Genomic DNA, 121,576 nt, shown 5'->3' on the forward strand with positions numbered 1-121,576 from the left:
CCAAGTTTAAGATTGCTGGAAAACTGGGATGGGTCTCAAATTCATTTTAACCTCTCTTTTTGGAGGCACTGCTATATCAACAAGTAAGCGACATTGCGACAAGAACACGAATAGTCGGGTACCCTATAGTTGGTCTTATAACCCATGCTTCGTACCCAGTAATTCACCGCGTACACATGTATTCAAAATGATCTCCAACCATGCAGTTGACTCTGGCTGTCTCCGTGGACGATATTTAGAGCCTTTTTGATGTAGTTTTAATCTTCAGGGAACTGTTCAGGCAAGACTAATGTGTACTCGTTTATTCTGATTCAATATAAAGTCGTTCAAACCCATGGTAAAAGCAATGTTTGTGATTTGTTTGTTTCTATTAGCTATAGGTCTACACTACGTTAGCTGGTATGCTGGTCTACTGTGCACAACACAATGGGTATGGTGTGTTATTGCTCAATATAATTCTCTGTTATAGTTAGTAGGCCTGTAGGTTGCTGTTTCCCGTTGATTATTCGGAGCTTAAAACAAAACGGCCAGAAATTAGTGGTGAGGTCGTAAAATTGTTCCAATCTAATTATTCACTGCATACAATTGTTACAGCCTATCTATGGCAATGCTTTGATGTTGTACCCTGGATTTAAAACTTTGCATGGTGGAAATACGATATGGACAGGTTTGCGGTAACACCATGCAATGACTATCATCTCTAAATATGGGGTGGTTCTGAAAATAACCGTTGGTTTCAATTGACGTTTCGGTCAGTATAATCTGATCGCCTTATGGAGAAAAACAAAATTATTTTATGATGCACAAACACTTGACGTTTAAATTTTAATTTTAATGATTTTAATTATTTAAATAAATAAAAATAAATAAAAAATTGCTGCTTAAAATAAATTTGAAAGTGTATGTCATTTATTGTCTGAATTCTTTTTATATTGATTTAAAGAGCAGTCATAATGTGAAATGTAGAAACTCAAACATTAAACAAATATTGAATTAAAACATAAAGAATACTCCGTCCCGTGTCTTATTTAGAGTTCAATTTCCTTAGATTATCAAATATTTATTACATATAATAATAAATGGTTTTGTTGGTCTCATTGTTACGCCCCCTGTTTGAATATGCCCCCCCCCCCCCCCATTCGCCCGATTTGCCCGGCTTCTAGAGACTTTTTCAATCGCTGATATTTTCTCAGTTAGATAGACCCGTTTTAGTCCCGTGCATTTTATTTATCTCAAACACCGTCGGATTTGTGCATGCATCAACTCTGTTGTACCCAGTCCCAATCTTTACATTACCTGGGGTACTATGGCATCGGGAAATCCTTGTAAAACACGCGAGTGGAAGGCACTCGCTATATACGTTTTGATTTAAAGTTGTCCACTCTAAGGTTTATAATTAAACTCGAACCCATTGTTCATGAGAAGAGCGGTGGCCCAGTGGTAGAGCTCCGGATTCTGAGCGCAAAGGTACTGAGTTCGAGCCACGGCGTGTGTCTTTTTCTACGCGTAAGAACATTGGTTTAAGCGGAACCCTATGGCATAGGGAAATCCTTGCTTTATACCTAATAAATAACATGCGAGTGGAAGGCACCCGCTATTACGTTTTGATTTAAAGTTGAATTCATTCTAAGGTTTATATTTAAACTCGAACCTTTTGTTATGAAGAAGGACAGTGGCACAGTGGTAGGGCTCTGGACTCTGAAGCCAAAGGTGCTGGGTTCGAACCCCGGTGTGTGTTCTTTTTCTGCGTTGAAGAACATTGGTTTACGCGGTACCCTACGGCATAGGGAAATCCTTGCTTAACCCCTAATCAATAATTAATGCGAGTGGAAGGCATAAGTTACAATATGTTTTGATATAAAGTTGTTCACTCTAGGGTATACAATTAAACTCGAACGCAAATGAAGTAAGAGTAGTAGTGGCCCAATGGAAGGGCTCCGGGCTCTACACCCAATGGTGCAGGGTTCGAACCCCGGTCTGTGTTCTTTTTCTACGCTTGAGAACATTGGTTTGCGCGGTTCCCTATGGTAGAGGGAAGTCCTTGCTTTACACTTGGTAAATCATTTGCGAGTGGGAGGCAAATAATACGTTTTGATTTAAAATTGTTCATTCTAGGGTATAACATTAAACTCGAACGCAAATGAAGTAAGAGTAGTAGTGGCCTAATGGAAGGGCTCCGGGCTCTACACCCAATGGTACAGGGTTCGAACCCCGGTCTGTGTTCTTTTTCTACGCTTGAGAACATTGGTTTGCGCGGTTCCCTATGGTATAGGGAAATCCTTGCTTTACACTTGGTAAATAATTTGCGAATGGGAGGCAAATAGTACGTTTTGATTTAAAATTGTTCATTCTAGGGTATAACATTAAACTCGAACGCAAATGAAGTAAGAGTAGTAGTGGCCTAATGGAAGGGCTCCGGGCTCTACACCCAATGGTACGGGGTTCGATTCCCGATCTGTGTTCTTTTAGTATGCTTGAGAACATTGGTTTGCGCGCTACCCTATGGTATAGGGAAATCCTTGCTTTACACTTGGTAAATAATTTGCGAGTGGGAGGCAAATAGTACGTTTTGATTTAAAATTGTTCATTCTAGGGTATAACATTAAACTCGAACGCAAATGAAGTAAGAGTAGTAGTGGCCTAATGGAAGGGCTCCGGGCTCTACACCCAATGGTACGGGGTTCGATTCCCGATCTGTGTTCTTTTAGTATGCTTGAGAACATTGGTTTGCGCGGTACCCTATGGCATAGGGAAATCCTTGCTTTACACTTAATAAATAATTTGCGAGTGGAAGGCATAAGCTATAATACGTTTTGATTTAAAGTTGTTCATTCTAAGGTATAACATTAAACTCGAACGCAAATGAAGTAAGAGTAGTAGTGGCCCAATGGAAGGGCTCCCGACTCTACACCCAATGGTACGGAGTTCGATTCCCGGGTGTTCTTTTACTACGTTTTGATTTATAGTTGTTCATACCAAGGTTTAAAATTAAACTCGAACGCCATAAAAGTAAGAGGAGACGTGGCTCAATGGAAGGGCTCCGGACTCTACACCCAATGGTGCGGAGTTCGATTCCCGGGTGTTCTTTTACTACGTTTTAATTAAAAGTTTGTCATACGAAGGTTTAAAATTAAACTCGAACGCAAATGAAGTAAGAGGAGACGTGGCTCAATGGAAGGGCTCCGGACTCTACACCCAATGGTGCGGAGTTCGATTCCCGAGTGTTCTTTTACTAAGTTTTAATTAAAAGTTTGTCATACGAAGGTTTAAAATAAAACTCGAACGCATATTAGTAAGAAGGAGCAGTGGCCCAGCGGAAGGGCTCTGGTCTCTGGACCGGAGGGTCCCGGGATCGAATCCAGCTTCAGAAAAGTTGGAGACGTTTTAAAAATGTTTTTATTTTTTTATTTTTTAAACTTATATAAAAAAGAGCATAGGTTCGTTTTAAGTTTTAAGTTTAAAGTTTCCTTCCTCAGCGAGTGCTAGCGGTGAGTGCCACTGCGCGGTGTGTGCCACTGTCTGGTGAGTCGAGACTTCTCGGACGGCAACCGCGCTGCCACCACCGGGGTTCGAACCGGGGACCCTTTGCTTGGGAGGCCGACACCTACCCACGACACCCACTTGGGTCCCCCCCAGGATAATTCGCATTTTAGACCTGATAAACCTTCGGTTCATACTTTACACAGAAAGCTATGGCATGGGATTTCAGTGCTTTATACTTAGTATATAATTGAATACTCATCATAGGATACTATGGTATGGGAATATCAATGCTTTATACTTAGTATATTATTATACTTTATACTTGGTATATAATTTGCGAGGGGAACACTTGCCACATGATGCTATGGCATAGTAAAATCAGTGCTTTATACTTAGTAATTTCGAGTGAAATGCACAAGTTGGGGGCTGGTTACATAGGCATGGGAAACTCTTTGGTTCGGACTTAAAACATATTTGAGTTAAAATCTACACACTGTATAGTTTAAAATGGGAAAAGGGGTACGCATGGTACTATGGCATAGGGAAATCCTTGCTTTGGACTTGGTAAATAATTTGAGAGTGGAAGGCATACGCTTTACTGACGGGTAGACAGGGGACTCTTTGGTTGTGATTTAAGTGGAGTGAGTGGATGAGTTAATTGGTGAGTGGATGGAAGGCACACGCTGTAAGTATGGCGCATTGGTTTACAAGGAAACAAAGGCATAATAGGGGACTTACAAAATAATTATTATTTGAGTCGAAGGCACACGATGTAGGTATAGAAAATTAGTTCGCAGGGGAAGTTGGTCTGGCATTTCGATGGGAATTGGGGATTGTCGGTCGCTGTGGAAAGGGTAGCGGGGTACACTGGGGTTGGGTGGCCGAGTCTTTAGTAGGCTAGCTGGGATCAACATGACGGCGGGAATATAACTTCTTTGAATTTCCACCAGTGTTCTTGGTGGGTACTCGCCGTGATGGTACAATTGGTTTTATTGAGTTTGATACAATAATTATTTGAGACATTGTTATATCGAAAATCAGACAATAAAAACAATTACATCAAAAAGTTACTAAGGTAGACGACTAAACCCAAGTTTTCAGGCGATTTTGAAAAACACAATTTTTTCGGCAGATTTTTGAGAAAACGGCATGGGGTATAACTTGACGTTTTTTTCACCCTCAAACAAAATTTCTCTCAGATTTGCCTCAAAATTTAACCAAAGAAAGTTCTTTATGTGCAAAAGACGCTCTACGGATTACAGATTGCTGGAACAATTGGAAGGGCCTCAAATTAATATTAATTTTAATCTTGATTTGGGGGCATCGAAAACTAGACAATATCTCAAAAAGTTGCCTACGACTCAGACCAAGGTTTTTCTGTGCACCTCGTCCTTCATTACACATCTGGATGAAATTTCAGACGATAAAAAATAAAAAACCCGCCAGTTTTATTCAGACCATGTTCAGACTTTAAAAATTTACATTATCATTTGGCAGTATAGGTGGCAAACCAGTTTTAGATTTACAACTTGATATGAGAAAGGCAATCTGCAAAGGCTTAAACATGATGTATCAATTCTTTTGGATGGTAGGCCTACGACTCCAAATGTCAGAGCACCGGTCATTTTGGTTGGTAAACAGTTTACGACAGCTCAGTGTTACATAACATGTAAACAAAAACTGACATAGAAACACGTAGGAGTGGCCGACACGAATTGAAGTAGATAATCTATAAGAACTACACAGAAAAGTCGATTGTTTCATCTGATCATGGAGGAATTCTTCATCCAGTATCTGATTGACGGCAAATTGGCAATGAAAATGCAATGACCTATGCTTTAACGTTACAGCTACTTCCGGATTGCCGTTGTTTATGTTGAGCATGAAGGTGGAATAAAATTGCGACAAGAATTGCCCGTTTTATGACAAACTAGGTGGTTACACGCCTTCCACGAGGCCTTCATCCTATTCTACATTATTATTTTAAATAAGCTGCATGATAAAGCTTACCCAAAGAGACATTAAATCACATCAAATCATCCTAAGTATATCCATGGTGTTGACAACTTCACAAGCATGGCTGGTGGCCATTTTGAATATCGCGTCACGGCATCAAGCCGTCGAGTACCCAGACCTCTACTACTCTGTTGATGTTTATTTCGCGTAGCGTGGAAATCGGGTACCTGTCGGTTGCTTTAGCTGGTTCCAATCACCGGTGCCTGTCCAAGATCAAAGGGGCAAACTGGCTCCCGCAAGATCTCGCGGAATGATTCGAAATGCGAGAATCGAAGGCTTGAATCATATTAAACGTGACGAATAAACGCTTACACTGTAACTAATTGTGGTAATTAAACCAAGTAGCCTTACGTTTGTTTAACTTGAAATGACTTAGCGCAAAGTTGAAAGAACTAAAGGTAATATATGGGGTATATTTTTTGTTCGTTTCTCAGCTTATTATTAATGTAGGAATAAATAACTTGTAGGTAGATTATTAAAAAGTGACCTTATTTCGTTGTTGAAAATATCTCACTCAAATTTGCGCCACCAAATAATCTAACTTTTAAAGCCTTCGGTACACTTCAACCACCCCCCCCCCCCCAAAAAAAAAAAATAATAATAATAATCATAATAATAATAATAACAAAATATGGCCATCTTATGCATGTTGTTGTGTTAGAAAATTGCAAGGATTTTACTAAAACGCAAGGCTTACCATTTGAATTTTTGTAACAAAAAATGCAAGGCTTTGAACATCCATTTTTTGTAGGGTAAACCGTTTTTGTTTACTGAAAAAGTTTAAAGAGATGAGCCTTGTGCCTCAAAATAAATACATCAATAAAAAAAAATATAAAAAAATACAAACAAAACAAGGGGGTAGATGTCCTACAGTTTATCAAATTTTGGGCCATAAATTTAAGAAAACACAAAGAGTTGTTTTTATTCTCTAAAATAATGCGATAGGTACCTCTGACTCTGATGTGTTTTTAACTTGAGGAATAACTTTTATAAATAATATTTTCAACTTGAGGAATGGTTTTAGATATAGATTGGTCAACATCAAATCTCAATCTTAGAAAAAAATGAAAGGTACATGATGCCATCACTGAAGAAACCTGCTTCATTTTAATGCATACAAATCGAACTTCAAAATTGGGCCCCCATTCGCAACGCTACAATAAACATTCCCTGTCCACTTCCCCCCTGACAATAAACATTTTCTCTCCCGTCCCCGTCATTTGTACTCAACTTATGAAGAAACACCATGTGGACAACAATTTACACTGGCTGGACAAATTAAAACTGTAGATAGAATTTAAAGTGTTTATTTCAAAACGACAAATGCAACATGATAGTAGTACATTGGGCTCAGCATTGGTTTGTAATACGTTAGTTGTATCACTGTTAACATCATTAGAATTTGCATATTACTGAATACATTAACATCACTACTCCTATTGGTTGTTAGGCATTTCATTTGCATAAAAAACATCTATCATTATAATATTATAATGAGCTATACATGCAGGTTTTGTAATGCCTACCATTACAATAAGCACTTCTTATGTACACTAAAACTCAAGTGTTTACTCAAAACTTTGGTCAGTGAAACTCCTTAATACATCCCAATGTGACTCAAATAAAAGGTTTATTTCACAGTAAAAATTTAATTAAATCTCAGTTGATTTATCACCTTCCAAAGTTAAAGAATTCTCCAAAGTCTTGACTTCAAACTTCAGTTTTAAGAGTGTACGAAGGCCTTGTCTGAAATACTTTGGCAGTGGCTACATCCAAGAAAAAGTGAATACCTTTAACCAGGTTAAACTACTTCATTAGTTTCGGACTGAATTTATACTTCTGCCCAAATAAAGTTAGCCTCAGTTCTACACTAAAGCAGTCATTGTATCAATCCCTAAAGAGGTTTTAGTTACAAGAATTGAACTATCTTCACTTGAAGTTGGACACTGATTTGTACGATCAGTTTAATGAAACTGTGTGTGAACAAAACCCATTATGTTGAACTGAGAGTTTGCAACTACAAACACCACTCATAGTAAAGAGGAAAACAACAAGAAAATGTTCATACATGTGGCTGTTGATTAGAACTAAACAAACAATGATATACAAAATCATTTCTAGAAATTGCAGAATCGGGCAATGCTCAGTATTTACAATAAAATACAAAATAATGTCTGTACAGAGCTCATTAATATAACTTCACCTAATCGTTACTCTAAAAAGTCCTTCTACAAAACATTTTATGATAGAGTTCAGTATAACAAAATCTACTTGAAAACATACTGATTCAAATTAGCTCAAATTGCTTGAATAAAATATGAATAAAAAGAATGCAAGACCCATTCTTTGCAAGAAAACCATGGTGATTTATGTTAAGAAAAAATAAATAAAATAACTTAAAATTGATATGTGTCCTGTGACATCACATTGGTTTTAAGAGTCACCAATCCTGGACATCTTGCATGTATAATATGTAAACAGCTCAATGTTGTCCTTACAATTCTTGATTTTACAAAGAAATTATGCATGATTTAACTTTGCTGCAATTGAAGTTCACTCAATTTGTTAATAGTGTATTTGTTTAGGTTTGTTTTGTTCAGAAATTTCACCAAAACAGTACTTTGGACCAAAACATAAATTGTGATCCATTTCTACCTCCATGATCAAAGTATAAAATGATTAAAAATAATTTGTAAAATATTCTCCTCCGAAAGACATAATTATTTTTGTTTTAATCTACTAATGTTTATGTTGAAAGATTGTTTGGTTTGATTGCCATTTGAGCATACTTTAAAGCATAGGAGGCCAATAACAACAGCTGCAACCATATAGCCTGAAAACCAAAACAATCTTTTAGGTTGTAAATGTAATTTGTCTAAATGAGACAGCTCAGTTCGTCAGGGCATAAAGTAGATAAATAATCTTTTACAAAGGAACTCCATTACATCCATAATACAACAAAATTAGTAACTGTTCAAAACGTCAAATGAACACAGTAGTGCTAAATTGCAATAAATATTAATCTCTATTATTTTAACTCTCCAAATCTTTTATACACATGCTGAGGTTCTAGCAAGTTAAAACTATTATACATGTACAGTTTATGCTCATCACAAGGGAGTTTCGGGAAAGGATGGGGTAAAATAGGGTCTAATGATAATAGTTTTTTAGTTTTCATTGGCATTTTTTTAATTTTTAATATTTGTTTATATTCATGCTTGACAGAGAACACAAAACTAGATTTGCTTGACTTACATGAAAAACATTGGGTAACAAATAATCAGGAAGCGCTTTAAGAGAAATGGTTTAAAAAACTTGGGGCTGAACTGCATCCCTTTGGTTGAACTACAACAACAAATCATGCCTTAAAATATTGCATTTATCAGTAAACATAATAAAACATGTATTATCCTTCCAGATCCTTCAAATAACGGTCAAGTCAAACAAACAATATTGGCACTACAATAAAATATAATTTTGTTAAAAAGTTTAAGAGAAAAATGTCCTCTTCCAAATTATTTTGTCGTTCCACATAAGTATATATTTGTTTATTGGTTTTTTTTAATACATTTAAAAAGTGAGTAGTATTTTTCAAAACAAACTATCTGTAAATTGAGATTTAGTAGAATTGAATACAAGTTTCTGAACACATTGAGTTTGGTGTTAAATATAAATTCTGTGAGTTTTAACTCTAAAAACATTTGTCATTGAACTCTAGATTCATCCGAAGATTACAAATGATAAGTACGTTAGTCAGATACTTGAATTATTTACATATTTGGCAATTATTAACTTTCAACAAACTCATCAAAGAAAAAAGGTTATTTTTTCATTCCTAATATGCTACCCGTTTCATTACAATGGACCGATCCATACTTGAGATTTAAAATGATTCTTTAAATTGTAAACTTGCGTTAATCTATTAGCATGCTCCATTACTGGTTGCTAATAAGAGAAAGCATAACCACTGACAACTCCAACAAGTTGAAGATTCAGTCCAAATCACCACTTGAATAAATTCATTTGACTTTTCCTCTTTACAAGGCATTCTGTTCTTTGAAAAGTGCCATACAAAAGGTCAGCTCTCTGTCAAGGTTTCCAGTGTTTAAAAATTGAACACTTTTTTCAGAACGTAGCAAACTTTTTGGGCCTTGATATTTGCCATTAGTAGCTGTCAAACTAAAGTGCTCCTACACAATGCAGCATGGCATATTAAGGAGACTATAGCTCTTCTCAAACAGCAGCGAGGACATCAAGGCGTCTTGGCCTGATTCTGGAAGGAACCCAGAAGTACTTTGGTGACAAAGCTGACGATGGCCGAAGCAGGCTGCTCAATTTCATACTCTGCAAAGACATGACACTGGTTGTCTGTCTTAGAGCCTGGTTTACGCGCAACAAAACCAAATATTCTACAGAGTAAAAAACAGGACATAAACGATTAAAATTAGAGCAAAATTTCACAACAATTGGTTAGTACAGAGAAAATGCTATGCATAAAATTCGATGTCACTGGTCTCGGCTGGTTCCCTGCAACTTTGTAATTAGCAATATCTGTTCAGCAAAATTTTCTGCTTGACAGCTTTGCTTAAGCTAAAACGTTTGGGTTGAAAGGTTGTGCACCTCCAATAATGGAGAACGTCAGCAGAAGATGCAGAAAGTATATATCACAAATATTAGTCAGACACACAGGGGTTCAATCTGAAAGAATTCAACCGGATTAGACCTACTTCAGAACTGTGTTTAAATAAGCTCATCAATATCGCCTCTAACCTAGACTCTGTCAGCCATTTTAAACTCAATTTCTTTATAAAATTGGGAAGAGGGGTGCACAATGGGTAAATGGAACAGAGTCTGAACTGTAAATGGATTTATATTTCTACTTACTTTGCTTCATTTTGATCTGATCCGTCTTTCCTCTTCCACCTGTAACAATGCAAGATAAAAGCAAGCATGAATGATCAGGAAAACTACAATGGTTCATGGTATGAAGCTGGCCAGAAGCCAATTAAGACTCAACTTGCATTAACAGATTGCTTGGCAAATTGCTTGTCTATGACTGCTTTGCCAATAATCTACAGCAAACATTTTGACAAATTTATTTCTCCTAAAGGCTCCACTGAGTGAGAAAGTTAAGGAGCAACGGTTGCGCCTTGCTGGTCACTGCCTACGACACCCACAGCTACCAGCCATTAAAGTCCTCGTGTGAGAGCCCACCCACGGCAGACGTGGGAGTAAACAACAAGAAGGAGCTAATCAGCTGTATGCAGGATAGAGTTGTGTGGCGTGTCAGACATCAAGCCTGACTCAAACATGCTGCAAAGCGACAACTTGGGTGGACTGAGTGAGTGAGTGAGTGCTCTTTATGAGGTTTGGCCACCATGATATGGTTGTGAAAGCATTTAAGCTTTGTGTGTATAACTTACTTCCTTGATCCAGAGTCCATTCCACAGTATAATACTGACTCCACTGGGTAATGCCTACGGAAAAATAACCTGTAAACAACATCAAACAATCAGTTTATTACAAATATGGCTTGGTATCAAAAGAATACAACCAGCTACTTTGAATAGAGGATACAAAGCTACTTTAAAAAAAGAGGAAAAATACTTCAACAAAGTTTCCACACATTTCAAATTAATTAGAAATAACCTCCTAGGGTTTGCAACACTTAATGGGATCATAAGTAAAGAAACATTGGGTATGCGGTTATAGTGGGCTTCAGATCTCTCTCAAACTAAAATATTCCATGGAACTTCAAACCTTCTCATATCATAACTGCACTGATGTCAAATGACAGCGAGTATTCAAACGCTTCTGAATTACCAAGGACATCAAGGTTAGAGTTGAAGCTCATTGATCTAGAAGTTAAGACATCCATGAAGGAAACACAGTTGCACACCATAACAAGTCCAAAATAAAAACTATAAATCACTGCAAGAATTCTATTCTATCTTCCATGTTGACTTACTTCCTCTGATTATCTAGAAGTTAAGACATCCATGAAGGAAACACAGTTGCACACCATAACAAGTCCAAAATAAAAACTATAAATCACTGCAAGAATTCTATTCTATCTTCCATGTTGACTTACTTCCTCTGATTATCTGTGATTGTGACGCCCTTGAGTGACACCTTGAAGTGTACAACCACCCTCTTAGGTTTCTCATTAGAATTCACGATCCTTGTAGTAGCTTCACCTACTGCACTAGGGCCCGTTAACGATTCCATCTCCACTGTTCCCAGAAACTGAACGTTGCAAGCTACAGACAAAAACATCATCAAATATGCGGTATTATGAGATTGCCTTGTTAAAAAAAATGCCCATTGTGGCTGCAGCTTGAACCAATATGCCAATTGTGAAATATTTATTATTTGAAAAACGCCTTCCATGTCACAGACATTAACAAAGCGCTGTACAATTAAAACCAATAAAAATACAGATATGCCCATATTTTTCAATGGTGACATACTTTCTGAATTAAAAAAAACAAAAAACATTTCAGTTTAAATTGGACTAAAATGTCCAATGTGCCAAAAAAAGGAAAAACCCAATTATTAGCCATCTCTGGAAATAAATGATCTTTGTTTCTAAGATTACAATCAATCTTACCTGCGCCTTGGGACAGTAGATTATGAGCCGACTTGGAATCCAAATCACTATCTGTAGCATCAGTACCTGAAGGATCTAGAAAAAACAACGATCCCACAAATAATAGGACAAATTAATAAGTTGATGGTTGGCAAACTATGGCCAGATGGTTGGCAAACTATGGTTTGCAAACTATGGACAGCAATGTATAATAGCCATCAAAGGACGAACTTGTCTTTCCAATTTTTTAGCGAACAAAGAAAGACTTTCTAGATTGACATTTGAAAATGTGCTCTCAATTGTCTAGGCCATCACACCTGTGTCACAATACAACTACAGAAGCAGCAGTAGCGGGACAACCATAAGGGGATGTTACTTTTTAATATGCAGTTTCTGGTTGAACAAACAAAAATAAACCTCTACTCATTTTGATACCAAAACTGAGTGTTTTGGATTACCCATTTTGTTCCAAAATTACTGACAGTTTGAACACTGTATTGAAAGTCCTGGAAAATAACGCAGACACATTTAATTTTCTCTGGATGGATGATGCAGAGTAAATTATTTTCCATTTCTTTTGTTTACCTGTTTCTGGGAGCTGGAGTTTACAAGGTAGAGCGAGCTGTGTGAGTGTGTGTTGATATATCAGAGCAGACAGACTGCCAAATATCGGCTCATTGGCGCATCACTTCAGTCGGACACCATGTGGATTGGGCTCGATCAAGAAATGACGAACAAGCTCACTGGCAGGATCTGTAGCTGCAACAAATAAAGCATTAGAACTACTATCAGTTTGATGTGGACCAATGTAATGAGAATTGACATAAGGGTCGTGGGTTCAAATCCCACCCAAGTAATATGCCTGTGAAATGTTTTCACAGAACTCGGGAAAGTACTGAGTATACAGTGCTAACACACATCGGTGTAGAGACCCCTTGCAATACGCGCTGGGTGTCATTTTGGGTGTCAAAATTGTATACAAACATGCACAAACAAAAGTTGACACCCAAAATATGTGCATTGTTTGGAGGTGCGTTCTGTATTTGTGTAAGAAATCAATAGCTCCCCCTTGCTTAACGCGAAACGCTACAGGTACGCTGAGGTTACGCACACGTTTTTACGCACAGAGAACAGCTATTGTCCAATGATCTGCCTACTTTTTGAGAGTGTGACGTCATATGCAATCGGTCTATATGGGAAAAAAATCAGAATTGATACAGTGAGACTAGTTTACCTTTCTTGCTTGGTGGGGCATTCAGAGGGAGCTGTGCCACCTTGACAGCGAGACCAAAGGCTCCTGGGAAAGAATTACTGTCTCTGACAACAAATGTCCCTGGTGATTTGTCCTTCAGCATTGTAATGGCTGTGAATCCAAGCAAAGAGATAAGGTTGGATATTGGAATGCATTATTTGTTTTATGTTGTCAACCTGTTTCTTATTAACAGCTCTATACATTAGAGTTATATATCTTTATTGACAGCATTGCTCATTCAAGCAAGCAGTCAACATTGGTGTGAACTGCAATCTGCAAAACCTTCCAGTTTGGTAACAAAATGTGTGTGTAGTCTTCGCTGCTAGTCTTCTTACCCGCTGTTACACACATAATAATAATAACAATAATAATACAAGGGGCTCTACAGAGAACACAGCATCTCACAATCAACAACAGAATTAAATACAAAGAAATATAGAAAATGTATTAAAACAAACATATAATAAAATGTGCTGTTGAGAGGAGGCTACTGAGGTGGAATAAAGTTTCATTATGAAAAGATTTCCTTTGATTGAATAAACTGTACCTTCATCTCTGGAGATATGTGGCTTGTACCACCAAGCTGAAAGATCCTTGACAAACCTCACCTTGTCCAAGCTGGTATCTACAAAACAAAATCAGGAATCAAGAATGTACTGAGAATTTGAAACTTTGCATGGTGGATATACGATACAGCAAGGTTTGCGGTAGCATCATGTAATGATAATCTCTAAATGAGTTGTGGTTGTGAATAGAACCATTGGTTTTTACTCGACATTTCAATCAGTATGCTCTGATCGTCTTCTGGAGAATGCAACAGAATGTTCTTCTTCCATCTCAAGATTTCATGAATTATTTTTCCAAAATGTTCCCTTAGTGAGAAAGTTTATAAACCACTGCAGTCTCAAGTTAAACACAAAAATAAATCACTGGAGTTTTGAGTATGAATTGAACGCATGACCGCCTTTTATTTAATTTGCAACATTACAATTTAACTTGCAAAATTAAATAAAGCTATTGAAGTTTTGCTCAAAAGAATTAGCCCTCAACAAACCACAATCATCACAAGGGCCCAGGACAAAGTTGATTTTTTGTTTTCAGCAAAATGAAAAAATCATTTGCTTTTGTCTGTTAACTGAAGATAATAATAATACTAATCATTTGAGAGGCTAATCATCCTTACTCGCAGCTAAGAGCTGAATTGCGAAGGACGCAGCTACAAAGTGTTCGAGAAGCAGGCATGCAACTGGGGAGCCTTTGGCTGCCAGCCACATCAACCCATTCTGACCATGGAGCAAAGCCAAAGATCAAAAGTGTTTGATTTTTACCGAGGGAGGAAAACCAGATGGTCTGGAAAACCCTCGTGGCACAGCAGAGAACCAACGCACAACTCAACTCACATATGGCCCTGGCCGAGGAAATGACCTGGGGTCACCTTGGTGAGAGGTGAGCGCTTTACGCACAAGCCAACCATGCCACATGATAGTCTGTTGATATGGAAAACATTGGAATTACTCTAGAAGTGATCTTACCAGCTAATGAGAGAGAGCTTGAATAAGGTGATGGATGCTGCATAAGATAGAAGTTGGATGGCGTTGTACGACCACTTATTGGGGTACCTGCTCCTCCATCAGATGCTTTCCTCTGATTGGGCGACCGAACTGGCCACATCCCATCACTAAAAACATTGGAGAAATAAACATTTATAAATTCACTCTTACACTTTGTAATTCAAAAAGTAATTTTCTGTTTGTTGTACTACAGATTAATAACTTAAGAACTTAAGGTAACAAGAATTAGATTTGTTTAACAAGTAAGATTATATCCACTATGGTTTGTCTAGTTCTCATGGCAGTGTTTTGGTACAACAAAAATAACATGTCGAAGTAAATAAATATAAACAGCTGCATTAGGCTTTTTGATATACAGTGGACACTATAGCCGTGAACTGTTTTTTTTGGTATGCACAAAAGGATTCACACAAACCAAATTATGAGCTAGTTTACTTTACTTTGTCTCAGTTGTTCTTTTCAGACTCACAGATAATAGTGACAAAGGACAGATTTTCAATTGCAAAACAATGATTCAGAACAGGGCCCATATTAATAGAGCTGCTAAGCACAAACATTTGCTAAGCATGAAATTTCTTTCTTGATAAAAACAGTATTACCAACCAAATGCCCACATGGTTTTCAGGATAAGCAAATAACAGCTGAATACCAGTAACAAGCAATATGCAACAAATACAACTTTGGTTGGTAATCCTGCTTTTATCAAGGAAGAAATTTCATGCTAAGCAAATTTTTGTGCTTAGCAGCTCTATGAAGTTGGGCCCTGAACACATAGTTGTTGTAGTGACTGTGACCCTACCTTCCAGTAGAAGCTCTTTTAACTCTTCCAGAGCCACGGTCGTCATTCATGGTATGATATCCATTAGCTACCTGAGGAGACACTTCTTCTGTTCTACCGGTAGCCGCTTTACGATGACGATCACTGAAGGTGGGATACATAGGTGGTGGAGGTTTGTTCTTCATTCGATCACTATAAGTAGGATACTGCGGAGGAGGAGACTGAGCAGAAAGATTTGCGCTGCTGAAGGGTAACTCATTGGGCTCCTTTTGTATTACTGCCCCCTGCTGCAGTTCAGGCTCTACAATCATAATAGGTTGTATCTTATCCTCAAGTGGTTGAAGTTGAGTAGCAGGAGAGACTGGTTCCTGGATATACGTTGTCTGCTTGTAATACTGTATACTGGAGGATATGGGTTGTGGGCTGCTCTGAGATATAGGTGCAGTATCTTTGACTTCCACATCGCTGATTGCAGGACCCATTCCTTCATTCTTGATGTGCACTTCAAGTTCAATGGGCCACGTTGGGGCCACTTCTTTAGGCACTATCTTGGTTGGAACAATTTCCTGTTCCTGGACAAAACTAGGGGAGTCTTTGCTACCTGCAAGAGCCTGTGGGCCGGTAGGCTTTTCAGACACACCCCCTCTGGCATCTTGGAAGGTAACCTCCTTTCTGGGTGACAGGGGGAACCCACCAACGGGATGATGGGGTTTTCCAGGAGTCTTACTGTCAATGACTGGTTCTTGTATGCTGTAGTTTGTAACTGGTATCCGATCTACCTTCACCTCTACAGGGTAATGCTGTCCATTCTGTGGAACCCTCTTCTCTGTTTGGACCGTTGGGACTGTTTGGACCGTTGGGGCAGGTAGCCTCTCTACAGTAGCCATGATGGGTAGCTGAGGGCGAGGTGGGGGTACCTCTACAGGCTCACACTGGGTGTACGTCACCTCATTCTGAACAATCCGTTTACGGGTGATAGTGATGATTTCAGGAGTTCCTGGGGTAGTGTTGTGGGCTGATGTTGACATCGGGGAGTCTACACTCATTGGAGATGCAGTGTGGGTTGTCAGCTGACGGCTTGGACTGAGTTGAAGTCCAGAAGTGTCTAACACGTCTCTATCGTCTCGTTTGATTGGTGACAGAGGGTAGGGAGCATCCGGGCCTAACATCAAATAATAAAATATATTAAACAAAATATATTTTTTTTTAAATTTATGCATCAATGACAAAAATAGTGCAAGGGGCTTTATCACACCACTAGTCACATCGAGTTGACTTTTTGTTGTTGAAACAAAACCACAACCAAATACAACCACTTTTCATTATGATGAACTGCAGGCTAGCAAACCGAATTCAAATTCTAGTGAAATAATCATCGGACACATGCATACATGTAATTGCTTCGTTCACCCAGGAATGAAAAGTAGGTATTAATAATGACTCTACCTTCCTAGAAATGAAAAAGGTAAACAAACATTAGTATGATTGCTATTGTGAGCAAGGTTGGTCTGCTCTAGCTACCTCCTTCTCAGGAGTTAATGGCCGAATGAATGAATCGTTTACATTTCACTTAAACTACTTTTATTTAAAATCACTCACCGTGTGGTGGACGTCCAACTATTGCAATTGGAGTACACAACATGTTTTTGTAGGCCTTTGGTCCCACAGGGAATCTAGGAGTGACACCCCCATTCTGTAAGCTTTCACTTGATGAGTTGTAATCTTGTTGTTCTGGTTTACGAGCCCACTGCTCCTTGGGGTTGGGTGATTTCAGACCCTCCATCCGGTTCCAGTATTCACTTTCCTAAATATGAAAATGTCAAAATTGTATCAAGAATTTATTATGAGTACTTACAGCCCGGTTTATACTTCTTGGGATTGCTTCGTGCTAAGCGCATTTCCTTTCGTTACAAAGAGAAAGGGAGCGCGTACTGATTATTGCATCACCAAATTTCGCTCCGCGTTTGCAGAAAGTATGAACCGGGTTAAAATAGACTAAAATACAACTGAATACATTTTAAATGTAAATTGATCACTATCGTTCTGTTAGTTTGCAGAATCACAAACGACACATTTGAACAAAAAATTAAATAACCTGAGACAGTAAATAATAATAATAAGAATGATATCAAAGTCTTATATAGCACACATATCTACCAGCAAGTTACTCAAGGCGTTTAGTATATACTTTTTTACAGTAAGATAGTTCTTTGAAGTTATGAATTCTGAGACCCAATTATGTAGCGCCTTATAATGGTTTACAAGGTGCTACAGCGCATTAAGCAGCAACAGAACCTGCTTTTGAGGTAATAATAAGGAAGGAGATTCTTCTCATACATACATGAACTGGCACACCTCCTGGATTTTGTAGCCACGTCTCAGGCGAGGGAGCCCTTCTAGGATGATTAGATATCGGTGTCTCATAATGCTGCTGTACAGCGGAGTCTGAATCATAACCAGACTGATGAGGAGTACGTCTTGGCATCTGTTTACCCTTACTGGGTTTGGCAACAGGACCTGTTGGGGGATGGCTCTTCGTGGGATGCTCACGGTTGTTCACATCTACACAAAAGTTTTTGTTTAAGTTAAATATCCAAGAAACAAATAGCATTGGTGGTTAAGAAAGACTAAGGAAAGAATCACTACTTTAGACTGGTAGTTCTGAAAAGAGTAAAGTACACATAGGTAATACTCATTTCTGCAACTTCGTTACAGTAAATGTATGCATTTCCCATGAGTATGAAGAAAGTCTCATCTTTTGGTACTTTATTATTAAAGTACCCACCTTAAACAGGTATTTATGTCAAAAAATACACCAAGTAAAACAGCCTCGGCCCAAATGACATAAAACTGTATGAAAATACTGATTGAAAATATATTCTTTTCTTTGCAAAAATTGAGTGGGGTACCAGTCTCAATAACAGAAACTTGTGACATTTCAGCTGGTAACCTATTTCTACTGAATAAACTTGTTTCTAATGTTGGGATGAACAAAGATATAATGACTAGAGGGAGATTCAGACCTATTACAAAATGTATTACATTGAGCCCTGGGTTGGATTTCATAGGACCATCTTTGTGAAAACGACCCCAGGGTTCAATTTCAAAGCACATTTCAAAGCACTAACAACCATCTTAAGATGAGTTGTCAATATCACCAAAGTGATTTGTATTGTGACATCTCACTTTGCCTAGCAATTAAGACTGATTTGCACTTAAGATCAGTCTTAACTCTTTATGAAATCGACCCCAGGTGAACCTTTATGTCAAGAGGAAAAGTTGACACTCACTACTCAATTCCAGTTTAAGACTCACCATTAATCCCGTCCATTCCTCTTCCTTGAGGTTGGAGTGGCTCTTTAATTTGAGATTCATCAATGTGCAGATCCATTTTCTGAAACGTCTCCTCCTTAGCTGGTCCCACACTCCCTGGTTGCCTATGTTGTTGAGTATGTGACTGGTAGTTAGCTTTATGACCAATCCACCCATTGGATAGGTTAGGCTCCCTGGTTGGGGCAGTTACATTGTCTCTATGCATCACTTCACTCACATGCGTGTTATGTTTAGTGTAAGGTGGGCTATTGGAAGGCCCAGGGTTTGTCAATTCTTGATTTTGTAAATGGGTCCATTCAGACAGCATGCGTATGGCATCTTCCAATCCAGCCATGAGGTTAATGTTATTAACATTGTGGTTAGTCTGATCCCCATGTGACATCCCTGAAGTTACAACACTGGCAGGATTAGCATTGTTGCTATGGTTAGTGTGTCTAGATTGAATAGTCCCGTAGTTATTGCTGCCGATTGAATGTCCAGCAGTCCCTCCCTCCATTCTGGTTGAGTTGTCATGGTAATCCGTAGCGTACAATCTTGACCTATCAGCAGATACAGCCTGTTGTTCAGTTTGACTGTTATCTCTCTCGTCCCTTCTCTGCCACACATCATGATTCTGGCTTTGGCTTCTTTTCTCTGACCTATGCTTTGATCTATCAAGAGGACGACCACGAACTGTTTCAGTTATTCCCTGTTCATGATCTAAGTGCCCATGGGTTTCCTTATAATACTGGGTTTGATAGGGTAGCTCAGTGCTTTTGGAATGTGAACCTACATGGGTTTCCCTTTGGTACTGGGTTTGATTGGGTACCCTTTGGGTGATTTTGGATTGTACACCTCCCTGGACATCTCTATTATGGTGTGTTCGGTCAGACAGTCTGTCAGTGCTTTTGGATCTTGTACCACCCTGGGTTTCCCTGTAAAACTGGGTTTCATTGGGTACCCTCTCAGTGCTTTTGGATCTTGTACCACCCTGGGTTTCCCTGTAAAACTGGGTTCTATCAGGTACCCGTTCAGTGCTTTTAGAACGAGAATCCCCCTGGATGTCTCTGGTGTGCTGTGTTAGGTCAGACAGTCTGTCAGTGCTTTTGGATCTTGTACCACCCTGGGTTTCCCTGTAAAACTGGGTTTCATTGGGTACCCTCTCGGTGCTTTTGGATCTTGTACCACCCTGGGTTTCCCTGTAAAACTGAGTTCTATCAGGTACCCGTTCAGTGCTTTTAGAACGAGAATCCCCCTGGATGTCTCTGGTGTGCTGTGTTCGGTCAGACAGTCTGTCAGTGCTTTTGGATCTTGTACCACCCTGGGTTTCCCTGTAAAACTGGGTTTCATTGGGTACCCTCTCGGTGCTTGTGGATCTTGTACCACCCTGGGTTTCCCTGTAAAACTGGGTTCTATCAGGTACCCGTTCAGTGCTTTTAGAACGAGAATCCCCCTGGATGTCTCTGGTGTGGTGTGTTTGGTCAGACAGTCTGTCAGTGCTTTTGGATCTTGTACCACCCTGGGTTTCCCTGTAAAACTGGGTTCTATCAGGTACCCGTTCAGTGCTTTTAGAATGAGAATCCCCCTGGATGTCTCTGGTGTGCTGTGTTCGGTCAGACAGTCTGTCAGTACTTTTGGATCTTGTACCATCCTGGGTTTCCCTGTAAAACTGGGTTCTATCAGGTACTCGTTCAGTGCTTTTAGAACGAGAATCCCCTTGGATGTCTCTGGTGTGGTGTGTTCGTTAAGACAGTCTGTCAGTGCTTTTGGATCTTGTACCACCCTGGGTTTCCCTGTAAAACTAGGTTTCATTGGGTACCCTCTCGGTGCTTTTGGATCTTGTACCACCCTGGGTTTCCCTGTAAAACTGGGTTCTATCAGGTACCCGTTCAGTGCTTTTAGAACGAGAATCCCCCTGGATGTCTCTGGTGTGCTGTGTTCGGTCAGACAGTCTGTCAGTGCTTTTGGATCGTGAACCACCCTGGGTTTCCCTGTAAAACTGGGTTTCATTGGGTACCCTCTCGGTGCTTTTGGATCTTGTACCACCCTGGGTTTCCCTGTAAAACTGGGTTCTATCAGGTACTCGTTCAGTGCTTTTAGAACGAGAATCCCCTTGGATGTCTCTGGTGTGGTGTGTTCGTTAAGACAGTCTGTCAGTGCTTTTGGATCTTGTACCACCCTGGGTTTCCCTGTAAAACTGGGTTTCATTGGGTACCCTCTCGGTGCTTTTGGATCTTGTACCACCCTGGGTTTCCCTGTAAAACTGGCTTTCATTGGGTACCCTCTCGGTGCTTTTGGATCTTGTACCACCCTGGGTTTCCCTGTAAAACTGGTTTCTATCAGGTACCCGTTCAGTGCTTTTAGAACGAGAATCCCCCTGGATGTCTCTGGTGTAGTGTGTTCGGTCAGACAGTCTGTCAGTGCTTTTGGATCTTGTACCACCCTGGGTTTCCCTATAGTGTCTCCCATCTGACTTGGATTGTGAACTGTGATTTTCTCTACCCTCCCTTTGATCATGCATGTTAACTTGTGACTTACTTCGTAGTTCCCCTATGCGCTGCATAACCCATTGATACGAGGGAACAGGTTGAAAGAGTTGGGTATCATCCATAAAGGGTGCAGGGTCAGTCATGGGCTTCCCCCTTTGCCCTGAGATTGTTTGATTACCGTCCAGGATGTGAGAGTGTTTTGGTTGTGAGGTAGAACCAAGTGAGTGGGAAAAGTTTGAGGTTGAGGTTAGACCAGCACCAGGAGTTTTGTTATGGTTAGGATGTTGGGATCGTGGAAGAGAGTAAAACATTGAGTTATGAGTTGAATGTTCAAACCCAGATGGAGTTTGTTTAATGTGTATTTGTGAACCATCTTGAACAGGTGAATCCTTTATGTCTTCATGACCCTTTGATAGGTCTGAGGATCTACCCTTAGGAAGGGAATGATAATATCCAGCATCAACAGTTGCTCTCTTAGAACTCACCTCTTGGTTGGATGATTGATTGTGATTAGGGGTGAAACCTTGTTCATGAGGAGACCCTAAGGCCTCAGTCCGATCCATCTTGGAAGGGCCCTCCTCATTATCATGCTTCTTATAAGACACACTGTTGGGAAGGGACTGGGACCAGACTTTTCTTGAAGATGATTTGGATGTTTTGTGGTCAACGGAATCTACTGGGTGTGTCTGATGGTGAGGGTCATGATATGGTTTATCCTTATTGGAAGGCTGATTTGTATGACTGAGGGAAGGTTTCAGTATTGTGGTTTTGGGAAGGGATCTCTCAAGAGGATTTGGTGAGGTTGTCATGGAGGAGAGATGGTGATTATTGTGTCTCCTAGATGAGGAGATTATTGGAGAGGAAGGAACAGAAATGAACTGAGATGAGAAGTCTCTAGTGTTAGTACTCTGAGAATCAGGGAAGTTCCCAGAGGAATTGTGAGGTGAAAGTCCACTTGAATCTCTCTCACTAGTCTCAACTGTTTTTAGTAGATCCCCCCTCAACTTTGTATCTGGTGTATGGGCTTGCTGCTTATGCGACATTGAATGAACTGTGGACGATTCCTTCTTACGATTAGAGAACTGCCTTTGATCAGATTGTACTTTACGCTTTTGTTTTGGACTTCCCCCAACCCCCTTCTCCTTCATGAGTTCCATTAAACGGCTCTGCAGCCCCCCACTCTCATCTTTCTTGATTTCTTCCATAAGCAACGAGGGAAGTTTCTTCATATCAAAACCCTCTTTCCCAGGAAACACATAGATTGTCTTCTTTTTGCATTCCGTTGTCGTGGTTGTAGTGACCTCACTACCATCGGCCTCGACACTACGAGTGACATTGATGTTTTGTGTGGGTTCATTTCCAGTTAAAGTGGAGCAAAGAGACGAGGCATAGCCAGAATCACGAGACAGGTCAGTGGGTATCGTTGTGGGGACCGTTGTTTGGATGGTTGTTGGGACCGTTGTGGGTTGGGATTGGATTGTGGTGGTGTTAGGAGGTAGGTGTGAAGCACGTATGCCAAGACTCTCTTGGTGTCTCTCTCTCGAGACGAAGACGAGGAGAGGTTGGTTATGTGGTCATGGGAAGATCTGTTGTTGGGATGGTTGTTGATTCATGACATGCAAATGTCATTCCACCAAGATGAAGAATGGAAACAAAGAAAGAAACAAATGGACACACAGATGATAATTAAGCATGCACTAATCACCATGGCAACCAATGTTACAATGTGGAGTTAACGGTGAAACAGAGAGGGTTTACATACTTAAACTAAAAAGTAATGTTACAATTTCATATCCCACATAAAAACTACATCATATCAAGGTTACCAACTAACAAACTAGATGAACCTAATTCAGAATGTTTTGGGGTTTTGGGGTGTGTTTTTTTTACATCTGTTTTCTGCTGCCACCAGGTGGTTTTAAACAAACTCTCATTAACATCACTGAATTAGTTTGACCAACAAATATTTCTATACACAAACCATGCTGTCATACACAAATTAAGGAATTGAAAAACGGACAAACTTTTGTGTAACATATATTTGCACACCAACATCTAGAATATATCTGCATTAAAGTTTACATTGCATGCAGCCACCTTGCAATTAAAATACAAGGTTTTACAGACAACATCATGACAGCTTCAAACATTTCAGGCAACATTTGTTTTGGGTACATTTTTTTTTAATTTGTTTTCTTAACCACCTTAAATTAAAGCAAAACAAAATAATTTAATTCAATTTTGAGATTCACCAGCACGTAAGGGTTGTAAATATGATACTTGTTCAATTAAAAAAAGAGGTACAATGTAGAATGAATAAATTGTTTTTTAATATTATGGGAGATTTGATTTGTTAATGAGTAGTTAACTTTTCCAATTAAAGAATAAGTTTTCTTCGAAGCACCAAATTAGGAAAATGAATTATTATTCTTACCCAGATGGAGGAAGGGAAGCCACGTACGCCGGGGTCTGAGTTGCCTGGTGGAGATTCTTCTGCTGACTCACACTGATGGGTTTTTCCCGGTCAAAGGTCGAGTCTGAGGCCTGGCGGTTCAGAGGTCGCTGGTGACTCTGCCACATTTCCGTCTGTACTGAGTTGCTTTCATGCTCGTAGGTGTGAGGAGGCGTCATGGGGCCATGAGTTGTAGGAGCATCAGGTGACTTGATGTTTGAGAGTTGACTGATGGACTTCTCTAGGTCAGTGAGTTGTGGGCGAGTTAAGGACCCATTTGCTGTACTATTCAAACCTACAGAGATTACACACAAAGAGGTTTTATTACAAATACTATCACCAATGACAGTAAAACACTGTATACTTGGTTCTTTCCCGAGTCTTGTGAAATACTCCACAGGCGTATTACTCCTCAGGGAGGATTTGAACCAACGACCTCTGCAGTTACCCTTACATCAATGTGAGTCAAACACTGTATAAAATCTCTTTTCACTAACATACCCACCGATGAAGCTTGCCAAATAACCAAAGCAGTACTAGAACAAGATGAAACTCTAACCGATCGAACCAGCCTAATGCCAGACCAGATTCATGATCTATTAATGACATGCGTGAAGTCCACATACTTCCAATGGAGAGATGGATATTACAGACAGGCTTTAGGAACTCCCATGGGCTCTCCTATTTCCCCAGTCTTAGCGAACATTTTCATGGAAGATTTTGAACAGAAAGCCATGGGTACCGCTCGACTCAAACCCAAACTTTGGCTCCGATATGTGGATGACACGTTCATCATTTGGTCACATGGATGGAAAACCTTGATGACTTCTTAGTCACATTAACCGCCAACACCCTAACATTCAGTTCACCATGGAAACTGAGACATCCGATTCATTACCTTTCCTTGATGTACTCATTTCCAAGAAGACTGATGGTTCTCTAGCACACTCCGTGTACAGAAAACCCACCCATACACACCGCTACCTCTACGCTCGGTCATTCCATCCTGCTTCTGTGAAAGCCTCAGTGAACCGGACCCTACTTCAAAGGGCACACATTATTTGTAATAAGGAACATTTATCTAATGAACTGGAGCACCTTAACACAGTGCTAAAAGAGAATGGGTATAAACCAAACAAAAGAGAGTCCCTTTCAAAACACAACTCTCAGTCTGCACAATCCAAAGATATGCCCATTGCGGTCCTTCCGTACATTGGTCATACCTCACACAAAATTCAACGGATCCTCCGTGAGGCCAAAATCAAGGTCTACTACCGAACTCGCAACAAGTTGGATACTAAGCTACACACTCACAAAGACAAGCATGACTCTAGCAGTCAGGCAGGGGTCTATCAAATTCCTTGTACTTGTGGTAAAGTGTACATTGGCAAGACCGGTAGAGACCTAACTACCAGGCTAAAAGAACATAAAGCACACGGCCGCAGAGGGGAATATGACAAATCTGCCATTGTCAAACACTCCTACGATTTAGACCATGTCATAGATTGGGATCAGGCTCGTATCATAGCACCTGAGAGACATTGGTATACAAGGCGCATAAGGGAAGCTATCGAAATATACAGACACCACACTGTGCCTCAAGATATCGGCTATTTCATCAGCAGCATTTGGCATACTATCCTACCACCCTCCTCCTCTAACAACCCCCAACCTACTGACACGCCTCACTACACCCGAGAGGTTTCTCACACAATGGCCAACCCTAACAATAGCCCTGAGCCCGCCAACCACACAACCAATCAGAGCATTGATTGACCTGCAGTGGATCCACTGAACCCCTATAAATAAGCCCACTCTTCTTTACCTCTTCAGTCTCCTGACGATGACTAGAGCAATCTAGTCGAAACGTTGAAACCAATTTCAGAACTGACTCCGCGGCAGTACAGTTAATTACGATCCTATAAGCTAAAGTAGTAGTCCAGTCTAATTTCTATACCATCCGCCCTGGTAATAGTTAAAAAGCAGGAGAGTTCTTTTCAGAACTGAGAAGTCTCCCGAACCTCCGATTATCTACTCCACGGCAGTAGAATAAAGCAAGACAATTCCCTAAGAACAACTCTACCTGGCAAGTAGATACACACATGGTGTTACCGCAAACCAAATATACATTGATACCTCACCATGCAATGCCTCAAATCCTATATACTTCACTTTCTGTCAAAAAGAGAAGATAAACGCAAAATGTTAAAGGGGGGTACAGAACTGGGATCAACTAAGTGCGGAAAACTGCACTTACAGCCAATGCAACTATTGATAAAACATTGTCTTTGTGTTTAAGAAAGAGGTAATTTCTCAGTCAAATAAAAAGGCTTCATATGCATCTGAAAGCACACACTGAATGTAAATTTTTCAAAAAGGGGGTTCTTTCTTTCATTATTATCATGAAACTTCGATGACCAATTGAGCCAAAGTTTTTGCAGGTTTACTTTATGCATTTGTTGGGATACACCAAGTGAGAACACTGGTTTTCGACAAACACCTCCAGTGCCTTTAAACTTACCTGCTCAGTAGATATTTCTGGGAAGCTAAGCGTATCTTCAAGTAACGTGGCCGCAGCAGGCAGATTGGTCAGAAGTAGAACTTGGGCCTCGGAAATCCTCTCATCTGTGATAGATGACAGACATTTTACATGGTTGGTAGTAAAGCATCTTGCTCAAGGACACAAATGTCTTGAACAGGATTCGAACCCACACTCCGATGACTTAAGGCCGAGTCACACTGCAGCGATAACGAAAACGATAACTATCACGGCGCAAAGAGAACGCATTGTATTGGTTGAATTGCTCCACGCAGAATATGCACACTCTCATTCAACCAATGGAATGCGTTCTCTTTGTGTCGTTATCGTTATCGTTCTCGTTATCGCTGCAGTGGGACCGGGCCTTTAACTACCAAGTTCTATAGCACATTTTACACTGACCAAATCAATGCGATTTACATTATTGCCCTTGTCATCGAGTCAATAACATTCCTATAAACTTTCTCAGCTCCCTGGGGATTTCAACCCCGAGCTGCCATGGCGCTCTAAAGGCATTTTCACTCACAATATCAACCCTACCCTCGCAGGTACCCATTTATACCCCTGGGTGAAGAGAACGAATTATAGTAAAGCATATACTCCAGCACATACCCCCCTCAAGCTGAGCGTCAACGCTCGAGTGGGAATCCGTCCCGGCCCAGCCTGGAAGAGACCCAGAGGGCGACCACGCAACACCTGGTTGCGCCAGCTAGAAGTGGACCATGGCTCACCGGCACAGCAGCTGTGGCAGTCTAAAACAAATCGATACGTCCCTCTTGATGGACCACAGAGAATGATGATGATGATGATGACGATGACACAAATGTCATGACTAGGGTTTGAACCCACACTCAGATGACTTAACCACCAGAACTAGAATTTGATGCTCTTAAAACTACTCGACCATGACACCATAAAGCGAAAGAGGCAGAATTTGAAAGCACACAGAAAAAGAAAGGATTTTGACCAGGGGCCTTTCTCAAACCTAGGCTTTTAGGCTCCGGCTCTGCGCACTGGTACGCAGTGGAAACGCAGAGCTCAGCCTTTAAACTGCCGTTTTGGACCAGCGCGTATTTCACGTGGTGGTTCGAACATCAGGGCCCAATTTCATGGCTCTGCTTACCGCAAGCACAGAATCGGCGCTCACGGAAGCAGGGAATTCTGTGCTTACGGCAAGCGTATTTCACGGGTTACGGCGAATTTTGGCTTCTGCGCGTGCGTATTCCACGTTACATAGGCATTCTACGCTTACAAGCCTAGCGCAGAAATTCGGCGCTTGCACGTAAGCGGGGAATGCGGGTAAGCGCAGAATTCGGCGGTAAGCAGAGCCATGAAATTGGGCCCAGTAGATAGAGCTTGGAGCCTATAAGCCAGAGCCCAAGCCGAGGTTTGAAAAAGGGCCCAAAAGAAGTCGGAAACACAACTTCAGGCATAACTATTTATTGCAATAAGTAAACTTGACAAATATCTCTTACCGATGGTCAATGGTCTGTATGTCTCTGCCTTGTACTCTGCTAGCAGCTTTTCATGCTGGGCGCCGGCGTCCAGCAGTATCTCCTGAATCTCTCGTCTATTGTCATTTGATAGACTTAACTTATCAATGTATTTGTACGACGTCTTGGTATCCGACAAGCCTTGAACACCTGGGTGTATCGTAGTATGTCGAGCATGAATATGGACCAATGAGAACAAGGAGAGAACCAGGACAGCTGGTATCCTGGTCACTGGTAACATAGAATGATGATTATCTGTGTGGATCTGGATATGAAGAGAAATGAAAAATATTTCAGAACTGAACCTAATTTTATAAAGCCTGTAAGCAAAACAACTGTGGCTATTTTATCAAACATGTGATTTCACTATGTTACTCGAAGTTGCCTCGAAAACGCTGACCACATTGCGACCACACAAAACACAACGCACAAACCTCACATTACACAACGCACGTGCAAATTACACAACGCAAGCGAGTCAGTCGTCGTCATCGACCGTCATCAGCAGGCAGCATGAACTCCATGCACGCGTGGTATGATAGAGGCGAATTCACACGTGTTTCGTTCAGATTATTTTAGGTACCAATCTCATCTCCACGATCCTACAAACCATCGCGCTCTGGATTTGTGTACTATGACGTCAGTATCGTTAACTGAGTGACACGCGGCGCAGTGCACCTTTTACTGCATACATTCTTCAGTTGCTTTGTAGATTGTTTCCGCAGTTTTTCCCAACTCGACGGCGGCAAACATGACGATCTTTTTTCCTTCTAGAAATTCAAGGGCACATCGTTTGTTCGTTGTAGAGTTTGTTTGAAACATCAAGACTTTTTTTGGATTTAATTGTTTGCATCTCTGGTGTTAATGCAGTTGACAAAACGATGTTTATTTTCCGCTCGAAAGGTTCAAAAACTGGTTCATGTTTCTTTACAAATCTCAAGTGGGTTTTGCTGTAGACCTCCCAAATTTATTTTTCAATGCATGGTACGTTTTTTTGCCCAGTGGAACTATTTAAATGGCACTGTCTTTCGTAACTGTTTGTTCTTTATTCTCCGCAGACTGTTTACAAATTGCCTTTGACCCAGTTTCAACAATTAAACAACCTATAAGACTTAAACGTTATGAAACCTAAACAAATACTAAGGAAAATATTAATTACCATGATCGGTCAGTTTGAATTAAGCAAACATTTATGGTACATGTAAATCACTCTTGGCATTTTGATTGGTTGCAAATACTTGTGTGAATCATTATTTTACATTAATTAATTGATTTGTTTAAAATAAATACAACAACTATTATCAGCTTCTTGACTTTAGGCCTGAAGTTCTAAAATCGAATGGACAAGAATGGATAGAAACTTAATATTAGTAAATGATAACTCTTAATTTCTTCAATACCTCTTTTTTTTTTTTTTTTAGCCTTTAAGCAAAAATTTGTATCAAGAGTAACACATGCCCACAAATATTTTGTTGACAGCAAACTTGTACTGCATTATTTGTATCGCTTTTGAATCATTTCAGGCTAAATGGGTCTAAGCTCCATGGTCCAAGTAACTGCTTTGAACTGGCCTAATATTGACCCAGAAACATTTTATAGAGTTTAATAATGTATAGTGGACATCGATCACCTTTACAATATCTGTGCTTTAAGCCTCTCATTTTCGAGTTGAAAAACAAAACAAAAATTAAATCAAAATGGTTTACTTGTAACAGAAATAGGTACCAGAAATACATCAGAAACCACCAGAGAGCACCTACAGTAGCCAGAGCTTCAAGGGCCCCTTAATAGGGGGGGGGAACAGATTCGGCGATGCGCGCTCGTGTTGTGTGCTACGCACTCAATGTTTCTATTTTTTTGTAGTGATTTTAGGTTGCACTCCCACTTTTTCAGTTTGCACTCCCACTTTCCAAATTCCTGGCTAAGACACTGGGTTAGGGTTAGGGTTGATCATGGTGTTTCGATTAGATTTGGAAATCAGGTTAAGTTTAGGAATTGGAATTTTAAAATGATCACTACAAAACATTTGTATCCACTGAAAAAATGATTTGATGACCTACCAGGGAAAAAGTTTACCCCTGGTCAAATTTATGTACAATGATCCTAGATAAATATTGGGAAAAGTTAAATCTTGGTGATTGGTTGCAGCTGTAAAGGTGTCTGCCTCAAGTAAAGATACAGCTGTCTTAATACAGGGTCAAGTGACTAAAGGAAGACTGTCTTCCACAAACTCACAGTCAAGCGTTGATGATCAGGTTTAGTGTACTGGCATATCATGTTTACTTACCATGTTTAAGATGTAATGAAGATGTTCCCTCTGTAGCATGACCTTTGATTGACCTTGACCAGGAACAACAGCACACTGTGAAAATAAAACACAGTGTACTCAAAAAAGGTAATCAACAGTAATCAAGTGAAAGACATTTTTTTTAAAGTTTGTTTTTAAAGATGGTTTTGGGAAAAAACTCTGAGTTTAACCAACAAAAAAGGTTAAGAACATTTTGGTTTAAAAAAAGTTATTATAATAAACCTCACTGAAAAAAATTATGTTTATCAAAAAAAAAATTATAAGATGTTATGTTTCTAAAAACACCTTAATATTAGTTTATTAAAACACCTTAAAGTAATGAAATTTCCCAAAACACCTTTAAACAAATATTTTTTCTCAAAACACCTTTAATTTCTTTTTTATGCACCTTTTTACAATATTTACCAAAATTGACCAAAGTACTTCAACTACAAAAAAAAGGACTGGTAAAACAGGAAATGTTTTTCTTCATTTCACAATAATATCTGTAATTTGGGATAATAAAAAAAAAAAACATCCATTGGTTAAAAATAATTCTATTGCATTTCACTGGGAAACAAAATGTTGCTCAAAACTACTTTACAAGTTTCTCAAAACACATTAAAAAATACGTATGTTTCTCTAAATATCTTTACAACAAATAATGTTCCTAAAAACACCTTTAAAAACTTGTTCTTCCTTTCAAAATAATTTCTGTAATTTGAGAAGGAAAAAAAAGAAGGAAAAAAACCTATTACACTTTACTGAACAAAATTTTTTACAGTGAGAACTCCTCGAGTTAAATAAGTGATAGATAAAGTTAACATGGTTACCATTGGTTGTATCGTGGAAGAAGATCATCCAAAGACATCAAAAGTGAGGACATGATCACGATGAACACGTCCTGTTAACAGCATTCTAAATCACAGCATGGATGGAGTCACAGCATGCAGTACAGTCAGTGTTTGCACGACGAAGGAAAACAGAATGTCTAGTCTTTCAGTTTTCACTACCTACCACACAAGTCACCACGGAATGTATGCATGATTCTCAGCTTGCAGTAATACTCCAGACTTTGACGAACATCCACATTTAATAAGAATCCTTCGATCATCCTCAAAACAGACATTTTATTGAATTACTTATCTGTCAAACTCGTCGGATGTAAAACATGCCCTCCATGAGCACGACGCATTACATCATAGTTACCTACAAATGAACTACAGAGGGCGCACTCCATAAAAACAACAAGAACAGAAAGTTATTTATTTTTGAGGTGTAAAATAATGGAACATGTTCTTTTCACAACATCAGTAATATTATTGGTTGTTTCTTTAACAAATGTTTTTTCTGACAAAATATTTAATAATTTTAGTTTAAAGCCCATTCATCAGTAAAGAAAACAAACAGAATAAAAAAGAAATGGACAAAAAGGAACCATTATATACAAAAGATAAGGAGTTTGACAAGTAGGCCCCTGTTAACTTTTTTCTTCGGCAAAAATTTAATTTTGTAAAACTTTTTAGTAGGCTACGTTGTAAACGGTTTATAGTCCAAACAAAAGCTGGGTCCTGAAGTAGCTGTAGTTAGGTTTTACAGTAGGCTGGGAAATCACCTCATTCGCAGTCAAATCCGGATTCTGCCATCCACTCTTTGTGGTGGAGAGCAGTAAGTGGTGCTCAAACTATTTTGCCGCACGCCCCCAAAAAGTGCAACAATTAAGAAAAACTTATAATTTTTTATAACATGAAAAGCCCTCAAGCTATACGCCCTGCTTCGGTACATGCCTACTTCTGGTATCGATGGGACGCGTAGAAGGGAGCATACAATTTCCTCAAGCTATACGCCCTGCTTCGGTACATGCCTACTTCTGGTATCGATGGGACGCGTAGAAGGGAGCATACAATTTCCTCAAGCTATACGCCCTGCTTCGGTACAGGCCTACTTCTGGTATCGATGGGACGCGTAGAAGGGAGCATACAATTTCCTCAAGCTATACGCCCTGCTTCGGTACAGGCCTACTTCTGGTATCGATGGGACGCGTAGAAGGGAGCATACAATTTCCTCTGCTTTGGCATTACTTCATTAGGGTAGCCTAATTTTGAGACGTTTAAGAGTTCCGATTGGCTAAGAAGGAATCGGACCAATAGTTCTTTTGTATTTAAGATTGGGAATGCGGGCTATAGTCGAGATACATTAAATTTCTAGGTGTGTCCTAATTGTCCTTATCCCAAAAGATTGTTTTTATAATAGCCACTTTTCACTAAAACTTTGATTTACTGGTACAAGAAAGTCCTTGAGAGAAAGTTTGTATATGTATTGATTTGAATTGCGGTAAAGATTGAAAGTGCATTGTCAAACCACTGTGCAGAAATATAGCTAATAAGTAGTGTAATTTTACTTTAAATTGTGTAAAATGTAGATTTGCTAATTCTAGGATTTTCCAGCAAGGGTTTAAAACACTCTTAGAAGTTGATGTGCTTGGTCGAGGGCTGACTTGGGACCAGGCAGAGTACGACCCAAAGGGTAACTGAACTCAATAAACTCTACAGACTCTAAAGACAAGGAGTGGGAGTGACGTAGAGATAGATAGAGAGAGAGACACACATCTACAGAGATTGTACCACCGGAAACCACTGTTTAAAATTATTTCATTAAGACATCGTTAATTTTACCATTTTTGTGAATTCATTGTAAATAAATGTGTACATTTTCGTGTAAATATAATTGTTTTTCCTTTGTCATTCAATTTTGTCAGTGTAACAACAACTATTGATGGTCCAACCGAGGTCAGTGAAAGACTCGGGGCATGACAATTGCAAGGCTTAACTTTTATGGTTTTAATCAAAACCTGCCAGGCTTTGAACCCAAGATCGTGAGGTTGTTGTTTTTTTACTCAAAGTTTAATAAGATGAGCCTTGCAACTTTACCTCAAAATAAATTAACAAAATATAGAAACACAACACAAAATGCTCCTTTACTCCTCATTCTCTACTGAATGTCATAAGTTTTCAAAAATTGGATGATTCAAGAATTGTTCCAGGTGACAAGTCTGTCCTAGAAACATGTTCTGTAATGGTCACAATTTCCCCCTTGCTTTTCAAGGGGCTGCAATTTGGACTTCCAAAATGTAGTCAACTAACAGAATGACTAAAAGATAACCTGCGCCCTTTGATTCAAAACAAATTTAACTAAAAAAACTTTAAAAAACATTGAAGAATGCCAGATGTATCACCAGAAAACATCAAATAATGTGGAACTGACATTTTTGCACTTGATTGCCAATAAATACCAAAATGAATACCAAAGATGTCATACAATTTAGATTAGATCTAACAGTCTGAAAATCTGCAACTAAATTGGACCATAAGACCCGACACTTCAACTTGAGTAAGAATAATTAATACAGAGAAAGAAATTAGTTTCATCCTAAAGGTAATTTGAGACCAAATTCATACAGGTTTTTGAAGGAAACAAAAAATTAAGATTCTTAAATGTGTTGAGTGACAAGACTTCTCTTAAATTAACCCTCAAAAGCAAATGGTTAAAATTTGTATCGAAGATTGACTGAAAGAAGGTCTTGTATCAAACTTGTTTGGTTTCAAAACCCTAAAAATATCACACCCCTGTTTGGGGTTTTAAGAGTAGGTACAAGAAATGTACAATTGGTTCCTGTCTACTTCAAGGTTTAAGGAATGCACTTTCTTTGTTTCCTGCCAAATTCAATGTATAATAATAATATAGAACACTTATAGTATAGCACTGGTATCCGTCTAGAGAAGGTGCTTGAGGAGAGAAAGACAAGTTAGGACTGAGGATTGTGTGAGTATGCTTGTTTGAACAGGTGAGATTTTAAGTTTGTCTTGAATGTTGTGATGGATGTAGATGATTTGACAGTCAGTGGGAGTTGGTTCCACACCGGGCTGATGCTACAGAAAAGGATCTGTTGCCCCAAAGAGTGGAAGTTCTGGGCTGATGAAGTATCATGAGCTCACTAGAACGCAGTCCGGTGTGTGCTGAGGTGTATGGGTGGATGAGGTTGATGAGGTATTTTGGAGCATTGTTGTGAAGGATTTGGAAAATGAATAGAGCAAGTTTGTACTGAATCCTGTGTGATATTGGCAGCCAGTGGAGATCCTGTAATACAGGAGTGATGCAGGAATATTTACTGGCAGCGATGTTTTGTAGACGTTTCAGTTGGTTTCTCTTGATGTCATAAAGCAGTGAATTGCTCAATAAGCAATGTAAGTATTTGGCTCCTGCCAACTACAAAGTACAAGGAATTTACTTTTTTGTTTCCTACCCACATCATCATTATGATATTTGTAACGATTGTAAATTATGTCGCAATTCAGCGTTATGCTGCGATGAAATTTTTAAATAAATAAACAATTTATAAATAAACAATTTTTAAACAAGGTAGATCGAATGTATGTATTTGACTCCTAGCCATCTTTGTCCACACACTTTACTTATATAGTCCAACAAGCTGACATCATATTACAGAAGTCATCATCGTTGCTTGTAGCTAGGCTAACACCTTCATAGTAATCTTCAAACTCTCCGTAGCTTATTTCCTTTCTGCGACCGTCAAATAACTCAAGGAAGTCGTCCATTATTTCTACAGCAGTCACAAGACCTGTTGGGATAAAAGGCAAGGTAGCAGTGAAAGGTCAGCGTGTAGGGGAAGTAACATATCAAGGATAAGTTACCAGCGAAATGTTTCTGGTTTTCGGATCGGACAGAACATTGTATCCAGGTCGATCCGAAAAATAGTTTGGCAACAAGAATATTATCTCCGAACCTTGACTGAACGATGAGCTTTTACAGAACAATTATTTTGAGATCTCACTACCACAGTATGAAAACAATACATTTTGTCATCATGGGGCCGGAAAACTACCTTGTATTATCCGTGCTCTTGTTACAATCGTGCTCGTATCTTCCACTTTTTAAGACATAGAAACATGCATGGGACAGTTTGGGACCGATGGAATACCTCATGTTAACCGGCGTCTCGTATCTTCCGAGCTTGTATTACGTGAATCGACTGTATATAGTATGTTACAGATAAAGTTCCCACACAAGGTAACACTAATCATCATCATCAATCGTCATAGGCTGCTGTTGTTTGACGCAACAACCGCCCACTTCTTCTTGGTTGTGTGGCTTGTGCAGGAGCGATTTTGCTTCGCTGTAGGGTAGCCGCAGTTAGTTCGGCCACACTACATACATTGATATCTCAAAACAATTTAAGAAGCTCTTTAAGTTGTCATCTATCTACTGAGATATTTCTCAAAAGGAGTAGGTAAAAGAGCGAAGGCTAAACGTTGCTAACCTTGGAGAACATGCGGATGTTTCTGCACATTGAAAAACTTCTTCAACTCATCCTTACTCACTGTTCCAGACTTATTGGCATCGATTTTCTGAAACGCCTGTAAAAAAACCAAAAAAACGTCAATACAATAGTAAAAATAATAGTTATAGTGGCTTCTTACATAGCTCTCAAATCTGTCACTGTGGGATGTTCATGGCGCTCCAACATTCTCATCACTGTCCTCTTATTTAAGCTCCCTTGGGAGAACACAAACTGTACTGTCTCAAGTATGTATTGCTCCTCAAACAATCAAAGAAGTGGAGATGGGCAGGGCACCTAGCAAGGAAGCATGACAACAGGTGGGCATGCACAACAAAACTGGACTCCTAGAAACTGGTCAAGAAAAAGAGGGCGACAAAACAGCAGACGGAGAGATGACCTAAGTACATTCAGGTAACAGACAGCGGGGATAGAGTGAAATGGAGAATTGGTGAAGAGGCTATCCTCCTGCAGTGGAGTGAAACGGGCTAGACGATGAGAAACAACTATAGTTACGAGTCTTGCTCAACTGGACACAAGTACCATGACTGGATTTGAACCCACACCCTGATGACTCAGCAACCAGTATTTGAGTCCGATCCATTAAACACCTCAGTAATTACTAAATGTCTCACCTTTCTAACATATGTTTTTCTCCTTTCGTTCATTTCTCCCAGGAAAGCTCGATGGAATTCACCATAGTCTATGGATTGGTCTTCATTCTGATCCAACACGAGCCACAGCGTCTCAAACAACTGAGAGAAACCCAGAATAAACAAAATGATATACATGTACAATAAGGCACTTTTGATGACGAGTCAACAGGTGTATGAACCCTTTAATGGCCCGTTCAATTCACTATTTTGTATCGTTTTTTTATACCTCTGTTCCTATGATTATTTCTGGTGGTAAGAGTAAGATAGGTAGTGACATTTTCGCACTTGATTGCCAATAGACACCAAAGAATTAAATTGGTATAAGACTTGCTATTTGTTGATGTTTTTTTTTTACCTCTGTTCCTATTCCTGGCAGTAGATTTTAACTCAGGAAAATGTATAAGTTTAATTTGTGAAACAGAAAGAAAACTTTTTATTTTAAATAAAAGTGAGAATTCTAAAGAAAGCAGTGCAACTTAAGGTAAGAGTTACTGAGCCAGAGATGATGTGATCCCTCCCTTGGTATTTATTCTAGGAACTGTGACAACACTCTGTCTGGGATTTGAACCAGCAACCTTGTATATTGCTAGCTAGTCAGTCTATGTGTGTTTAACTTACATTAGGGTCCACTTTAATGTGGTACGTATCCAGCGCGTGTCGTAGTTCTTCTTTGCTTAACACACCATCACCAGAGATATCCATCTGTCTGAAGTGACGCCCAAGTCCAGTTAATGTCTTACATGCTCTCTTGCGTAGTTGGGCTCTGACTGACTCTGAAGGAATCAAACAAACAAGAGTTTCGTTCAAGTGTATGTTTCACAGAAACACCATGAGAAATCGTTGACAAAGGTTATATGAAGAAGACCTTGTGTGCATGTATGATGTCACTAGAGTAGAGCGCCCTCACACAGAGGTCAAGAGAAAGTATTTCAATTACACACTGTGCACTGTGCGAGTTATAACTATGCATTTCCATTGTTTGATCAGATTCGACAGTATCGATACAGATTCGATACTTTGCATTGTTCACATTCATTTTGTTCAGAGGCCAAACTACATAAAGCTGTTCAGCAAATAAGTTTGCAACAATGTGAATGACATGGCAACCTATTCATGCTAAGTGAGACTTGTCCATGCTTAGCAAAGTTTTAAGCATAGAAGCAAATAATCAGTTTGTATGCAACAAGTGACCTTTGAAACCTAAGCTCGGTCTTAAGGTCGTTGCAGCAGAACATTAGCAGTTATCTCAAACCTACCTTGTACTTTAGTAATGAGTTTTTGATCTATAGCTTCCTGCTTTGTGATTGGTGGATCCATCTTAGCATGATACTCCTCTGGATCGTAAGGTATCCGCCCATTGCTAAATCTAGATATAAAGATTAGAAACTGTTATTAAACAAAGACAAAGTTTTAAAGATCTTTTACTTCTGATAACAAATGACAATCAAAATAAAACTGTCATGGCTTCACAATGCAAAGATTCTTCTAAAGATTGTGAAAGAATTAATGTGAAAAAAACCTCAGGGGAGCTGAAGGTAGAAATTGATATTCCTCTTAAAACGTAAAGAGTAGACAGATGTTCAATTCTAAAATAAAATTTAATTCATACTTCTGACAACTTGCATTTGCATAAAGATTGCTCTGAGAAACTCTTCACAATGCAACACCTTATTGACCCGATTCACCTGACGTCATCATCAGAATAATCTTGGATGTGCCATTTTGGTGGTCAATGACACTGTGTGTTATTCAGTGAAGTGCGCATTTTAGGCGTTGCTGCGATTGACCACCAAAATGGTGAACGGGCACAGTCGCCGCGTGTGATGTGCATGCAAGGGGTCATTTTCAAACATCTGCTGAAAACTTACCTGTTTACTCATTAATTTTTGTAAAGCGCTTCGGGACTGTTGTGTGAAGCGCTATATAAAGGCCGTTCATTATTATTATTATTATTAGTACTTGTTTTGAAAATTATATGGATGTGTGCAAGATAGCAGAATTGTTCACAACAGCAAATACTTACATGAGTTTTTCTTTGGCATTCTCATCAACATGAGTAATCCTAACAAGGAGTATGGGAGAAGCCCTTAAGGCGCTAGACAGTGAAGGATGATCTCGACTCTCAAATGTCAAGTTAGCCCCCTGTGTAAATAACAACAACAAATAATAGATGTTAAATTTGCATGGAGGAAATACGATATAGAAAGGTTTGCAGTAACACCATGTAAAGAACCGTTGGTTTCAACTCAACGTTTCGATCAGTATGCTCTGATCATCTTCTGGAGAAATAAAAACAAAGATAAGTTGTGTCAGTCAAACTTCAGTTGAAGTTTGATTGTGTCAGTGCAAACAAGTTCAATCTTTGGGGAAGAAAAAAACTCTGTCGTTGGTCTCAAATACAACACATACCGCTGATATATCCTGCACGGTGTACAACCTGCCTTTCCTTCTACCAGTCATATGACAGTACTTCCCCTTCTGGATAAATGGTAGAGCCTTGGATCTGTCAACCAATCAGAACGCAAATAATAACCATGAATGAAACTAAATCACACTTCAATAGAGAAACAGCAAACTAAATCAGCAAACATCACCCTTGCTTACTCGTAAAAGGAAAATAAATTAAGGGCAACATTGACAACTCTTACAACGAAATCCTCTATTGACCCCTTGCACGCACGTCACATGCGCGACTGTGCCACGCTCACCATTTTTGTGGTCAATACGGCGCCTAAAATGCGTACTTCACTGAATAACTCACAGTGACATTGACCACGAATTGAATTGGGTCAATATTAACTTGATAGTATTTAAAATTAGAGAATACTAACCAATGACTAAGAATAAAAGAAAAGCAAATATGAACTAATTTCCAGTATTTTAAAGTGTTAATTTTTGTTGTTGATGTAATTTGTCACTTACTTTGAGCCAAAATTGCGATACTCGTATACAGTCATGGTACTATCCAGGTCAAAATAGAAGCCACAAAGCTCTCTCAGTGCATCATGGCCACTCCTTGTAATGATTCGAGCATTGAATGTTAGACGCTTCTCAAGTAAGTTCTCAGTCACTGTTCCACTTGTCCTTACTCTGAAACAATACAGAAAAATGAGAATTGGGCTTCAGGAAAACTGAAGCTAGTGTTGATGGATATACTATAGTTAGGATGGAAATATATTGCAATTAGAGGAATAGGCCACATACAAAATTTCACTAAAAAATAATTACTTTCTTGGATAAAAGTTACATTTGTTGTTTATGATCGTTTTCCTTTTGTGCTGTTTTGCAGAAGAATAAAACAATTTATTACAATAAATACAATGTTTTGCCAGAAATAATGTCATTGTGGGAATGTGAAACGTACAGATAAATCAAGGATAGAGATTTAAATTAACATTTTAAAGTGCAGAAAAAGTTTTTTAAAACTGTATTTTGCTGTATCTGCTGAAAACATCAGCTAAAACTTCCAAAGGATTTTTGTATCCTTTGCACATCTTTTGTTTATGGCAAATTCATTAACAAACATTGGACTGAAGATGTGCACTTCAGTGATACTTACATGAAACTGAACTTGAACTTTTTCAGTAAGAACTCACACAAATATGACTAGCATCCAAACCAGTTTGTTGTAATCTAGACTTACTTTGATTCATGCAAGGCTCTAGTCTTGGGTCTTGATTGGCCGTACGGAGTTGTGTGTCCAGACAATGGAGTTTCACACCTCTGGTTTTGTTCAGGATCACAAATAACTGCCCTGAAAACAAACACACACAAAAATTAATACTTTAGATTAAATACTTTAATCAAAGAGAAAGAGAAAGGTGTTTTTTGTGTTTTTCACCCTTTTTCTCAAACTGAGTTTTGACCTGGGCGAAATTTTGTTGAGCTGCTTAAACACAAAAGTAGCCAAGCACAACTAGTTTATTCCTACTAGAATATGGTTACCAGCCAAACCACTATGTCAAATGTACAAGCTGTGACTGGTATCCAGCCTTTTTATTGCTAAGCAGAAATGATTAAGCACTGTTTTCTGCTGAAGCGCCCAGGTTGCACTGTGACAATGATTTAACTGAGAGACCAAATCCAAATACCTTGACAGTTGATCTATTAAGACAGTCTGCTCAATCTCCTGTCTACGCCTTTCAGCTGCAATCGTCTCCTGTAAAGATAAACAAATACAGAAGATGTGTGTTGCAAGAAACTGCAGTAACAATGCAATTAAAGACACAAGATCGTGCACATGTTAAAACCCATAAACCCTGAAAAGGGTTTTAAAAGATTCTTGAATATAAAAAAAAACACGGACTGGCCTTAGTAGAAGCTTCACAGCTGTTGGCAATGAATTGAGTGAATTGAAATTGACTTACTGCGTCCATTTTCTTCTGTAATGGATTTCTTGCATCCTCCACAGGATCCTCCTCAATGTCAATGTCTGTTCTGTAAAAATTGACACAAAATACCGTCATTAGGAACTCATATTTTATCATAGTTTTTCAGATTAACGGATGAAAGAGGCTGTCAGGTCAACTAGGTTGGCCCTTTTGTAGCCTGAGCATCTGACGCCACCCTTCGAGGCTTGTGAATAACTCCAGAGAAAAATCTATCCCCAAGAAGGGAAGGTTTCAACCTTGTTCCCACCGAAGTACAAAAATCTATCCCCTAGATAGTAAGGTTTCAACCTCGTTCTCAGCAAGATACCCTTTCATCATCCCACTTTTTCCCCCACAATGCCTTGCTAGAGCATAAAGGAGAGTCTCAAAAAGTTGGCACAGTAGAAACTTTCGAATTGGATCAGGTAAGTATTCTAGGGTGTGCTCATGTACCGTTCCATCAGAATGGGGGGACGTTTTGTTGAATGTTAAAAATACTAACTCACATACATGTACTCACTTATAAAGAACTGCTCTTGTACTTTAGCACAATGATGCAGTACAGCATGTTTAGTTTGAGGGTACCTATATAATGTTGTTCTAAAACTAATTGAGCAAAGCCATACCTGTATGGTGCTTTCAGTTGCTTCTTCTGTTGGCCTCCCCTCTGGGACCACTGTTTCATCTGATCTTTCTTGTCCTGTTCATACTGTTTGTACTGCTGCTTTTGCCTGTCAGAGGGAGGAGGTATATTTTCTGGCACAGCAGGCTCAGTCCATGCAGACTACAAAGAAAAAGCCCATTATAAGATGAGAGTGTTATCTACTGTATTTACACTTTCAGCCAATGAGAGATATCTCCTTCATAGGTGTGGTCAAATCAAAGATGCTCAAATCAAAGATTGCCAACATGACTATGATAATTATTTCTTGGCAAGCAACTCATCATAATAAAAACGCATCAATTTGACGAAATATGAATCTTATTAGTTAATAATAATAAAAATAATAAAAATAACAATCAATTTGGATCTAGCACTTTATCAGAGCCCGGAGGGCATATCAAAGCGCATGTCCGAGTTTGTTTTCTCAAACCTTTTGTTTTCCTGCTAGATTAAGGCGTGGCACACTATCGGGTCTCTGTGATCGGTTACTCTGTCTGCCTGCTGAAGGTGTATGATGCAGTGCAAATGGGGAATTCATTGCTGGATTTCTAAGAAAATAAAAGACCAAGATAAAAATTCTAGAAGAAATTGGATTTAGATCAATGTTATACATGCTCAGCAGTCTTCAAATAGGAACACGTTTTTACTGCTGTAATCACAACCAAAAACGACAATCAGAATCAACAAATTTGTAAAACAAATTTTGTCCGGAAGAAATTCCCAGAAGTGACCATTTTCTAACATTTCAGAAACTAATCTTTTACACACAGCCATGTCCACATCTAGAAACTAATCTTTTACACACAGCCATGTCCACATCTAGAAACTAATCTTTTACACACAGCCATGTCCACATCTAGAAACTAATCTTTTACACACAGCCATGTCCACATCTAGAAACTAATCTTTTACACACAGCCATGTCCACATCTAGAAACTAATCTTTTACACACAGCCATGTCCACATCTAGAAACTAATCTTTTACACACAGCCATGTCCACATCTAGAAACTAATCTTTTACACACAGCCATGTCCACATCTAGAAACTAATCTTTTACACACAGCCATGTCCACATCTAGAAACTAATCTTTTACACACAGCCATGTCCACATCTAGAAACTAATCTTTTACACACAGCCATGTCCACATCTAGAAACTAATCTTTTACACACAGCCATGTCCACATCTAGAAACTAATCTTTTACACACAGCCATGTCCACATCTAGAAACATGATGTATTCTCTTTATATTTAGAGTCTTTAATAATTTGTTCTTGGTCTTCAATTTGTACTGTTATGTGTTTTTCAGCTTTCAACCTCTAGCTTATTAATAAATATTTCATTCTTACCTCGCAGCTGGGCTGTAGTCATGGTAACCCCAACTGGAATACAAAGGAATAAAAGACAAGGCAAATAACATGAAAATCTTAGGCAGTTAATTGTCTACGCTTGAGTCCCCAAGAGGTACCAGCCAGTATTCTGGATGCCCTTTTTGTACTTGATTCAGGCCTGTATGCTTCGTTTATGAAAGGGCGAGGACACCATGGCATTTTCTCCTTGTTGACAAAGGGCACCCTTTTGAGGAAACTGTAAACTTCTACTGGAACATTTCAAGGAGACCAAGGCAATGGCCAGGGGGCATGCAGGCAATCGCCTTCGTTTTGTCTCCGTGAAGTATTAGGCCTGTTAATTAATTGAACCATTTAGCAACTGAGGTCCAAAATGTTGACTGTTTCAAGCAACTCGACCTATTGATTGATTCATTCAAAAGCTCTGAGTAAACAATGAATACACGTGTCTCAGTAAAGTTCAACATTATTAACGAACCGTCAACCTGAATGACTTGATTATATTACCTGACAGTACTCGCAGTGTCTGGAGGGTCGAGCTTCTCATCATTCTTGGCGACTGGGTTTGTAAGATTGTCATCTTGATCTCTAAGTCGACCCAGATCAAGGGAAGGCATCCTGTGGAAAATTCAACCCAAAAATGAGGGGAGTGGTCTTTATCTGGCCTAAGACTGATGCTACAAACTGATAAATATATTTGTATCATTGTTATCATTTTGTTGTTTTCTTTACACAATACCACAGGGTGATGAGCTCCATACACTTTCCCAGAGAACTGCTAACACAAATCTGCTACAATAATGATCAGTAATGACATCTCATCTTCAAATAAAACTTTGCATTTCACGAAACAAAAAAGTAAAAAGTATCATTTTCATTTGTTAATTTTCTGATTATTACAATTTTTTCTGAAATAACTTGCATAATACTAACCAGTCATCAGGAACTATGGTAGAAATGAAAAAATGGGTAGCTTGACGTATGGACCATAGCAGGGCCTTTCACCAAGGCTAAAATGACAACACAAAATATAGAATCAAATGTAATGGTGTATTCAAGAGTAGTGGAGGCTCCGTCAAAATCACCAGATATCGGTTTATGTGTCTTGTGTTGTCATTCAGCTTACTAGAAAGACTCTGTTAGGGTCCAAACGTTACGCCATTAACTCATTTTGTATTACTTTTTTCAGCAACATCTTTTCTTACCCATCTGGTTTGGGGTACTGCATCCTGGAACGAGGTCTCGGCGTAAGATTCTTAATTTTGTCTAGCTTGGCTTGTGTGATCACACATGTCTGGAGTTGGGCAAAAATGAAATAATTTAAATAGTTTTGAACACAGAAATGTCAAGGGTGATCCCTACCAACAGTTGTATGTGGTTTGGGTACTATGAGGTAGGTAAAGGAGTGATTGGCAGTTTGTGTAATAAGGGTTAGGAGTGTTACAAGGGTAGGCTGGTTAAAACAGAGGTAGATAGTTTGGTTTATGAACAACGGGTTTTGGCCCTTTCCATAGTGCGTTTGGGGAGCAGTAATTTGAAGAAGTTATCCTATGAGCTCTAGGTTTGTTAGTGACCTGAAGAAAGATACCACAGTACAAATACTGGCCAAAGAACTGACCTTGTTATTAGAATTGTTAGAAGAAGGAAAGGTGCGATGAACGACAGGTTTTGGCCCTTTCCGTGGTGCATCAGGGGTGCTGTAATTTGGAGAAGAAAAGTTCCCAGGATCTCTTTGTTTGTTAGTGGCTGAAGAAAGATTCTTAGGAGAGGCCAACTTGCCTTGTTGGGAGCCTCCTCTGCCCTCTTGTCTTGGTGTTGGTGTTCCACGAATGATTAAATCCATTCCTGCTTATGAAAAAATAAAAACAAGCACCATGGTTATCAATTTAAGATTGTAGTTAAGTTAGCCTAATCCAACTTTGTTAGGAAATTCTACTAAACTCTAATAAGACAGCAGATTGTATAGCGCCCTCTTTACACGGGTAGCCGGCATTTGATACGCCCCACTTCTGCAGCTAAGTGGAGCCAACATTATAGATATAAGTATTAATGAGAAAAATAAAAATAGCTGAGTGCAAACTGTTTGCCAACGACTAGAACCTATCAATTATCATACTATGAGTATATATTGGATAGCCACACCCGGCGTTTGTACAGTAGTTAACAGATGCAGATGCAGATGTATGAGGTGTGATGTTGCATGATGTAGCTTCACACGTTGCATGAGTATTGGGCGAGCATCACAACTTCCATTGACATCACCTCATGCATATTCATGACTTAGCACATCAACCTGGTACCACCTAGCCCCACTTGTGGCCAAGGATACTGAATCCTTAAGGATTCAGCTATCCTTGGCCACACAAGTGGGGCTACCTGGTACCCAGACCTCTCCCAATCAGCATACAGCGAATCATAATTATGGTAGCCACCGTCCGCAGCCGCACCCCTTGTCCAGATGCTGTATAGGCTTTGACAAGTAGTTGAATAGATGTAGTATGTAGATGTAGCCCACAGTCACAACAAACTTGATTGCATAAGTAGGCAGTTTCATGAAAATTCAAAGTTGCTTCAATCCTTTTGAATGTTACATCAACAGAAAGAGTACAAAAATAGCAACAAAATGAGGGGTCCATGGTCATGATAGAGTATTCCTAAGCAGAGTTACGGATTTTTGAATAATTGAATTATCGGTCAATATTGACTCCCGTTTCAGTGAAAAAGTTGTGACCGGCTGTATGTAAAGGTATGTAATATACAAGTATAGTATTTGAAACTCACATAGAGTGTAAACACATACAAATATTAGAATGAGGCAAATCTTTGTTAATGTACCATAAAAACTTTACTTAATTTATTCACATATTCAAACTTGGCCGCACGTTATTGCGCAAAGACACTGCGGTCAAATACGTAAAAATCCAAAATGGCCGCCAAGTCGATATTTGTTGGTTTAAAGTGGTTGTAGAATGTATTGCAGTTTGAATTTATTCCTGCTACACAGGTAGATTCACATTGTAAACAACCCTAATCAAATTGTGGAAAGAGCTGTACAAATAGTTTACTCTTTTAGTGGTTTTGGAAGATGTAGAATGGCTGCCAAAATTCCAAAATGGCAGCCAAATTTCCAAAATGGCTGCCAAAATACCAAAATGGCCGCCGAAATTTAAAATTGGCCGCCAAAATTTCTTCAATTTTGAATTTTCAGAAAATGATTTGTGAAAATGTTGATTATATTTGCAAAGTATATGAAAACACAATAACTTTCTCTTTTCTCTTTTGCAGGTTATACTTGCACCTATCCCTAGGGTTGCATCATAAGAGTCTCCTTTTAGACATAAATGTACCATTAATAATATCAGCTAAAAACTCGGCTACAGTTTGAAAGATAGGCTCTTCCTCTCCGTCAAATTCTGTATTCTCCTTCATGATATCAGCCAATGCCATGTGGTGGGATTCAGCAAGACTGTCATCCAGATTGAGTCGTTTGTCCGGTGGTATTATGACACCTGTATCATCCGTCGATTTACGTTTTCTCTTAGCAATCATTGCAGGTGGTTTGTATTGTTCTGAGAGATACTGTTCAACTTCTGTCTTTGAATTCTTCTGATGTGCTGTTCGCTTATCTTTCACAGTTTTGAAACTATTCCGCACTGCCTGTTCTGTGAAATTATTATCAAACTTGGTACATAACATAGCTGTTACATACTTCCAAGATAAGCCTTTCTCCATCTGCTTTGCAGTTAGAGCTTGGACCACATCATGTATAACCTGATTGGTCAAGTGGTCCTTTCCAACCTCATGGAAAGGACCAGCTGATGTCTGCAGGACAAAATCGAGAGGAGCAGTCGACACAGGATTCATAACTCTGCAAAATAAAACATATGATCAGCAGATACTTTTGAAATTGTTGAAACTTACTTGAAAAACCACCTTTTTAAGCGCCACTTTTTTATCACTTAATTTGTTAATTTGTTTTGTTGTTTAATGTTTATTACTGTTATTTATCTGTATTTCTTAACAACCTGTGATTTTTAATTGTACAGCGCTTTGTGATGTCTGTGACATGGAAAGCGTTTTTTAAATAGTTAATATTATTATTATAAAGAATATTGTAAATTTGTTTCGCTATTGATTTTTTAAACAATTTTGCATCCAATTTATCTCTTAAATGATGCCACATTATTGGACAAGACAATACTTTTTTTTATACATAATGAATTGTCAAAGGTATCAATTTCTTACCTTTCAAACAAAAACTGTGACGTGCATTGTTTTTTTCAGCAGAAGAAAAAGGTTCGTCTCAGAACAACAAACCTTTGCAGTATGCCCTTTTTCCTTTCCCCCAGAAAAAATGAAAAGCACGTTCTCGACTCCCCTTTTAATTAGTGGATACCATATTTATTTATTTATTAATTTTGTTGTCTGATTCGTAACCCAAAAGCAACGAAGGAAAAAAGGGAATATTTGAATTTTATTTTATGTTAGTTTCAACTTAATAGAGCCCCTTGAATATTTTTTTTTTTTTAAATAAATGTGACTTTTAAAAAATAGAGCTGAAGCCATGATGAAAATCAGTCAGTTTTGATGGCCTCATCTGAGTACTAGGCAACTAGCTATATTTCTATCAATGAGTACTAACTATTAAAAAACAAATTTTGATTAAACTTGTTCAAATCTTATTACCGATTATAGTTTGAAGTTTTCCATCTTTGATTTGAAATTTGAAATATTTAAAATTTAGAAATCCACCAATAAATCATCAAAAAATAACGGAAAACAAATTATAAGCACATCAGTCATAATCCCCCCTTTGTATAAATGGAATCGCCCATTTTTACAAAATGGCCCACTTGATTCGGACTAGACCATTGAGTAATACAGGGTACAACTTCTTTGAGAGGAGCATACTTTAACGTTTACATGCATGCTATTTTGCACAAAATCAGGAAAAACAAATTATAAAATCATTAATATATCCTCGTTAATGATTATCAAATCTCAGTCAATGCCAAATTTCTTCCGTGCGCAAGCCCACAAAACGGCATGTCAACTTGCCGACCCCGCGAGAAAAATTTTTTTCTCGTCAAATTTTGCCGCGGTTAACTTTTTCCGCAAGCTGCACCGTCCTAGCGCAACAGCGTGTTTCAACAACATGAACATTTTTTAATAAATCTGGTACGTAAAATCCAAAAACCGACACCAAAACATTAGTAGCCTACCCCTTCTATCCAAACTTAACAACCGAATGTGGACAAGGTTAATCATAAAAACTTACCGAACTTCAGTTGGCTGTATTTTGAGATCGAAAGGTGCTCCGTCTTTGATTTTTTCTCCTGATCGTGTGCGTGATTCGGAACTTAGAAAGTGTGGTGAGTATCGAGCAAAGAAGCCCCATCACGTAACCAGGCAATAACGATTACTACGCCTATGCGTTTTCGCGGTGCGCATCGGGGGTCAATGCACGACGGGCCACGGTCATAACTTCTTACCACAAAGGGGCTTCGGAAATAGCGCCACCATCGGCGGTTCGCGTGAAACTGCCTAGCATAAGGTTTAACGCGACTCAGAACCGCAATGCATTGTGGGAAGGAATATGGGGCGGTTTCTATGCAGTTTCAACGACCCGCACACGCAACGCCTATACCTTTATGTGGGTTCAACAGCGCCCTCTCTTGATATTTTGCTATTCGCGATAAACCTTATTTGTATGTACACAGCACAGGTATTGTTGTTGCTATTCAACTATCAAGACATCACAGTTCACATGTCAACAAAGTCATTATAATATTTGGTGAGCCCTGGCATGTTTTATATTAATCCCACAATAAAAACACAAGTGTAACAGTAAGGAATAACATGAAGTAAGTTTGAGTAGTAGCTAGTATGGGATGTTTTTTATAAATTATAATAGTCATGGTAGTGGGAGAAAACTGCAACCAAAAGTAAAATTAAAAGTCGTACTCTGAAAACTTGCCGTTTTACGTTAGGCCTATATTTAACATGTTTTGTCATTTTTAATGGCAACTGATGTTAAAAAGAGAGCCATACCAGCCCAACAAGGTGGGCTAGTATAAAGTCCTGATACTTACAGTCAGTCCAACTCTTGTCACACAATAATATTTGACACATTTAAAGAACTGTCACAGTGTCAGAGCAGAGATGTCATCCTTTGGCGTCTGCTCTCTGCGCGGTTTTACAAAAGGAATGCCGTTAAACATAACAAGTGGTGGTACCCTCGACACTTTGTGGACTAAACTAATGCAAGACGTCGAGATTCCGTGCTGACAAGGGCGCCCTCTGCTGTTTGTAAAATGTTAGTCTGGTACCTAATCTAAGAGTTAGTGTTGTATAAGCATTAAGCTACGGGGAACTAGACTTCAAAAGTTGTTGCCAAAAATAGTACGGAAGCCTAACAAGACCATCTGCTCTGCCAAATTTCCAAATTAAATACATAAAATAAACATAACAAAATAGATAACTCTGTGTTTTGGGGTTCTCATGGATTTTCAAAATCTACTTTTTAAGATAAAATGGTGGAAAGATACAATAAAGTACTTTTAGTACCAAGCAAACAACTTTATGAAAATGCAGATGTTTACTCTAAGTTTCCATATATTTGCATTCTGTTTAAAACTAAAGGCCCTGTTCGGTTTGTTCAATGTTTTGCTGATAAATATCATCACGCATGATGCAAGTACATCAAATTCACCACATATAAAAACCAAACTAAGTATTTAAAACATGTTTTAACTCCGTCTGACCTGTGTAAATGTTCGATGTTAACTTTACATGTACATGTACACTGTAGGCCTACGTACAACAAGATTGCATGATTTTTCACTTCATTGCTTTGTATTCAGTGACAAGTGTTTAGTCGTAGCTAGTAGCCCTTTGATTTCTGAATTTCATTACCCATGATTCAGGCCTGATGCTTCATTCTTGTAAGGGCAAGGCGGCTAGATTTTTCTCAGTAAAACTCAAGATAATGAGGGAAATTTGAATTTGTACCGGAACATTATGGGCACCGAGGCAATGACCAAGACTGCGTGCATGCATGGAGGCAATTGCTGCGTAATTTGTCTCCGCAAAGTATCAGGCCTGATGATTCAAAGGAGCTATAATATGTACACAACAATATTCAGCAATGTTTTCACTTCATAACAAAAACAGCCACATAGGGCAGTACGTGGTAAAGATCTGTTTACGCAGTACCTTTGCTTTGAATTAAATTCATAGCTTTTGAATTAAATATCAACTTTGTTTATCAAGTTGTAAACAGTAAAGACTGGTGTCTGTGTGGTTTTATAAGAGTCCATGTAAACAGATATTTTTACAACAATTAAACTTCACTACGTGAGACGTACCTTAACATCTTAGTATTGAATGAATCACAAAGTTGAACCATGGTTATTAGCTTGAGACGCTGAGGAGATGACGTCTTTGAAATCATGATGAGACGATAGCGGAACAAACCTCATAGTTTTAGTACTTCTAGGAGTAGGATGATTGGATGCAGGAAGGTATGCAAGGGTGACTTTACGACAGTCAGCCTCGACCCATTTTGAACACAGTAGATAAGAGGCGTGCAGCCAGAGATCACAAGTGTTTAAGTTTCCCAGAGGGAGGATGGTATAAAAAACCTCCCATGGCATGTTGATAGAGAAGAGAACCATACCAGTAACCATGGGGTGCCACAGCTCTCACCCAGTGAGTCAAACCAAAACTAACAGGGTCATGTCCCTAGCTAGGAATCAAACATGGGCCACAGCATCAGTGATGGGATGAGAGAGGCAGGAGTTTTATTAAATGCACTCACTAGTGACACACTATTTCCACACCACATCCATTAAATCACAAAAAAATGCTATTTCGTCCCCATTTTATCGGAAAGTCCTGCTGTGTTGTTAAACACATGAAACAGAGCATTCTTACGATATAACCCACAGAAACTGTAAAACTGTCAACATTCGCAGTGTGATACTTGTGTACCCCCACTGCATGTGCTGTAAGGGTAGTGACTTGAGGACCGTGTATTGCAAGCACGGCAATGGGGCGAATGTACACAATCAACGGTACGGTGAGCGGGAAACGGACGGTCGACACTGCACTTTTGACAATTTACAAATGCCCCAAATTACCCTTTTAAGTTATTGATACAAGCCAATTAACCTATGTCTATTTCCTGACATAATTATGAACAAACTGAACAGGAATAAACTTACTTACCGGTGTTTGCAGTGAAAGCAATTCGAGTTTGAAAATCACGTAATTAGCAGACGACATGTTGACAGTGTTTATTGCTTCATGTTTATGTTCCTTCTAACTGCTCATGCGCAAAAGCGTACAAAGACACCCCCCCCCCAATTCTATAACGTGTTGTCAATGGGAAACAAAAACTTAGCGTACTATGAGGTGGGAACTCTTTTCTTCCCCCCCCCCCCCCCCCCCCCCGCGCTCATGAAAAAAATATTTCACTTCTTATCTCCTGGCACTATCCGGCTTCCGTAGTTCCATGATGAAATCGGTCCAGTCCTTTAATTATAGTCATGCTTGTTTGTTGTGCACATGCACGCTATATAAATACGCTAAACTATCTCATCAAAAGCCTGTTCACTTCCGATCCAGAATTACTTTTTCTACTGCTGCAGTGAATTATTCTCGACTAGTATAACATATGGATAATTTCCGCACCTCGAAGTTTGAAGTTTATAAAGTTTTCTTACCACTAGCTCTCTTCTCTGTCTCACGCTTGTCTCTATCGAGCAGACGACTGGTGCAAATTTTACAGTTTGTTATAGCGCCCTCTAAATAGAGGGCGCTATAACGATTTCGCGATAAGAATTTGTTTGGGATACATTCTCAGTTAATATTTTAAACTCATGAGGTTGCTGTCTTGTGGGAAAGCTTGAAGGTGTACGTTTGGTATATTAATTATTATTCTGAAAATTAATGGTAATGTGACATTGACGGCAGTTTGGGGTAGTTTAGTTTATAATGCATGATTTATTTTGACGAACTTTTCTCTTCAAAGTAGGCTGACTGTGGTTATAAAACAGAAATAAGTTTTTATGGCCCAAAATTGGAATCTGAGAAGTTAGGCCTATACTGCATTCCTTTTCATGTTGTGTATTCCTATAATAGGAATATTCTTTCTGATGAGCACAGTCGCTCCAGATTTCGGGCAATTTATTATCTCAAAAACGCTTTCACCTTTTAAAAATATATTCACACATTTAACAGATACGGTTTATCAACAACAAAACTGCGCCAACGAGTATCTCAACATTTACAAAATTAAAGGTCAGATATATCGGAACCTCAAATTAATAGTATTCCCAAAAGACAATTGTTAATTCGATGCACAGTAAGTCTTCTGCGCATTTTGATACCATCGTTGCTCTACGATGTTGTTTGGCAGATTTATGGGTACTTGAGTCGAATTTCAAAAGATACGAATAAGAAAAGATCAGTATTATTTTTACCCGCCTCTAATGATTTGTTTGTCTCGTGTTGGATAAATCGATTGTGATAAACATCAGCGTTAAAGCAAAGACAACGGGGTCAGAGTTTAGAGTCATAAATCAATTTAAAACCAGTATCCCTATATAGGCTATAGTAAGACACAGTGTTTCGATGATATAACAAAACAACGATGGCTGAAGTGACCAAACAGATCAGAGGCCTTGTTAACGGTATGAGAAGACGTATCCGTGCCGTTCAGAACAATGGTGGTGATGGAGGACACACTAAGTATTGGGGACCGTTTTCAGGATATCAAGAGTTAGATTTAATAAGATAACAGCGGGGAGTACATATGGAAAGTTACTTCTTTCTCGAAAACTACATTACTTAAGAGGGTGCCGTTTCTCACAATGTTTTATATCATTATCGACATCTCTCCATTACTCGTTACCAAGAAAGTTTTAATGCTAATAATTATTTTGAGTAATAAATTACAAATAGTGTCCATAACTACCTTTAAAGGGAAGCTTGGTGTATGTTTGGTATAATAGGGCCTGTTAATTTATAATGCATGTTTTGACAAACTTTTCGATTCAAACGAGGGCCTACTGTGGTTATATACACCCCCCCCCCCCCATTTTGTTTATATATACATATATGATAACAGCGGGTGTACATACGGAAAGTTACTTCTTTCTCTCTCTCTATACATATATAGAAAATTATGTGCCAACATTTGGATCTGAGAAGCTTCAAGACTACTGCGGTATTACTATCAGCTATTCTTCCTGCATGGACATACTTCACTCCAGAATTGGCAACCATCAACATACGCTTACAACTTCCAAAATTTCCAATGGTTATTAGTATACACGAGTTCCAAATATCGAACATACATATAAATTTCAAACGATGATAAAAGTTTGGGCTTTGTATACCGTACCCAAATATTGATATATACTCGCTTATCATTTTGTTCTGTCTTTAGATTGCTTAGAGAGCCATTTTGTTATTCGTGGCTCTCGGGATGGATGTTTGAGCTGTAAAATATTTATCTTTCTTGCAAATGTTGCGAAGGGTGTGGTATTTTGGGTACGTAGTTGAAGTCATGGTGGGAAAGTACAGGAAATCGGACGTGAAATAAACGTTTTAAAATAATTATTCACTTTATGCAAATCTCAACATTTGCATAGAGTGTATACCTATTCTAAAACGTTTACTTCACGTCCAATTTCTCAAATTACTTGGGCACCATGACTTCAAGTACGTCTCAAAAATACCCCCTTCAAATTTTCGGGATAAGATTAAACAGTTTATAACAAACAACAGATTAGAATGACAACATCTCAGATACATCCATCCCCCGGGGGCCACGAATCATAAAGTGGCTCCCTAAAGAAGCTAAAAACAGATTCAAGAAACTCTTACAAAGTGACAGGCAAACTATTAACCGTCTCTCATTAATAGCACCCTCGGCGCATGACTAATGATAACCGCATTCCAAAACAGAAGGGACTCATAAAACATACTGGCTTGAAGGGGCTTTCTCTAACTACCAAATTATACCCCTTTTTATAAGTAATCCGCAGATTGTTTTGTTTTAAACTAATTTTTCCAGGGGTCCATCATTATACGCATGCGAAACAATTATAGCCTAGACTTAGCATGGGGCAGTTTGGGTGTTAAGCTGTCATGGAAGATTTTATCCGTGGCTTTTGGGAATTGTTATACATTCTTTGGACTGTCTGAAAGAGTTGGGAATGCTTTATATTTGGGGTCCATGTAGAATAGTGCTGCCTCGTCTTGGTGCAAGGCGTTTCTCAGTTTCAATTCACATCACGGCTCGGCCAACTCGTATAGCGCCCGCCACGACCGCCCGTAAAGCCTATCAAACCCGACTTTACCCTGTTATTAGTCTTCAAAAAAGAAAAAGGAAAAACAAACCCTTTAGCCTTAAACCCTTTTTTTAATCTTCAGAGAGGAAAGAGGAAAAACAAACCCTTTACCCGTTACCATTTTTTCAATCTTCAAAGAGGAAAAAGGAAAAAAACAAACCCTTTACCCTTTACCGTGTTTTAATCTTCAACAAGAAACAAAGGAAACACGAACCCTTTACCCGTTACCGGTTTTTTATTCCAACAAGGAAAAATGAAAAACAAACCCTTTACCCTTTACCGTTGTTTAATCTTCAAAAAGGAAAAAGGAAAAACAAACCCTCTACCGTTTACCGTATTTTAATCTTCAAAAAGGAAAAAGGAAAAAACAAACCCTTTACCCTTTACCGTTGTTTAATCTTCAAAAAGGAAAAAGGAAAAACAAACCCTTTACCGTTTACCGTATTTTAATCTTCAAAAAGCAAAAAGGAAAAAACAAACCCTTTACCCTTTTTTAATCTTCAAAAAGAAAAAAGGAAAAACAAACCCTTTACCCTTTACCGTGTTTTAATCTTCAAAAAGGAAAAAGGAAAAAACAAACCCTTTACCCTTTACCGTTGTTTAATCTTCAAAAAGAAAAAACGAAAAACAAACGCCGTAACCCTTTACCTATTGCCTCTTTGGCGTTCCATAACACGATCGCCGGTGAAGGGTTTCGACGTTCGTTTTTCCTTTGCGTGGATTCCAAAACGGTAAAAGGAAAAAGGTTTGCTTTTTCCTTTTCCTGTTCGAAAATTTTGAAAACTGAGATGAATATGGGAATCGGTTCGTTTTGGTTTCCTTATAAAGGATTGGGAGAGGACTAAGGGGGCAAGGTTCGTTTTCCTTGTTCTTTTTACATTTTAAAATGGAAAGGGGGCCGCTCCGCCTTCTTAGAGGCAGCAACCACCGTTGAGAGTGTACACAGCGCCATCAGGCGTCGTGCTGGTGGTAGTGTGAAGTAAAAATTGTTTTTGCTGGTGACCAGAAAATGTACAAATCGACAAACACCTAGTTTGTGTAAGACTAAGAGCAATTAAATGAGGTAAGATTATCTAAGAATTGTAACACTATGTTCCAATTATGTAATTGTTTCTAGGGATAACTTTCCGTATGGCGCCACCACTTTTTCACTCATTTTTACAAAAAGGGATATATCAATCAGGTAAATTAGATACTATATTATTTTATTTCGAATATATTACTATATTTATTTTTTACAAAAAGGGATGGATAACTTTCCGTAGGCCTATCAGGGCCCAAATTCATGGCTCTGCTTACCGCCAAATTCTGCGCTTACGATCACGATTCCCTGCTTACGTGCGAGCACTGAATTTCTGCGCTAGCCTTGTAAGCCCAGAATGCTTAGTAACGGGGAGTACGCACACGCAGAAGCCCAAATTCGCCGCTAACCTGTGAAATACGCTTGCCGTAAGCACAGAATTCCCTGCTTCCGTAAGTGTCGAAACTGTGCTTACAGTAAGCAGAGCCATGAAATTTGGCCCTGATCACTATCCCCCTATGGCGCCACCACTATTTCACTCATTTTTACAAAAAGGGATCTCATTGATTGAGGGATAGTATTTCATATCGAATGAAAAAGTGGTGGCGCCATACAGAAACTTTTCCAAAAAGGGCATCCTAATTCGACCTAGTAACTGGGGCGCTAGATTCCTTTTTATCGAAATTTTGACATAATCGATCAACTAGATAGGTGACCGATAATATCAAAATTGAAAAAAAAGGAATCCAGCGCCCCAGTTACTAGGTCTAGTAACCTATGAGAAAATTGTCACTGGAGCATTTCAAGGGCACTAATAGCAATGAGTGTAAATTTGTATATTTTTGTAAATGTTAAATTGTTGTAGTTCAGCCTTTGACTTGTGCTGCGAGGACAGTTTTTTTAAATAAACCATTTGGACCCAACCATTTTCTAGAGGTCGTTGGTTCAAGTCTCGCTCCGGTAACTTTGTCTTTGTTCATACCCAATTAATAATTGTGTAATTTCATTATTCACTTTAGATTTGATGAGCTGAGTGGATTTGATACAGCACGATAGGTAAAGGCAGGGGTAAAGGTCAGCAAGGTCAGAGTTCAACACAGATCAACTTAAATGATGCCTACTCCTGGGATGCAACGGTGAAGGAACACAGCAGTAAGACGGACAAGTGGGTGGTGATTGAGAATTGGGTTTATGACGTCTCAAAGTGGGTGACTAGACACCCAGGAGGGTTCAAGGTTTTGTCCCACTATGCTGGGGAGGATGCATCGGTGAGTTTCTTAGGGTGTTAGTGAAGAGGGACAAGTGAGTGGTGATTGAGAATGGGGTATATGATGTCTCAAAGTGGGTGACTAGACACCCAGGAGGGTTCATGGTTCTGTCTCACTATGCTGGGGAGGATGAATGGTGAGTTTCTTAGGGTGTTATGGCTGGCTGTCAAAGGTTCCTAAGCTTGCATGCGTGCTTCTCAAACTTTGCAATTCAGCTCTTAGCTGTGAGTAAGGTTGATAAGCCTCCCAAATTATTAATTATTATTATTTTAATTATTGTCTGGTTGATTGATAGATTGTATTCCCCCACAACCTTGCAGGTTTCTTGAGAGTCATTGGTTCGTGTGGGTGACCCAGATGAACCATATACCCATGGAGGTAGACAATGATACTCATAAAGACTGGCCCTCTGCAACTACACGCCACCTGCAACGTCGAACCCTCTGTTTTCAACGATTGGTTCACCGGACATCTCAACTTCCAGATTGAGCACCAGTAAGATATAAAACCTAAGAGACGATCTTGTTTCTTTTCCATTGCAAATCAGTGATTCTTTTCGAATCCACGACCTCGGCTCCAGATTCTGCTCAGGCTAGCTTGGCCCTGCGGTTGTTTTGACAACTGCGCATGCTTTGCGTTTGTGCTCAGGGCTTCAGACGAGAGGAAGGAGCCTGAAGCCGAATCCAAAGCCGAAGCCAAAACTTTGAAAGGGCCAGTGAGGCTGGAAGGCTGGAAGGAAAAATAGTCTGGCAACTTTTGGTGAAACGAGAATTAGAACGTTTTTTGTCATTCAGTATTCTTGGAGTCTGACAAGAGATTGCGAATACACTGGGGCAAAGCCCCTCTTTGAACGATCAGTGTAGACGGTTCTTTATGTTACAAACACACAACACTTGGAAACGTCAGCTTTACATGTCATCAGAATGCCAAACATTTGAAGGGCATTTCTGTTGTAATAACACTTTATTTTGTCTCTTGTTGGTTTCAGTCTGTTCCCGACCATGCCCAGACACAACTACGCAAAGATAGCACCCCATGTCAAGTCCTTGTGTATTAAACACGGTCTTAGTTACCAGACTAAGACATTACTCGGAGCCTTTGCTGATATTGTGTGGTGAGTTCCTCAACTTGGTCAGGTTCCCTGAAGGCCTGAAGTCAGGAATACATTGTTAAAATGTTTGGTACCTGTGAGGGTAGAGGTTGATATTGTATACGAAAAGGTCTTTGAAGTGCCACGGCAGCTCGGGCTGTTTAATCCCCAGGGAGTTGAAAAAGATAAGAGCAATGTTTTTGGCACAATGACAAGGGTGCTTATGTAAAGCTCATCGATACGTTATTGTAAAAATGGGCTATATAAGTAGTAGTTATTATTATTATAAACCACCACTATATACCTATACCATACTAGATGTTGACGAAATATAGGCCTGCACTTGCAATACACCTTGTCAAACTATTCTACCACGACAGTGATTTGGAACACTCTTTTACAAGTACATTTTGTGTTGAGCACTCGCACAGTAGGAGAAAGTTGTGAAAATCATTTTAGAAGGACATTCAATTTTTCTTTACCTTTATATTTAATTAACTTGTTTTGTGTTTTTAATTGCAGGTCTCTCAAGAATTCTGGTCAGCTTTGGTTTGACGCTTACCACCACACCTAGATAAGTTTGTGGGAGTAGAATGTTGCTAAAAACGACTTGTCCGCAATTAAAATTGTTTGGGTCTAATAATTTTGTGGGTAGGTCTAAAGAAGTAACTGCAAATCGAAATTCAGTTTTTATGCAAAATATGCTGAGAAGTTGTTACTGTGTACCCTGGTCACATTTTTTAAATATTAAATTAATTAAACAAATGTTTATGCCTAAGGTATGCAGAGAACATTTTAAGCAATCGATCAACTGCAATTTTCTTAGGTTAGAAATTATGTAACATTTCCGTTCCATGTGAAATTTGTCTTTCACACTTAGCGTTGTAAATATTATGATTTGCCTTTTGAAATTCTCGATCCTCAAATTATGCAGACATTAAATTATTATTTTATTGGAATTGGGAGAAATAAGTTATTCAATTTACATTCGCGCGAGCACCATTATATAGTTGGATTGTTTTTTTCGACTTCATTCTAGTAGGTTAGTTAGTGCAATAGAATAGTGGAAAACACTACACAAATTTTTGTGTGGCACAAAACGTGTATATTATTTAATGTTAATTTGTTTACATTTGTTTTCTAAAATTGTTTTTGCCAAAAAAGGTTTTACAAAAAGAGCTTTTATATTGAGACTTTACATCAGTATCTTATGAAATCTAAATCTGTGTGTATGACATAACTTAAATAAACATATTTTGCAGGACCCAAATGTCACAAAGACATTGCTTAAACATAAACGCCAATTGTATTTTGTTTGAAGTTGAGTTGGAAGTTAATTTGGAAAGTTTTGTAAGTTTTTGATAATAGTTAAGTGTCGTAATTAAAAAACTTACAAAAGCTTACGCAAACTGTCTTATTGCAATTATTTGGACCAGTTATGTCTGTGAATGTTGTCCTTGTTTAAAAAAACAAACTGATTGATATGATCACTCCTTTGATGGGTGGTGTAATTACATACGCTCTATTAAAAAAAGGCATTTATGTAAGTCTTCACGAACAGATGGCCGCTCTGTGTTGTGAAGCTTTTGCACCAACAAAGTGCGAGGCTGCCCACCGGGCCTGCTGCCCCAGTCAACCATCGTATTTGCACACCCCATAGAATCTCAAATAGCAACCACATCACGTGATCTATCTATGTGACTAAGTGTGAAAGAATTTATTTAAGTGTGAAAGAATTTATTTTAGCAGATGATAATTTAGTTTTAAAATTTAGAGGTTGGATGATGTTTCTTTGACTTATTTTGTTGGCATAATAATCATAATAGTGCACTAGTGATATACCAAAAGTATGTTCAAGCATAACCATAACCTACGACAGGAAACTTTATTCTCAGCATGATTAATTATAATTATTATAAGGGTCGATAACATACGACCCTGCGATACAACAGTGGGCGCTTTCCTAAATATAGACTAGTCTTGGCCCAAGACGTCAATTATCGGTACCGTATAGTGTATTATGTACCACGCCTCGTATTAATTGATCTCCGGACCTTGGGTCAAGACTAGTCCCACCTCCCTGCCGTCTGCGTAGTGGTTGAGTTGACGGCACACAAGTGAGTTGACGGAAGAGGGCGCTATTTATCAAGACCGTTAAATTTTCACACGTGTTTGATTGAGGAACGTTTGTTGCAAAAGAGTGGACTTGTTTACCTTCCTCCATGTTTTTGTTTTTACTAACTATTGTCATCTAATAATTAAGTAAGTGATAGTTTACTGGAGTTGTTTGTTTTATTAGTAAATCAGGCCAAGTTACCGTAACTTTCAACAAGGTCAGAGAGAGAGACTGTTTGTTACGGACACGATAGTTTGCCCAGATTACGGACGCCAGTGTTGACTGAAGATTATCTCTTTCTGTTCTAATTATTGACTGTACTGTGCAGAAACCTCCGAGGCTCTGGAGACTTGCACATTAGATAAATTATGTAACAATGTTATTGTTTTATCCATATATGTCCAGACCTGATATTTCACACGGAGGACCGTAATAAATAAGGCGATTGCCGGCCTCCGCACCGTCATGATGTCCCCGCCGTTGCCCAAAGGCCAATGCAATTGTATTTTGGGCAAGACCATTGCCTTGCACAGTAACATAGTGGGTGCCCTGGAAAATGAAGTACTCCAGTAGAAATTTACAATTATCTCATGTATAGTCATACTCAGACTCAGTCATCATACTTAGGGTGCCCTTTTTAGACCCAGTAACTGGGGCGCTATTCTCTAACTCATAACTGGATAAGTAACTCAGGATCTAGCGGCGGGGACCTGTCTTTATCCTAGCAGAGAAAGACAGTGGCCCAGTCCAACTTAGCCACAACAATGTCAATACCAGAATGTCAAAATTGCTGTGGTGACCTAGAAAATAACGATTAGGAAAGACTAAGTTTATATTATATATTTGCACATTGCAGTTCTTCTTGCACACGACAGCCCAGTGCTAGGTAGGTCAGCATCCAAGACCGGCACAGTTCTTTTGATAAAATATAAGTTCTCTTGAGCGATTGCCCTAGAAACAATCTCATCTGACCATGGATCCTGACGGTGACTCCGACAGTTGCTTTGAAGAGGCAGATGAACAAGACATGGCAGAGGTCGTTGACCTGAACGAGATGGAGGGAGGAGGTATGGTTCATTTCTTATCATTTGCTCCAAAGTTTCCTCTCCTTAATTTGCATCCACCAGGTTCACACTTCCCCACAGATTCCATATATAAATGTACATTGAATCGAATTGAATTAAAAAAATATATTGGATGATGTGAATATTCAGTTATTAGGAGGGTTGATTAGGTACTACTACTTTGGAGGTGCTTTCCCCACTTGATAACATATTGCAGGTTGACATTAGAGAAAGCATAATAACCTGATATTTCCTCCTGCAGAATACATCATTGATGACTTGGGAGAGGAGATGGGATCGGAAGCAGATAATGCATCTGTCTTATATTAAACAATAACATTAGAGAAAGCATAATGACCTGATATTTCCTCCTGCAGAATACATCATTGATGACTTGGCAGAGGAGATGGGATCGGAAGCAGATAATGAAGAAGAAGAAGAAGAAGATCTTGGGATGGATGAACCAACCATTGAAGACGATGCGGACTTCTGCTATGAGAAACACACAGGTACAGAGTGGTTAAGAAATATCAGGGCACCACCTTAACACAATGGCCCAGCCCATCAAACATATTCTTGTAAAAACTGCTACGGGCTAGTAAACACCACTTCTCAACTTGCCATATGGGCAAGGGCTACTAAAACATGTACAACCTAATACCTTTTTTAAGTTGTTCATTTTATTGTTCATTGTTTGAGTGTAACAATGCATCAGAAAGGTACATTCATTACAATACATGTTTAAATCAGGGCTAGTAAAACTTCCTGGGGGCAAGTAAAACCCAGAGTTTATTAGGGACGGTTGGCTACTTTTACCGGTTGTTTTAAGTTGTGCATTTAATAGTGTTCTCTGTGTTTTGTTGTTCAATTATTAGGTTCTGTCTTTTGCTGTGATCTTGAACCAACCAAGGCATCTCTCGCTGTTACTGGAAGTGAGGATGACAAAGCGTATGTCTGGAAGGTGGGAGACGGGGAACCAGTGTTGGAGTGCTCAGGTACCTGACTACCGATGTTTTAGTTCTAGGTTGTAAACCATACAAGGACATCTCAATATTACTTGTAACCTACTTTAAACAAAGCGAACTGAAACACACTGACAAAACATAAGCTCTCTGTTGTTCTTTTCACAAAAACATGATCATCTGATTTATTTTGATTTTACAGGTTGTTTGCATGGTGTATTTTTGTTTTAAAATTAAAGCAGGCCTGATACTTGCCTCTATGCCCCCTGGTCATTGCCTTGGTGCCCTTGAGTTGCTCTAGTAAAAATTCACAATTTCCTTTGACCAAGGAGAAGATGCCCTTGTACTTTCAAAAATGAAGCAGACAGGCCTACTAAAAATTGACTCTGAACATCAATGTTGAAGTTCAAATTTAATGGAGGATGGCACTTGTTTACTTGAATGCAGGACACAAGGACTCAGTAACATGTGTTGGATTCAGTCACGATGGAGCTTTGGTAGTAACTGGTGATATGAGTGGTCTCATCAAGGTTTGGAGTATAGAAACACAAGAAGAGGTCTGGTCATTTGAGTGCTCGGACTTAGAGGTAAGGAACTTGCTCTAGAGTTTAATGACTTGGCTGATTGTCTTTAAATGAATAAGGTATGTGGTGATACTAACAATCTCTTTTGTGAGGAGTGGTGGCTCTGAGAAGAGCCAATATGTTCTGCTCGACATTTCGGTCAGTGTGGTCTGACCGTCTTCTGGAGAAGAAGAGCACACTGAACGAATTGTCAAACAGAACCAACCGGCTCTTCTCCAAGCCTCCACTACTCACATAAGAGATCTTGTGCCACCGCAAGCCTAACTTACTTAGTATTTTTTCCACCATGCATAGCCTAAAGTCTTATCTATACAGGATAGTTGGACTATACATGGATTGGCATAGTTTTATGACTCATCCTATTGTCTTTGTAATTTGATTGACAGTGGCTGACATGGCACCACAGCTCCCACGTTCTTCTTGGAGGTACGGCAGAGGGACAGGTGTGGATGTGGAAGGTACCAAGTGGGGAGTGTAAGACGATGCAGGGACATGGATGCCAAACAACCTGTGGCAAAGTTCTTCCAGACGGTATGACATCGTTGCCCCTAAATCAGTAATTTTTTTATTTTTTTATTTGAACAATTAGTCCCTGAGATAGCTGCCCCTACATTAACTGTCATATCTTGTGGTCTAGTTGGTAAGACTAAGACACTGCTCTAGAATTGCAAAAGGTTCTTTCAGATGGTATGCCATCATTGAATTGTATCACCATTACAAACAGTGAAAGACTTTAAAAACAAGCTTTTTCCTAAATGTGTACATTTTAGTAACCACTGTCTTTATGTCAATGCATGTTTACTTGAGTACTTTTATATAAATCAATTTATTATATTTATTATTAAGAAGGCTTGTTCACTCATTTAAGAATTTTGCTTGTGCCTTACTTACATTTTCCTGCTAAAGTAGGCAAAAAAGTCTGCTCCCTGCTAAATAGTTAAGTGTGAAGTGAAAAGAAATATTGCATTGAGATGAAGTGAAGTTAAAAATAGCGATATTATTCTTGGTCTCCAACAGGAAAGAGATGCTGCGCTGGATATGATGATGGAACCGTCAAAATATGGGACTTGAAGGATTCAACATCGCTTAACACATTCAAAGGTAAACCCTCCTACTGTATGACCATTTAACATTGTCCACATGGTGCTGAGTTGTACATCAACTATGCCAGCCTGCAATATGATATCATGTTATGAATGCATCAGTACACAGTCAACCCTCGTACACTCTGACCATTCAATATCATTTACTGTAGTTGTGTATGATAGATGCACTATACCAGCCTGCAATATGATGTCATATAATGAATATAGTACACAGTACACACTTAACTGTCTGACTATTCAATATCATCCACTGTATGATAGAATTGTATGATAGAAACATTATGCAAGCCTGCAATATACATGTAATATGTAATGAATGTACACAATAATAAAATAATAATAATAAGACTTGTAATGCGCACATATCCACCCTGCTGTGTGTTCAAGGCACAGTACACAGTCAACCCCTACTCTATGACCATTCAATATCATCCACTGTGATTTTGTATGATAGATGCACTATACCAGCCTGCAACATGATATGTGGTGAAGCGTCCGCTGAGTACACAGTCAACCCCCTACCCTCTGACCATTCAATATCATCCACTGTGATTTTGTATGATAGATGCACTATACCAGCCTGCAACATGATATGTGGTGAAGCGTCTGCTGAGTTCACAGTCAACCCCCTACCCTCTGACCATTCAATATCATCCACTGTGATTTTGTATGATACATGTAGATGCACTATGCCAGCCTGCAATAAAATATGTGGTGAAAGCCAGAACTTCACATGATTGCCATATTCTTTGTATAATTCTTTGGATGGTTATTTCGTTCTCATTGTTTCTCCAAAGGCAACACTGGGCACAGTGATGGTGTAACGGCGTTGGATTGCCATAGCAACAACGTCGTGGTTCTAACTGGCTCTGTTGATGGCACAGCAAAGATTTTAAACAGCAACAATGCAAAGGTAAGCAGGACTCCTAAAAATTATTTGTTTATAAAGTTCATATCTGTAGCAGTTGTCCATGGCTGTATTTTTGTTTGAAATTTTTTTAAATGCGAGAAGATAGCTTTTGTTCAGCCCCAATTTTGCCATCATTGCATTTAATCTGGAGATGGGTAATTCAAACTGGGCATCAACTTGTGACCAAACAATGCATTGTAACAGAAAATCATTCAAATTTAACTCCAAAATAGCTTTAGATTTATCACGGCTAGACACATGTTGTTTTTCTAATTCCATAATGTTGTATTCTTTATATGTCATCTAGGTGTTGGCTACTTTTTCAGCCGGGGCGATCAAGGAAAACATCGGGGACAGCAACTCAGTGGAATCTGTTGGTTTGTGTCAAAGGTCAGTCACTTTGCGGTCAAAGGTCACCAAATCCTTAATGATAGTCTTGCTGTAAGAGTTTCTTATGTTATTGTTAGTGATTAAATTTGACCTATAGAGGGCGTTCACTAGAAGCCATGAACCAGTCAGTGAGAATTTTTTAACTTTACATCTTTGGTCTTTTTGGTTGTTACAGTCAATCTCTAGCTGCCGTAGGGTCACTTAATGGTTCACTTGGATTATGGGACGTACCTACACAGAAGATCAGACATCAATGCCAGCATGAGGTAAGAAGAGATTCGTCCTACCCCTCAACTTCACCCCCCCCCCTCCATCCATCCAGTTCTGTTTTTATGGATTTTATTTCTGTCCATGTTCCTCAGGCTGTCTCTGAATTAGTGGCTGTGACTGTGACTTTGCTGCAGCTGCAGCTTTGTAGCCACAGCCAGGTTCAGCCAAAGCCATGGGATGAAGCAAAGGCCCCTAACAGAAACCACAGTTGCAAATTTAAACATGCTAGCTGTGTAAACGAAGAATGCCTAGTAATGTGGAGGCCTAACGCGCACAAGCAAACATTTCTTGCTAACCTTTGAAATATGCTTGACATACATGTATGCGCTGAATTCCCTGCCTCCTTAAGCGTTGATTCTTTGCTTACGGTAAGCAGATTCCCTGCCTCCTTAAGCGTTGATTCTTTGCTTACGGTAAGCAGATTCCCTGCCTGCTTAAGCGTTGATCCTTTGCTTACGGTATGATTCTTTGCTTATGAAATTGGGCCCACATGTGTTATACCTGGTGTACTGTACAGTGTAGTGTACATTAAATGTTGTGAAATTTACATGCCATGGTTTGTTTGTTCAGTTTGCTGACTTAAATGGCAAGCATGGTAGACAGTAGTCTAGTGTGTGACTTTGGCACAAGGGTAAATTAGCTTCCCAAAATGGTGAACATGGTAGACAGTAGTCTAGTGTGTGACTTTGGCACAAGGGTAAATTAGCTTCCCAAAATGGTGAACATGGTAGACAGTAGTCTAGTGTGTGACTTTGGCACAAGGGTAAATTAGCTTCCCAAAATGGTGAACATGGTAGACAGTAGTCTAGTGTGTGACTTTGGCACAAGGGTAAGGGTAAATTAGCTTCCCAAAATGGTGAACATGGTAGACAGTAGTCTAGTGTGTGACTTTGGCACAAGGGTAAATTAGCTTCCCAAAATGGTGAACATGGTAGACAGTAGTCTAGTGTGTGACTTTGGCACAAGGGTAAATTAGCTTCCCAAAATGGTGAACATGGTAGACAGTAGTCTAGTGTGTGACTTTGGCACAAGGGTAAATTAGCTTCCCAAAATGGTGAACATGGTAGACAGTAGTCTAGTGTGTGACTTTGGCACAAGGGTAAGGGTAAATTAGCTTCCCAAAATGGTGAACATGGTAGACAGTAGTCTAGTGTGTGACTTTGGCACAAGGGTAAATTAGCTTCCCAAAATGGTGAACATGGTAGACAGTAGTCTAGTGTGTGACTTTGGCACAAGGGTAAGGGTAAACTAGCTTCCCAAAATGGTGAACATGGTAGACAGTAGTCTAGTGTGTGACTTTGGCACAAGGGTAAATTAGCTTCCCAAAATGGTGAACATGGTAGACAGTAGTCTAGTGTGTGACTTTGGCACAAGGGTAAATTAGCTTCCCAAAATGGTGAACATGGTAGACAGTAGTCTAGTGTGTGACTTTGGCACAAGGGTAAACTAGCTTCCCAAAATGGTGAACATGGTAGACAGTAGTCTAGTGTGTGACTTTGGCACAAGGGTAAATTAGCTTCCCAAAATGGTGAACATGGTAGACAGTAGTCTAGTGTGTGACTTTGGCACAAGGGTAAACTAGCTTCCCAAAATGGTGAACATGGTAGACTAGTCTAGTGTGTGACTTTGGCACAAGGGTAAACTAGCTTCCCAAAATGGTGAACATGGTAGACAGTAGTCTAGTGTGTGACTTTGGCACAAGGGTAAATTAGCTTCCCAAAATGGTGAACATGGTAGACAGTAGTCTAGTGTGTGACTTTGGCACAAGGGTAAACTAGCTTCCCAAAATGGTGAACATGGTAGACAGTAGTCTAGTGTGTGACTTTGGCACAAGGGTAAACTAGCTTCCCAAAATGGTGAACATGGTAGACAGTAGTCTAGTGTGTGACTTTGGCACAAGGGTAAACTAGCTTCCCAAAATGGTGAACATGGTAGACAGTAGTCTAGTGTGTGACTTTGGCACAAGGGTAAACTAGCTTCCCAAAATGGTGAACATGGTAGACAGTAGTCTAGTGTGTGACTTTGGCACAAGGGTAAGGGTAAATTAGCTTCCCAAAATGGTGAACATGGTAGACAGTAGTCTAGTGTGTGACTTTGGCACAAGGGTAAGGGTAAATTAGCTTCCCAAAATGGTGAACATGGTAGACAGTAGTCTAGTGTGTGACTTTGGCACAAGGGTAAGGGTAAATTAGCTTCCCAAAATGGTGAACATGGTAGACAGTAGTCTAGTGTGTGACTTTGGCACAAGGGTAAGGGTAAATTAGCTTCCCAAAATGGTGAACATGGTAGACAGTAGTCTAGTGTGTGACTTTGGCACAAGGGTAAATTAGCTTCCCAAAATGGTGAACATGGTAGACAGTAGTCTAGTGTGTGACTTTGGCACAAGGGTAAGGGTAAATTAGCTTCCCAAAATGGTGAACATGGTAGACAGTAGTCTAGTGTGTGACTTTGGCACAAGGGTAAGGGTAAATTAGCTTCCCAAAATGGTGAACATGGTAGACAGTAGTCTAGTGTGTGACTTTGGCACAAGGGTAAATTAGCTTCCCAAAATGGTGAACATGGTAGACAGTAGTCTAGTGTGTGACTTTGGCACAAGGGTAAGGGTAAATTAGCTTCCCAAAATGGTGAACATGGTAGACAGTAGTCTAGTGTGTGACTTTGGCACAAGGGTAAATTAGCTTCCCAAAATGGTGAACATGGTAGACAGTAGTCTAGTGTGTGACTTTGGCACAAGGGTAAGGGTAAATTAGCTTCCCAAAATGGTGAACATGGTAGACAGTAGTCTAGTGTGTGACTTTGGCACAAGGGTAAATTAGCTTCCCAAAATGGTGAACATGGTAGACAGTAGTCTAGTGTGTGACTTTGGCACAAGGGTAAATTAGCTTCCCAAAATGGTGAACATGGTAGACAGTAGTCTAGTGTGTGACTTTGGCACAAGGGTAAATTAGCTTCCCAAAATGGTGAACATGCTAGCAAAAGCCTTGTGTGACATTGATGCAAGGGTCAATCAACTTTATTTCTGTTTTCCAATAGGCCGGTGTAGTGCGAGTAAGATGGGACCCGGCCGGATCACCAACGATCTTCACAGCAGCCTTGGATGGTAGAGTCTTATTATGGGATGCACGATCTGGAGAAGCTGAGGCTTCTTGGTCTGGACACAAAGGAGAAATCTTAGATATGACAATAAGCAAGTACGTCAACAACTCAGCATTTCAAGATCATGTTTTGTTGATATATTCAATTTGTTTTTCTTTGCGATTGTGATTTATTTACTACTTGTGTAATTTGACCTGTTTGTATTAAGAACCCAATCAAGAGGGTTTTGTTATGGGTACACAGTCTGTTGTCTTTGTGTGAGCTGCTGGTCTAAAAGTTCCATTCATTTGTTGTTTTGTTTTTCTCTGAAAACCAATTTTTGGTGAATGAATACTTTATCTTGTATTATTTCTTTTGTCTTTTTAGAAAAACAAACTGTTCTTTAATTGTTGGTTTTATTTTTATTTTCAGCGATGGGAACACAATCCTGACAGCGTCTGGCGATACTTCATCAAGAGTCTACTCACTCCAACGTCCAGAGAGGTAGAACGCATCCAGTAAAAGCGTGTATCGTTTATTACATAATACTGTACTACATTTTAGACAAGGAGTTACGACATCCAGGAGGTAGAACACATCCAGTTAAAGCCTAATGACATGTTAATGTGTCCTACTTGATGGCAGGTTTCTGAAATGGAACTATATTTCCCTCTGATGAAATTTAGCTTTTCATGAAACTAGGTAGCAGCAGACTTAACCGGCATGTCCACTGACACATACCATTCAAAATTCCTTCAAGAGCACCGGACTCGAGCTCTGGTGTTTCTTATCAGCAGAGTGTGGGTTCAAGAAAATACTGAATGTTGAAGCGTCCTCCTGAGCTTTACTGAGTGACGGGTGTAAGTGCTTATATAAAAAGCTACTTTTATCATTCTTATCAGGTACTGATAAAATAAGGGGAAAATTAAAATTTCATTTAATGTAATTTTCAATCAAACTGAACTGATTGCTGTTGTTTCCTTCAAATAGACTGCCAGTCAAAATGACGTGTTCCTTTTTATAATACAGATATTTTGTCAAACACTCTATGATATTTTATTGGAGTAGATTGCGCAAGTCGTTTTGTCAAAGGATTTAGTTCTGTCTTGTGGCGAGAAGATTAAAACACAATGAACAACAGACCTTGAGCTAAGACTATCAAGGTATGCATCAATTTGATTATGTTTTGCTGTCCCCACTTTTTTTAAATTGTAAAATATCCCCTTGATCTATTTCTAAGCTTATTTTGTGTTGACACAACTTAACCTGCCTACTAAAGGTGGGCCAAGGCATTGTAATGAATGGATTTTATTGAACTGTGTGGAAATAAGGACAAATTTATTGGTTCATTGTTTCCTTGTGGTGACTTCATCAGGAGTCAAATTAAATTCATTCAAAGTGTATTTTTTGAAAAATCTATACATTGTATTCCATAAGCTATTTTTGTCAATCTATAAGTCAGAATGACATGTCTTTATAAAACTAAACGATTGGGGAAACAAGGTGGCAGTCGACAACCGTTTAAAACTTCCCATTTTATTTGTTAAAATTCACTTTAATTCATTGTATTATAAACGTCATGTGAACAATATTAAAGGTGCTCTCTCATGTGCATTGATAAGATATACATTATATTAAGTTTTGCAATTATGACAGTCACTAATTTTACAATTGAACCAAAATAGCATGGTATTAATTTGATGACTTCAAAAGAGTTTGAAAAGAACTTTTCCCAACCATTTGCTTTTTCTTTCACTTAAGATCTTGTCCTTCAACGATTCAGTTACTTAAATAATATAAAATGACACTTGGTTTTGTACATAATGCGCCTTTTTTGTTCTGTGTGAATCCATTTTAGCATGCAAATCATGTTCAAACTTAATTAATGAGTTAATGAACCTAGTGTTCACGCATACATCGCATTGTTCATAGAACTCGGGTCTAGTTGCTAGGAAGGGATTACTTGTTGATGGATTTATCAAATAATGAATCCGCTGAAGACTGTGTACTTGTACGTCTTTCCACTCTGAACAGACCCGAACATAGTCAAGAATACTGTATCTCCCGATTCTAGCTCCACCACTGCACTGCCAGACAGCTGGTCGTAGTTCCCCGGGGACACCGTGTGGACAGACACGACTTCCTCGCCATTTTTGTTGAGATGGAGACGTACATATTCTACATCATCTGACTTCAAAGCAGAAAACATGAAGACATAGAAGCCAGTCCTTGGGGCTGTGAATGTACCCGTGTTGAGATCAAGAATGGTGGTGTCCGGTGAAGCTGTCACAAACTCTGAGAATGGGAGCCGAGTGGTGTCCAATGATGAAGAGAATGCAGACGTTCTTCGCACTGTAAACTGTATTGGGCGACGTGACTGTCCTGCCTGACCCTGTCTACCCTTTTCACCAGATACACCCACGTCTCCCTTTAGGCCTCGTAACCCAGGTACACCATCGAGCCCAGGGAGTGCCCTCCCTTTGAGCCCTCTTGGCCCTTGATTGCCTGTTACTCCACGTGGTCCGTCAGGTCCAGGGTTTCCCTTTTGACCTGTTACTCCTTGGGTTCCCGTGCCCGTATCTCCTTTAAGTCCCCTCGGACCAGGTTTTCCAATTGCTCCGTCGTCTCCAGTTTCACCCTTTGTTCCGGGAATACCTGGCTCTCCTTTGGTTCCAGACAGCCCGTGTGGTCCCTGTGGTCCTGCACCTCCGGGTACTCCAGGTACTCCGGGCACTGCTGCGGCACCTTGGCAGCACACTTTGCAAGTTGAAACTTCTTGGACTGGTTCAATGGGTGCCTGAGTAGCTTGAAGCTTTGTGAATTGAGCAACAGTAAGGATCAGTAAGATTACTACGCAAGACTGCATCTGGAAAGAAAAATAATCGTCTTTTTAAAATGTATGTATTGACTTCGTATTGCTCATCCAGAACAGTTTGCATCAAAGTGAATGCATCTCAAGTTATTACTTTTTCCACAGTTTCAAATTATCATCCATGCATTTGAATGAGAACAACAGATGGAAAGGGGATGGCGAATCAAAGTGAAAATCACTGCCCAGTGTTAATTAGTACCTTGTTGCACCCTTTGATGACATTTTGTTCATAATATATTCAAAAAAGATAGTAAATATATTCCCGGCTTCCTTTTAAAATCTCATGTAACTTACCTTGGATAACTTGTCAAAATTATTCGTCAAAATGTCAATGTAGGATGTAATTTGATGTAGAGATACAGAAACTTAGCTAGCAGACGATCTGAGCTCGTGTATGAAGCCCGTCCTTGTGTGCCGCTTTTCAATCAAAAAAAAGGGTTTTCATTTTTCCACTCGAACAAAATACTGCAGTTTTGACTCGAGCCCTTCATACTAAATTGATTGACAGCCTACTATAATCATTATGAGTAATCAAAGATCATTGTTTGCTTTGAGGTCCCCCTTCCTCTAGGAAACTCCTCCGAGAGATGAAATTGTCAAACTGACCTAGAGTCCTTCTATGACTAACCCAAACCCACAGTCCAAGTTCATTTAAGACAGGCAGGAAGATTACATTCATGGTGTTGCAACCCCCCCCACCCCCACTTGAAGTATTTTAAATCTTTGTCCCAAACAGTCTGATCCTTTGTACCATGTGTCTTTATAATTGATTGCTTAAGAATAATTAATAGGTGATATTTTAATTAAAGTACAACGAAAGGTTTGATGGACATCCTCCCTCCCATCACAGGTTCTCCTGTTTTGTTGCACCTACCCCCCCCCCCATCAGTTCCTAACCCCGCCCCCTTAATCTCCACATTGTGCATTACCAAACATCAACAACGGAGGGCGCTACATAACTTCACCGTTAGATCGGCAAAATTAAAGACATGACCGCTGGTTGTCATGTCCAGGCGCTCTATTTTAGTTCCATTTCCAGTTTCATTTCAACAGGACACATGAAACTGGCCATTTAACTTAAATATGTGTATACATACAGAGTAAGATACATGTTACGAATATCGATGGGACGTGAAAGCAGCTGACTAGCATCAAGCTTCGAGCTTCAAATTCTCCCTTCACCGTCCACCTAATCCAATGTTATGGAGAAAACTCCATAGGCCCAGCAGTACAGAACGGACAGTACATAAAGAGTGTACTGTAGGGCATAGCAGCTGACTGCATGCTGCATGCTGATCACACACAAGAAGTGACAGTTAGTTGCATACTATGTATGAACAGTGTATGTTCGCAAAACTGAAGACCACTGACTGAGACCATAATAGAGCAAGGAACAGCCAGACAAAACTTTCGTTGGCATTTTGAACCCAAATTCAAATAAGTGAAGTGGGGTTTCGGATTGTAAACAAGTCAAGGTGACATTTTCTGACACTGTTTTTGTAAAGAAGAAGTTGGAGAGGATGGCAAATGAACCTAAAACCACAAATATCAAAGAAGTGCGACCAGGAATGAAAAACCTGAACATGGCTTTTATCGTCCTTGAATTAGGTACAGTATAATATTTTATCACAAGTGACATCGTTCAGTTTGTGTTCTAAACTTCTATTTATGAAGTTGGTCTCTCTGTGAACAAATTTTAGCCCTGAAGTACTGTTCGGAGAACTTTCCGTATGGCGCCACCACTTTTTCACATACGGAAACTTTTCCTACTGTTCTGTAGTGGAGTGTAGAGTGTAGTGTGTTTTATTTGCTAAGTCACTCGGACCATAGGTAAAGTGTATTTTTGTGATTTTCCTCATTTGTTGTTGTTTTTAGTGTAACTTTTCTACAACAAGCATTCATTCATATTAGTTGCGATAATGTAACCCTCCTGTCGACGCCCGACGGCAACTAATTTTTATTATTGCTGCTTTCTTTGTGTGTAACTTTTGAAAGTAGGTAGGGAAATATCCCTTCACAATTTCACTTTCAGAAAGATTTATTTATTTTGTTGAATTATTATAAGTGGCATATGAACCTTTCACCAGTGGTTTAAAACTCACTCGTCAGTGGTTTACAACAGTTAAGTTGAGTTAATGTTTTAATCTCTTGTTACTTGAATCTGTAGGTGCTTCTTCCAAAACAAAAGATGGTCATGAGGTTCGTTCTTGTAAAGTAGCAGATAAAAGTGCCTGCATTAATATGTCAGTGTGGGATGAACTAGGCAGAATTATTCAACCTGGAGACATGCTGAAATTAACAAAAGGGTAAACAAAATATTCATTAATTTTAGAAGTCTGTTTCAATAAACTCTCAGCTCTTTTGTTGTCCAGGTTTTTTTTCTTCCTTTTTGTTCACTAAATCTGGCTAAAATCTTGAAAAGAAATTATTTTCAAAAATGTTGTTCATATACACAGGTATGCATCTCTATGGCGTGGCTGTTTAACATTGTACAGTGGAATGGGAGGAAAGTTGCACAAAATAGGAGAGTAAGTAGATTTCCATGCAAAATGTCTTTTTAAATAAGCTTTTATTCAGAGAAGACGATGGCTTGAGAGAAAAGAAATATTTTGAGATTGAAACCGGGCTGTCTACTTCTAATTCTAGCTTATATTTTGGGGTGAACTTTCAAAAAATTCATTAAAGTATTTTTTATTCAAACAAAAGTTTATGATAACAATCTCCGATGGGGGTAAAAGATTGGAATGAAAAGATGTGAAACCATCTTTTCAGGTTTTGTAGCAGCAGGCCAGGGTTTGAAGCCAGAATGCAGGTGAAGGCAAGAAAAGTAAGACTGGTCCCATGTACAGTGTTTTAACTTTGAACATCTCTTTAATATTTTCTTGAACAGGTTTTGCATGGTGTTTTCTGAAACTCCAAACATGAGTGAACCAAATGCTGAATTTATCGCCCAACAAAAAGTCGTAAGTAGTTCTTTCTGGCACATTTGTTTCATACTTGAGTCTTTTTTATGGCTACGGCTATTTCCACATCATCATGCGTTGAAGTATAGTGTTTCCTTAGCAACATTCCTAGCCATAGCTGTAGCTGCCAATTTCAAAGACCATGAGAAAATAATATGTTCCCTCCTTGTAAAATAGAGAATCAGTATTCACTATTTAATGTGAACACTTAATGTGAATACATGGAACATGACATTGATGTTGACAAAGTGATGAAGATTTGTTGTTATTTCTTTTGTTTTCACCAGAGTCTTCAAGAAGGGCGAAGTAATTCCCCAACTGGGCCGGGGTCAAGTGATGGAAGACCGCCCAATAATGGAGGTACGATTGCAAATTATTAACCACAAATTGCTTTATTAATTTCATTGACTTTTAGCATTGTTTTTATCTGCATATAGATGTAAGAATATAATTAATTTTGGTTTACGTTAGCACTGTACACTCAGTACTTTCCTGAGTCCTGTTAGAATTTTTATGATTGTGATGATTTATATTTCCTTATTTTCTTTGCACTAAAATGTACAGGTCCGAGAATGGGAGCCAATGGTAACCAGAACTCCAAAGGTGCTTTTGAACAACAACCTGCTCGACCCCCTACCCCTCCCTTCTTACAACCTCACCCAAATCGAAGTGGTATGGGCCAAGGAGGCACCAAGAATGGCATGGGCCCGGGCTTTTCCACTGATCCTAGAGGGGGGAGAGGAAGGAGAGGAAGATAGCACCAATATTTAACATTTATGTTTCCTTTGTTTGTATGGATTAGTTTGTTGATCATGTTGTTATTAACTAGTTCCCTTCTAAGTGGATCCATATAATTAGATTATGCGTTGGATAGGGTCTTGGATTGGGAAGGGAAGGGGCAGGGTCTCAGATATGGGGTAATGGAGGGGGGGGTATTCTTAGAAAAACACATGCTTCATTGAACTTGTTAGTGGATGAAGATGTGTCATGTATTTTTACCATCTTGGTATTTTCCCTGCCTTCAAAGGGAAAAACTAACTAAATGTTAACTAAATGAGATTCATCACAATTAAAATGGCAACTAATGGATAGAATATTTTGGTCTACACAGGTGTTTGCTTGGTTTGCTAACAATTGTATGTCTCCAATTGACTTCTATAGGTTTGGATAAAAATCTCCAAATATATTTAAGACTTATCCAAAGAGATGCCAGAAAGCTTAATAAATGTTATGTGTACTACACACAAATTAAAGAATTGTTATTGGTGAATGACGGGAAATTACGTGTTGGAATTGATGATTGGAACGTCACTTGGTTTCATCCAATGTCACAAATTCTCTGGAGTTCAATCATTATATGTTTCTAAACAAAGAATATTAGTTATTTGTGAAGAGATTATGAATAAATATGATTTCTTTGTAATGAACCACTCGAATTAGTGTATTGAATTCATTGTAGGGGCTGTTCTATTACCAGGGGATGGTTATTGTGAAAGTTGATACCATAAAACAGTCGTCGGTAATACGTGCTTAAATTCTAATCTAGTTTCCTTTCCGGCTGTTGATTATTTGATACCAACTTGAGGGTAATTGAGCACCACCCTATTGCATTGTAGACCATGTGCGCGCCCCCATGCGTTTCAATAGTGCCAGCTTCAATTGACTCATCGTGGCGAAGTTCTGTTCTTCCCGAAACTCGACAAAATGCCGCCCAAAAAAGCAGACAAGCCGAGTAAAAAGAATGTAGAGAAGAAGAAAGATAAACTAATAGAGGTGAGCTAACGTATAAACATAACATATTTGGTTGTTAAGAAAAATCTGTGTCAATTTTAGGTCATGAAATATGTTGTTCAAAATGTTTGTCATGTCATGTGTTTTGTCCTTTTCCAAGTTTCACCACACATTGTCATGTGTAGTAATAGTATTGTGTGTTGGTTATGGCATGGAGGTAGTTATGGTTATAATTATATAAAAAATTACAGCATAGAGAAAGGTTAGTGTGTGTGTCTGACACACAGGGGAGTAGGACTACCACCTAACTAAATATGGAACCAACATTACTAAATATGGAACCAACATTACTAAATATGGAACCAACATTACTAAAATACTAAATATGGAACCATGGAGGAATAAATTATTCCTCCATGATGGAACCAACATTAATAAATATGGAACCAACATTTTACTTATTTTTTGAAAGAAATGTTGTATCCCACCTACACCTGAAAGGTTGTTTGAAAATAATTATTTTTATTTATTTTTATATGATTTTTTGATGTTGAATTGAATTGTGAAGAGTTTCAGTTTTATTTTTAAGACTGTTTAATTGTTATAACATTTGTTTGGACTGTAAAAGTAGGTTCTCCCTTCTTTTCTTGCTCTACAGTCCTTCCTGGACTCAACAAGGCTTTTTGAAAATTTTGACATTATCTGGTTGGAGAATGCATTCATGCATTGCAGTGTTGGATTAGCCCCCATCATAGAGTGCCAATCGGGAAATAGATACGATGGACTCCCTCCGCTTCTTTTTGGCCCTACGCCTGGACCCAAGTACCTTCAGAAGGGTGACATCATTTTTCAGTTAGAAACCCACTCTTTTATGACAAGATGTTCCCCCCATTTGGTCATTGTCACTTATTTTTACCTCATTTGTGGAGGGCACACTAACTCATTACAATCACACTTGCTGTTCATTATCACTTGCGTTTTGTTGGTTTCCAGGATAAGACATTTGGACTAAAGAACAAAAAGGGAGCAAAGACACAAAACTACATCAAAACTGTCACAACACAAGTCAAGCAAGGCAACCAAAAGGCTAAGGTAAGTTACAATTCAGTTCTATTCTATATCAGGGTACATGCCATTTAAGAGTTTATCTCATTCCAATTAAAAATGACAATCTTACCTTCAATCTTTCTTTCTGATCAGAAGAAGAATCAGACAGTAAATAAGAAGAAGTGACAGGTCAAAGGTCACCTGATTTCTTTGTTTTCCTATTAAAGGTATTCCAGAAATCATATAGACTCTGGCAGTATCAATTCACTCCAGCCTGAAGTACCTGTTTTTACCCATCTCTAAACATTCTTAAAACTGTTATTTACGTGTTCTCATCTCTTAATAAGGTTTCTTACTCTAATTCTTATCTGTGTTCTTATTGTAGGCCAAGGATGAAGTTGATAAGAAGACCAAGAAGAAGCAAGAGCAAGATGAGTTGAATCTACTTTTTAAACCCGTTGCTATCCAGCAGAAGGTAGCTAAGGGTGAGTACAGCTCTAGTATTCCCTTTATCCATTCTAACACACCCCTACTTGCTACCTTTAGTGACCACCTTCAAATTTGTTTGCCAATATCACCATATCACTGCAGACATTTGCCATTACAGGAAATACCAATAAAGAAAAGCTAATTTTGTGTCATTTATGAGCTTTTTCCTTGATCGCTGTGTGAACAATCCCTCAACATTAAGCCCTTAGCCTAGTGGGAACCCTCCCATACCCATTACAATTCCTCAGCCTGTAGAGTTATTGCCCAAGTCAAAGGGGTGTCTGGTTGACCTTTGACACTGTGTTGTCAGTATGCATCTTTTATTTCCATGTAAAAAAAAATTTGATTGATAGTTTTTTCAAAATTCCGGCTAAATTTGTTAAACACTTTTTTTTTCACAGGTGTTGACCCTAAGACGGTGGTATGTGCTTTCTTCAAGCAGGGTACTTGCACCAAGGGGGACAAGTGTAAATTCTCTCATGATCTGGCTGTGGAAAGGAAAGCAGCCAAGAGGAATTTATATGAAGACTCCAGGGAAGATGAGCTTGCTAACGGTAAGTATGTGGCCTTCATTGCCCTTGTACCTGGTCGCACAGGACTACCTACAGCCAGTACAGCATCTGTAGCTTTTAATCTCAAAAACATCTTTAACCCTCATTGATATACATTCACTCCTGGGTGAAGAGAAGCAATTAATGTTTGTTGTTGACGCTTTATAATCAATTATTCTCTCATAGACACGATGGATAATTGGGACGAAGAAAAACTTAAGGAGGTTGTTGAGAAGAAACACATGGAAGAGAACACAGGGAAACCTAAGACAGATAAGGTAAGAGGTGAAAGGTCAAGGGCCTGAAGAAAATTGTTATGAATACACTTGGCTTGGGTTCTTTAAACCTACTGCAGTAAATGATGTTTTGGGTACTACTTTTGACTTCAATTGATTTTAAAATGTGTGTTAGTGTATTATAAACTTTAAACCTGTTGTATATTGTTTTTGTGATTTTAAATGTGTAACCAGTAATGTGTATTCAGTAATGCAAGTCTATTGATTTGGTTGCCAAGACAGTTGGCTACTGAAGGAATTGTATGGAAATAAGTAGACATATCATAGGGTTCAATAAAACAATTGTTAAATTTTGTTTTGGGTCAATTTGTTCTGGCAAGGTTTGCAAGTTCTTCATCCAGGCCATTGAGGAGTGTAAGTATGGGTGGTTTTGGGTGTGTCCAAACGGTGGTGATAAGTGTATGTACCGCCACGCCCTGCCTGTCGGCTTTGTCTTGAAGAGCCAGAAGAAGAAACAAGATGAACAACAAGAAGAGCAGAAGATAACAATAGAGGAACTTATCGAACAAGAGGTATGAGATCTTAGAGTTGTTTCCATTGGGTGTCCTGTGTTCACATGCAATATCGCTCTGTTCGATATTGCATAGCTGATATTCCTTCGGAAAAAGTACCAGACTATTTTTTGACTTCTTACCTCACTGTTGGTTTTTATTCGAATGTACAGAAGAAAATAAGGTAGCTTCATTTTTTTTTTTTTTTTTTTTTACTAATGTCTTATTTGTCATTCCACTGGAAATATTTCCATCTGAAGAAGAATTTTGGCAACCCTTCTTTTAAAAGGTGTCCTATCAAATTTATAATACAAAGTTACCATTTCCTTGTTCTTCAAAGCAACAAAACAAAGAATCTTTCACAAGTTGGTCAAGTACTCCAAGCTGCAGTCCTAAACATGAGTAAGACCTGAAGACAAGGTTCTGAGCCGACCCTAGATTACAAGGGAGTCGGCAACAACACTAATTCTCTCCAATGTCTTACACTAACATCGTTTCTTTTCTTTCAAACAGCGGTCAAAGTTAGGAGCCCAACAAACTAAAATCACCCTGGAGACTTTTCTGGCTTGGAAACGGAAAAAGCTCTCTGAGAAGAAAGCCAAACTAGAAAGTCAGATGAACAGGAAGAAGAATGACTTCAAACAAGGGAAGAGCTTGGGGGTAAGTCACCACCAAAGTACACATTCGTCTATCTTAACCTTGTTAAAAAACTGTGTCTTTACTGAGATTTCGTGCTGTATGATTCACTTTTTGTACCATTATTATTCTCTACAATTTCATGTGTTGTTGTAGTGTTCTCTATTTTGAGAAAGCCTCTGCTAGGGTCGAAACGTCAGGCCACTAACTATCTTGACTTTGTTCAAAACTGTATTTACTGTGATTTTCTTAGCAAATGTCTTGCTGTAGGACTCATATTAATCACTTTTTACCATTATTGTTACACTCATTGTCAAAATAACAAATATTTAGTAAACTTGTTTTATTTCAAAGTGTTCTCTATTTTTTGTGACGGACGTTTGGTTGGTTGTATCATTTCAAGAATTTTGTTGTAATTGATAGCAATCAACTTGAATTGTCACAGAATGATTTGATCCTTAATTTGTTTGGAGGCCAAGCATAGAGTATAAATAATCTTTCATTCGTTTCATTTTTTTTGTTTTTCAGATAACAGGGCGTGAGTTGTTTGCCTTCAATCCAGAGATGGCTGGTGATGATGATGATGAAGCTACAGATGATACGAGATACAGAAAAGACAGCGACAATGAAGAGGTCAAAGCAATAACAACCTCTTCTTATTAACCCCAACAAAAATTACAATAACACTGATAAATAAATAAATTTATAAAATAAAAATTAATGAAGAAAAAAGTAAATAAGATAAAATAATATATGAAAATGAAAAGCAAATATTTAGATGTTCTAAATTATCTGTCCATTTTTTGTACAGGATGAAGTCAAAGTGAAAGACATCAGGCTGGAAAACTTCATGGCGGAGGAAGTTGATGGTTCAGGAACAATATCAACGGACAGTCAGAGGAAAGGAGAAACGAGTACAGTCAATGGAGCATCGTTACCTGGTGCTAGAGCTCAAGATGACAAACAAGAAGGTAACACAGCGTTGTTTGTACCTCGTCCTATGAAATGCAACAAAATCCCTATTTATACGGTCACTTTAATTCATCTGCCAATTATTGTATGAATACTTTGTATGTTCTATTGACTTCGATTTTATTGTGTAACTTTCTATAGTTACATGATGGATAACTTTGTATATTCTATTAACTCTATTATATTAGTAAATCATGCTTGAAATACGCGGGGAAATTTTGTATCAATGCAAGGTACCATAATCATTAGTTCAGAATATGTTGTTATCCCTTTTCATAAACCAAGATAATTTTCTAAAATCTCTCTTATTTGTTGTTCATCTAGATGAAGAGAGTAAACTAGACCAGGCAGCAGCTCTACCTCCATCTGAAGACCTCTCTTCTCAAGGAGCTACTGCTGATCCCACTTCTGCCACCGTCAATGGAATCCCAGTTGATGAGGATCTCTTTATGGAGGATGTAGAGGTGGATGAAGACCTCTTTGATCAGGACCTGGATCTGGAAGATGAATTAGACGACCTCGAACTGAATGGTTGAAGACGCTTGTGACACTCCAAGAATAATGCCTGCTCCTCAGAAGAAAATCAACAATCTTTTCAAAATGTCTATTCAATTTTTTTTCTTGTATGAAGTTTTGTTATTTATCAGAGCCCTAATGTTTATTCAGAACCTTACATCTAGCCTTTTTGAGGGGGATACACCTCAAATGAAAAGAACTGTAAAGACATTTATATTTCGGGTTAAGTTGAGGAATTTGGGTCACAATATTGAGCTGAGTTTAAGGACGTATTCTGAAAACAATTTCACAAAATTTAACTTTTCATCTAACGTTTTCTTTCTTACGGATTGGAGTGTCACAGCTGGAGCTTTCTATCTTACCATTTTCTTCCCTTGTGAATGACAGGGGAAAAGTTTGCAAGTTATTATAAAAGTTATTACAATAGACAATTATTTAGCATTGAAACCTAATGAATGTATTTAATGGATGCGATAATCGAAAGAGTGACACAGATCAGGGTTCAAAGGTCAGAAAGTCATTCTTTAGACCACTGGGCTTGCAGCTTGGAACCTTTGCCAAACATATTTTTAAAAGAGTATCAAAAACTGTTTCTAAAACCTCTGTGTAACCCAGGGGTTACCAAGTTCAAATGCCATTATTTCAACTTCTAAAATTTGGACTCTTGTTTTTAGACTTTTTTTGTCAGCATTGATTCTCACCCTTAAAAATCACAGGAGCTAGTTGGCACAGACGAGGGTACTTTTTGTTCCAGTTCTTATGTAACATTATTTAAAAATTAACTTTGCCTTATTTGAATTTTTCTTCCCCCCCCCCCCCCCACCCCAACCCTCACTTCCATATCAGTATGTTATTTGAAAGCTATGAGATTATGACAGATAATATTCAAAATCATGTATTAAATGGGATATTTAAATCCTTGTAGTTTCCCATTTAACATGTACATACTTGACAAAAATAAATTTCAGTTCTATGAAGATGTGTACTGTATGTAGTCTTTATTGGTCAATGCTGCTGTAGACTTCTAACCAATAGTTTTTATTGCCATAAAATAAGCTATCACCGATTCACACTCTGGGTAGTGCCCCGTCTTAACTAGTACCAAGACGGCACTGATTTACCCTCTCTAGGTGGTGCCAGACTATCTTACAGCCACAATTATCACTTGTCGTAAATGAAAGTCTAAACTCAATCTGCTGTTGTTAAAATATGAAAAATAATTTATTCCGTTGCTGTGTTGAAACTTATAATGCCAGAAACAATACCACTTACTCTTTTAATATCTCTTACATAAAGTCGTTGATATTTGTAAGATTTTAAGCTTTGTTTAAATTCGATGAAGGCAAGTCATCTATCTCTAATATGTATTGAAAAAAGGTAATACCTCGTTGACTTGGAAGCAAATTAAGTACACTATCAGTAAAAAGGTTGGCAAAAATTAAATGTGTTGCCTACATTAAGTAGTTTCATATCAAGAAAAACACATTGAGAGTTTAAGATTTATTTACAAGTTAAATGAGATAAGTTATAAATTATTTTCAGAAACCCACTACACCCATGTTGTGTAGATTCTATACATACACTGTTGGTAGTAAACCAGCCGACGATTTCACAAAACTCTTCCTAACTTGAGACTAATCTTAGGACTTAGGACGAGTCCCAACCCTGCACTGTAGCATGCAGACCTTAGATTAATCCTAAAGTTAGAACGAGTTACTCGTCCTAACTCGAGACCCCTGTCAACTTAAGTTGTGTTCAAGTTGACAGGGATAACCGGTTACATAGAACATCTTAATGCATAATATTTACTTTGTTAATTCAATACTTCAGTTCGATGCTAGGATTTAAGGCAAGTCAACATAATCATCACTTGCCCATAAATTCAAAATGCAACAGTGGTGATTCAAATGTTTCTGCCAAGTAAAAATAAGAAGGAAACCAGTCATGAATGGTACATAGTATTATTAGAAATTTAGCTGGTAACCTTATTAAGTTAAGTAAAATTGTGCAAAATTGAGGTTTAAGTAAGCATGCTTCAAATTCATAAATTGTCTCGTGATCAAAATTACAGCCAATTCAAATGTTTACCCAAGAATAATTTGTGCTAAAAATGTCTTTATGTCTATACACAATTCATGTGTTCAATTCAGATAACACGTAACTAGTTTGTTATTAGCCATAACGCTTCAAACCCTCCGAAATCCTATTTACGTAATTGTCCGACTTTGATCTGATTCACAGTCATAAAATATTTGGTCGGACCTTTTTTAAAAGGACAGTTAGTGCTACAAGGCAATTTATTAGTACTGGAAAAGAAATAATAAGGATCAGGGAGCCTGTTTATTCCTGTTACCATATACTCCAAATAGGAACATTAATTAAGTGTTAACAGCATGCTAATGATAATGGAAAAGTCTTTTTTAAAAAGGTACAAATACAAAACAAGATTGTTTGTTTCGCTAAGATACGAAATAAGTAGTTTCAGTGCAAATTCAAAGTAAAAAAGTATAAGAGACATGCGACATAAGGTGTTGATATTTAAAAAGGGTAAACAAAAATTCAAACATACAACTGGCAAACAAACCATTTCACATATTTGTTACGCGTTATTTTTGTAAGAAATTCAGAGGCTAATTTCATAGAGCTGGTTAGCAGAAAATCTTGCTAAGCGGAAAATATGCAGGTAGATAGTTACAAAATGTATAAGTTACAAACAATTTGGGCTGCTATTATGTTGCTGTATACAATGTGTTTGTGCAGTTAGCACCTCTATGAAACTAGGCTCTGTCCAGAAAGACATTAAACTTGGGTTGCACATAATCTCTAAGATCTCTCATGTTTTCTCGAGTGAGATGGTTTTAGGGGATGTTATGAGTCGATACAACATGATAGTTCTTCAAACTAAAACCATACCTATAAATAAGATTAAAATGCTTAGGCGTTTGCACCAGTACCATAATAGTCTGGTTCTACAATAAGTTGGATTCCCGTCTCCTACCCCAATGAAACTGGATTGTATACTCTATGTACAGATGATGGGGAGGTCAAAGTTCGTCCTTCGCTGCTTTTTTGCTCTGCTGTTGAAAAGAGAAGAAAATATTGAGTTTATATTTTTTGTTTGTATGTGACAAAACAATTAAAGTAATTGATAAAGGAATAAACTATCTAGCACACAAAAAAGACCAACAGCTTTCAGCTGCCTATTGCACTAAACAAAACGAAATTGATATGCCAAGAAGAAAGTTCAATTATATTAAGTATTCATTAACAACAAAAAGGAAAATTACTCAAAAGAGCTCACGCTACCTTCTACTTACATTGTTTAATTTTTGGCGAAATCTCTGTTTGAGATAAGGTATTAAAGTGCTAGGTGTTTTGTCAACTTGTTCTCCGAACCAATTCTGTGAAAATAACGAGAAAGAACAAAGTGAAATCAACTGTAAGAAAAGTAGAGTCCGAGTGAAAATGGTGCTTTTGCAGAAAACAATATATTTACATGTACTTTAGTCATTTTAATCTACATAATCCATAGTTCTTGTAATCTGAAGACAACATGAAATTCTTACACAACGTACTTCTTTTTTGTAACCAGAAGGCTACTTTGTTTTTTTCGTTTTTAATTCCGACTTGACGTGTAAAACTAAATAATATTCCACAGCGTACCCATGTAATTTACCTGTGAAATTCCATCTTTGGTGGTTCCTTTGTATATCCGCACCGAAGGGAAGTAATTTATGCTCGCCTGTTGACATATATTTTGGTTTTGTGTGCAGTCCACTTTCCCTACATGCACAAAGCTACTCACATCCTAAAAAGGAAAAACAAAGCAAAACAAAATTTTCACATTATATCTTGAAAACTGAAGCATAAACAAGCGTTTTTGCATGAAACAGTAATGTAAATCAAGTTGTCACTTATTTCCATTGCTTTTATGATCTTTTTTTTTACAAAGATGTCCTAGTGTTTGGAACAAGCAAACTGAAACATGTCCCCAACCCCATCCAGTATAAGCTTATGTACTTAAATAGACACTCACTAACCCTGAATTGGCCGCCGTGGTCAAGTGGTTAGACTGCAGGACTTGCAATCACAAGGTTGTTGGTTCGAATCCCATTAAGGAGCTCACCAATGATTTCACAACGAATAGAATAAGTATTGTCATTTAGTTTACTGAACTACACCTTCTTAATTTGTGCAACTCTTAATCATAGGCGTAAAACCAATGTTTGTATGAGAGAGGTTAGCAGTTGCCAGCTTGGCGTTCATATCCCCTTGTGGGAGTTTTCCAAGTTCCCTTGACAGGAAGCTCATACAAACCTACCTTTGCAACCTGTTCATACTCAGGCATGTACTGCTGGCATGGCATACATTGAGGCATGTAGAAATCAACAACCCATGGCTCCTTGCTCCGTAACACTTTCTCCCTGAAATTGCTCCTTGTAACAACCTCCACGGAGGAGGGCAAGAAGTTATAAGCCCAGTAGAAGATTGAAGATGCATCTCTCATCCAACCATTGTAATCACTAGCAGGAAAAACAGACAAGAAAAGATACAGGAAATATACAGGACAGGCTTGGATGGAATTAAGACTTAAGCAAATAATGATCGATTTTCAATAATAGACAAAGTGAACAAATCATTGACCAAAAAGTTTCAGTCAAACATACGATATACAACAAACAGCTTCAATGACCAACACTTTTTTATTTGTTATTTTTCTACAGTACACAGTACACACACACCAAGGGTTATAAATCAATCATCCATAACATGTGGACCCAAAGCAATTGTGATATGACACACATTTGTATGCATGTGTCGTACAAGTCTAGCCATAAGATATAATCCTCAAGGTTTTGTAAGTTAGAGGCACTTTGCTTTATGCCAGTCTGCAACTTAATATGCGATGAATACATTGCATAGTATCGGTACACAGTTCTGTACAAACAACCTGTGCAGTTGAACGATTTTAAATGGTCGTTCAACTCACTGGAAGGTAAAATATTGATCCTAGCAATTATACTCAATGTACAAACTTACGATCTGCCAGCGTTGCCAGTCCTGCCACCAGGGAAGGCTCTGATAGTTGGGTAGCTTCGGACTCCTTGCTGGGTACATAGACCCCCATGGGTAACGCAGTCAATGGTCCCAACATTAGCTGTGCCATTTAACTTCTGTAAATTTATCAAAAATCATGTATTACACAGGGGTTTCAAAAGAGTGGATTTCATTGATGAGCTGCAAAGAGCACTAAAGCTTTGTCAAGCAGCTGCAGGTTACCAACTACAGATTACCAGATGAAAAATCGACTGGTTTTCACAGTGATTGGTAGCAGTGCTGTGATTGAAAGAAAGGTTGTGAAACCACCGAACTCAAACCAGCAGTACTGGAAAGACAGGCTGTGGTGGGATCGGTACCAATGATTCAAAAAGGGTATAACTTGAAGAGGAGACCACAAGCAAATGCCTTTGTCTACTAGAGAGAGAAAGTTATAAGGATAGATATGAGGTATTGCTGACTCTACATATTGTAGAGTCTACTTCTTTATCTAGAAGACTTTCCTTAGAGGGTACTTTGACTGGTTAGCAGATGATCATCTTACAGAAGCAAATCAGAGAATGCAAACACAGACGAGTTTCCCAAACTTACCTTGGCTAGCTTTCTCCACTCAGGAAGCAACGCTTGACACGGACCGCACCACGGAGCATAGAAATCTACCAACCACATGTCCTCTTGTTTGCGGTTAATGACCCGATTTTGGAAGCTAGTGGGGTCAAGATCGACCACTGTTGGATGAAGCATGTCCTGAGAAAATATAAACAAGTATACATATTTAATATGTTTAGAGGTGTTTTTAAGATTTTTGATGAGGTTACAACAGATTATATGAAAACAGCAACATTTTGAAGACTGACATGACAGAAGGATTTCCTATGAGGGCTGCTGTATCCAATAATTAGACGAACATAGTCTGGTGACAGTAATTGCCTACCTCTATGAAGTCTACAATCTCCTCTGCAGTCTTGTATCCCGTGTTCATATGCGGCTTACTGTCGTTGTACATGATGGTGGTTGGGTAGGACCTGACATTGTTTTGATTACACAGTGGGTTGTGAATGGTACAATCAACTGTGCCAAAGTTGACGTCTGGTAGCAGAGTGGCCGCTTTGCGTAACTGAGGTAACATCTGACGGCATGGCGGGCAATGCTGTGTGAGAAGAACACAAAATGACTTCCCGATAAAATCATATCTTGCATGAACATACATTAACATTCCTCATCATGAATTAGTTGGTCATTCCAAATTAGTCGTAACAAAAGACTTACTGGTGAAAAGAAATCCACAAACCACAGCTTGCCACTGTTGATAACAGGGTTTGGGAAACTGTCCGGGCCAAGCATATGCAAACGAGAATCAATGCTCTGTCTGGCAAAGGCTGCAATGTCTTGGGCAAACAGACGGCCTGGAATAAAACAAGTTGGATAACAAAAGTTAATGAAGACTGAATTTAAGACATATGCTCAAGCCACTGCTTAAGCCACTGAGGTCTAAGAAAAACCTATCATTTGCTGAGAGTTGTGTATGATTTGTATACATTTATACGTTTCCATTTTTTACCTCGACACTGGCACCCTATGCAATGGGTCTATACTGACGTTAAGTTAAAAGTAATCACAAAGAGTTAAGACCAATTATAACGTACCATGGTGAAATTCATGAGCACCACCTTTCCTGAACAGTGCCACCTTTGGCAGTTCTGTACCAATGAATAACTCCCGACAAAGACTCTGATGCTCCGTGCAGTTAAATTTCCCCACCTACAATTGGGACAAAAACAACACAAAGTTAATATATTTCATAGTTAAGAATCGTCTTCCTAGAAGTTATTGTTGATTAAAGTGTTCTTTTCCTTTGTTTTACATAATTTCAACTTCGAGAACATAATACAATTTGAAGGTGGCATTCATCAACAATTTACCACAATCTTTTTGCTGAAGGAATACTTATAGAATAGAAGGAATACAACTTGAATAGGAAAGGGGGCGGGGCCAGTTTACCGTCAAATGTTTGAGGAGGTAGGGCAGCTTGCGGAGTTCAATCACATGATCCTCTTTCCCACTCATGAAGTAGACTACCATCGCCTCATCGGTCTTACCATCCTTCAATGCATCACGGCCGCTCTGAAACCAAAACAGCAAATAACTCTCAAACAGAAATCAATAAACAACTATCAACAAATAGAGACGAAGAGTAAACAAGCTTGCACTGGGGAAAGAGCAATAGTTACATCTTTTTTTTTCAGTTTGTGATTAAACATTGTAGGTCATTTCATTATCCACTATGGGAATAATTAGGTGAGGTTTGCGGTAGTACCACGTGTATTAATCTCTTTGGAGTAGTGTTAAATCTGAAAAGAACCAGTGGTTGACAAATCAACATTTTGATCAGTATGCTCCCATCATCTTCAGGAGATTGTGAATGGTTATTCACAGAATTAGTTCAAACAAGAACCTTGCACTGTACAACACTGTACCTAAAAAAACTAACCTGCAATTCTTCATCTGTGAGAGTTAAGATATCTGGAAGAAGTTTCAAGACTTCATCAGCAATTCTCTTTGGTTCATCCAACTCAAACTCCTAAAAACAGGAAGAAAAAAATACTTGTTTCTTCTATTCTTTAAATCAGGGGGTGGGGTTTCACTGAATACAAAATATTTAAAGCCATCTCTTTTTATTTCCAGTACAGTATTTCTGTGTGAATATAAACACATGTTTTCAAGTCAGAAATTGACTAGGCTGGGAATGGAAATGCAATAGTTACAGGAAAGTTTGAGTAGAAGTATAAACGAAGCATTCATCAATATTACTCACTTTGCTTTTAGATGAAAAGGCTTTCTTTCCAGTTGGATAAAACCTTATGGTGCTCTCTTCAATGTTTAGTTTCTTGCAGAGTTTAGCTGAAGCAACGCAATCAACTGCTCCTACATTTACCACTTTGTTCTGTAGAAAGACGGAAATCAAAAATTGTTATGATTGGTGAATGCCACTACCCAGGACTATGCTTCTAAGTTCTGCACTTGATAACTTTTTATAGTCAAGTTTGAAAATATTGCCGTTCTTATTTTAAAGAATAGCTCAAATTGCTATAAATTATAACATGATCCAGTTCCTAGATTTTGTAAAAACACCAGTAAAGGGTAAATGCTTGTGTTTTTTTTCATAATGTATTTGAATTTTCATATCACTATCTGGTTGTATTCTGTTTACTGTCTTACCAATATAGAGGCCAACTTAGTTTGGTCTTCTGTATCAAAGCATCCCGAGTGAGCAACTTCAGTTGATTCACCGTCATGACCTAATCAAGCCAAGAATTTGAACAATTCATTGAGTAATGAGCAGTATATACCAGTAAATTTAATAAAGTTGTACAATCTGAGATTTACAGGTAAATAAATTTCTTGCACTGTCACTTTAAACACTTATTAAGCAGAAAACAAGACTTATACATAAGAAATACACTACTTGTCACTCAAAATACACAATCAACCAATCCATTCAAACAGAAAAAATCCACAAAACTTCACTGTTGCACAGCAGATAGTTACATTGCAAGCAACACATTTTATAACAAGATAAGACAGAGAGATTTAAGACCTACCATCTGGTGCTCCACAGTACGACACCACCCAAGGTTGGTCCTCATGCTCCTCAGCAAGCAGCACTTTCTTGAAATTACCTTCAGAAAATGACCCCGAAAGAAATAAAATTAACATTGTTTCATGAAACTTGTTGAAAAATAACATAAGAGAAAACACAAATTGATTATTGGATTTTCATGACAGAGTGGTTTAGTCTGGTTCCTTTCTGTGTAATAACAATCATTACTATTGAGTGATATAGCACATAGGGAACCTGACAAACATGGTGGAAGTATGGTAACTGGTCTTCAGCTATGACTACAATTACTTTCTATTGATACATTGATCTTATTGATTGTTATTACCAGTCCAAATGGAGTGCACCTCAGCATGCACAAGACGCAACGCGTGTTTCATCAGATCATCCAGCTTACGAGCTCCGGTATATTCCTCTTTCTGTCAGGAAAAAATGTAATAATAATAACTCAGGAAACAGCTGATCTGTATTGTTACACTGACTATCTAAGCTGGGACAATAACCCACTCCTTTCACAGCCTTTTCACCACAAAGAAGAGACAAATGCACACAATTCTTTTAAACTAATGCTTTGCTTATTGCTACTCCTTAATTTACCTCTGGATAAATGTTGAGCGTAGGAAAGAATCGAACACCCTGGGCAGTACAGAGAGGATTGTCGTCATGGCAATTGACAGCTCCTATACGGATCACTCCTTCCATCTCTTTAGCAAATTCACGCCACTGAAGAAAAACAGTTTGAAAATGTTTTTAAAAACTTGAATTTTTACAGATTTTAGTTGCAGTATTATTCAGAGTCTAATATTGAGAGGCTGAATATCTCGCACAGGATGCTTAACATTATTGTGGTTTTTACACACTAAGATAGAAAGTATGACTGGGGTAGGTTGAACAATTCACAAATGGTTGTTATTTTCTGGGAAAATGGTAGCAAGAGTAGGAGGGTTAAGACTTAGAGCAGATTTGAAGATTCTTACTATTGGTGCAAGGTCGTGACAATGATGACAGCGCGGAGAGTAGAAATTGACAAACCAAATATCTTCACCAAACACCGATTGTTCTGCAGATCAAAAGAAAAATAACAGTTAAATTAGGCTTTAATCATAGTACATTATAAAAATAAAACAAAAATTTGCATATGAAAAATATTCTCACCGAAATCCGTCTTTGAAAGAGTCACCACCTCTGGGTCTTCATCATATAAACCTGGAAGAAAAAAAAACATGAATAAGAAACTGTCTATCCTTAACAAACACACAATTCATACAGCAATATTCCTTTGATATTTTCCTTTGACAACTTCTTCGACCTTTTCTATTTGTATACTCCCAACTCCTGACTCCAGACTTACTTTTCTTTAAAGTTAACAGAGTATAATCAATATCAATTCATAAACCACAATTGAATATTGATGATACAACTTAATTTTACTTTTCTATCAAAAGGTGTCCAGGAACAAATCTAAATCTGCCCTAACCAAATTCCGTCTTGTAGTACTGCCAGCTCTCATAGCGGTTCCATCGTCCCTGTCCTTGCTGATCCTTGAGACCTTCCTCTCCAAAACGATCGTACTTCTTACGAAGGTCCTCATCTTTCAGAACCTCATACGCTCGGTTAATTTCAACAAACTTGTCGTGTGCTTTGGGATCATCCTGTTAGTAACAACAAGATGAAAGATTTTATTCTTTGGTTGCACAGAAAAATGAGCTTAATATGATTTGAAGAGAATACATTAAGCAGATTTATAGCTTATAAAATGCATGACTTTACTTATTTAATGCAGGGCAATACTTGATCAGCTGATATTCAGGACTTGATTTACATGAAGCCACAGCCTTTGTTGCCCCTGGTTTTGGCCTTGGTGCTCTTTAGACAGTGTCCCACAGACTTTAAGATTTTACAATGGAAGTGCCCTTTGCAAAATGAAAATGGTCTTGCCCTCTCTAAGATTAAATTCCAGGCTAGTAACTTCTTGAACCCACCTGGTTCTTATCTGGATGCATCTTAAGAGCAAGTTTCTTGAAAGCTCGTCGAATGTCTTTGGTACTTGCATCTCGTTCAATTACAAGTAGCTCGTAGTAATCCTTAGCAGCAGAGCACATGACCGCCATTGTACTCAATAAAACAAAGGCTATGATGGCACCCTTGACGCATGAACTTTGACCTCTGTTCATAAGCATATAAGGTCTCTTTGTCTTGGCATCCATTGTAGTGATCAAGTTTGGAATCGAGTTGTTGATGAAATATTGCAGGATTTTCTTCTCAATTATTCAAAGAGGCCACTTCCGATGACCAAAGTTGTGTAGCTTGGAGGGTGCAAGGAGCATCAAATTATTTCCTTTCTTCATTGAACTAGAAAACAAAACAAAATAAAGTTGATTAAGTGCATCACTAATTTAATTCTGAGTCTGACAATAAACTACATTAACCAAAGAAAACAGCTTGAGTTGAGGCTCATGTATTAACATAATGTTGATAGGTAACGTTATTGATAGGGTATTGAAAGATGCTGTATTCAACCACTAATGTTTCACTTTCACACATCATTCATAGTCCAAAAAATAGCCCCAATTGTGAGGCCATCAACACCTACAAAAAGGGCTCTCTACTAATAATACTATATCATCTAATCAGTGTCAGTGTCTATGTCATTGTCTTTTTTACTACATTTACAAAAATCATGACAACCATCATTTATGATTTCGTTTGATAAGAACAATTATTTTGCAAACCTGTTCACTGACAAGACTGGTCGAAATTGCACAGGTATGTGATTTGGTAAAGATATACTGGGGTTGTCCTGTTCTGTTCTGAGTTTGTTTACTTAACTGTCTGTATAATCAGTATCTGAATCAGATCACTATCTACGCCGGCAAAAATAAATCGGCGCACACATCACACCACAGACACAGTGATAACTTGACATCTATTCATTTTCTAAATGTTTAATAAACACAGTGTACATTTTAAGTAATATGGCATGTAATAAATCAATCGACTTCAAAATCGGTCGTAAAATAATGTACTTACACAACATTTAACACAAGAGTTAGGTTGTCGTTGTCATCGCATCGAACAACTTCCTACATACACACATGCTTACGTGTACTAACTCAAAATTTAGTCTGCTACCCCAGATTTACAAGGCATGCATCCTTATGTCTCGAAATTGGGACCTAGACCCAAAAAAATAACAAAACCTTTGGGTCAAGGTGACTTCACGAGAGGGCGTTTTTCGACTGAAGGCTTTATTTTAGGAGCGGGAGGGGGCGGGCTGCCTGTCGCACGCGTTTTTTTTAACGCCTAGGTTGTGTGTGCTTGTTGTTTTAAAAAAAGGCGGGACATATTGAACAGTTTGTTGAATTTAACAATAAAGTCACCATATTTTGTTTTAACGAATCAATGTTTTTGTTAGGCCTACACCACTACATACAAACACTCAAAAAGGGTGTTTCTTTGCCTACTTGTGCTGCTAATGAATAAGCTGTTTTGAAATTAACTCCCCTCCGTTTCCATTCGAAAACCAAGCACCTGCGTGGCCGGCTATTCATTTACATTATTTTAACATCGTCTATTTTATTGGTTTCTTGGCATTTTTTCAGCATGGGACTACCATGACCCAATCGCCGGGGGGGGGGGGGGGGTCATTTTGATTTTGACAACGTCTTCTCGAACAACATGGACTGCCAGCTGCATATTTTATGTACATAATTATATACGGGCTAGGTAAATTCAGTGTGAAAAAAAAGTGATCGCCAAAGGAATATCTGGGGGTTTATGTTTTCGTGAACGATTTGACAGATGTGATGCTGCTTCAAAACGAAACCCCCAATTTTGTAAACACATACAAAATGCTACATTTAAGTTTTTAAGCATTATTTTCACTCATCCTTTTTTTTTTTTTTGGGGGGGGGGGGGGTTCTCAATAACACCACGTTGTGACACATACGCAATAAAAAAAGGGGAGAACAAAACTAGAATAGAGCCTCATCAACACATCAAACTTACAGCTGTCGAAAATAAATTACTCAATAATTTCACACAGTTTTGATTGAAATGCACAAGGCGCCACCAACCTGTGTTGAAAGCTGTGATTATGCAATTTTCTTTCCCATGGTATTGGTATTTTCAAAGAAAGAAAATAAATCACTACCTGTCGGCTGGGTAAAATGTATTACGTGACTCAACTGTTTTTCCTACAGATTCGAGAAAAATGTCGCCTAGCAACCATTTTGATCCCATAGCCTACCTCATAACAATAAAGAAAAACAGTCGCTTGATTACATTTTGTTTTTGCTATTAAAACTGTATCAAATTATCAAACAGACGATTTTGATCTAATCGACAACAATGCTATTGTACAAGTGCTGATAATAAAGATTGCAATGTTACATAGTACACGTTGTTCACGATGTACAAATCGTGGTAAAAACACAAAAATATAGACTGTGAACTCTATTTGAACCCGCAGCCGTTTGTCCTTTGGATGAACCGATAGAAAGTACGGGCCGCGTTCGTTCCACTTAAACCCTAACCTTGAGTCAGCAAGCAAGCGCGTATCGCCAACATGACGTCATCGATTGCAGGACGCCAACCCGCACTGGTTATCCATACCCTTTTAAGGAAAGTGTATCGAATTTGCTGGGAACCAGCCTTCTCGAGTCGATGCGCACTCTTGTGGTTTGGCGGAATTTCTCAGAAAAGGGTCATTATGGTTGGGTAAAATTATAATACAGAAGCTCTTGGTTGCACAATATGGTTCAGTGCTCATGACAATAGATTATTCAAATTCGAGCTCTGAATTGTGCAATTTTATAACAGAGGCTTAGAAATAATTATTATAAAATATGATTTCGGGGCTTGCACCTCAGCAATGAAATAAAAGGCAATTATTTTATGGCATATTAATATGATTAATTTTTAATTTCTTGCTATTAATATGTGTGCATTTTCATCAGCAATAGTGTGACGGAGGGATTGACATGGAACAGATTTGTTGGAATAATGTTGGGTTTCATTTGCTTGTTTATTTGCTTGTTTGTTGGTTTGCAGTGTTTGTTGGTTGTTGGTTCCGTACCGTATCGATTTTGGAAGTAACGATTGCTTGCCCCTTTTCCATTAAAATATAATTGTCCCAATGGTGCTCTCTGGTCTAAATAAAAAAAAAACTAAAAAAAAACGTAAAGTACATGACCCGATCATTTGTTTGAAGTGTTTAAGTAATTGTTGACAGGTTGTTCTTCTTCGTTTGTTTGTTTTGATTTTTATTGGCATTGTTGTCCTGGGTGCGGGTCATCAGATCACAACATTACAGCAGGTTTGGTCCAATCAATAATTAACAACATGACCCAGTGCGTAATATTTTAAGGACATATCCGGCGTGTTACGTAAGGGGTGGTCTCAATATCACTTCGCGCATTCTAAAATTATTTTCATATATTTTTAAATTCTGACAAGTTAATGGACTTTTATTAATTTATTTCTCACATAACATCCATAAACAAGTTCAAACTGTTAAAACCTGCCGATTGAAAAAAAAAACGAACTTTGTAAGGAACTACTTGTTTTAGCGGATGTATTACTCAGCAACTGCATGCCATGTGTGTACGTGGAGTACGATGTATACATGATATCAAGGTACATCCCTATCAAAGTGTACAGTTATAATGTAGATTCATAACGTGTGTTATGATCACACGCAAAGGGCGCCTGCCCTTAACTTGACCTCGCTTGTTGTTGTATCGATTTTCGTCGTGTTTTTACGTCGTTTTGAGCGCAAGTTGACCAACAGTAATCAATGTCATTTATCTCCAAGATTCAGAAGATAACCAAGAACACCATAGGATAGAGGAAAGAGCGTTTATTGACCACCGAACTTCTAAAGTTTGGACGAGGAACAGGTAAGGATTTAGACCGAGTTTGGTCCCGTGCAGTTCGCACCGTGTGTGTTGTGTTTTCGTTGTGCACATAGTCGTCTGTGTATTTACTGTCGTCTGTGCCTGCGCGTGCGACCAAAACAATGTGCAGCTCTCCCAAGAAATGTTTATTGAACATTGGTCATGTTTGTGCAGTTGTTGCTGAAACATTCCCAAATTCATATCCAATTACTAAAGTGAAGTATTCAGAAGTACTGAGCCTAGTCAGTAGGCCCAAACATGACAAACGACCAACAAACAAGTACATTTATAACACGGGTCGGGCAATCTGCATACCAATTTTATTTGTGATATGGTGACATGACATCCCTAGGGTACCGCATCCCTAGTGTAGTCTGTAATGTTTGTTAAAAGGACCGTTCAGCATAGTCGGGTTGATTATCACCATGAAGTAGTTATCCTGACTGCATACCAGGCAACTTGACCTAAGTTTCACATTTTCCTGTTGGTACACTTTGCAGAAATCTTTGCAGGGATAACTTTCCGTATGGCGCCACCACTTTTCCCCTCATTTTTACAAAAAGGGATATCTCTTTGAGGTAAATTAGATACTATATTATTTCATATTGAATGAAAAAGTGGTGGCGCCATACGGAAACTTTTCCCTTTGCAGTTCCACCGGCCACCCCACATTTTTTGTGATGATATTGTTCGCTGTCCTGCATGCCTAGACCTAGTTGCGATATGGGATAACTTTCCGTATGGCGCCACCACTTTTTCACTCATTTTTACAAAAAGGAATATATCATTGAGGTAAATAAGATACTATATTATTTCATATCGAATGAAAAAGTGGTGGCGCCATACAGAAACTTTTCCGCGATATGTAACCATCCTCCCTGGCGGCGAAGAGTAGGGTTACGTTAACGCAACTAGCCTAGACCCAGTAACCAGGGCTCTGTGCACATTTTAAATTTGTTTTGACAATTGTATTTTCAAATTAGTAATGAGTCAGAGGTCCATAAAGATAACAGGAGAGAAACCAGCATTAATGTTTTCTTTCTTATACTTTCTGATAATCACTGAAATTGCATGAACTGAGTTCAAGCATTGTAGCTAGAACGTTAAATAAATTATTTCAAAAACTTGATCAGTTCTTTGATTTAAAAAAAAACCATAAATAGAAGTTTTAGTACATCTTTGGTTTCCAATACAAGACTATTTTGGATTGTGAATCGAACTTGATGGACTTAATTTTGTAGACAAACAATTGTTGACTGGAATTTGAGATGGCTCGACTGCTACACATACATGTAGCTCATGTATACATGATGTAGGTCAACAGTAAGTAACTTCCTGTCTTTGATATTAGTATTGGCAATTCATTGGTGAAGTACATGTACATGTAAAGGTCTAAAGGTCACTGTAGATCAGTAGGCTGGTCTCAACGATCCCATCCATAATGTCGGATGATAGAGAAACCATGTTCTAGATTCTGACTTGTGACACAACAGGAATATTGATCGCTCAATCTTGCAGCCCCCATGTGGTGAAGCGATAGATACATTCACCCATGGGGAATGTGCAATGTGTGTTTCCTTGTAGAACATCACGTAGCGGTGCATCAAAGTAACATTAATGTGTCACGTAAACTGTCTTTTATTTATCTTCGGAGAGGATCTGTGTTATAGTAATTTCAGGTTATGAAATCTTCTGGGTGCCAACATGACTTGTTCACTTCAGTCTTCAATACGTACAATCACAAAAGAGTTACATGGTGTGGACGTACAAAATGTACTTGATGAATCTGTTTACTGTAGACCCCATGTACATGTACTATGCATGTAGTACGGAGTACACACAAATTGTAAATTTATAGAAAATGTAGCCTAAATAATTACGTTAAGATCAATAACAAATTTTCCTTTAAGAAGCGTTTGAAAACCATCAGTTTAGTACAATTGACATGTTGTTTTTGCAATAAATAATTGATTGTGCAGTCAGCTTGGAAACTTCTTAATAATACAAAACTGATGTTCCATCTGGTTTCTTGTGAACTAATGTACACGTACATAAATGCATAAAATTTGATTCCATATTGTAAGATAATCTTGTACTGCTGTTATCTCACATGTAATTTCAAAATCATTCAAGCAAGTGCTTGTGCTTCATAGTTGGGGATCTTAGATGTACACAGCTGTGTGCCCTGATACTTCATTATGGCAGTAACAAGTACAGGTTAAAATGGCTTCCGACTAGCACCCCCCCCCCCCCTCCTATGGCAAAATTTGGAGACTGCTTACTTAAGAGGTCGCAGGTTTAAGTCCCTCTCAAGTACAACCTAAAAATCAAATAATTTTCTTAAAGGGTCTATGTACTTTTTCCTAACACAAACCACAGTGTCCACAGATTTTAAACTTTCACAGTTTGAAGATTATGATAGTAGAAAGCTTCCCTTGAAATTTTACTTACTGAGGTGCTGTAGTTTTTGAGAAATGAGTAAAACAAATAATCTTCGTCTCAGTTTTAGCATGTAAAAATATATTAACCAATTATGCTATGGTTTTGGTATAATATCATTTAACTGTTTTGGGGGGATTTTACATGCTGAAATAATTTTCGTCTTCCTGAGACGAAAATTACTTTGTGACTTGTCTTACTGGTTTCTCAAAAACTACACAACCTCAGTTAGTAATAGGGAAGATTTCCTCTATCATTATCTTCAAACCCTGTTTGATGTAAATCTGTGGACATTTTGAAAAAGTACCCGAATCTTTTGAACTTGCAGCGATTCAATTAACATGGATGACATTTAAATTTGTTTACTGGTACATGTATTTTCAGTTCCTTTTGTTAAACACTGACAGACCATCTGTCATATGAGCAAAAATGTAATGAATAATTCCAACAGCCATATGAAGCACTGAATGCATTTAAAGCCATTTGTATGGGTGCATTTACATGTAGGCCTCCGTGTAGCCCTACATAATTTTGAAAGGAAAAAAAAACCCTCTGTGGTTTCCTTTCCTTTTCAAATTCATTGTATTCATTATTTAACTTCCGAATTGCCACCAGATGGTATTGTACATGGGTGTCCTTTTCCTGCACAAGCTGTCTAGTACTTCTGTGCCATTAATGATATAATATTAGAAATATGGCATATAAAACCATAAGAATACCAGGAACACAGTGTGTGATCTGTGGTCGTGACCCTTATGGTCCCTGCTTTAGTACTGGTATGCAAAAGGTTTTTTTTTCTTCATATGGTTAAAGTTTGGTGGTGTCCCCATTATATATGGCATGGATTGGTTTACACCCAAAAAAAACCAACGAACTTCAATTGACTTCTCAATCATTTCTCAATCAACATTATAGGGCTTTGTCAATAAACATGATAAAGCAAAAGGTTTTATCAACTTTGGTCAAATACTTTGTTTACTTGTATTGCCTTGGTGTGGAACTGTTTACCCCTGCTTCTCCTGCATGTATCTTTCCTTGTATACATGTACGTGTAGTGAGATTGAAGAACTGTTTTGATACAAATTTACATAGCTGTATGCAAACACAAGTTATGCTGATATCAACTTTTTACAAACAAGCTTTAAAATCATTACCCTAAATCCCAGTTTTGCTAGATTTTTTAAGGGTTCAATACAGAGTAACCCAGTAGTAACATACATTTCGTGATCTGTATTCCGTTCAATAAAGTTGAAGAAAACATGTTTGGCAAGAAGCATTAGATTCGTCTTTCATAACAAAACAATTTATTATTGAAATGAGTATTGGATTGTAGGCTATAACAAGCAGTACTAAAGGAGGTTACACACCCGTACCTGTACAATGTATGTTGTTACAGTCACCCTGTAGGGTACCAGATGAAAGTTATTGACCCCTCGCATTCATCATTTGCGCCGTTATGGGAGTCAATTCCTTCGTGCACATTTTGACTCACAACATGGTAGAAAAGATAGGCGTATGTAAGCTCGCTCCGCATTGTGAAATTGGTCAATAGGTACAAGTGTCAAAATTATACAGTTTATTCAAAAAGCAAAAGTAAGAATTCACTATTACCATGGTTTTTCCCTTAAGAGTATTTCTTGGAATTGATGAACTATTGTGCTATTCAAAAGTCACTATGAATCAATCATCTACAATTGTCAGGGGACATAGCTCTGTATTACGATGTTCGAGACCAGAGGTAGTCTCTTACGTGCTTCAGACTTCTAAATCTAAGGGGGTTTCGGATCTCCATTGCCACAAGCTTTTTATGTCTGGATTCAAACTAGGTCTCATATTTTTCAGTGACTTCTGTCTTCTCTCTCTGTTAAACCACAGGATTCTCACATCCTTCTGTTCTCTTACAAGAGGAACTTCGCAAATTGAATTATTTCCCAGCAGATTGAAGAATCTGCTAAGTACCTGTATATTTTAGACAGATTTTAAAGTGAATATTAAGTCTAGAACAAAATTCTTATAATGTTTGTAGTGTTTGTAAATGGACAATTAGAGAATTGAAAATAAAAATTAAGACTTTTAAATTGTGATTACAAAGAGAAATTACATTCATAAGAGGCAATTGGTTCCAGTCTCCTTGTAATTACTTTGATGGCCCTTTTTATGCCCCAGTATCAATTTCCTTCATAAAGTTTTTTGTCAACAAGAAATAAATGGAACAAATTTCAGGATATAAGAAACAATGCATGTTCATGTAGGCCTATATCCTGTATTAAAAAAATGTTCAACTTTATACATCCTATCATAATGAAATAAAACTAACAATTTAACTTCATAAATTTCCGTCCACTTGTTCAACAACAGGAAAGTGCTTACTTTCCTTCTCCTTTTCCTTAAATGAGGAGGTTGAGTCAATGTCAATGACTTTAGAGGGATAGTACCTTTACCCCACTTACTGTACTTCTAGGATCCTTCCTCTGTCCTTGTTCCTGCATTTGTTTGTCAATTGGTTTGAAATACTGAGGCATGTCTGGACTGCCGGTGTGATTTACTGTCAGGTGGAAGCAGTCTTGTTTGTTAGAAACTGTAAAAACATACTTGGTTTCACCAAAGACTGACCAAAACAGCCGGTAATAAAATAACAACAAATATATTGATACCCCCCCCCCCTAAAAAACACACAACAAAATAAATACATAAATGAATAAATAAATAGATGAAATAAAAAAGGAAATAAACGATAAAACAAATAAAAACAAATAATAATAGTGTTTGTATTACTTGGTAATAAATTGCTTCATAAAAACTAAAATCATCAAGTTTTTTACTGCTCTTTTTTAACTCTTGAGTAAACATTTGTTACTCTCTATGTTGTTTTTAACAATGCAATTTAACTGATCTATAAAAAAAAGAAAATATCTTCCTGTTTATTGGTTTGTTGTTCCAAACCCCTTCAGTTGTTTCTCCCACGCACTGTGATTATTTTTAACTAGAATCTTTCAATCCAAGAGTAAAACCCCTTTGGAAATGAAAACTAAAGAAAAGGAATTTGTAACCAATACTTTGGAAATGAAATATCCTCTTAATTTCAGTTGGATATTAACTTTCCTTGAATAAACTCTACAGTGTTCCTGTTCTGCTCTGCGTGTTGTGAGCAAGACGGCAAGAGAAATTTCTTAGAAGTGTTTACGGCAGTCCCTAATTGGGATGTCATAGCTGGAGATTGCTCCATGGCTGGAGGTACTGTGAGGAGGGAATCGAGTAGATGGCCTACAGTATTCACTGCACAGCCTCAAGCCTTTTATGAACTGTGGGTTGATGGAATGTTATCAAACATGTACACCTACACATAAAATACTTTTTACCACCAGCAAAAAGAAAACAGACTAAATATGTTTGTGATATTTGATATCAACTTACAACAAACATATTGTTAAATTGAATTCTCTGTTTTTCTGAAAATATATAAAGTTAAATGTCGACCTGATTATAAGAAATTGTCTTAAATAAGATGTGGCATGCTGACCTGATTTTACTTTGACCTGCATTACACGCCTTAAGCTTTCTTCTTCTACATACATTATATATCTGTTTTCTAAATTTATCTTACTGCCACATGAAATGTGTTTGGATTGTTTTATTAGCTGAGGTGTTATGTGACATTATTGAAGAGTATCAGAGTTAGGGCCAATAGAAATGTTATTCAGGGATGCATTATATATGTAATGTTATGGCAAGAAAAACTCAAGAACCTTCAAAAACTCTTGACTTTTAAAAGTCTAAGACAACAACTTCATGTATAGATAACTATCCAGATTTTAATCATAAAAAGCAGCCATTCATCAAACATTGTTCTCAAATTTTGTAGTATTTTATTATAAAATTGTTTGATGATGTGGTTAGACTTTATATACTTTGTGGTTCCTGAGGTTGTGATGTTTAATTGTTGCTCATCTATCTTCAAGTTTGTCAATAACTCACAGGAGACACAGAGTGACAATGAAATATAAGGAATTTAGTCAGCCCTGAAAACCCTAAAATAATAAAAAACAAGCTTAGAGATAAATTGTGAGCAGCAAATGTTGAATGAAAATTTACACGATGGAAGGATGGTGGAGTCTTAAGGAGACGGGACAAATCATTTGGGAGAACGCTTAAACAACTTTCCAGCTTGGACTACACACAGGTGCATTGCTTAGGGGTTATGGCTAGATATGCTGATCATTAAAATAAAAAAAACTCCAATTCCGCAGACAATATGGCTCCCTGCTGAACAGATGGTCTGTGCTGGTCATGTGGGGGAGGTCACTTGCCCTTTAAGAAGGTTATTCCAGGTTGTTATACACTGCTGCTCATTGATATAGGATGCAACAACATCTTGAAGGTGAATGCAAGCAAACAGCCTTTGTTTTGTATGGTTGGACGTTGGATGTAAATGGCAAAACCCGCCAGCAGTTGCTGTACTCTTATGAAACTTTCATTGTTTTACACTTTGTGGTTTGTTCAGTTAGCCACCATTTACATCAAATATCAGATATGTATTTTATTGGAAAATTTTATTTTCAATAACTCACAGGAGACACAGAGTGACAATTATAAGGAATTTAGTTAGCCTTGAAAACCCTAAAATAAAAAATAAAAAAACAAGCTCAGAGATAAATTGTGAGCAGCAAATGTTGAATGAAAATTTACACAGGGGAAGGACGGTGGAGTCTTAAGGAGACGGGACAAATCATTTGGGAGATTGCTATAAACAACTTTCCAGCTTGGACTACACACAGGTGCATTGAAAAATTTTACCACATACTTTAATTATTTATTTATTTTTTTGGTTTAAAAAACTTATAAATGTTTCCCAATGACGATTTGCTTATGCTGAGGTAGAAGCGTGTTCTTAGTAACACAGGTTCATTTCATTCCAGAAGGTTGTGAAATTGCTGTTCTAAAGCATTTTTTTGTTCATGGCTCTTCTTCATTAAGACAACGATGGGGGAGTCCATAGGTAATGATGGTAAATGACTCATGGCGTCTACGTTCTTAAGATGTTTGTTCAATTAATACAGCCGTCACAGTTCAACACTTTCTGCGACTGTGAAACCATCTTGAAATAAAGTTGACTTTAGGTGAAAAGTGCAGATGCAATAAAAGCTTGTTGTGAGTAAGGAATGATGACCCGGGGTGCTCAGTCAGGTAAAGACATAAATGGCTTCAGTCTCCTAATAACATTTCTTCCTTCATTACACATTTTATTAAGGTTTATTGCCTTCACACTGTTTTCTTTAAATGGTTCAAGAAATTAGTAAATAGGGAAGACCAATTTGGTCTATGTCGACTTCTCAAGTTCTCAATCATCCATTTCAGAAAATGGAAATAAACAAATACATTTAATATGATTGGTTCCTTCATTACACATTTGTTGAGGTTTATTGTCTAGGCATACATTGTGGGGTTTTTCAAATGGTTCAAGGAATGACCAAATTGAGATGTCCAATTTGGTTTCAGATCAATCTGTGTTGGCTTCTCATTTCAGAAAGTGGAAATCAAATCAACAAATAAATCTCCCTTTTGACACCAAGGCTTGGCCTCCGACAGTAATTTTGAAAACATACTTTAAGACTCAGTACGGGATTGCAAACAAGCGAATGGCGCCTACTCCAGAGCCAATGTTTCGTCTGAAGATTCAAAAAAGGCCTAACATTTCTGAAGTCTGTGTACATTTAGATGGTCTGTACTATTCCTGTCTCTGTTCACTGGTGTCCTCTTCCTTAATATTTAAACACTGCTGTTCCATGAAATCAGTTATTTTTGGTGAGGGACCAGTCAGAAACCAGCTGCTGACTGGCGCATAGTGTACGTGGGATCAAATAAAGTGTATGTCTGGAATGTAAGTCGGAACTTCCTGTGAAATATCTGAAATGACGATTTATTTTCTCATTTCGTGCTTTCAATTACTCATTGCCTTAGACCACTGTAGAACAATTTTTTTATTTTTTTTTAACCTTTGGCTGTGAAGTTATCGAACGAACATGCTTCAGAAAAAAAGCATCCGAAGCCCATTCGTGTAAATTAAAAGATGCTTGGCATAAAAATTAACAGTCATTAAAAGTAGAGTCAGTAAGTTTGTTTAGCTTTTTATTTTCAGTTGGAGGGAGCAGTTGTGTATTTTTAGTTTTTTTCTGTTGTTGATATTGCCTTTCAAAAAACTCTTTACTTGACAGTTTGCTTTGAATGCCTGAAGTTTCACCAAGATCAAGTTTTGCCTTATTGATTTTGCCAATATTGCTTTCTTAGATGTCTCTTGCTAGACAAGTCTTTGTCTTGTGTGGTATGTCAGTCATCTTGAATTGCACACTTATTGAAAGAAAACTGCCTTTGCAGAGGAAAGCAAGAAACAGATGCAAGTATACAGACTGACAAGTATTTTCAGTTCGGATTGAATATCGGGGTTGTCACTGTCTTGACAAAAAGCTATTGAGAATGATTCAAAGAGAAGGTTGCAAAATGCTTCCAAATATCCTGAGGTTTGTTGACATCTTGGACTTGCAGTGAACATGTAGGGAAGTATTTTGCATTGTATTTGTTTACACTTTGGTCTTCTTTGGGGAGAATGGAATCAATATCAGCCTGACAGAATGGGCAGAGGGTAACCAGTGAGCTTCCCTTGGGCCAATATGCACAAATTGCAGGCGGATAGGCACCAAAAATATGTATTAAAATGTAATGTAAGTTCATTTTCATTTGGCGATCTGCAATTCAGATATTTCTGTTGGTACAAGAGTACCTCTTTGGCTTAATTAACAGAAACAATCTTTAGGGTGGAATGCCTTGTGCTCTTTATGGCCATTTCAATTCAGTGATGACTTTCCAAGGTATAGAAGGACCTTGAATGTAGTGAGCGATATCCTGTACTAATTCCCATGTCAGGGTATAGAATCCAACAGTAAACCATGCCACCAGTAAACCATGCTGTGCTATTACAAACTGTTTCTACAACCTCCAGTCTTATGATGATGAGGTCATTTGGGTTTTAAATCCTATGGGATAACAATTATGTAATATCTACCCTGGTACACATCTGTATTGGTCATCAGCGGGTTTCAAATGGACATACTGTACACTGGACTGCAGGTATGTAGTGGTCTGAACTATGGTCGGAGGGTGAGGTCATTCTGGCCTCAAATCCTATGGGATAACAATATTGTGTAATAACTACTGGGTCACTGAGATGATTCCCTTACCTTTCTCTATGGTTGGTTGTACAGGTAATGTACACTGGTCTGTTTGTCATCCATGATGGAATCCAAATGTACACTAGACTGCAGGCAAGGTTTTAGCAAGGGTTTAGTTGACTGAAAATGTAAAAAACTGGGTGTCCAAATTGTTCACTTACAATACATGGACAACATTACCAGATAAAACTGGGTGTCCAAACTTAAAACAGGGTGTCCACAAGACACCCAGACACCCTTCTTGCTAACACTATGACTGCAGGCCTGAGGCCAGTGATCTTGTAGAGGCCAGTAAACTCAAGACTGGAGAAGTTCAGCTGGGTTGTGTGTTTTTGTTCCAATGTTTACTTTCAGTCTGGTAAATATTTTACAAATCAATGGAGGGGATCACAGATTAATCATAAAAGAGAGATGTATGTAAATGTTTCTAAGTTAAATCAAAACAGTTCTCATGTTGAACTGTGTCTATATTGTTTTTCTTTCTCTCCTTTTCTTTCATTCTGGTTCTAGTTATTTTGACCCACAAGTCCTGCAGTCTTGTGATTTTCCACCACAAATTCAAGCACTGTATTTATATTTTACAAAACAAAATCTTGATCTACCTATTTCATGTTTGTGTATCTGCTGTTAAGGATTTGAGGTAGTCTCTCATTTCTGGACATGTTCGGTGGTCTAGTGTTTAAGATATCTGTTTAAAATGTGGGGTCGTGGTTCGAACCCCACCAGGGTAGCATACCTGTAGAGTCCTTACCTTAGGACCCAGGAGAGTGTCTTAAATTAGTGCAAGGGTAACACCCAAATGACATTCTTCCTCCCTGATGCAGTTAATATTTATTAAATATCTGGTAAGGAAGTGTTGTGTGAAATAACTGAAAAGTACAAGTGAACTGTTGATAGTACAATGTACCAGTGGCCACATGACATTAGAAAATAGTTCCGTCAAAAATGAAAAAAAAAATTTACAACGTGTTTTAATTCTCATCAAAAAGATTGATGTAATCAGACTGTTATAATTATGGTGCAGACAGTAAACTCATCAGGTTTTTCTTTATCAATATTGATTTTTTGGTTATAAACAGTGATGACTCAACAGCCCTCGTTGGTTTTGCTTTGTCTATTTGGCAGTCCAGAACAACGATGTTCATTATTCAAAAGATATTTGTTATTTTTTATGACTACAGTATTATTGTATAATTTATGAAAATTTAAATGGAAAAGGGATAAATTGTTTAAAGAAAATAAATATAAACAATGGCAGACTTTTCTACACAATAATGCATGGAAAATATGTGCAGGTGTGCACAATTTGACTTAATTGATAGACCATGTAGAATGATATTGCAATTTAAAAAATTAACATTTTCTGAAGAAAAAAACCCTAAACAATACAGTGTCAAATGCTGCATGCTTCACAAAATATTTCTCTATTTGAAAAAATCCGTTTGGACTGAAATATAATCAATTTATGGCTTTCATCAGCCGTGAGTGTTTAAGTGAGCCGTAAATCAAAATGTAACGTCTTTGTTGAAAGCGATCTTTCAACCCGACATATTTAAGTCTGCCTCATAATAAAGCTGACTGTAAATTGCTGATGACAAACTGAAATGTAAGATCTTTTCATTGTTTAATAGGCCTCTTCCGGTGAGTGGCAGCGTATTTCATTTTGCTGATTTTAGAACTCCAATTACAACGGTTTTTCCCTTCCGTATTTCAAGTTTCTATCAAACCGGTATTTATGTAGTCGCTAGCGTTCATTGAGCTGAACACTGTACTTTTATCATGCAAAATATCATCATTTTGTATTCATACTACAATGCATTGTTTAAATACATTTACATTGATGCTTTGCCTTTTTCACCAGTCATCGCTCTATTATTTTTAACCACATGGGAAAGAAATTAATTCTCAGTGCATGTGAATGCACTCTGCCATGTATGTGAAACGCCTCAGGCAATCACTGATCTGGTGGTAAAAAGGCGTGCAAATGGACAAGTATGACCAGCACCAGCGTTGAATGATAAAACACATTGACCAACCGTTTTTATATCGCAATATTGTAAAAAATTGTTTACCATTGCACCAGTGTGAAATTAAGCATTGTATACTCAGCGCTTTCCCAAATTTTGTGAAAAAAGGCAAATCACTGTGGTGAGGTTCAAACCCACGACCTTTGCATTTGTACCACTAGACCGTGGAGCTAGCCAAGCAGTTCAACCTTCGTCATTTTCCGCAACTGCTACAAAAACTTTGTGTCATATGATCTATAAATATGAAAAAATCAATGAATCATTTCAAGTATTTGTCAGTTTTTAAATTTCATAAATCTTTCCCAAACATAAATACAGCGATGATTGGCCACCAACATTATTTTTAAAACTGCAAGTTATTGAAATGAAGATTTTTCCTATAAAAATCATTCAAGATGTAGGCCTATGTGTAGTTTTATTTGAACCATTATTGAAGAACTGACTGGCAGATAAAAGGAAATGTGTAATACTATAGCTCCTAGCTGTGTCCCTCGATGCCCAAAGATATTTCCACCTTCAATATCCCCTTATTGGAATCATTCATCATGTTGATGCTATTATTAATAAAATCTTAAAGTTGAAAGTACTTGTGCGAGCTGTTAAGCGATAATAATTCCCTCTCTACCCGAGGGATCAATTAGGTGGAAAATGAACTTTGTAAAAAGTCCGTCCTGTTGTGGCAGAGAAAGGTCTGTCTAAGAACGCTGGGGTTTTTCACTCGGGCTGACGGGCGACTGCAGTGAGGAGAGGACATAGGGGGTTGCCAGCGGTCAGAGACTGCACAGTGACTCATACTTGTGATTTATCATCATCCTGATTAGCAATTTCAATATCATACACCATTCATGTTTTATCATGTTGTTATAATTGTCAGACACCCACCCTGTTTACTTGTACAGTAAAGCGATAATAAGTGCCACAAGGGACCTGACTATTTGTATATGTCCAGCCTTGGTGTGGATGTATAGAAATGGATACATGTCTACACATGTGAGTAAGGGTCTGTTTACTCCATTTTGGATTCCATCAAAGTTGTTCAGGAGGCGATTATTTTCAAGTTCAAATCAGCACAGGGCAGAGTCCAGATAATCGTTAGATTATTTAAGAACTAGACCAGGAGTTCAAAGTCTGTGTTCAAGTCCGATGATTAATAGTAAGTATATCTAGAACTACAAGCTTTGATAAAACTACAATGCGCATTACTTACGTAAACTGGTGAATGTTTGTTTGACACATATAGATTTTCCACGAGTCAATTGATAGTTTCCCGTTTCTAATACATGTAGACTTAGTTTAAGTCTTTTTGTTTTGGACTGAAAATGTCCTCTGTAATCCATAAACTTAAGGGTTTTTGGCCTCGAGTCCGACACAGAAAGTCATTTGTTGTACACATGACTTTCTAAACTTGTGGATTTGTTTGTGATCTAATAGGTTTTACATAGTGATCATTGACATTCATGTTTACCCTTCACATTTCCCTGTTGCCAGCGGGGGACCGGGGGACCTATACAATGTTTGTATTGCTTTGTTGATCAATGCTGTACTAGTCTGCTAGTGATTTTTTTGTAAGGATTTCTTGGATCAGAAGAAAATTACCAAGTGATTCTGCTTTCAAGTACAACAATTTTGTCCATAAGTTTACAATTTGCGGAACCGCATCCTTGTACTCTATGTGTTTTGTAAATTTTACTGCATGAGTGTACATTTTATGTGTTGAAATAAATATAAATGGTACTTGACTGAGACTAAAACGAAAACGAAAGAGGTCTGTTCTCTTTTGATGATCAGAATTTGAACTAAAATATGTAATGAAATTGTACCATTATGATTTAGTATCAGGAACGTGACGATGGGCAAACTGTAACTCGATCCTGTAGATGGATCCATCTGTTAAGAGTTTTATTGAGGGCTGAACCCTATACTGTTCATTCACTTGAAGGTTGAACATGTACTTTGGCTACAGGTTCATTCATATCACAATCAGGGTTATGCTCCACTGCGCACAACACAGTTGCATATTTCAGCTTGTGCCCACCCAACCAGTAGGCATTGTTTGACAACACAGGTGTCTCCATTTTACGCTAACGCTTTTGGGAAAAAATTTAGAAAAAAAATCCAAAACACATTTATGCACCTGCTATAGTTGTGAAATCAGCCATGGGTTGCAAGCTTCCCTCACTTTGGGTTTCTATTTCTTTTAGTTGTCCCAACAAATGGCTACCTAAAAAGGTACATTTATTGAGCAACTTCAACATGTGTTCAACAAATTCATTTCTTTGTTACAAATATTTCTAACAAACCACATTGGCTTACAGTATGTATTTTGATCCATGACTCTCTCCATAGAAACTGTGAAGAAAAACAAATTCGTCAATTTTATAAGTTTTTCTCAGTAGATTGAAAACAGGATTTGTATCAAACAGTCAAGTGCCATGGTGGCCTGTGCTTTTGCTGTGGTGCCCTTTGCATAGTTCCAACTTAAAAAAATCCTTGTAGAAGTGGCCCGTATCAGAGGGAAATTGCTGTGCCCCTTCAATTGTGAAGTAAATAATTACAGGACTTCACGTTTTGGTAAACACATGATGTATGAAAAACCAACAGTCAGGTTCCTACTTGACATGAGAATTAGTGCTATAGTATTCACTGTGAATGGATGGGAACCTGACCAAGATGGCCACACCATGATAAGGTTTTTAAAATTCAATTTTTTTTCTTCAAAACTTCTCTTTAACTTGCAGAAGTTCCGTTTCACCCTTGTGGTTAACGATGATTATAGACTGTGTCATTCGCCTGGGATCATAATAGATATTGAAAGTACATCATGGTCTGTTCATTGACTTGCAATGTGTGAGCAATTAAGTGTCCCACATTTATGGGTATCATTTTCAAAATACTTGCTTCTCAAAAAGTGCAAGTTTAGGTTGAAGTTTGGAGTTTGGAGTTTTTGATGGTTTTCTTCTTTTATTGTTAATTAAAAAAAGAAAGAGAAAATTAACACTCATTTTATCTCTTATGTCACATTCAATACTCAAGTATATTTGGCTGAACCACAAACAAAAACCATAAAAAAGTGCTATTTTTATTGGGTCTACAACAAAATTAATCAAGAAGTATGAGATAATCAGTGACGTCCAAGCTTTCTGAAAATATATCATCACTTTTATAGCGCCCTCAAGTGTTGTATCAATTTGTAATAAAAATGTGTAACAAAATGAACAAAACATTGTGCATTATGGGTTCATAGAGCAATACTGCCTGCACTATAATCCATTGTGACTGTATGTGTATAGCCCCCTCTTCTGTTTGATGATGGTCAGTCATGCATGACACAAAATAATGCTCTTTGAAACTTGTGATTTTGGAAAGTGTGTATTGTGAATAGAGCCCTCTATAGTTGAGTTTCATCCAAGCCTGCCCAATGTCTCCATATAGGTACGTACATTGTAATGTGTATGAGTTGTACACGTGTGTTTTTACAAAGAAGTTCTTTGTTCAAAATGATGCATTTCTGTTTGTGTTTTGCATCAACAAAGTGCTTTAAAGAGTTACAGTATTGTTGAATGCAGTGTATTTGAATCCAGTCTTTTGTATACAATGTGGATGAATGTGTTAAGAATTAATGTTGGGATGTCAGAGTGTAGAATAGTCACTGTTAAATTCTCATCACTAAGTTGCTCTTTTGGAGAGCACTTCAGGAAGTTGGTCTTTTGAATACATTGGAGGTTTGTGTAAAGATTGGCTGCTGGGATTCTCATCACATGAGGGCGCCCTTCTGGAAAGTTAGTACTTCAGGAAGTTGGTCGTTTCAATACGATTGGAAAATAGTGTTTTAAGTATGACTGTTTGGATGCAGAATGTCAGAGTGTAAAACTGTAATTAGAAGAAAAAAATAATTTCCTGTTAAATTTTAATCACATGAGGGCGCTGTTCTGGAGAGCATTTCAGGAATTGTGCCTCATGAATCAATGGAATGGAAAGTATGTGAAAACAAAAATTACTTCTAAATAAAGGTCCTTCCAAGTAAATCAAGCTTGTTTTGGTTTGTACATTGCTCATTCACTTTCAGCCACAAAGGCAAGCGAAGGCTTGTAACTTATTTAATCACAGTACATTCTTAAAACCAATTATACAAAAATCTTGTAGAATGTGGCCCAGCCCAGGGCAAAATAAGTCTTGATGTCTGAATGTACACTGTTGAGTCACATTTCCCCGTACTAAACACATTCTTTGTTTATGGCCAGTCTGTAATTGATTTTTTGTTAGATTGGAAGGGGTTAGCTGGGGTCACACATTCAATGTCCTTGTGTCCATGCACAGAAACAATAGACCACTCATAACAACTTCCCTCATCAGCTTTGAAAATGACCTTAAATTCAGTCCTTGTACCAGTGGTCATTGAGATAAGATTGCATACCAGTTCCAATTATCCTTGGCTAGTCTATCAATCACCTGATCAAATATCCTGTCACCCCAATCAGGGTAGCCATGACCACTCACCCAGCCATTATAGCCACTAGCCAGACACTGACCACTGCTATGTCCACTCAGTATTTATGCATTATAAGACCTTGCCCTGTGCTGGCAAGGCCAATGTGGCCATTGATGAAAGTTATGCATGCGTCACTACATGTAAAATCAACATGGTCTGAGGGTCATCTGACCATGATCTGACTAAGCTTGATAAAGGATCTGTCTGGCCTTAGGCTTGGTGGTCAAATAACAATTCCTTGAACGTGGCAGATTTTGATTAGAAATCATGGTTATTGAAAACAGGTGAAAGTCATTTTATTATGTAGTGACGTAGATAACATCATAGATGATGTCATTAATATTACTTTCTTGTTCAAGATACTTGAAGTTGTTTTTTTCTTCATAATATTACGCAGTAATTGAATTTGATTTAAGATGTAAATATGTTTATTGTATGTTTAAGGGTTTTACAATGAGGTTTTGTAAGATTTCTTTTTAAGAGTAGTACAATTAGTAATTAAAGGCAGTGGACACTATGGGTAATTACTCAAAATAATTATTAGCGTAAAACCTTTCTTGGTGACGAGTATTGGGGAAAGGTTGATGGTATAAAACATTGTGTGAAACGGCTCCCTCTTAAGTGACGTAGTTGTCCAGAAAGAAGTAATTTTCCACAAATTTGATTTCGAGACCTCAAGTTTAGAGTTTGAGGTCTCGAAATCGAGCATCTGAAAGCACACTAACTTCGTGTGACCAGGGTGTTTTTTCTTTCATTATTATCTCGCAACTTCAACGACCGATTGAGCTCAAACTTTCACAGGTTTGTTATTTTATGCATATGTTGAGATACACCAACTGTGAAGACTAGTCTTTGACAATTACCAATAGTGTCCACTGTCTTTAGAAGTAGTACAGTTAACATTTAATGAATGTAGACAACCACTTCATCACTATTGATGTCTTTGAGGGGGGAGGGGGGTGAAAGTCCATGACTGTGAGGGCCATTGTTTGTTTGTTATCATACACAATGCTGGTGGTAAGAACAACATTGACTGATTACGGCGTTTCTATTCTCTTTCATTACACACCAGCTCAGTCCAGACAACGCACAAGTCTTTCGTGACTAAATGAAGTCCAATATTTAATCAAGTCTAATCAAGTGACTGGTCGTCACATGGCCATGGGAAACGGTCACGTTCTGCAAGTGTAAATTGATACTTGCTTGGCCGGGGTGACGATGATGTTAGTGCTGAGTAGATGTGACTGGCCGATGGCAATTAAATGTTGATAAATTATTCACGGCTGTGTGAGGTGACCAGTGTGTGTTGATCAATAAACACAGATCAGATGATCCATTTTAAGTAACTAATGAGTCCATATTCAAAGTAGATTTGTCATTGTATATTATTTATTGAGATAAGCAATGGTTAACAATTTAACACTGCAGTTTAGGTTTTTATAAACTTTGGAAAAACAACAATTTCACCCTTAGGTACTTCTTAAACATTCTAGTTGACACTTCAATGAATGCAGTACATTCTAGAATGTAGTGCATTTTGAACCGTGCATAATATAGAACAACTCCGTGACTCCTGCAATTTTTGGAGGGTTAAATTTCTACAACATGTTCACCAATGGCTTCAACATTTGATCTAAATGCACGCTTGTTGACTGGTCCGTGGGAACTGTCCACAATGATCATTACAACAGAGTCTGTAATGAATACCAGCATCCACCAATTCATTCCCAGGCCCAGGTCTCGTTTAACCCCCAGTTCCAGAAATCTTGTCTTCTCTTTCGCTTTCTTGCCCATAATTTGTTTTTTCCAGTAGTTTTAGCCAAGATGGGAATATTCATTGTTCACCTTTAAAGTGAGTCGTGCATACCTTGTCCAGTACAATTGATACAGCACAGGTCTCTTTACGAGCAAGGATAATGTCCATGTCAATATTTTGGAAGCTAACCACCTTTCATTTTTTGATAATTTTTATTTCACAAACACAACAAACAGCAAAGCTACTGTTCAAAAACTTGACCTTTGTTGCAAACTCTTGAATGGATAGTTCTGGACAATGTGTATTTCATTGAATACCACATTACTGAAGCGGTATACAGACAGATATTTCAAGGAATGTTTCTACACCATCAACTGAACTCAATCATGACAACTGAATCACTATTTGCAATTAACGGCTTTTAACCAATTAACAATACTGAAGAACTGCAGGCAGTGTTTTGATGAGGTTACAACATGTAAACAAATTCAGAACAAATGCCCTTTAAAAAAAAAAAAAAATTCAAGTACAATATAAGGACATGAAACGCTCTAAAAGGTCAAATTATGTGATAGATTCGGCCATTGTCTGTTGGTTTCCATGTGGGATTTTGTGACTCTTCAAGGCGTGATGTCACAAAGAGTGTTAAATGTTATTTCTCTTTGTTATTTTGTCAACTTAAGTCACATTGTTGTTGAAATTTTGTGTTTTGTTCATGAACCACATCTAAGATGTGAGAGATGGAAAGAAAACCAGGCCTTTAAGAATAAAGAAAGAGAGAATTTAACAATATGTGAAAATCGTTGAAGAATTTTATAATGGATAAGCACTTCAGATTGAAGAGTGAACCTTGAAAGATTTCAAGTTTGAAATTCAATCATTTTCAGAATAGATTGCCCTGATAGCAGCTTAGTGTACTTGTGAAGTACTTTTGTGCACGACACGAACGTGGGATTCAAAATGCTTCCCAGTACATGTTTGTGCATTGTTGTGAATATATGGGTTGTGTTGGAGAACTTTTTTACAATAAAGAGAGTGTTTGCGTCAGCTTTGTTTGGCATGGTCTTGAATGGGCTGTTAAATCCTGTAATGCAAGTGTTAGTACCCCCCCCCCCAATGTTGGCCAAGAATGTAAAAGGAAAGGTACATGTTTCATTCAGTGATGAAAAACGTAGCATTGGTAGCTAGGAGACTGTTTGACGTTTCTGGTTTAAGTGCTAAGGGCGTACTGTGGATATCTAGCATTAGTCGTAGCTGTAGATGCCAATTCTGCCGTAATTATTCTCAAACTCTCAAGAAAAGTACTGTAATTTTCGGATTATAAACCGCGCGGCGTATAAACCGCACTTCCTCAAAATATACAAAAAAATATTAAGATGTCGGCGTATATGCCGCGCGGCGTATAAACCGCGATCAAAATAAAAAAAAGACATAAAAAAACTAACCTCAAAACACGGAAGTGAAGTACGCAAACCTGCCGCGTTACGGGTGATTTTTTATCTCACACTATCAGTCCTGAGTTATATTTTGTTTCCATCAACAACCCTTTTCAAGAATTTGCGATTTGATGATCGGTTGTGTTGACCATATGTTTTGTGAACTTCTTTGGCAACAATCTCCGTGAATCAAAGATCGGTCTACAACGCACACCGAGAAATAGTTGAACTTTGCCCTGCATCGCATCGCCCTCTGTTGACAAAAGTTGTTCACGTTTGATTAGACTGGGCCCCGAGCCTCAAAGCGTGGGTCAGACATCAAGCTCCCCGTTGTACAATGGGCAGCCGCTCTACTCGATCCGTCCGAAGTCTAGCCAAGATTTTATGAATGGAACTATCACCGGCCAATCAACAACGGCCAATCATCAAACGGCCAATCACTGCCAGCGTGAACACATAGGGGCCGTGCTTGTTTGCGGTCCCCTTGTGGCGATGTGCAGTGACAGGCGGGCGGCACATCACTCAGTCTTGTATAGTTGGCCGCAATGTGGAGTTGCGTTGTAATTAGAGTGGAAATGTATTAAAGTTTACACTATTGATCGTAATTGAAATGATCTATTATAGGATAGCATTCTTTTTGGGTTTTTTTTTTTTGGTTGGCCGGTGTTTCTCCCTCCCTTTTATTGTAGTCCCACAACGAGGATCCACACAACAGATTATTGCAACGACGGACGGGCGGACGGACGTAGCGTGTGTGTATGCAGTAATGTATCATGCAGCGTGCACATTAAGCACATGTACACACATGCGAGTTCGTAAAGCTAGCAATCTGTTAATTGCGCTGCTCAATCTCGAGATTGCACAACAGATGTTGGCTGCACCGTATTGAGCGATGTTCGCCGACGGGTTGCGCTACGCCCTCGCATTTGCGCCGCCTGGAAATAAAATTCCCAATGTTACTGGACTCAACAATCAGGGCAGGTTGGAAACGTTTTGTTTGATCCCCCGGAGCGGCATAGCTCTTTGCGTACGTCCATTCACCATTCTGCTGTTGCGGTGTGCGTGGTTGAGCTGAAGAAACCGCTGGCTGACACGAGTGTAGCGGATGTCTGACGTCAGTATATAAAGATCGTGGGAAAAATAGACAGGGGACGAGTCTATTTCGCTGAGACACGAGTATAGCTTGAATGTCTGACGCCAGCATGTAGAGATCGCTAGGATAAATAGACGGGCACCAGTCTAGTCTAACCCGAGTTGCGCTGAGCGGGGGGAGCTAGCTAGCTGAGGGCGGCTGTTAAACGTTTTACAAAGGAAACATGGAATACAATTGTGGTGGGATTTTCAACAGGTTTTTGTCATCACACAGGCAGGTTTTTGTTCTCGTTTAAGAAAAAAAAAACATTATTTAGAATATTTTACAAACGATCTCTCTTTTTAAAAATGCCGTTTTTCTCTTAAATATTTATACGTCGGCTTACAAGCCGCCCGGAGAATAAACCGCAGGAGGTCAAAAAAATGTCAAAATCAACATATAAACCGCGGTTTATAATCCGAAAATTACGGTATATTAGCATACTGTATGAAGTGTGAATATATGAATTACACTATATATGCTTTGTTCTAGCTATTGTGTAGCATTCAAGTTCACTGTACCTGTTGGTCAAACTTTCCCGTTAATTCTCCGCCATTTTGCTCCTTATGATCCCATGACTCCATCAAGTAATCATATAATATTGAAGTTGACTTTGTCCGTTGGACCAAGGACTTTGTTTGTCACTGTGATTTTGTCCTGTAGCAGCTACCATTATCTGCTGTTGACATACAAACCCTCCCCCCCTGTACATGTACTTCATAAACAACCTTGTACCCTTTATGAGTTGACTTGCCCCAGACATTGTTAATTGGGCAATCTGGTGTGGCATCCAGACAAAACACTCCCCCCCCCCCCCATGGTGTCATTTATTTGAGAGTCCTGTTGGTACTTCAGACTGTCACATTAGATTTGCTCACAGCTAGGGAGGCTAAGTTTTCAGCAGATACAAACAGTTATGAAATAGAGCTTTGTAGAAAACAAAATTGGTGATGTCACTAATTGCCAGAAAAAAATCTGCTGATGAAGGAAAAATCAAGTGTAAACGAAGACATGGTACACAATTGATCTTATTGACTAATAACCTTTTTCTGGTGGAAAGCAAATTTGTTATGCTTTCTCAGATTGTTTACAAATTTGACTGACACATCCTTATGTTTCCAGACAAATTGTTATTTTGAAGTAATTGTTATATGGTTTCGACATTTGTTAAAACTAGAACAGGAACACAAATTTTGATTAAATTTTAGGAAACATCCCAAATGTATTTTTAATTTGGTGGACTGATATTCTATTAAAATGTTATGAAAACATTGCAGTTTTCTTGTATTTTTCATTAAATTAAACTTGTAATGTATGTAGCGCCCACTAGCAATTATTGTTTGGCTGACAACAACGAATGATTCCCGCAGTTTCATGAAGGTCCCTGTGTAGGAAGCCGGCCGGGTTATCGCCCACAACTTATGCGGTTTGCCGCAGAAAAACATGAAAAGGGAAAAGAGCAAAGATTGAGACGGATGCGTTTCTAAATGTCGGGAAAACTTGACATTTTAGAGATGATGTGGGGAAATAATGGAGGCTACAAAGAGCAGCTTCATTTTGACCATCCCTCCCCCTCCCTCAACCACCCACCACCAAGAGTACTCCAAAAAAATTAAAATAACCATCCCCCATGAATGTCTCATCATGGAGGTAGGTCTTATCAGCGTTGGATACAAGTTATTATCTAGTCTGTAGTCATTTGTAAGTTTGGCAGCTCAGGGCTGTAATTATTGCCATTAATGAAAATTTTACCCCTTGATGAGAAAAGGCCATGTATAAAAATGAACAAATTTGTAGAAAAACAAAACAAATATAAAGCCACAGAGGAGTTCAAAAATTCATGTTTATTTTTGAAGGCGATTTGGAGCAACCATCAGTTCTTTCCAGAACCAACACTGCTCAAAAGAAACTTTCATATGGTGTTACCGCAAACTCACCTCATATTTATTATTGCCAAACATTTTTAGAGGCCACTCTCGATCAATAAACTCACTGGGACCTCCAACAAATATGCAATCCATACAAACATCACTAATGACCTTAGTCTTGATCTGATGATGAGTTGTTGTTGACAGTAAAACATTTATTATTTCCCATTAATCATTCTTGATGTCTTTTAATCTTGTTTTGCATAGTTTACATTGTTTTTCCCTTGTGTGTAAATATTTTAATGATAGGGACCTACTACAGGTTCACAGACGGTGAGCAAACAAACAAGCAGTTCCCTAAAATAAAGAAACGTCCCTGGAGTAACAACAAGTACGTGTTAACATAAAAGTGGTATAATTAAAAACATAAGATATTGTGTACATGTTTTTAACCTTGTTTTAAGGTGGTGCAAGACTTTTAATAAAGACCAAATGGAAGAATTTTATAACAGGAAACCTCAAAACCCTATCAATCATTTGAATTGACCTGATAGAACAGACAATAAGACATTTAAACACTTTGATTAAAAACATTCCATTGATCTTATTTTGAGTTGTGGTTTTCTGGGGATGATCTTCAACTTATAAGATTGGTTCTCAGACACATCAAGGAGTATGACCATTGATAGTCGACCCATGACTACATAATATGTAGTCATGGGTCGACTATCAATGGTCAATGGTCAATGTATATTATACAGAGTCAGCTTTGTGTCTCATCAAACAACATCAGGCACCTGAAATTAATAGCCTGTTATGGACCGCCCCATAATAGGAAATTACATCATGGGGCTACATATTAGGAGCTAAATTGAGAACAAACAAACCCAGTTGGGATGCGCATGTCTGAATTGAGACCATAGACAAGTGCAGTTGGGATGCCCAAGTCTGAATTGGAAGTTGGGGTGCCCAAGTCCAAATTGAGAGCAGAAAGACCCAGTTGGGATGCTCAAGTCTGAATTGGAAGTTGGGATGCCCAAGTCTGAATTGAGACCAGAAAAATGCAGTTGGGATGCCCAAGTCTGAATTGAGAGCAGACAAACCCAGTTGGGATGCCCAAGTCTGAATTGGAAGCTGGGATGCCCAAGTCTGAATTGGAAGTTGGGATGCCCAAGTCTGAATTGAGACCAGAAAAATGCAGTTGGGATGCCCAAGTCTGAATTGAGAGCAGACAAACCCAGTTGGGATGCCCAAGTCTGAATTGGAAGTTGGGATGCCCAAGTCTGAATTGGAAGTTGGGATGCCCAAGTCTGAATTGGAAGTTGGGATGCCCAAGTCTGAATTGGAAGTTGGGATGCCCAAGTCTGAATTGGAAGTTGGGATGCCCAAGTCTGAATTGGAAGTTGGGATGCCCAAGTCTGAATTGAGACCAGGCAAGCGCAGTTGGGATGCCCAAGTCTAAATTGAGAACAGAAAGAACCAGTTGGGATGCCCAAGTCTTCACTGAGACAAACCCAGTCTTGGTTTTTGTTCACACCATTGTCTCAGGAATTGCCATACAGTCTTTAATTTCCGAGTCCGTACCCTGCTGAGAAGTCCTTTTCCAGTTCACACTTTTCTTCCCTTTGACGTTTCTTGGCACCCTTCTTCATGTCATGTTGTTGAGTGTTCGCTTACTACCCAAGTTGCTTCTCTTTTCAACATTCATCTTATCACCTCTTGTTTTTGTTGTTGTCAGCAGAATTTGTTATTATTAAGGTCAGACAGGACACCCTGTACTTGGTAGTGTTTGTGTTTCCATAATGAGCCGCAGGGGGTGTGGACAGGTCCAGGCTGAGCTGTAAAGATAAGACCTCCTCTAGTTTGTCTTGTGACTCCCTGGGCTGACTCTGCACACCTGTCCTGACACTTAACCAATCATTAGAAAACACTTCAAAAATTACACTTGTTTTTAAGATCCTTTTGCCTCGAACTTCGCTGTTGAAGGGGCAAGCCAATTACCCTCCGGTAAGGGGCACTTCTACGAGGAAACTAAAAATTTGTATTGAAACTTAGAGAAGGGCACCACAGCAAAGACACAGGGCACCACGGCAATTGCTGTGAGTGTCATGGGTTATTTTGAAGCCTGCATTTCCCTTATTAAGGGCTGTTTCTAAAATATTGTTAGCCCAAAACAAAATTACCTTTATGCTGGCTCCATTAGCTTGAATAATTGGGTTTCTTCTGATATTACATGCATGAATTGTCATACATTGTTAATACCTGTTTATGCTGGCAATTAAAATGGAGAATTATTGATTTTTCTACCTCTGCATTTGTTTTCATTTTACATACAATGTTGACACACCAGCAACATCAATGCTTTGTTATGATACAATATTAATGCTTAGTGATTTATTTTAAACATTAATTTACATATTACCAGGAAATAAAAACTTGTTGGTTTTAAAGCCATTATACACTTCCGGTAAACAGTATTGTCCAAGTCCCACACTTCGTGTATCACAACTTATATATAAAATAACAATCCTGTGGAAATTTAGGCTCAATCGGACATCGGAGTCGGGAGGAAATAACGGGAAAACCCACTCCTGTTTTCGCGCGTTTCGCCGTGTCATGACATGTGTTTACAACAAATACGTAATTCTCGTTAACGAGAATTTATATTGTTTTACCGTTTTCTCAAAAAGTAAAGCATTTCATGGACTAATATTTCAAGAGAAGTCTTTTACCATTACCTTCTGTAAACCCTGTAAATTATTTGTAAATCTGTGATCTTTTTTTTTTCCCCTGTACCGAAAGGGTCCAATGGTTTTAATGTAGTACACTGAACAATAAGTACATGAATTCAGTTTCTATGTCATACAGTAGATTGGTTGTAACAAGTATGGGTTCTACTGGACGATCATTTTGGACTACGGATGTGACATTTTGTACTAACAAATTACACCCTCATCCAAAAATTCTGATTGCTTTTATAATTTATTTCTAGAAAACAAATATTTTGACCTTTCCAGAGTTTTCCTCAAGGGTTGAGAAAGACTATGGGGTCAAAACATGAGGCCATTACTATGCCTACATTTATACCAAACGTTACACTAGTTGCAAGCAGTTTGCAATTCGCTATTTCTATTTTCAAAAATTATTTTTGGGATAGATCCTGAACATTAGTAGCCTTACAAGAAAATATTTAGGAAACTACGAGATTTTAAAATTTTGCTGTGTCAGAACTATTTTTACAATACCGAATATTGTACACATATTATTTGCTTAATTTTAAAGGAGAAAGTTTGAAATTTAAAATTTGAAGTTGATAGTAAATTTCATCAAAGTATTTTTGGCCCTTTACTAAATATAAAGATGCCACATTATTTTCAAACACTGATTCTGACCAAGCAATTAACTGACCAGCATGTCTACCTTCAAAGTCATTGCTAGCAACCCTCCATTTTCTTCCTTTGACCTTAAAGCCTACTCTCGTGAGCACGTACGCACGTTGTCTGCATTTCATGCAAATGAGCCTGTGATTACATAACAGTGCTGATGTCACTATCGCCATAAATTCATACACAAGTAAAATATGAGACAAACAGAGCTGCGCACACGTATACAGTGTATACTAAAACAGTAGATGTACAGAAGATTTCGCTAAAAGTGAAAAACACAATGAGAGTTTCTTGTTTTTTGTTGATTTGAGAAACAAAAGAGGAAGATGAATTGTCAGAGCTTTAATGAACTCTTCTAGCAGCACCTGATGAGGTCAGGTGAGGATTGTTGTAGCTAGAGTTAACCATCTATTATTCCAACGTGTGATTCTACACTGCAGACCATAGTAACCATACAGTGTTCATTACTCCATTTCTCTACTAGACAGTATATTAATATATGTCTTTCCCATTAGTTTCTCCGTGTGAGGTACGTGTACTTAAACATTAATGTAGTGAACATCTGTGTTTATTTTTCACAGTTGTCGTAAGGTTTATGATTAATGTTCTTTTAATATCTGATATGTTTTGGTGTCTGTCGGATTATTTTCCCCCTGTGAGGTCTGAGGGGGGTCATTAGGGAAAAGCTAAAGTGATTTGATTAGTTTTTCCAGTTTCCACCTAATGGTGAAAATAGATTTGTTGTCCACTCTCTCTCTCTCTTTGTTTTAGATGCAGTGGCTTCTGGGTGGTTTTCTTTTTTTTTAA

General features: G+C 38.3%; 8 protein-coding genes across 11 annotated transcripts; 4 read left to right on the top strand and 4 right to left on the bottom strand.

Annotated features, from left to right (window-relative positions):
- Positions 1–6,784: 6,784 nt before the first annotated feature.
- On the bottom strand, positions 6,785–31,459 carry LOC117291413. The gene is given in 21 exon segments (XM_033773067.1): positions 6,785–9,908; positions 10,384–10,422; positions 10,923–10,991; positions 11,591–11,759; positions 12,110–12,184; positions 12,674–12,847; positions 13,323–13,451; positions 13,888–13,965; positions 14,873–15,018; positions 15,711–16,851; positions 17,289–17,493; positions 18,031–18,251; positions 19,005–20,740; positions 21,149–22,979; positions 22,982–23,076; positions 23,925–24,237; positions 26,084–26,117; positions 26,464–26,567; positions 27,957–28,239; positions 30,262–30,336; positions 31,095–31,459. Coding segments are annotated over 21 exon segments (7,077 nt in total). The 5' UTR covers positions 31,098–31,459; the 3' UTR covers positions 6,785–9,751.
- Positions 31,460–32,877: 1,418 nt separating this feature from the next.
- LOC117291221 (calcyphosin-2-like) lies at positions 32,878–51,448 on the bottom strand. 3 transcript variants are annotated; one of them, XM_033772827.1, is made up of 18 exons: positions 51,386–51,448; positions 44,278–44,504; positions 43,865–43,953; positions 43,167–43,277; positions 42,660–42,692; positions 41,738–41,855; positions 41,270–41,427; positions 40,641–40,710; positions 40,365–40,432; positions 39,917–40,027; positions 39,196–39,363; positions 38,683–38,776; positions 38,297–38,415; positions 37,530–37,639; positions 36,892–37,046; positions 36,253–36,372; positions 35,600–35,696; positions 32,878–34,900 (listed from the first exon to the last, which is right to left on the bottom strand). In XM_033772827.1, exons 2-18 carry the CDS (start codon positions 44,500–44,502, stop codon positions 34,734–34,736), a joined length of 2,013 nt encoding a protein of 670 aa, XP_033628718.1. In that variant the 5' UTR covers positions 44,503–44,504; positions 51,386–51,448; the 3' UTR covers positions 32,878–34,733. The 3 variants fall into 3 exon arrangements, with proteins under 3 accessions (XP_033628718.1, XP_033628717.1, XP_033628719.1); XM_033772826.1 differs by lacking the exon at positions 51,386–51,448 and adding an exon at positions 48,752–48,867; XM_033772828.1 differs by lacking the exon at positions 51,386–51,448 and having other exon boundaries at positions 44,439–44,504.
- A 3,263-nt stretch (positions 51,449–54,711) lies between these two features.
- On the top strand, positions 54,712–58,801 carry LOC117291222 (acyl-CoA (8-3)-desaturase-like). The gene is given in 6 exon segments (XM_033772829.1): positions 54,712–55,082; positions 56,060–56,308; positions 56,629–56,712; positions 56,714–56,803; positions 57,297–57,422; positions 57,921–58,801. Coding segments are annotated over 5 exon segments (372 nt in total). The 5' UTR covers positions 54,712–55,082; positions 56,060–56,288; the 3' UTR covers positions 57,973–58,801.
- A 736-nt stretch (positions 58,802–59,537) lies between these two features.
- Positions 59,538–69,671, top strand: LOC117291523 (angio-associated migratory cell protein-like). The gene is made up of 12 exons (XM_033773299.1): positions 59,538–59,660; positions 60,371–60,581; positions 60,956–61,087; positions 61,454–61,573; positions 61,988–62,127; positions 62,511–62,655; positions 63,142–63,225; positions 64,028–64,143; positions 64,448–64,530; positions 64,706–64,796; positions 67,834–67,991; positions 68,308–69,671. The coding sequence occupies exons 2-12, from the start codon at positions 60,488–60,490 to the stop codon at positions 68,381–68,383; spliced, it is 1,239 nt and encodes a 412-aa protein (XP_033629190.1). The 5' UTR covers positions 59,538–59,660; positions 60,371–60,487; the 3' UTR covers positions 68,384–69,671.
- A 147-nt stretch (positions 69,672–69,818) lies between these two features.
- Positions 69,819–71,294, bottom strand: LOC117291524 (collagen alpha-1(X) chain-like). The gene is made up of 2 exons (XM_033773300.1): positions 71,042–71,294; positions 69,819–70,741 (listed from the first exon to the last, which is right to left on the bottom strand). Exon 2 carries the CDS (start codon positions 70,739–70,741, stop codon positions 69,854–69,856), a length of 888 nt encoding a protein of 295 aa, XP_033629191.1. The 5' UTR covers positions 71,042–71,294; the 3' UTR covers positions 69,819–69,853.
- A 434-nt stretch (positions 71,295–71,728) lies between these two features.
- LOC117291525 (SOSS complex subunit B1-A-like) lies at positions 71,729–75,137 on the top strand. The gene is made up of 6 exons (XM_033773301.1): positions 71,729–72,355; positions 72,915–73,053; positions 73,204–73,275; positions 73,638–73,710; positions 73,998–74,070; positions 74,275–75,137. Exons 1-6 carry the CDS (start codon positions 72,268–72,270, stop codon positions 74,466–74,468), a joined length of 639 nt encoding a protein of 212 aa, XP_033629192.1. The 5' UTR covers positions 71,729–72,267; the 3' UTR covers positions 74,469–75,137.
- Positions 75,138–75,344: 207 nt separating this feature from the next.
- LOC117291320 (zinc finger CCCH domain-containing protein 15-like) lies at positions 75,345–81,416 on the top strand. The gene is made up of 10 exons (XM_033772961.1): positions 75,345–75,483; positions 76,435–76,533; positions 76,874–76,973; positions 77,379–77,531; positions 77,715–77,806; positions 78,145–78,336; positions 78,829–78,975; positions 79,480–79,584; positions 79,763–79,922; positions 80,248–81,416. Exons 1-10 carry the CDS (start codon positions 75,415–75,417, stop codon positions 80,457–80,459), a joined length of 1,329 nt encoding a protein of 442 aa, XP_033628852.1. The 5' UTR covers positions 75,345–75,414; the 3' UTR covers positions 80,460–81,416.
- Positions 81,417–81,636: 220 nt separating this feature from the next.
- On the bottom strand, positions 81,637–92,222 carry LOC117291319 (dnaJ homolog subfamily C member 10-like). Of its 2 annotated transcripts, none has more exons than XM_033772960.1 (21): positions 92,147–92,222; positions 91,099–91,468; positions 90,594–90,768; positions 90,272–90,322; positions 90,094–90,176; positions 89,714–89,839; positions 89,445–89,535; positions 89,100–89,177; positions 88,717–88,796; positions 88,313–88,441; positions 87,989–88,078; positions 87,499–87,621; positions 87,144–87,258; positions 86,767–86,903; positions 86,432–86,647; positions 86,089–86,244; positions 85,480–85,613; positions 84,761–84,962; positions 84,116–84,247; positions 83,757–83,840; positions 81,637–83,513 (listed from the first exon to the last, which is right to left on the bottom strand). In XM_033772960.1, the coding sequence occupies exons 2-21, from the start codon at positions 91,321–91,323 to the stop codon at positions 83,484–83,486; spliced, it is 2,457 nt and encodes an 818-aa protein (XP_033628851.1). In that variant the 5' UTR covers positions 91,324–91,468; positions 92,147–92,222; the 3' UTR covers positions 81,637–83,483. The 2 variants fall into 2 exon arrangements, with proteins under 2 accessions (XP_033628851.1, XP_033628850.1); XM_033772959.1 differs by having other exon boundaries at positions 81,637–83,516.
- Between the last annotated feature and the right edge of the window lie 29,354 nt (positions 92,223–121,576).

The sequence above is a fragment of the Asterias rubens genome, chromosome 6 (genome assembly GCF_902459465.1).
Source record: "Asterias rubens chromosome 6, eAstRub1.3, whole genome shotgun sequence".
NCBI lineage: Eukaryota > Metazoa > Echinodermata > Asteroidea > Forcipulatida > Asteriidae > Asterias > Asterias rubens.

Bases quoted from the DNA above. Each gene is read 5' to 3' on its own strand.
- LOC117291221 (XM_033772827.1), bottom strand. From the start codon at position 44,502: ATGGATTTAATCATTCGTGGAACACCAACACCAAGACAAGAGGGCAGA. The intron at 37,047-37,529 runs GTAGGTTTGAGA...TGATTCCTTCAG, and splicing joins ACTCATTACTAAAGTACAAG to AGTCAGTCAGAGCCCAACTA. The intron at 34,901-35,599 runs GTTAGCAACGTT...TTATCCCAACAG, and splicing joins ACATCCGCATGTTCTCCAAG to GTCTTGTGACTGCTGTAGAA.
- LOC117291523 (XM_033773299.1), top strand. From the start codon at position 60,488: ATGGATCCTGACGGTGACTCCGACAGTTGCTTTGAAGAGGCAGATGAA. The intron at 60,582-60,955 runs GTATGGTTCATT...TTCCTCCTGCAG, and splicing joins GAACGAGATGGAGGGAGGAG to AATACATCATTGATGACTTG. The intron at 64,531-64,705 runs GTCAGTCACTTT...TGGTTGTTACAG, and splicing joins TCTGTTGGTTTGTGTCAAAG to TCAATCTCTAGCTGCCGTAG.
- LOC117291524 (XM_033773300.1), bottom strand. From the start codon at position 70,741: ATGCAGTCTTGCGTAGTAATCTTACTGATCCTTACTGTTGCTCAATTC.
- LOC117291525 (XM_033773301.1), top strand. From the start codon at position 72,268: ATGGCAAATGAACCTAAAACCACAAATATCAAAGAAGTGCGACCAGGA. The intron at 72,356-72,914 runs GTACAGTATAAT...TTGAATCTGTAG, and splicing joins TTTTATCGTCCTTGAATTAG to GTGCTTCTTCCAAAACAAAA. The intron at 74,071-74,274 runs GTACGATTGCAA...TAAAATGTACAG, and splicing joins AAGACCGCCCAATAATGGAG to GTCCGAGAATGGGAGCCAAT.
- LOC117291320 (XM_033772961.1), top strand. From the start codon at position 75,415: ATGCCGCCCAAAAAAGCAGACAAGCCGAGTAAAAAGAATGTAGAGAAG. The intron at 76,534-76,873 runs GTAAGTTACAAT...TTCTTATTGTAG, and splicing joins AAGGCAACCAAAAGGCTAAG to GCCAAGGATGAAGTTGATAA. The intron at 79,585-79,762 runs GTCAAAGCAATA...TTTTTTGTACAG, and splicing joins AAGACAGCGACAATGAAGAG to GATGAAGTCAAAGTGAAAGA.
- LOC117291319 (XM_033772959.1), bottom strand. From the start codon at position 91,323: ATGGATGCCAAGACAAAGAGACCTTATATGCTTATGAACAGAGGTCAA. The intron at 88,442-88,716 runs GTAAGACAGTAA...GTCTTTCTACAG, and splicing joins CTAAGTTGGCCTCTATATTG to AACAAAGTGGTAAATGTAGG. The intron at 83,517-83,756 runs GTAAGTAGAAGG...TCTTTTCAACAG, and splicing joins TTCGCCAAAAATTAAACAAT to CAGAGCAAAAAAGCAGCGAA.